This window comes from Neovison vison, chromosome 5 (genome assembly GCF_020171115.1).
Source record: "Neovison vison isolate M4711 chromosome 5, ASM_NN_V1, whole genome shotgun sequence".
Lineage (NCBI taxonomy): Eukaryota > Metazoa > Chordata > Mammalia > Carnivora > Mustelidae > Neogale > Neogale vison.
This window is the reverse complement of record NC_058095.1, coordinates 68,690,387-68,813,067: the sequence shown is the minus strand read 5'-3', so window position 1 is coordinate 68,813,067 and position 122,681 is coordinate 68,690,387. Positions and strand designations below refer to the sequence as shown.

Here is a 122,681-nt window from a genome sequence, read left to right as displayed (position 1 = left end):
TCATCCCCCCCCTCTGATTTTTCCCAGCTAACTTCTCCTCTCCGTCTCCTCATGTCCTCCGTGTTATTCCTTATGCTTCACAGGTAAATGAAAATATATGATACTTGACTCTCTCTGCTTGACATATTTCACTCAGCATAATCTTTTCCAGTCCCATCTATGTTGATCTATGTTGATATAAAAGTCAGATATTCATCCATTCTGATGGAGGCATAATACTCCATTGTATATATGAACCATATCTTCTTTATCCATTTATCCGTTGAAGGGAATCTTGGTTCTTTCCACAATTTGGTGACTATGGCCATTGATGCTGTACAATGGGTATGAAAGAAGGGTACAGATGGCCCCTCTTCTCACTACATCTCTATCTTTGGCATAAATACCCAGTAGTACTATGGCAGGGTCATAGGGAAGCTATATTTTTAGTTTCTTAAGGAATCTCCACACTGGTTTCCAAAGTGGCTGCACCAACTTGCATTACCACCAACCGTATAAGAGATTACACTTTCTCCACATCCTCTCCAACACTTGTTGTTTACTGACTTGTTAATTTTGGCCATTCTAACTGGTGTAAGGTGGTATCTCAATGTGGTTTTGATTTGAATCTCTCTGATGGCTAATGATGATGAATATTTTTCATGTGTCTGTTAGTCATTTGTATGTCTTCTTTGGAGAACTGTCTGTTTATGTCTTCTGCCCATTTGTTGGCATGATTATCTTTTTTGTGTGTGATGAGTTTGAGGAGTTCTTTATAGATCTTGGATATCAGTCCTTTGTCTGTAGTGTCATTTGCAAATATCTTCTCCCATTCCGTGGGTTGCCTCTTTGTTTTGTTGACCATTTCCTGTGCTGCACAGAAGCTTTTGATCTTGAAGTCCCAAAAGTTCATTTTCGCTTTTGTTTCCTTTGCCTTTGCAGACTTTATCTTGAATGAAGTTGGTGTGGCCCAAGTCAAAGAGGTTACTTCCTGTGTTCTCTAGGATTTTGATAGATTCCTGCCTCACGTTGAGTTATTTTATATTTTGATTTTCTCTATGTGTATGGTGTAAGAGAATGGTTGAGTTTCATTCTTCTACACATAGCTGTCCAATTTTCCCAGGACCATTTATTGAAGAGACTATCTTTTTCCACTGTATATCGTTCCCTGGTTTGTCAAAGAATATTTGACCATAGAGTTGAGGGTCCATATTTGGACTCTCTACTCTGTTCTACTTTGCTATGTGTCTGTTTTTGTGCCAGTACCATGGTAACTTGGTGATCACAGCTTTGTAGTAAAGCCTGAGATCAGGCAACATGATGCCCCCAGTTTTATTTTTCTTTTTCAACATTTCCTTAGCAATTTGGGGTCTCTTCTGTTTCCATACAAATTTTAGGGTTGTTTGTTCCAGCTCTTTGAAAAATGCCAGTGGAGTTTTGATCAGGATGGCATTGAAAGTATAGATGACTATAGGCAGTATAGACATTTTAACAATGTTTATTCTTCCAATCCATGAGCATGGAATGCTCTTCCATCTTTTTGTGTCTTCTTCAATTTCTTTCATGAGTGTTCTGTAGTTCTTCGAATACAGATCTTTTATCTCTTTGATTTGGTTTATTCCCAGGTTTCTTATGGTTCTTGGTGCTATAGTAAATGGAATAGATTCTCTAATTTCCCTTTTTATTTTTTCATTGTTATTGTATAAGAAAGCAACTGATTTCTGTACATTGATTTTGTATCCTGCCACCTTACTGAATAGTTGAATGAGTTCTAGTAAATTGGGGGTGGAATCTTTTGGGTTTTCCATAGAAAGTGTCATGTCATCTGTGAATAGAGAGAGTTTGACTTCTTCTTGGCCCATTTGAATACTTTTTATTTCTTTTTGTTGTCTCATTACTTTTGCTAGGATTTCTAGTACTATGTTGAACAACAGTGGTGAGAGTGGACATCCTTGTCGTGTTTCTGATCTCAAAGGGAAGGCTGTCAGCTTTTCCCCATTGAGAATGATATTTGCTGTGGGTTTTTCATAGATAGAGTTTATGAAATTGAAGAATGTTCACTCTATTCCTATACACTTTGAATTGTTAATCAGGAACCGATGCTCTATCTTGTCAAATGCTTTTTCTGCATCAATTGAGAGGACCATGTGGTTCTTCTCTCTTCTCTTATTGATTTGTTCTATTGCATTGATTGATTTGCAAATATTGAAACACTCTTTCATCCCATGGATAAATCCCACCTGTTCATCGTGGATTATCTTTTTTTTTTTCTTTTTAATGTACTATTGGATACTATCAGGTAGGATCTTGTTGAGAATCTTGGCATCCATACTCATCAGGGATATTGGTCTGAAATTCTCCTTTTTGGTTGGGTCTTTGCCTGGTTTGGGGATTAAGGTAATGCTGGCTTCGTAAAGAGAGTCTGGAAGCTTTCCTTCTCTTTCTATCTTTAAAACAGCTTTAGGAGAATAGGTCTTTCTTCTTTGAATGTTTGGTAAAATTCTCCAGGGAATCCATCAGGTTCTGGGATCTCGCTTTTTGGGAGGTTTTTGATCACTACTTCAATCTCGTTACTAGATATTGGTCTATACAGGTTGTCAACTTCTTCCTGATTCAGTTTTGGAGGTTTATAGGTTTCCAGGAATGCATCCATTTCTTCTACATTGCTTAACTTAATTGGCATATTACTGTTGATGATAATTTCTTATGATTGTTTCTATTTCCTTGCTGTTAGTCATGATCTCTTCCTTTCATTCATAATTTTATTAAATTGGGTCCTCTCTCTTTTGGATTAGTTTGGTCAACGGTTTATTGATCTTATTGATTCTTTCAACAACCCAGCTTCTAGTTTTTTGATGTGTTCTATTTTATCCCTAGTTCCTATATCATTGATTTCTGCTCTAATATTGATTATTTCCCTTCTTTTACATGGGGTTGGTTTAATTTGTTGTTGATTCTCCAATTCTTTAAGGTGTAAAGAGAGCTGGTGTATTCTGGTTTTTCTTTTTCTCTTTCTTTCTTTCTTTTTTCCTTTTTTTGAGGGGGGCTTGGATGGCTATGTATTTCCACCTTAGGACTGCCTTTGCTGTATCGCATAGGTTTTAGACAGAAGAGCCTTCATTCTCATTGGTTTCCATGAGTTGTTTAAGTTCTTCTTTGATTTCCTGGTTAATCCAAACATTCTTAAGGAGGGTGGTGTTTAGCTTCCAAGTGTCTCAATTCCATCCAATCTTTTCTTGTCGTTGAGTTCCAGTTTCAAAGCTTTGTGGTCTGAGAATATGCAGGGAATAATCTCATTCTTTTTGTATTGGTTGTGCCTTGATTTATGACAGAGTATGTGGTCTTTTTGTTAGTCTTTTTGTTTGTCCATTTTTACCTTTGTGGCCCATTCTGGCTGGGTCTTCTCTTTTTTTCTGCCTCTCTCTTTCTCTTTTTTTAATTTCTTTTTTCTTTCTGTTTGGTGGTGACTTCCAATTGCTCAGAAGCATTCCAGGGTGTACCTTGCCTGGATTGTGGTTGATATATTCAGATACACATCTCTTCAACCACCTCTCACTAAAATGACTAGGAGGAGGAACACCCAACAGAGGAAAAATTCAGACACTGTGCCCTCTCCATCAGAGCTACTGGATATGGACATAACCAGTATGTAGGAAAGGGAATTCAGGGTAACAATTATCTAGGCAGTAGTTAGCTTGGAGAACACCATTAGTGACAACATGGAGTTGATTAGGGAAGAAGTGAAAGCCACCTGGGAAGACGTTAAAAATGCTATCAATGAGATCCAATTTAATCTAAATACTCTAACAGCTAGAGTAACCATGCAGAAGATATAATTAGTGATCTAGAGGACAAACTGATAGAGAAAAAGGATCAGGAGGAGGCCTGGAACAAACTGCTTAGAAGCCATGAAAACAGAATTAGGGAAATAAATGGCACGATGAAACATTCCAATGTCAGAATTATTGGGATCCCTGAGGGAGAGAAGAAAGAAAGAAGACTAGAAGACATAATTAAACAAATTCTCCATGAAAATTTTCACAATCTGGGGAATGGAACCAGTGTTCATGTCCTAGAAGTAGAAAGATCACCCCCCAAGAAGAATGAATCTAGAAAGTCCTGGAGACACTTGATAGCAAGACTGATGAATCATAATTTGAGGCAAGAGCTTTTGAGAGCAGCTAGGGGGAAGAGATTTTTTACATACAGAGTAAGGTCCATCAGCATCTTGTCAGACCTGTCCACAGAAACCTGGCAAGCAAGAAAGGGCTGGCAAGACATATGCAGGGCACTAAATGAGAACATGCAGCCAAGAATACTTGATCCAGCAAGGTTGACATTCAAAATGGATGGAGATATAAAGAGATTCTAAGACCAGCAAGGTTTCAAAGAGTATGTGGCCACCAACCTGGCACCACAAGAAATATTAATGGAGGTTGTATAAAAGAAAGAACCCAAGAGTGACATAGAACAGAAACCTACAGAGACGATCTATAGAAACAAGGACTTCACAGGCAATGGGATGTCAACAAAAACATATCTTTTATTAATCAATCTCATGGGAATGGCCTAAGCACTCCCATAAAACAGCACAGGGTTGCAGATTGGGTGAAATGATAGGACCCATTCATATGTTGTCTACAAGAGATCCATTTGGAACCCAAGGATACATCCAGACTGAAAGTGAAGGGATGGAGAAGAATCTTTCATGCCAATGGGCCTCAAAAGAAAGCTGGGGTAGTGATTCTCATATCAGATAAATTAGGTTTTAAACTAAAGACTGTAGTCAGAGATAAAGAAGGACACCACATTGTTCTTAAAGTGTGTATGTATCCACCAAGAAGGTCTAACAATTGTAAATATCTATGCCCCCATTATGGGAGCAGCCAACTACATAAGACAACTGTTAGTCAAGAAAAAAGAGTCATATTGATATGAATACATTAGCAGTAGGGGATTTTAACATGCCACTCTCAGTAATAGACAAATCACCAAAGCAGAATGTCAATAAAGAAACAAGAGCATTGAATGGCACATTGGACCAGATGGACATCATAGATATAGATAGAACATTCCCCACTAAAACAACAGAATACTCATTCATCTTGAGCACTTAGTGGCTTTTAAAACTATGATACACAATACATTTTTTAGTTTTTGAAAACAAGCAAGTACAAATAAGAACATTTTACATTTCTAGACATTCAGTTTATATTTGGAGGAAGAGTGGATTCTAGGAAATTGAGTGAGATTATAGTAACAATTTCCCTTTCCTTTTATTTAGAATAAAAAATTTAATGTAGAATAAAAGTTTCCTGAAAATACAAAATACCAGTACTTTATTTATATTGCAGTAAAAAGAAAATGTGACCTGATATATAAATGGTAATGATTTATTTTTTTTTAGACAAATACTGTTCTAACTTCCATGTGATCTCTTTAAAAAAAAAACTAAAATAAAGGTTAAAAAGAATTAGAGGAACTACTGAGTACTGGACAGTGGTCCTACATACAAATGAAATTTCAAAATTCTTACTTGAAAGCAAAATTGATGTTTTTACCTTTATAGAATATAGGAAAACTACACCTTGATAAATAACTGCCTTCTAAAATTATATCAAATATCTATGCTATTTCAGTCACCACGAATAAATCAGAACTTTGTAAAGGCTTTCAAATACCATTTAAAACCACCAGTTTCTTTACCAAGATTATGGATTTAAAATAGTAGTTAATCAAGTCTTTATTTAACAATACTGTGTCTTGTATCACTATTTATGTTAGTTATTTATTTTTAAAATTTATTCTTCTCTTTCTTTTTTTATTTTTATTTATTTATTTTTTTCAATTTATTTATTTTCAGAAAAACATTATTCATTATTTTTTCACCACACCCAGTGCTCCATGCAAGCCGTACCCTCTATAATACCCACCACCTGGTACCCCAACCTCCCCCCCCCACTTCAAACCCCTCAGATTGTTTTTCAAATTATCACAGCCAGAGTTTCCCAATTCTCCATGGAAATCATGTCACCTGAAGTCAAGTCACTCACTATTTAGAATAACAATACTTTTTTTAATTAAAAGATTTTATTTATTTATTTGACAGAGATCACAAGTAGGCAGAGAGTCAGGCAGAGAGAGAGGAGGAAGCAGGCTCCCTGCTGAGCAGAGACCCTGATGCAGGACTAGATCCCAGGGTCCTAGGATCATGACCTGAGGTGAAGGAAGAGGCTTTAACCCACTGAGCCACCCAGGCGTCCCTAGAATAACAATACTTTTGAACTCACTGATAGGAAGTTCCAGTTTCACTGCTTTTGACAGCAAGTTAATTCCCCTCTCTGACAGGCACAGGTTGCAAAATTAGTCAAGGACAGCTGACTTTCAAACAGAACATTGTATAACAATAGTATTAGTATAAGAATATGATGAATTACAACCATAGCTTGAATTAAGACCTGGGAGATATTCTAAATCTATCACTTGAAAAATGTATTACCCTAAGCTTTTTTAAATCATTAAAATTGAAAAGGTAAAACAAAATAATGAAATGGAAATGTAGGAATAGTTGTTTTACGTAATGAAAAGGATTTGTAGGACCCAAATGTCTGTGAAAATGCCTGGCATAGTGAATTTAAAATAGTCTTTATTAATGAGTATTCTACAAAAGCTTTATATGTTTAAAAAACATAAAATTATATGTGTTTTAGAGACACATGGAAGTACAAGTTATGGTTAAGATCATTTCTGTTCCAGGGCAGCTGAGTGGCTCTGTGGGTTAAAGGCTCTGCTTTTGGCTCATGTCATGATCTCAGGTTCCTGGGATTGAGTCCTGCATCAGGCTCTCTGCTCAGCAGGGACCCTGCTTCCCTTCCTCTCTCTCTCCGCCTGCCTCTCTGCCTACTTGTGATCTGTGTCTGTCACATAAATAAATAAAATCTTTAAAATAAGATTATTTATGTTCCTAGAATGACATTTTGATATATGTTGGGAGCCACTGGTTTTATGTGGCACAGAGAAATGATGTTTTCAAATGTTCTATATCTGAAAACTTGATATTCTTTCATGTTTATCACCCAGTGTTCAGCAATTCATCTTCAAAGTTATTTAGGTAATATATACTATATACTCCTAAGTAAGAATGATATGGAAATAATCCAAGTTGACCCCTCTGTACCATTTAATCTTAAATAATTATACTAGTTGTGGATGACTAGGACACTATATCAGATTTAAAAATAACAAATAAATATACAAGAAAACAGAAAAACTGCATGCTTATCTCCCTTCTGTGACTAATGCTTCTTGTATGACTTTAGACAACTCATCTGACCTTTTATACACTTGGCAATTCTATTAAAAAATGAGGGGAAAATATCGTGTTTTGTATCCAAAAGGAAATAGGACTCTCTTAAGTTCCCTTCAACATTAAGATGCTTATAATAAGTATAAAACATCTATTTAAAACTTCTACAAATTTCCAAAAAAAAGGTTTCTACAAATTTAGTCCCTTATTGTATTGAAAAGAGATGACATCATCCAAAAAGAGCTATTCTTTGTTAAATATTCATAAAATCCAGTAATTTCTATACTGCCTGTGGTACATCAGCCATAAAGAAATACAATATTATTAACATGAAGAAATTAAAATAAACATAGAGTGCATTTAAAATGCAAATTAGTTTATTTGATTGCACAGTCTACACTCAAAGTACCTCAAACCTGCGAACTGTATGACAAGCGAGATTACAAAGTGAGATTAGCTCTGTGCCAGTGACATGTAATTTTGATACAGTAAGTGATTAAATTCCTCACATTTAGTGAAAGAAAAGCCATTATGAAAATAATGGTTGGAATCATTGTAATCATCACACATAAATTATTTTGTTTATAATAAAATGTAGTTGGAACAAGATAAGGCTGACAGTTATCAATATATGTTCTCCCATATCTTGGGCAGTCATTCCTGGAGGGTGATTAACAAACTGGAGCATTTTGATTTGAAGTGGCCGAGTTTCTAAAATTGGATCATGAATGTATGTGGTCTAATGACAAGAAAATCTCCTGAGAATGAGGATTCATGTATTTCAGTTCTACTTTAGTGTCTTAACAAAGTTGCAGATCCTTTATGCAGTTTGCATTTTTCTAGAAGAATTATCAAAATGATAAAACTGGGGGGAAAATAGTTTACATGGTCAAGAGTCTGACATTGACATTGTAAGAAAACCCATTTGTAGGGAAACACAGTAGACTGAGAGAAAATTTTACTTGATATTATAATTTCTAGCTGTGTGGATACTTTACTCTCTAATTTATATATAATTAATTACTAGACCGTCTTTTAGGACCCTTTAGCTCCTCATCTTATGAGCTGTGATCTCATCACTTTTAAAATGAGGAAACTCATTTTAGGACCTTGTAAAAAGACAATGCACTAATAATAAATGTAACACACTTATCATAGCCTCTAATACATTTTCCAAAAAGTGACTAAATGTTGGTATAGATAGCAGTCACTCAGTGAACAATTCTGTTCACACCCCATTACCTAGTAATCCCCAAATTTTAGTCCCTCTCTGTTATGTATGATATTAAAAAGCATATCAGTATCCTCTAAAGTTGCCAGTGACCAATGCATAAGATGGTACTTTACTTTTTGCTGTGATCATATTATTTTAAAGGACCCCAAATTCTGCAGATTAAACCAGGAATGAACCATGAACTCAAGAAGGATCTATAAGGTTAAAGGAATGGATTTTATACTAAACAAACAAAACAACAACAACAAAAATTAAAACCAGGTTGAAATAACCCATTTTTAATCATGTGATGTGGCATTTCTTGAAAACCAGTTATTAACTCTTTTCTGTCATGTAGAAATTTTCACATCTGAGGTCCCATAAAGGATATTTCGTTTAACAAGTGTGAACATAGGGTTCTGATAAAGTTCTTGTTTCAACATGCTTTGGATGAGGTGGAGACTGGAATAGTCACCAAGAAAAATGGTGTCTTTTTTTGTTCATTTCTACTTCCAATTGAGAAGAAAATCTATCGGTTACAGACACAACCATTTTCTTAAATACATAATTAAAAATGGCTGCCTTGAGGTGCCTGGTGCCTTGGTAGTTAAATATGTGCCTTTGGTTCAGTTCTTGATTCCAGGGTCCCCGGATCAAGCCTTCATCGTAGGTGCTACCTGCTCACTAGGAAGCCTCCTTCTCCCACTCCCACTCCCCCTACTTGTGTTCTCTCTCTTGCTGTCTCTTCCTGCAAATAAATAGATAAAGATCTTTAAAAGAATTCTGCCAAATCAAAAGCTTCTGCACAGAAAAGGAAAGAGTAAAAAAAAACAAAGAGGCAACCCACGGAATGAGAAAATATTTGCAAATGTCAGTACAGACAAAAGGCTGATATCCAGGATCTATAAAGAAATTCTCAGACTCAACATACCCACAACAGATAATCATGTCAAAAATGGGCAGAAGACATGAACAGACAATTCTGCAATGAAGACATACAAATGGCTATCAGACACATGAAAAAATGTTCATCATCACTAGCCATCAGGGAGATTCAAATTAAAACCACATTGAGGTACTAACCTTACACCAGTTAGAATGGCCAAAATTAGCAAGATAGGAAAGAACATGTGTTGGAGAGGTTGTGGAGAAAGGGGAACCCTCTTACACTGTTGGTGGGAATGCAAGTTGGTGCAGCCAATTTGGAGAACATTGTGGAGATTCCCTAAGAAATTAAAAATAGAGCTTCCCTATGACCCTGCAATTGCACTATTGGGTATTTACACCAAAGGTACACATGTAATGAAAAGAAGGGCCATCTCTACCCCAATATTCATAACAACAATGGCCACGGTCGCCAAACTGTGGGAAGAACCAAGATGCCCTTCAACGGACAAATGGATAAGGAAGCTGTGGTCCATATACACTATGGAGTATTATGCCTCCATCAGAATGGATGAATACCCAACTTTTGTGTCAACATGGACAGGACTGGAAGAGATTATGCTGAGTGAAATAAGTTAAGCAGAGAGAGTCAATTATCATATGGTTTCACTTATTTGTGGAGCATAAGAAATAGCATGGAGGACGTAGGGAGATGGAGAGGAGAAGGCAGTTTAGGGAAATTGGAGGGGGAGATGAACCATGAGAGACTATAGACTCTGAAAATCAACCTGAGGGTTTTGAAGAGACGGGGGTGGGATGTTGGTGGTGGGTATTAGGGAGGGCACATATCGCATGGAGCACTGGGTGTGGAGCATAAACAATGAAATGTGTTATACTGAAAAGAAATTAAATGATTTAGGGCGCCTGGGTGGCTCAGTGGGTTAAGCCGCTGCCTTTGGCTCAGGTCATGATCTCAGGGTCCTGGGATCGAGGCCGCATCGGGCTCTCTGCTCAGCAGGGAGCCTGCTTCCCTATCTCTCCCTCTCTCTGGCTGCCTCTCCGTCTACTTGTGATTTCTTTCTGTCAAATTAATAAATAATAAATAATAAATAAATAATAATTAATTATATATTAATTATAATAATTAATTAAATTAAATGATTAATTAATTAATCATTAATAATTAATTAAATTAAATGATTTAATTAAAAGAAATATATATATATATATTTAACATATAATATATATATATATTTAACAAACAAAACTGGGTGCCTGGGTGGCTCAGTGGGTTAATCCTCTGCCTTTGCTCAGGTCATGACCTCAGGGTCCTGGGACCCTGCCGGTGCATCTGGCTCTCTGCTCAGCAGGGAGCCTGTTTTCCCCTCTATCTCTGCCTGCCTCTCTGCCTACTTCTGATCTCTATCAAAGAAATAAATAAAATCTTTTTTAAAAAAACCCTAAATATTCCTGTTGTTCATTAGTTCCCTATGCATCTCCATTTTATTTTTACTTATTAATTTAATTTATATATATATATATATATATTTGACAGAAAGAGACAGTGAGAGAGGGAGCACAAGCAGAGAGGGAGCACAAGCAGGGGAAGCGGGAGAGGGAGAAGCAAGCTTCCTGCTGAGCAGAGAGCCCCAGGCAGGGCCTTATCCCAAGACCCTGGCATCAGGACCCCAGCAAGAAGCAGATGCTTCACAATGGAGCCACCCAGGTACCCCACTACATTACCTATTAAATAAGTTTTATTAAGCAACACTTTTTTGGGTCTGCCTTCTATGTATTAATGCTAACACATTGTGTTTTCCTTTGCTCTTTTGTGATCACTGAGGATGTTAGGAATCTTTATGTGTTTATTGGCTGATTTTTTTTCTCTTTGTGATATTTCTGTTCAAGTATTTTCATTGTTATTAAGTTACTTACCTTTCTTTATTGATTCATAGTTATCCTACATATTTTTGTATACAGGTAATTAGTTTGTATATTGATATAGTGTTTCTCAGTTTTAGTCTTGTCATTTGGTGGGCAAAAAAATTTTTTTTTTTTATCTTTTAATGAGTAGAGTACAACTTGCCAACCTTTCTTACGCTTCATGTTTTTGGTGTCTTGTTGAACCAATCTTTGTCCCCTCCCCCAGATCGTAAAAATATTTTCCTATTTTACCTTCTAGAAAATTTGTGATGTCATCTTTCGAATTTAGGCTACATCAGTCTGGAATTGAGTTTTAGGCTATTTTCTTCCATGTGGATATTCAACTAGTTTAGCACTGATTTGTCAAAGTCTGCTCTTTTTTGTTTGTCTGTTTTCTCTGGTCACTTCAATACTCTTTTTGTAATAAATCCAGTCTGATCAGATTCTCCTTTCACTCTCTTTCTCCCTCACTGTTGCTCTTGCTGGGTAATGACTAGTTCTTTTCATTTCCATGGAAATTGAAGAATTGGCTTATCCAGGTACACAGGCACTTACTAGATAGGAAACTGGGATTGCATTGGATCTCTCAATCAAGGTGGGGTAACTTATATCCTAGGACCTTGATTAATTCACCTACTGGTTCTAATACTTTGTACATTATTTTAGAATACCTTTCTATACAAATTTAACTCATTTTATTCAGTTCTTATAACTTTAATTATTCCTCCATAACTTATTATACTGGCTAGGACATCCACTTCCAGGTTTGTAGATTAGTTGTTCAATTTTAGGTGTTCAATATTACAAAATTGTATTTCTGCATTGGTGAACTTATTATGTTTCTGTTAGAAACAGCACATCACTATGTGTGCATGTGTGTATTAATGAAATCTAACAAATTTAATCTTTTAATTAGAGTATATAACCCATTTACAGTTCATGAAGTTACTAAGCCCCTAAATTTTTGTCTGTTGTCTTGCAATTTTTTTGCTTCATCAATTTTTGTATCCCTTTTTTTTTTAAAGATTTATTTTATTTATTTATTTGACAGACAGAGATCAGAAGTCGGCAAGAGGCAGGCAGAGAGAGAGGAGGAAGCAGGCTTCTCACAGAGCAGAGAGCCCGATGCGGGGCTCGATCCCAGTACCCTGGGATCATGACCCGAGCCGAAGGCAGCGGCTTAATCCACTGAGCCACCCAGGCGCCCCGTATCCCTTTTTAAAAATACATATATTTTTCCTTTTTATCTTTAAAATTCTGATAAATGCTGTCAGCCTCCAAATCTCTGCTCACTAAAAGTACATACAAATTGAGAAAAAATAAATGTAGACTTACAAAGAATAACCATTTAGCTTTTATAGATCCTTCTTTTAAAACACTAGAGAATTTACTTTAACAAATAGAAACAAATTCAGAAGAAAGGAGTAGGATGAAAGTTACCTTCATTAGCACATAAACAGATATTAAATACCAAAGAAACTGTAAACTCCAAAAAGATGAAAACTGTTTTTCAAAAGATGGCATATGACTTTTGGTAACAATAGCTTTCATGGAGATTTAGGAGGTCGAGGTGGTAGAATTGTTCAGTAGGAACCAAAAGCATGCAGATAACCTTGTAATGAAAGGAAGGAAGACTGAGATTCTAAACAAAATTTTTTTAGCATATATATACATAAAAACTACTCCCATCCTAAACCCCAGCACCTGGGAGTGTGACTTGATTTGGAAATAGGGTCCCTGTGGATGTAACTAGCTAGGATAAGGTCATATTTGAGTAGGGTGGGCCCCTAATTCAATAGAACTTGTGTCCTTATAAGAAGGGAAACTTGGGATACACAGATATGCACTGAGGGAGAAGGCCATGTGAAGAAGCCCAAAGCCAGAGAAATACTTCAAACTGGGAGAGAGGCCTGTAACAGATCCTTCCTTAATACATTTAAAAGGAGCATGGCCTACCAACATTGAAGCATCTAGAATTGTGACACTGTCCATTTCTGTTGCTTAAGCCACTAGGTTTGTGGTATCTTATTACAGCAGCCCTGGAAAACTAATACAAACCTTGCTAGAGGAAAAGAAACCAACCATAAGCACATGGGGAATTGGAAAAAATATATATATGTGTGTGAAAAAAATATATATGTGTATGAAAACATATATATGTATGTTTTTCAATGTTTGTATATATATATATATATGTTTCAATGTTTGTATATGTATATACAAACATTGAAAAACATTAAAACATTGAAAAAGAACACACATTTCTGAATCCTGTGAAAAGGAAAACAAGCAAACAAACAAAAACTGAGCCCCAGATTCACTCATCTTTTCATCTGGAGGAGTTCTGGATGGTGGGGGTAGGGGGGGCGATTCCAAGGAAAAAATGGGAGTCTCCCTGGTGTGAGGAAAGAGAGATTGGAATTCAGGAAAGCTGGAGTGATGAAAAGGCCATGGGTTCCAGAAAGAAGGAAGTCAAGTAGAAAACAAGCTCTTGGAAATACACACTGGAGTCCTCTTGAGTCCTTGCTCAATAGGAAGCAGTGTGTGTCTAATAAAATGCCCCAGGTTCTAACAAAGAGTAAAGGCAACTGAACCAGATGGTTGCCAAGACTCATACAAGGCTAGAGGTCATTGGAGTTCCAACCAGCCAGAGGGAAGAGTTATTTTGGCTAAGTCAGAATATTCAGTAGAGACCCGGTAAGGATCACGAGTTAGTAGCAGGACTCAATGAACCCTAAAATAAAGGTTACTGTACAGATTCCCTCAACAAGTTGAAGAACAATTTTAGAAACAGTTAGAATTACCTACTAATATCTCACCGCCCGTGTGACAGCCAATAATAAAAGGAAGATAGCATCCGACAAATGACTTAGTTCATCTAAAGGAAGGTAGTTCAAAAGGGAGGATGGAACAGATGGGAAAAATAAAATACAACTAGCAAGGTAGTAGACTTCAACTTAAACATTTCAAAAATTACCTTAAGAATTAACTATTAATATTCTATTTAAATAAAAGACCTAAATATGTCAGTGAAAAATAAACTTTAAATAGAATGCAGAGGATAATATAGATTTTGCGAAAAAAATTATGAAAAGGGCTATACCATAAACATACTAATCATCAAAGGCTGAATAGGTATTTACAATAGACAATAGAAAGACAACCAATATAATGAACAGAGAAAGACAACAATTCATAACAACAAAGGATCAATTTATAAAGACATGGCCATCATAAAGGTGTCTGCATCCGGTTAGAGAGCTTCAAAATACAAGAAGCAAAAACATCCTGAAAAAAAAAAAAAAAACATTGACAAATCCACAATTCAATTTGGAGGATTCAACACTCATCTGTCAATAATTAATAGAAGAAGCAGATAGAAAAATGGCAAGTAAATAGACCTAAAAATCCATTCAACCTTCCTGACCTGTTTGGCACTGGAACACAAGGCCCAACAAATGCAGAATACCCAAGGACGCAGGAAATCCTCATTGAGATCAACCACATTCAAGCCCATTTTAAAACAAGGCTCAATAAATTTTTATTTTTTTATTTTTTTAAAAGATTTTATTTATTTATTTGACAGCGAGAGAGATCACAAGTAGGCAGAGAGGCAGGCAGAGAGAGGAGGGGAGCAGGCCCCCCGCTGAGCAGAGAGCCAGATGTGGGGCTCGATCCCAGGACCCTAGGATCATGACCTGAGCTGAAGGCAGAGGCTTTCACCCACTGAGCCACGCAGGCGCCCCTCAAGAATTTTTTAAAAAGCAGCTGAAGGGCACCTGGGCGGTACCCTCAGTGAAGTGCCCAACTCTTGGTTCTGGCTCAGGTCCTGATCCCAGGCTCTTGTGATTGAGCCCTGAGGCAAGCTCTGGGCTTGGTGCAGAGTCCACTAGGACTCTCTCTTCGCCCCGCCCTTCCCGCCTCCCCCACTCACGGGTGCTCTTTCTCCCCAACAAACAAATCTTTAACAAAAATGAACAATAGTTGAGAGTGGGAGGGGTGGGGAGAGAAGCGGCGGGAGGGAAGGTGCTCGGAGGCGCCCGAGATACTGCCTTCTCCACAGGCAGGGCTTGTTCAGCCGCAGCCGCCGCCTCCGCTGGACAGAGAAGCAGAGCGCCTGAGCTTAGGCGCGCGTCCGCGGGGAGACCTGGGCCCAGAGAGCCGCGCTAGCAGCGAGTAGCGCCTCGAGCGCCCTCTGAGCGCGCTGGATTTGGGGCCGCAGGGCCGCAGACCAGTCCAGGGAGGAGGCAAGGGCAGCTCCCAGGCGCCTCCCGGCGGACAGGAGGGATGTGCATGGAGATCCCCGCGGGACTGACGGAGCTGCAGCAGGGCTTCACAGTGGACAAGGCGAGGCACCAGCCTGCAGACCTGCTAGAGTTCGCTCTGCCGCACTTCACGCACCTGCAGCAGCAGAAAGAGGGCAAAGGCGCCCTGTCCTTTGGCCATGAGGGCGGGACTTTGGGGCGCGGGCACCCCGGCGGGGGCGGCACCCCCAGTAAGGGGGTCACTTCGCGGAGTAGCCAGGAGGCGGGGAACTTTAGCTTTCTTTTGGCAAGGAGGATTTTACCAAACAGCTCATACCTAGTCTTCAGAAAGTCAGAATTGCAGGTGCCACCAATGCCGCTTCTTACGCCTTGGCGCCTTAGGAATCCGTTGGGGGAGGGAGCTGAAGACAGTGGTTGAGAGAGAGGAAGGCTAATTTCCGGACAAGGGCCCCAGTGGCGCCTCTCCCATGCTGACCGCCAGGGGGCGAGCCCGCCCGCGCGAGACAAAGCCTTGGACACGTGACCACCAGCCAGCCCTCCCGCTTTACTGCGCTGGCCCTGGTGGCGGTTACAATGGGGCGGGGCTTGGGTGACAACCATAGGTAGGGAGCGCTTGGAGGAGAAAGCAGTGGCCACTGGAGGCGGGGGAGGTGACTGAGGGGTCCAGGTGGCAGGAGGGCCATGCCTTTGAGGCCCTTGGAGGGCGCACTCTGTGAGTCGGGGTTGGGGGTCCTGGTGTGGGAGGGCCTGGTGCCCCGGAGGGGATTGGGGATGCTTGGGGGCCAGGTCAGCCTCAGAGAGACCTAAGCTGGAGGAAGGGCCTGTGCCTCTGTGTCCCCCTTCCCTCCCCCACAGACCCCTGCACTTTCCTCCCCTCCCCTGGGCCCCACATCAAGATGCGCTGGCAAAGTTTGCAGCTGGAGCAGGCCCCCTACTCAAGGCCCTGGGCCTTGAGTGCTTTTTCCACCTGGAAGAACTGAGCATTAGAGAGGTCTGCCTCTTTCCAGCGGTGTGAGCCCATTAAGTTATTTCAACTCCCAGAGCCTCAAACTCCAGTTTGTCTGAAGAAATGAATGAGAGACTATGTTAGAAGGCTGTTAAACTGTAAACGATTGCTGCTTTTCTCAAGCCCTCTGTGGCAGCTGCACTGAACGTTTTACATAGGTCATCTCAACCCCAGAAATTAGGGTTCTCACTTTTACCCTGCCTGTGAGCAAATAGGCACTCTGAGGGAACAGCGACTTGCCCAAGGTCTCAGAGCAAGTGAGTGGTGGAACCAGGATTGAGTGCTAGGAGAGGCCGACTGCAAAGCCGACGCTTTTAACCACCAAGTCGCTGCTTTTGTCCTTATTTACATTATTAGAATTGTTGTAAATGCCTGGGTTATCATTTAGCTTGCCTGTGGGAATATGAATGTATACAAAGTGAGTTACAGAGCTCTAAAATTATCCCTGGAAAGATGAGAGGCCCTGACATCAATGTGCTTCCGATTAGGTATAGGTTTTCCCAGAAGTATGAAATTCTTTTTATTCCTGTGGAAAGGAACCAGAGCTGGTATTGCACAGTTCATTGATAGGTTCATGTACTAGGAAATTAAAATGGGAAGCAGAGTGAACTGCCGATGGTTATGGTCAATATTTCTCTAAAGGAAACTCCACAAAGAATGTCAGGTGCAGGGGAGATACTTACATAGTCAGTCATGTCAGGAACTTCCCTAGTAAGTAGTAATTTTAAGTCATTCATCTATTCTTTCATTCATTCATTCATTCATTCAGAATCATGGAATACTCACCATTTGCCAGGCTATGGAGATAATACAAACAAGACACAGTCCATTCTCTTAAGGAGCTCTAGGGTGTGTAGGGAGGCCGACTGATACCTGAGCACCATAAAACTTATCCTAAGTGCAGTGATTGAGAGATGCATGGGAGATATTTAAAAAACAAAAATCAAGGACACTTAGCCCAGGATGGTCAGGGAAGGCCTCCTGGAGAAGGTGTACAGGGGACCTGACAGAAAGAGTTCCTAGGGGTTAGTTGGAATGCAATTGTCTTAGAACACAGTCAGCATGATTATAATAATGTAGGCTTTCCCTGCGAAGGAGAACTCAGCTGTGGTCCAAGGAGAAGAGTGACTGTGACTCGCCCATCCTTGGAGATGACCAGGGCCACTTAGAAGAATGGTTTTGCTGTGTGGTTCTGCTCATAGATCAAGAATAAACCTGGCACATGCATGATTCATGTTATTTAAGTATAAAATGTCCCAGGATCCTTTTTATTTTTTTAAAATTATTATTATTTGTTAAGATTTATTTATTTGACAGAGAGTGAGAGAGAGCACAAGCAGGTGGAGAGCAGGAGAGGGAGAACAGACGCCCCACTGAGGAGGCAACCCAATGTGGGGCTCCATCCTAGATCCCAGAATCATGACCTGAGCCAAAGGAAAATACTTAACTCCCAGACACCCCCCAGGCACCTTTTTGAAATAGTTCATAGTTCCAGTGTGAGAGGAACACTAAGTCTGGCTGAGTAGGAACAGAAAGAAAAGTAAAGGAGGGAATGAAGCAGCTATACACTGTATTTGGAATCAAATCTTCTTTTATTTCTTTTTTAAGAGAACCCTTGGAGAGTGAAAGGATGCATTAGATCAGAGCATTTGGAAACAAATGAGCCTTTAAGAGACTTGAGCTCAAAAGGAAAATGTCTTGATTTGGATCAAGGAACCAGAGATTAGTTTCCCTGAAACACAGCCCTCAAGCGGGCTTGGGGAGAAAATTGATCAAGTCTTCAGGATGAACTGGGATGGGAAAGGAGAGAGGAAAAAAAAGATGATCAGACTTAAGTGAGTGACAAGAGGAAGAATTCCAGTCCAAAGCAGAAATCCCGGAGAAATCACTGGTGTCTACCAGCGAGGACATATTGTTTTGAAGGGATGACCGCGCCAACGTGTATCCTTTAATAAGGGAGTGTAACATGGTTTTTAGTGTCCTCTAGTGCTTTAAAAGCATTGTGAAATAAGGGGATTTTATGCATATGGAAGAAAAAATACCACCCAAAATATCCTTTTGAACTAATAATAGACTCGTATGTTTTAAAGTTCAGTTTAGCGCTCCGGAGGGACATGTGTGGCAGAAGTGCTGCCTCTGGGCCTGACATCTGGGTCCGACAGTGTTGCTCCCCAGGCAGGAAATTCCAGACCTGGTTTTTCTGTTACATAGGGTGCCCTTTCTTGTGGGAGACTCAAGGACAATCTCTCCCTCCCCTCCCCATTCCCCTTCTTTCTCACTTCCTCCTCCCGCTCCTCCATTCCTTTCCCCTTTCCCTCCTCTCCTCACCTCTTCTGCTTTAGATGGCTTGATGCTTCTCCACAAGCTCCTAAAACCATTACGGGCTCCTAAAACTGCGTGTTTGGAGATGGACCAGAAAGCAAAAGGTATGGAAAAAGTGAAAGCCACTGAGAAAGGCACCAGGTGGTTGACTGGCATCTGCCTTTGCCACACAAATATCACCATTTACCAAGAGAATAAGAGGAGGAGAATTTTTCCCTTCCTCCTGCATGTGCCACTGAAAATTGCTTCCTAGGCTTCACCTCTATTTTTCCCTGTAGATTCTGCCTTTGGAAGATTTGTAAGTGATCGGATGCACATAAAGTGTTTAATGTAGTTCCTGACACACAGTGAGCACTGGACGGGTGTTCACATCTGGATGATGATAGTGGTGGTGGTGGCAAGGCTGGTAGTGATGATGAGGATGATGGCAAACACCTAGTGGGAGATGCAGACAAATGACAGTCTCGTTTCTGTAGACTGGGTTTACTTTGAGCAGTGGCATTCAAGGTCAAAACTTGGGCTTGTCCAGTCTGAAAGATAGAACAAGTTTCAGAGACCATGAAGACTTTTGGCTTGTTTAGCCAGCTAGCACGACATCTGGGGATATCGCTAATGAGAGCAAGTGTCCTGCATGCCAGGGGTTTGGGTCCCCTCTTAGCCTTGGGCTCACTGCAGAACTCAACTCTTCTAGACCACCTCCCTCCACAAATTTGTTTAGCTCCTTGAGGACACCTTCCTTCTGTTCCTTTCTGTTCCCCTTCCTGTATTGGTTTTCTCTCTCACGCATGCATGCTCTCACTCTCTTTATTTTATTTTATTTATTTGACACAGAGAAAGAGATCACAAGTAAGCAAAGTGGCAGGCAGGGAGAGAGGGGGAAGCAGGCTCCCTGCTGAGCGGAGAGCCTGGTGTGGGGCTCTAGGACCCTGGCATCAGGGCAGAGGCTTAGCCCACTGAGCCACCCACGTGCTCCCCCTTTTTTTCTTCCTGTTAAAAATAATATGTGCTCTTAAAAAAAATTAAAGCAGAGGCACCAGGGTGGCTCAGTTGGGTAAGTGTCTGAGTTTTGATTTCTCTTGGGGTTGTGATTGTGATCTCATGGTTGTGAGCTCAAACTCCGCATGGGGCTGTACTGGGCATGAAGCCTGCTTGGGATTCTCTCTGCCTCTCTCCCTCTGGCCCTCCCACCTCTAAAAATAAATAAGTTAAAATTAAAAAAAAATCAGGCATATTCCTCTTCTTGCACAGACCATGCCAAATCCATTTCCTGAAAGTGACTGCCGTTCCAGTTTTGTATAACTGTGTATCTTTATAGACCTTTTCCTGGGGATCTATGGACATGTCTCTGTGTGTGCACACACAAACCACACATGCTAGGTTTTGTTTTCTTTACCAGTAAGATCTTCTGCATGACCACTTAGTATGTCTCAGAGGGTTTTCTGTATCAGGGCATGTAGAAGCACTTCCTCAATTTAAATTCAACCGGTGCCCTGTTATGGATGGCCATTTTCATTACTTCTGATTTGTTCTCACCAAAGGGGCTTCAACAAGTGTGTTCCTGCCTCTCTCTGCCTGCAGCATCCCCCTTTTCCTTTGGGGTTCCCTGCCTTACACCAGAGGCCTGGAGTAATTCAGAGTGCTCCTGGTAAGTAGGCATAACCCTGGATACTGACTTCCACGGAGAAAACAAGGTGTCTTGCATTTATGAGAAGGACTCTTTGATGATTGTCAAGTGCAGTGAAATCTGCTTTGGACCATAGCGTTTTGTGTTCACGTTTGGAAGGTTGCTGTAAGAGCCAGCTACTCCATGACCATTCACCACGAACAGTAGCACTAGTGCCCAGCATCAGCTGATAGCGCGTGCTTTCAGTGAGTGTGAGCGCTGCTGGAGCAAGGAGGTCTCGTTAATACTGAGTGAGTCAGTTGCTAAAAGTCTCTAATCACTTAGCCATCACTTTAGAAGCTACCACATTCAATTAATTGGCCTCGGTTAATTTTTTTAAATGGAATGCTTTTATTTTAAGTAATCTCTACACCTAGCGAAGGGCTGGAACACTCTGAGATCAAGAGGCATAGGCTTTACTGACTGAGCCAGCCACATGCCCCTAAAGTCTATTTTTTGGAGCAGTTTAGATTGATAGCAAACGAAATGAAAAGTACAGAGTTCCCATATACTCCCTTGTGCCCCCCACCAGGTTCCCCTTTTGTTAATATCTTTATTAGTGGGAGACATTTGTTAGAGGTGATGAGCCCATGTTGACTGTTATTATTAACTAACGTCCATATTTTTCTTTAGGGTTCACAATTGGGGGTGTGACATTCTCTGGGCGTTGACTAAGGTATGATGAGGTATATCCACCATTGTAGTGTCCTACAGACTTGTGTCACTGCCTTCACATCCCTCGTGCCCCACTCTCCATCCCTGCCTTCACCCCCTTGCTCCCCGGCCACCATTTTTCTCCCCCGTCTTCATAAGTTTTGCTTTTCCAGAATATCATGTAGTTGGAATCATACAACATGAAGTCCTTTTTTTAAAAGATTTTATTTATTTGTCAGAGAGAGAGAGAGAGAAAGAGAAAACATGTGTCGGGGGAGGGGCAGAGAGAAAGAGAGAAAGAGAAGCAGACTCCTGGCTGAGCAGGGGGCCCAATGCAAGGCTCCATCCTAGGACTCTGAGAACGTGACCTGAGCCGAAGGGAGACACTTAACCAACTGAGCTACCCAGGTGTCACTACTGTGAAGTCTCCTAAGGTTGGCTCCTTTCACTTAGCAAAATGTATTTAAGATTTCTCCATGTCTTTTCCTAGCTTGCTAGTTCATTACTTTTTATTTCTGAATAATACTCTTTTGTATGAATCCATAGCTTTTATAAACTGTTTTAATCACTTGTGTGATTTTTATAAAAGACTTTGCGCACAAAAATATGCATAAGTGAACTACTATTGAGTTAAAAGTAATAGTCAGATTTATAATACCTCAAATTTTTCATTTCAGAACATTTTTATCTTGGATTTATTCCTGGGAATATGGAATTTTTAATCATACTTAGGGAATTTTGTTTTTTTGTGCTTTATTCTTCCAGGGGAAATGGTATATGAGGACCAAATACAAATATTCCCAGCTGAATAATTGCCTTTCTTATGAAGTTCCTCAGTGACTGTACTGTGACTTCCCCTTTCTATCTATTTTCATGAAGTAAATTGAATTTCACAATATTAAGTGCTATGTGTCAGGTATTGAGCAGCCTAGGTTCTGGGGATTAGGAGGATAGGACGTTCTTTCTGTTTACTGTTGACTTTCTTTTCTTTTTTAAGCAAGGTATAATTCATATACCATTAAGTTTACCCTTTAAAAATTTACAATTGTGGTAAAATACACATAAGGTAAAATTTAGCATCTTCAAAAATAAAGATTTTATTTATATATTTGACAGAGAGAGAGGCAGAGAGAGAGGGAACACAAGCAAGGAGAGTGGGAGAGGGAGAAGCAGGCTTCCCAAGGAGAAGGGAGCCTGGCAGGGGGTTCAATCCCAGGATCCTGGGGTCATGACCTGAGCTGAAGGCAGACACCCAATGACTGAGCCACCCAGGTGCCCCTCATCTTTCTTTTAGATATTTATTTATTTATTTGAAAGAGAGTGGGATTGGGGAAGGGCAGAGAAGAGTCTTAAGCAGACTATTCATGGAGCCCGATGTGGGGCTGGATGCCGCAACCCTGGGATCACGACCTGAGCCAAAGCGAAGAGTCAGTTGCTGATCCAATTGTGCCACAAAGCACCCCTAAAATTTACTATCTTCTCCATTTTGAAGTGTGCAGCATCATAGTAGGTACATTCACACTGTGGTGCAACAAACACCTGGAACTCATCTCCTGAAAAGGAAACTCCCTACCCATTGAACAACTCCCTGTTCCCCAGCCCTGCTCCTGGCAGCCACCATTCAACTCTCTGTCTTTACGGAACTGATTATTCTTGGGACCATGTCCGTGGAATCCTACCATATTTGTCTATCTGTGACCGGTGGATTTCACTTCCATGATGTCCCCAAGGCCCATCCATGTCATAGAGCATTGGGTCTCCTTCCTGTGAAAGCCTGAGCAACACTCACATGTTGTTCATCCCTTCATCTGTCATAGGACACTTGGCTTCCCTTTACCTTCTGTTTTCTGTGAAGTATGCTGCTCTAAACATGGGCATGTGAATGTCTCCTTGAGAGCCTGCTTCCAGTTCTTTGAGGTAGGTAACCGGAAGTGTCATTGCTGCATAATATGCTAATTCTGCTCTCAGTGTTTGGAGAGCTCTCCCTGGGGCTTTCTAAAGCAGCTGCATGATTTCACATTCCTATCAGGAGTGCCCAGTGGTTCCAATTTCTTCACATCGTCATAAAATTGACCCCTTTAAAGCGTACCATCCATTGCTTTTTAGCATGTTCACAAGGTTGTGTAGCTGTCACCACTGTCTAATTCCAGAACATTTTCATCCCCCACAATAGAAATCCATATCCCCTAGCCATCACTCCCCAACACCCAGGCCCCCAGGCCCCCAGCACCACAGGGCTCCTTTCCATATCTATGGGTCGGACTGACCCTGCACTGTGTGTGGCCCCCTTCACTCAGCGTCATGGATTCGAGGGTCCTCTGCACCCTAGCATGCCACTGAGGATGTTCTTGAAAGGATTTCCCTCACTTTGAACTGATGATGTGAAATCCTTCCCCTCCAGAGACTGCGCCAGGGGTGCCTGGCATCACAGTTCTGGGCTCCGTACTCTCAGGGTCTTGCCTTTTGTCTTCCAGACCATGACTTGGTCTTTCGGATGGAACAGCTCTCTTCCTGTTTACTACATTCAAGATGAAAACCAGCGAGTTCTTCTGTACATCTGTGCTGACACTGCGTTCATCTACGATGTCTTCAAGAATACTCAGCACCATCTTCAGGTATGCAAGTTTTTGTTGTTGCTTTTTAAGATGTATTTAATTAATTAATTAATTTATTTAACAGAGCAAGCAAGAGAGAGCAATAGGGAGAAACAGACTCCCCTGCTCAGCGGGGAGCCTGACCTAGGGCTCGATCCCAGGATCCTGAGATCAAAGACTTAGCTGAAGGCAGACGCTTAACTGACTGAGCTGCCCAAGAGTCCCCAGACATATATTTTAATAAGGACCTTCCTTAAGTCAATGCCTAGGTCAAAAACATCACAGAGGGCTTCCCAAAAGTCTAGTCCATACTCAGGGATCCATGCCATGTAGGTGCAGAATTTTCTCTCTAGGTGTTGGAAACACACAAGCCCACAAGCAGCCCTTCTTGGAGCTTAGTTGAATGTGCAGCACTGAGTCCAGTGCTGATGGGAGGGAGGGGGGGAGTTTGTGTCTGCAGAGCGAGGAAGGAGCAGCAGGCAGAGGGACTGAGAAGTAGGGACCATGTCAGGCAGCTGTCCAGCCTCCTGCAGAGTCATGTGGCTGGGAGTGGCCTTGATTATCCATCCATCCATCCATCCATTCATTCCTTCATTCATTTATTCCATAGGTATTTATCAGAACCTCTTTGTTTCAGATTCTGGGCCTGTAGTCATGAAAAAAACATGGAGCTTATAGTCTCATAAATACCCAATTACAAATTACAACAAACACTCCAAAGGAAATGTGGACTGCTGCAGGAGAGAGATGAGGAGTGAGAGATGGCCCTCCAGTTGGTTGCACTGGCAAACATGCCCTTTGTGCCAAGATCTGACTGACTGAGGAGAATGAACCAACCAGGGGCAGTTTGGGGAGGAGCAGTCCAGACCCAGGGAGCTCCAGGTTTTCAGGCCTGCCCACGGGGTCCAGGAAGAAGGCTGGTATGACTGACACGAAATGAGCAAGGGAAGAGGAAGGAGGGAGGAAATGGGCTATTTCCTGGCAGGCAGCACTAGCATCTTGTTTCCAGAAGGTTCCTGAGTTACTGGGAAAGGATTGTGGGGTGATGGGAATGAAAGCAGGGAGACCAGCAGAGGGGCTTTTGCTCCAGATCTGCTCAGTGGCTTGGGTGGACACTGTTTAAGGGAGAGGAGGCCAGCAGGGCTTCAAGAGGGCTGGAGGTGGGGCAGAACCCCAACGTTTATTCCCTACCTGGGTTCACAGTTGGGCACATGCCTAGATTTGTAGGGAGCCCTTGTCCTTGTGGGGAGTGTGGCTTACCCTTCAGGGGTTTTGAGGGAAAGAAAATCGGAAAACCACTGATAATGGAGAAATGCCAGGGAAAGGCCATAGGAGTGGGATTTTCATCCTGATGAACCAGGAAGGGGAGCTTAGTTCTCTCTGTGGGGCTCCAGCCTCTCTGGCCATCCTGAATGTTTCAGAGCATTTTCTCTGCATTTCTGCAGGGCCATGCTAATGTGATCTCCTGCCTCTGCATCAGGGAAGACAGGCGGTGGATTGCCACTGCCGACAAAGGGCCCGACTGCCTGATAATCACATGGGACTCCTTCACAGGGTAGGTGTGGTGCAAGCCTCTTTTTCCCTGCTCTGTGTAGCGTGTCTGCAACAAATGAGAAATGCTGGTCTGGGCATGCAGAAGCCAGCGGTGGGATGCCGGGTGAGGGTGAAGTGGCCTGGGGTGACATTACCTTCATGAATTTCCCGCATTACAATTCTTGGCCTTTTAGGCCGAGAAAGTTGGTTTGGCGATGTCCCAGAGTAGATGAGGGAGGTTAACTCTAACACAGCTTGGAGGCCCAGAGCAGTGAAGTCATTTTCCCCATCTACCAAAAAAAAAAAAAAAAAAAAAAAAGAGGCTAATCATACCCACTGTTTTAGTTTCCTTGGGCTGCTCTAAGAAATTTCCACACCCTGATGTGCCTGAAGGGCTGAGCAGGTTAAAGCCTCTGCCTTTGGTTCAGGTCCTGACCCCAGAGTCCTGGGATCCAGCCCTGCATCTGTCTTTCTGCTCAGCAGGAATCCTGCTTTTTTTTCTCTCTCTCTCTCTGCCTGCTTCTCTGCTTACTTGTGTGATCTCTGTCCATCAAATAAATAAATAATATCTTTTAAAAAATTACCACATGCTGAGGGGCTTAAAATAACAGAAAGTTATTCCCTCACAGTTCATGAGTCTAGAAGTCTGAAATTAGGGTGCCCTAAGGAGTGGTTCCTTCTGGGGCTCTGAGGGAGAACCTGCTCCAGGCCTCTCTCCCAGCTGCTGGTGGTGGCTGGCAGCCCTTGATGTTCCTTGGCTGGTAGGCTAATCACTCTAGTCTCTGCCGCTGTCTTCACATGGTGTGTCTTCACTGTGTGTCTCATTGTGTGTGCCCTTCTATCAGTTCAGCAGTCCTTGGTTTTAGGATCTATCCTAATCCACCCTCATCTGGACTAATACATCTCAAGGACCCTATGCTCACATCCTGAGGCTCTGGGTGGACCTGACTTCTGAGGAGGCCCTCAACACACTGCACTTACCTTATGGGACTGTCATGAAGACCAGTAGCACACAGTACATGGCCCATGATAGATGTTCATGTGTGTTTTCTTTCTTCATTCCTGGTCCTAGAGGCAGAGTGCAGTGCTAGATTAATTCATAATATTGTAAGGCCCTGGTTGAGTTGTAGGGGTGGTGACATAGGGGTGGATGAGTCCTGTTGGGGATGAGTAGTAAGAAGTTGTTTAAAGCTCTTGGGTGTTCTGGTAAGTTAGGTTGAATGTTCTAAGATATAGGTCCCCCAGGTGACTGGTGATGTCCTAGGGCCCTGTTACTTAATCCTTGTCCTCATCTTACTAGATGTCTCAGTGGCATTTGACACTTGTCATTTCCTTGGCTTCTCTGATACCACGTCCCCTTGGTTTTCATCTGCCTTCTCAGACTCTGCTTCCTCTGGCCCAAGATGGTGAGGAGGATATAGTTGGTCCTTTTCTCCAGCCAGGAGGGAGCAGACCTGGGGTGGTAACCACACCATCTTCATCTCCCTAACCACCTCATAATTCCTCTTTTCATGGATGAGGAAGCTGCTGGAGAACATTCCACCTTGATGTTCCATGGATATCTCCTGCTAAAATGTCCCCAAGTCCTGTTACATCTCCTCCCAGAGGCCTTCTAAAGCCCACTCTGCTGGCCCTGCCCTCCCACTCCCACCTGGCCAGCCTCCTCCTCTGCAGCTTCACTCTGCAACCCAACCTCCAGGATGGTGATTTAGAATACACATAACATGACATTGGCCATCTTCACATTTTTAGAAAAGATTTATTTATCATTTATTTAAGACCAAGAGAGTGTGAGTGGGAGGAGGGCAGAGGGAGAGGGAGGCAGAATCCTCAAGCAGACTCCTCGCTGAGTGCGGAACCCAACATGGGGCTTGATCCCAGGACCCTCAGATCATGACCTGCACTGAAACCAAGAGCCAGAGGCTGTACCAACTGAGACACCCAGGCGCCCCATTGTAAAAATATATATTTTTTTAATTTAAAGATTTTATTATCTGCTGGAGGCAGAGGCTTTAACCCACTATGTCACCCAGGCGCCCCAAATTATGATTTTTAAATGTCTAATTTAGTGGCATTAATTACATTCACAATGCTGTGTGACCATCGGCACTATTTCCGGAACATTTTCATCACCCCAAACAGAAACTCTATGACAGTGAGCTCCCCATTCTCCTTCCTCTGTGCCCATCATCAACTTTCTGTCTCTATAGGTTTGCCTGTCGTCATTTTATGTCTGTGAATCATATGTGGCTTTTTATGTCTTGTTTTTCTCTCAGCATAATGTTTTCAGAGTTCTCCCGTGCTGTGGCATCAGTCAGTGCTTCCTTTGTTTTCAAGATTCAATCACATGGATATACTGATTCTGCTTATCTACTCATCTGTTGATTTTTAATAATCTTTTAATTGAAATCTAAGGTCTCCTTTGGCCACCATCTCCAATCTTCACCCTCTTCCTGGAGGTAGTCAATTTGGTGTGTTTCCTTCCAGAACATTTGCTGTTGTCCTAAATACAGATCCATGGACATCAGCGTGCAGCATCGTGTGGTTGTTTTCCACAGCATTTTGAGTGTGATCTTTTCACAAAGGCAAAATATGTTTGTGTTACTCCCCTGCTGAACACCCTTCAGAGGCTGCCTCTTGCCGATGTAGCCTGAGATAGAGGGAAAAACGCATTTTGCATCCTAGTCATGGGAGCTTGTCCCCCAGAAAGTGGAATTCCCCTTCCGTGTGCCTGGCTGTCACCTGTGGCTGTCACATGCTTCCAGCTGCAAGTAGTGGAATATCTGACTTACACATGAGGGAACGTTGTTCTATCCCGTGATAGAGTCCACAGGAGGAAGGGTGGGAGCCTCACATGTGTCTCTTCTCTGAAACTGTTGCTGATAGCTCCCTTCCCCAGGCGCGGCTGGCCCCCTAAAAAGGCTTTATTCCTTGCTTTTTTTCTTTTCTTTTCTTTTTTATAAGATTTTATTTATTTATTTGACAAAGTAGAGAGCACAAGTAGGCTGAGAGGCAGGCAGAAAGAGAGAGGTGGAAACAGACTCCCTGCTGAGCAGGGAGCCTGATGTGGGGCTCAATCTCAGGACACTGGGGTCACTACCCGAGCTGAAGGTTTAACTGACTGAGCCACCCAGGCGCCCCGCTTTGATTTTTCTCTTGCCTATAAAGCTGTCTCCCCGACTAGACTAGGGGTGACTCTGGCAGTGATTTTTTTTTCTTTATAATTGCAAAGTAAAATGCATCTTTGGTTAATGATTCAATATGTCAGTGTGAGTTTTATGATATAGTAAATGATGAATTTGGGACCCAGAAAAAAATTAGTTGGTTTTAGAATTAATATTCAGTTTATTAAAGTTATAAACTAAGAACCACAGTTTTCCCTTAAGTTTTTTTTTATTCAACTTATTAATCTTACTCCTTTTATAAATCTAGCAGATTTTTATAATTGCCTTTAAGGAGGTTTTGATTAATGTTTGGCCCAAATCACAGATTTGATTACTAATTCCTTTTAAAAATTTTTAAACCACACTTAGAAATTGAATATATTTGGTTTTATCTCTAAGTTCTTTAGTAGTCTGATTAAAAAATAAACCCTTCACCCATACTTAAAGAATTATTGTAAATCTAATAAATTAGACATAACTATGGCCAATCTTAAGTTCTATTAAGTATTCTAATACTGTTTATAAACCAATGTGATTTGAGTGTAAAATTACAAGTCTGAATCAATGACGGGCTTTAAATTAGAGTCACAAATTTAATCCATCAGAGGCTCTGATATGTTAAATTCTTTTAAACATCACCCATTCTGAAGCAAAATAAACAGATTCTCTTCCCACCAATATGCTTACAGAACAGGCCCAGGTGACATCACTGGCTCTCTGTTTTAATTCTGGAAAGCCACAGGGATAAGATGCTTTTCCCCACTAAGGACATCATGGTGTCATTCACAGCAATGTTAGGACTGTCTTTTCTCAAATGATTTTGGGGGCTAGTTCCCAGGGGGATGAAGCCTTCTCCAGTGACAGAGAACCAGCCAGGTCCTCAGCTGGGACACAGACTTGGTCCCAGAAAGTTGGGGCCGTGGAGTGACCTACAAGGCCTGCTGGTATTTCCTGTAACAAGAGCTCTGTAATGAAAAACAATGGGAAACCACCAGCCCATGGTCCTGGATCAGGACATCCTACCACCGGCCTTTGCTCCCCCGACCCCTGTGCTGCTGCTCACTCACATCACTCACATCCTTGCTTCTATTGTGTTTCTCTGGCTCACTTAGATATTTAAGTCTCTCATTTAATTCTGCATGTGACAAGGTTTTTCCTGCTTCTTAGGGTTATACAGTCCTGCCAGTGACACAGTATAGTAGTGAATGAGGGAAGGAAAAGTGAGTCCTTCCTTACCCAGACCCATCTCCAGAGTCACCCTTGTTTAGTTTAGAATCTGTTCCTCTAGACTCTTCTGTGCACAGAAATGTGTGCACTCTCTCCCTCATGCAGGATGAAGCTAACTACACTGTTTGGCAACTTGCTTTTTTCACAAAATTTTGGTCACCTTCCCACATCGGCCTCATTCTTTTTTTTTTTTTTTTTTTTTTTAGTTATTTTTCAGAGAAAGGGAGAGAGACAGCATCAGTTTGCAGAGTGACAGCCAGAGGGAGAGGGAGAAGTATGCTCTCCATCGAGCAGGGAGCCTGATACAAGACTTGATCCCACGACCTGAGCTGCAGGCAGCCTCTTAACCAACTGAGCCACCCAGGTGCCCCTGCCTCAATCTTTTTGCAAGTAGCTTAGTTTTCATTATATGGTTATGTCATAATGTTTTTTTAACAGTTCCCACATCCGTGGATATTTGTATTTTTGAGATTTTTTTGCCATTAAAGCAGTGGCATAATGGACATTATTTTTACATTTATCTCTGTTTAATTTTGCTATTCTTTTTCTGGGAAGAAAGCTATAGAAGAGCAATTGTTGAGTCCTAGGGTGTGTGCATTTAAAATTTTGACAGATGCAGCTAAGTTGCTGTCTAGAAAGACTGTGCTTATTTTCATTCCCACTTAGGTGGGAGGAAGCTTGTTTTCCTGAGAGCTGGGGTATTGTCCTAGGCATCTTTTTTTCTTATTTCCGTCCTTCGTGTCTGGCACAGAATCAGCATTCAATAGTGGGTGACAGTTGACTTCATGAAGAGAACAAACAGCATGTTTGCATAATGCTGAGTTAGTTTAATTGTTTTTTAAAATGAGGTAAAATTCACATAAGGTAAAATAGGCCATTGTGAAGCCTGCGATTCAGTGGCATTGAGCGTGTTTATAATGTTGTGCCATCACCGCTTGTATCCAGTTCCAACTGCTGTTTTAAAGTCATCTCTATGCCCAACGTGGGGCTGGAACCCACAAACCCGAGGTCAGGAGTCACATGCTCCACCAGCTGAGCCTGCTGTGTGCCCCTAGTACCAAAACCCCACAAGGAAAACCTAAAGCCCTCAGTCATCCCTCCCATTCCCCCTGACAGCCACTGACATGCCAGTCCATCCCTGTGGATTTTCTAATTCTGGACACTTCAATCAATGAGCTTGAACAACGTGTGGTCTTTGTGTCAGACTTCTCTACTTCATATGATGTTCTGGGGGGTCCACCCCTGATACAGCAGGGGTCTATGCTTCCTTCCTCTGTATGGCTGCATTGCAGTCTGTTGTATGGATGGACCACATTTGTTTCCTCCATAGCTTTTGAAGCGAGTCCCTCCAGGGAGCAAGGCAGACCTCCACAAATGGGTGTTCCCTGGTCCTGTTTTGCACCATTCCTGTGCACACAATATTGACAGCTGCCCAGAAGGCAATGGCATCGGGGCCATAGCCATCACCTGGGTTGCCAAATATCTGGGAACCATCTCTGATGCTGAAATCCAGATATGGGGCACGTGCAGGCGGCCTCAGTGGGCTGGCTGGCCTGTCAAGCGGTTCCTGGTGAGCAGTTCACGTGGTGATGTGATGCTCTCAGGGAAGGACTGGACCCCATGGCCCCTCATTGGGGGTTCTCTTTCTGGGGTTTAGCTCACGGTGCCATGTTCCCGAGCCAAAGTTACATGGCTACCATGAGAGGTGTCGGGTTTATCAACAGCCTTCAGGAACCTTCTCATTCTGCTCCATCAACTGTCATTCACAGGAAGTTTGCATCTGGAGGTGGACCTTAGCCATGGAAATGCCAGCATGTACCCGCAATCTCCTCAAAGAGTATGGTGTTCAGGTGAGCTCAGTTTGAGTGTGCAAAGCTAGTCTACAGTCACACCAAGCCCAGGTCCAAACCTACTTTTGGTTTTGCTGGCATTCAGTTATGGTACACTAGCACTTGTAAAAAAACAAAACAAAACAAAACAAAAACACTTCGGCCATATCCTTGATCTCATTTTACTCTTCTTGATAGTGAGCAATATTTTCTTGAGCATGTATTATGTGCCAGGTTCTGCTAAGTTTGTTACAGCAAGCATCTGACACAGTCAATGCAAACGTGCTGGGAAGGAGTTCTTTAGTAACACAATGGACTGCTACTGTTAAGTACTAGGTAATTTGTCTGAAGTCATGGGCCAGTGGCCTTTCCTGTTCTAGACATGCTCTTAACTGCTCCTGAGACCCAGAAATTATTAGTCTCAGTTTGCTTGAAGCGACTTGCCAAGGACAACCACCGAGTCTACTCTTCCATTCCGTATCGTCTTACTCATCCTTGCACCCTTTGCTCACCACATGGCTGCTTGGTCCCTACGATGTGCCAGACACTGTGCAAAGTGTTCACCTGGGTGCAGGACCCAGAACCCAGTCAGAGGTCCTGGGTGAATGGGCTCATCTGGGTACATGCCATGCTGCAGCTTCATGTCCACGTCTCTCCTTCTGGTCCCCCACCTTCCCTCTAGGTCTCCGCAAAAAAATTTTTGCAAAAAATTTCCTCACAGCTTTTATAAGCTGAGCTGATACAGTAGCCATAGTGAGTTTTTCTGTTGCTGCAAGAAACCACTCTGGGACTTTTTAGAGCTTTCATTGAATCTGTAGATTGTTTTGGGCAGTTGTCCTCTTTAACAATCCATGAGCACAGTGGCACTTGTGTGGCTCAGTGGGTTAAAGCCTCTGAGCTTCTGCTCAGGCCATGATCCTAGGGTCCTCGGATTGAGCCCTGCATCAGGCTCTCTGCTCAGTAGGGAGCCTGCTTCCCCCCACCTCCCACCTGCCTCTCTGCCTACTTGTGATCTCTGTCTGTCAAATAAATAAATAAAATCTTTAAAGCAAGTAAACAAACAAACAAACAAACAAACAAAAAAACAAAAGAATCCACGGGCACAGGCTGTCTTTCCATTCTCTTACATCTTCTTGAGTTTCCTTCAGCAGTGTCCTTTGCAGCAAACAAACCCTCCACTGAAAGTTTGTTCGTAGGTCTCTTTATGCTATCGTAAGTGGATTGGTGTTCTTCATTCCCTTTGTGGGTTTTCATTGCTAGTCTCTAGAAACACATCTGCTATGTGTAGGATTTTGTGTCATGAAACTTTGCTGAATACAAGTGGCTACTTGGATTTAAGTCAGTTAGAGTGAGATAAAACTAGAGATTCAGGGGCGCCTGGGTGTCTCCGTGGGTTAAGCTGCTGCCTTTGGCTCAGGTCATGATTCCAGGGTCCTGGGATCGGGCCCTACATCAGGCTCTCTGCTCAGTAGGGAACCTGCTTCCCCACTTTCTCTGTCTGCCTCTCTGACCACTATGTGATCTCTGTCTGTCAATTAAATAAATAAAATTTTAAAACAAAACAAAAACAAAGAAAACTGCAGATTCATTTCCTTGGCCTCACTACATTTCAAGTACTCCCCAGCCACCTGTGGCCAGTGGCTGCCTAGTTTGGCAGAGCAGATGAACCAATATTTCGGCGACAGAGGAATGTGCTGTGGACAGCGCTGCAAGGCCCCAAGTCTGGAAGGATTCTGCCATCTTCTGCCTGCTCTACATTCCTGCCCGCCCCACTGGACTGAGCCCTTCGATTTGTGCTTGAGTCACAAAGGGTGAGCAAGCTCTCAGCACAGCCCAGCTTTCTAGAAGGCTGGCTGTTTCATTTCTAGAGTGAACTGTCTCACACCTTCTCTTCATCCCTCCCCATCCCTTCCTCTTCCTCTTGGCTGATGACCTCTCTCATTTTGCGTTAAGAGAATGGGGGCCATCATATACAAACACTGGCCTGTTCTCCCTCTCAGCCTACAACCTGCTTCTTCCTCACCAGTGTCTCTTGCTCCTCTGTGTCTAATAGCGGCCAGTGCCCGAGATGCCTCTCCTCTGGGGCACCCGAGGCCCTCTCCTGCAATGATCCGCTCTCCCTCTCTCCGTGGCTATACTCTGAGCAGACACACATGTGTTTGATTCCCCTGTCTTTGAGGGACACCACTGATGGTGCATCACTCTCCAGCTCTGGCTCTCTGCACCTCTTCACAGTTACATGTCTCTGAGGTGCTGTCTGTGCCTGCTTTCTGACTTCATCATGACTCATTTACTCTTTTGTGCCCAAAATATTTGATCTCTTTATATTTTCATTGCTAAAGGAGGCATACATCCAAAATGTGTACATTTTAAGGCATGAAACAAAAGGTACCTGTGTGTTTACTGCCCGATGAAGAAAGAAAATAACCCAAACCCTAGAAATCCCTTTGTCCTCCTTCCACAATCCCATCTCCAAGTTAACTAGGGTTAACTAGTTAACTAGTGTCCCAGATTTTGTGTTACACATTCCCATGCTTTCCTGTATACTTTTGTCTAGCAAGTATCTCTCAGTACTTTCCTTTTTTTTCCCCCCTGAGTGAGAAAGAGAGAACTTGAGCAGGGAGGGGCGGAAGGAGGGAGAGAGAGACTCTCATGCAGACTCCAGGCTGAGTGCAGAGACTTATGTGGAGCTGAGACACCCAGGTTTCCGCCACCACTTTTTTAAAGTACGCTCCACAGCCAGCATGGGGCTGGAACTCAGGACCCTGAGATCAGGAGCTATGGGCTCTACTGTCTGAGTCAGCCGGGTGCCCCTCCCTCAGCACTATCCTATTTTGTTTTATTTGTTTTGATTGGTGCATATCGGGAATCATAATTGATTCATTTTGTCTGCCTTGTTTCTGAGATTCATCCATTTTGATTACTGAGCTATAATTCACTATTTTCACACCTATCTAGCCTTTTCTACTTTGAATATAATATAACTCATTTATCTATCCTACTGATGATGAAAATTTTGCTTCTTCTGATCTGTCTTCCACCTACCCACAGCTCTACCAAATCTGTGCTTAACACAGTCACTGGTATTTCCAAGTGAAGCAAGAACTATTACATCGACACGAGCACCGTTCCCAGTGAGTGCTGAAGACACCTTCCTTGTGCTCACAACCTTCCCTGAGCTACTCTGTGGCCTTATCCTCTTTGACTGCACACCTTCTAAATGCTGGCTGTCCTCAGGGTTGAGTTGTGGGAGCTCCTCTTATGGAGACACCTTCTTCATGGGTGTTCTCATCCATTCCCATGACTTTTAAGTCCTGTGCACTCCCAAGATGCACCCGAAATCCTTCCTCCCCTCTCCATTTCCATGGCCACCACAGCTCCCTGCATGACTACAACATCTTTCCAGCTGAGCTGTGTTCACTCTTGTTCCAGTCTTTCCTGCCATCCTGCAGCAGCCAGAGCAACAGTTCTTAAGTGAGCTGGACAGATCATACCACTCTCTTACTTCAAGTCTTTGAGTGGCTTCCCTTTGTGAGGGGGATAACCCTAAGCTTCCCCTCCACCCATCTTCCAGCATCTACCCTCCTGTTTATTAATGTCTGTCCATTTGTATTCCCTGGAATTTTACAGAAATGGACTCTTTTTGTGGAGGATGCTGACTTCTTTTATTCAATTTAATTTTTTTATTTGATTTAATTTTTGTGATTCATCTATGAATGCAAAAATAGTTTATTTCTCTTTATTCCTCTTTATGTGTCCTTTAAAATGTGAATGCTGAGTAGTCATCAAATGGATATGTCACAATTTGCTGATTCACCTGTTAAAAGACATTTGCTCTGTTTCCTGTTTGTGGCTGTTGAAAACAAAGGTGCATGAACTTTCATGCACAAGTCTTCGTAGGATATATGCTTTTGTTTCTCTTAGTAATTATCTTTGTTTCTGAAGGCTATTTGCCCTAACTTTAGGGCTGTAGGGTGGTAGTTATTTCCATATGTTGAAGATATTATTGTCTTCAGACTTAACATCATTTCTGTTGAGAAGTCAACTATCAATCTTATTGTTCCCCCTTCTGAAAATTATGTATGTCTTTCCCCTCCTGCCCCATTCTGGCCGCTTTTAAGGTTTTCTGCTAATTGTTAGCAGTTTTTAAGGATGTGTCTCTATGTATATGAATATGTTGTTGATTTTTTAAAAAATCCCAAATTGGTGCCTAGCTGGCTCAGTCAGTGGAGTATGTGACTCTTGATCTTAACTTGTGAGTTCAAGCTCCATGTTGGCAAAGAGATTACTCACAAAAAAAGGATAAATAAATAAAAATGAAAATCTAAAAAACAAAAATGTATCTTCTGGAGTTCTTTGAACTTGGAATATTGTATCTTTCTTCAGTTTTGCAAAATTCTCTCCCAATACTTTTAACATCACTTTTATCACTTCTTTTTTTCTTTCCTCTCCTTTTGGTACTCCAATTATGCAGACATTAGACCTGTCTTGTGCTCTATCTCTCTTGTCTTTACTGTCTGTTCTTTTGTGTCTTTATCCTTCAGTGTGGACATTTTCTCCTACAATTTATCTTCCCATTGTACTGACCAATTATTTCTTTGGCTATATTTTATTTTCTGTTAAATTATCTTTTGAAGTTTTTTAAATCAGTTTTTTTTTTGTTTGTTTTGTTTTAGATCTAGAATTTCCGCTTGATTCTTTTTAAAAATAGTGTTACTGCTGAGATTGCCCATCTTGCCCTCTACTCTCTGGCACTCCATGACCACAGTTATTGTCAAGTCTGCGTGTGTTGATGTTATGCCTGCATCTCCTGGGGTCTCTTGCTGATTATTGCTTCCCTCTCAATTGTCAGTAATTTGAAAATGTCTCTTTCATATGCCTGGTTGTGTTTCATTGGATGCTCAGTGTCATGCTTTAAGAAGTCTAGGAATAATTTGATACTCAGGATGGTACCTTCCTCCAAGGAAGACTCACTTTTGCTTCTTGCTGGCATCTGGCAAAGTTAACGAGATTAACTGATTAATTGCATCACAAATCACAGTGATTTGAGGCTGATTTCCAGCCTTTTTGAGGACTTGTCCATGCATTTACCTCCAACAGTTCTGCCCCCTTCCCGGCCACCCTATTCCCCCCACCCCTGCCAAGGCTAATGAGCTGTCCTGAAATTACTTCTCAAATATTAGGACTGGTCCTTCACATTCCTGGAGCAGGCATGGAGTAGGTGATGGTGTGGAGGTGGCAGGAAGGGAATGTAAGTCATGTTTCTAGAAGTTGTCTCCCAGGGCTGCCCCCTGCATCCCTTCACCTCAGGCCGCAGCCACCCCCTCCCATACACATACCCCCACAGGACACGTGCCTCAGTCTCCCCAGTGAGCTCTGTGGTGGTGTAGCTGTTGTTCAGCTTCTGCACTTTGTGGTTTCCTCACTTGCATAGTTACCCCAGGGTTGATTTATGGGAAGGGAGCCAGGAGCCCATGCTCTTCACCATGTTTGCAGGTATCAGAAACTCTTTCCAGTATTTTCATTCACTCCAAGTTACCTTGTGGCCTTGTCAAATTTAGAAATGTGTATGCAGCAGTTTTTGTTCAAAAGGACACAGATTAAAGGTTATCAGTGAATATTGTGCTACTTGTGCTTGTTCCAATTTACAGATGATGAATTACAATAAATAAGACTAAATAAGAAAGGGAACATATTTGAGGCCATTAATTTTAATGTTCAGGGTTTCAATTCTGTTCCTATCACTTGCAAAATGCTGTTGTCTTTTCTGTTTTATATTCCTACTCATCTATTTAATATAATATAAATATTATTTATTTTTAACATTTAGCTTAGCCTGAGTGAAACAGGAAATTTGTCATAATGTAATATATTTCCATACTTTATATTTCAGAACTATTTTACTTTTAATCCAACAAATAATAAAGAACTGGTGAGCAACAGTAGAACACAGTAATATATTATTTGTGGGTAAGTAGAAATATTTTGATTTGTCTTAAATGTAGGGACAAGTATATGTTCATTCCCCAAGTACAGATGTTTTGGTAATGTAACCATACAGTATCTACTTAGGAAGCAATAAATATGTGTTAAAATGTTTTGATTTAATTATAGCATTTACTTTAGTCTCATTGGAAACTAGTGTATTAAGTCAGTAGCAGATAATTTTTTTAAATTTATTTTTTATTTATTTTCGGCATAACAGTATTCATTATTTTTTCACCACATCCAGTGCTCCTTGCACTCCATGCTCTCTGTAATACCCACCACCTGGTACCCCAACCTCCTACCCACCCATCAATTTAAACCCCTCAGATTGTTTTTTAAAGTCCATAGTCTCTCAGGGTTCACTTCCCCTTCCAATTTCCCCCAACTACCTTCTCTTCTCTAACTCCCCATGTCCTCCATGCTATTTGTTATGCTCCACAAATAAGTGAAACCATATGATAATTGACTCTCTCTGCTTGACTGATTTCACTCAGCATAGTCTCTTCCAGTCCCGTCCATGTTGCTGCAAAAGTTGGGTATTCATCCTTTCTGATGGAGGCATAATACTGCATAGTGTATATGGACCACATCTTCCTTATCCATTCATCCATTGAAGGGCATCTTGGTTCTTTCCACAGTTAATTTAAATTTCATTTAATTTTTTAAAGTAATGAGGCAAATATTTATTTGAATGTATTTAACATGTTTAAAAAATACAGCATTTTTTCAAGACCTTGGTTTTTACCCCTTTTAGAAAGGAATTAGCAAACAGATCAGCAATGTATATACTGACACAGGGAAGAATCATGAGATTAAAAAAACATCAAACTTAAACATAAAATTACCACATGACCCAGCAATTCCTAAATCCAAAGGAATTTAAAACAGGCATTCAGACAAATACAAACATAAAAACATTCATAGCAGCAGTATAATTGTCAGTAGTCAAAAGGTATAAGCAAACCACATGTCCTGCAGCTAAGGAATGCATAAACAAAATGTGGTCCTTCCATACAATGGACTATGATTCGGCCATAAAAAGGAACGAGGCACTGACACCCACTACGACATGGATGAACCTCTTATACATCATGGTAAAGGAAAGAAGCCATACACAAAAAAACATGTGCTGTATGAGTCCATCGATGTGAAATGTCTGGAAGCGGAGACTCCATTGAGACAAAGTACAGAATGGTGGTTGTTGGGCCTAAGAGAGGGGCATGCATGACAACTTAATGGAGGGGGTCTTCCTTTTGGGGTGATGAAAATGTCCTGAACTAGACAGAGGGGATGGTGCCCAGCATTGTTAGTGTACTAAGTGTCCCCCATTTGTACACTTTAAAATGACTGATGGTCGGAATGCCTGGCTGGCTCAGTCAGTGGGGCACGTGGCTCTTGATCTTGGAGTTGTTTGGTGTCGAGATTACATCAAAATAAAATCGTTATTTATTTATTTCTTTATTTATTAAGATTTTATTTATGTATTTGACAGAGATCACAAGTAGTCACAAGAGGCGGAGGGGGAAGCAGGCTCCTTGCTGAGCAGGGAGCCCAATGTGGGGCTCAAACCCAGGACCCTGAAGGCAGAGGCTTAACCCACTGAGCCACCAGGGCACCCCTCAAAATAAAATCTTTATAATTAATTGAATTTATATTTTCAAAATATTTAAAGCATAAAATCTATTAAAAATAATAAAATGATTAATGGTTAATTTTATGTTATGTGAACTTTACCTCAATTGAAAATGCAAAACAGAAACAAAAACACTGATTCAGTCACCAATTTTCAGTGCTAGTTATAACTTCTGGTACTTATTGTAGCTTTAATGACTTAGAAATGTAGCATTCAAATTTTCATTTACTACCATTTAAAGTCAAAATCATTTGTGGCATTTTTTAAAAACATATTTGCTTTTCTTTCCGAATGCTTTCAGATGTTCCCTGAGGCAGGTTCTCTTATCTGAGGAGGTTGCAAAGCTCTGACCCTGTTTAGATGCATTCCTTTTGATTTTGTGGTTATAATAGTTCTTTGTTTTAGAAACCAGGTCTTTTTGTAGTAGTGATTATTTTTCTGTACCCCTCAGTATGAAGAGGAAGATATACTTGCTCACAGTGCCCACGTTTAACAGAAAAAGTGAGTAATGCTTCCTGCATTTTTATATGTCAGATGTTGTAGAGAGTAAATATGTGTAAGCTTAGTCACTTCAGGCTACTCTTTGTTTGTCTTTATAGTACACCATGGGCAAATCACTGGACATTTTTACTTGGGTCCTTTATTGTATTGAATTGTCAGCTGAAAATAATGGAACCATTGTTCAAAATAAAATATTATGTAAAAGAAAATACCCCCAAAAAAGTGATGCCTGTACTAATATATGTGTGCATATGACAAAGAATGAAAAGTTAGTTCGGAGTGATATAATAAAGAGTTGAATGTGAGTGGCTCATTTTTAGGCTACCCAGTTCTCAGAATAATAAAACATGATCTACATATTTAGACGTTTCAGAGCCAGTACAAAGGTGGTGCATCAGATGCATCAGGCAAGTTATCTTTCCTGCCTGCTCACCTGGAGCCATTGTCGCATCTGAGGTGGACCTCGGGTCCCGTTTCCTGCCACAATTTCTGCATTTGACACCCATGTAAGCTGCCCTCAGTGAGCACCTGATGGTGTTTCTTCTGCTTCCTTTCTTCAATCTTGGTAGGATTTATATAAATTTAGTTTTAAGAGGGCATGCAAAAAAAATTTTGAGATGGATGAATACAAAGATGATTCTGTCCAAACCTCTTTTTCATAAGTCAAAGTTATCAAACAATAAAGTCAATTCTCATTATGTGTGGCAGTTAAGTTTCACAAAGTCTCTGCAGATCTCAGCGAATACAAAATCATTGGTCCTAGGAGAAGTATAGGATTAGATTCCTGCCAGCCTTGGGTCATAGCAGTTTCCCCCACAGATAGATACATAACCTTGTCTTATGTGTGTTTTCTTTTGAAGACACCGTATTTAATACATAATGTTAATGCATTAGCGCTGACTCACAGCCAACAGCTCTGAAACGCATACCTGAATGACGTTTATCTAACTCAGGTATATTCTCTGGAAGGTACGTCATTAGACTGCCTTTCAGTACCATGTTTGCATTAGTTTAAATACTGCTCTCACCAAGTAAAAACACCTCAAAAACATGACCCACACGGTAGTAAGCAGACCCTGGAAAGACACTTGTTTACAGTTTGAAAGCTGGAATAAGAAGGCAGCGCATGTCTTCACTGGACTCAGCTAGGATCGTGTGCACAGGAAGAGTCAGATTTTTGCCACTCCGCATTTGCACGTGCCTACAAACCATCATGAAGGGGCCACAAGGGTTGATTTTGGGGTTATAAATTGTAGCGAGTAGGTGAGTTTGCAAATACAGAACCCACAAGTCACGACAATGTCTTGTAAGGAAATAGAGCAGCTCTTAGGAAGAACTTGATGGCCTCCCTTGACCAGTGATTGTTTTTTGACCCTCCTGTGCTCAGGGCAGAAAATGTGAGCCCGAGGATCTTCTCTGTGTTGTTAGAGAAGGGGGCAGCAAACTTGCTGTATCACATGGCAAATGAAGGCATTTCTCTGATTGATTCATTCACTGTACATTCATTGTGGGGTGCCACTCACCTCTCTGGGTTCTTTCTACATTTTGTCTCCAAGACATTGCCTAAGAAAGATGGCTCTTGTGCCTTATTTTATGTAGTACAGATTTCATGAGGTGTCTGGGGCATGTCTGTGTACAGTACTTAATTTCTACTGATGGGAAACTAGTTTATGGGAAAGGTTTATAGTTATAAGACGGGAATAATTATTTTGTAATATCTTACAACTGGAGCATGCTTTTGCACAAGACAGACATTAGTCCCTTTTATCATTCTCTAAAACCTCAGTAAGAGAAGTTGAATAGATATAAACAAGTGGTTAAACACTTTTTCATTTGCTTGAAGCAAACAGTTTAATGAACCCCGTGCACAGCCCTTCACTTGCTCCTAGCAAATCTTCAGAGGTTCAGAACGGCCTGCACCATGGCAATTCATGGGGAAGAGATTTCCTAGTGATTGTTTTTTTTTATTTTTATCTTTTTTCCTACTGTAAATCAATGTAATTTATAAAATATGCCATACTGACAAATGCTTTGTTTTATACTACTGACAAATGCTTTGTTTTATATTTATCACCAACGTAATGTGTAATCTGTCTTATGAAAGGCAGACCTTCAACAAGCTTCTGGGAAAATTTAGCCAGTCAGTCTTTCATTTGAATTTAACACAAATACTTTCCATGACAACGGAAGGGAAGCTGGTTGTCTGGGACATCCACTGCCCACCATAGCCTACCTCCGCCACTGTGGGCTTTTCTCAAATCACACCTTGTAAATTGGTCCATTTTCAGAAAGAGGGCATCACTTGTGCTCACTACAGTGGATCTGTAATTAACTTAATAAAAAAAGCAGATATCAGTGATTGCCAAAGTATATTACAACCCTTTTGGATGTATACACCTATTTTGTATATTCAGTGAATATTTCTGGAGAAAGTCCTTATTAACTGGGAATATTTGGTGCCTCTGAGGAAAAGAACAGAGAAGAGGAATCAAGGGTGGGGTTGGCTTCACCTCTTCTCATGATCCCATTTGTACTAATTGGTTTGCTTTAAAAAATATATATATTTTTTATAAACATATAATGCATTATTAGCCCCAGGGGTACAGGTCTGTGAATCGCCAGGTTTACATACTTCCCAGCACTCTCCATAGCGCATACCCTCCCCAATGTCCAAAACCACACCACCCTCTCCTTACCCCTCTCCCCCCAGCAACTCTCAGTTTGTTTTGTGAGATTAAGAGTCTCTTATGGTTTGTCTTCCTCCCAATCCCATCTTGTGTCATTTATTCCTTCCTACCCCACAAACCTCCCACATTGCATCTCCACTTCCTCATATCGGGGAGATCATATGGGAGTTGTCTTCTTTCCAACTGACTTATTTTGCTAAGCATAATACTCTCTAGTTCCATCCATGTCATCGCAAATTGCAAGAATTCATTAGTTTTGATGGCTGCTATATATATATATCTCACATCTTCTGTATCCATTCATCTGTTGATGGATATCTAGGTTCTTTCCATAGTTTGGGATTGTGGACATTGCCGCTATAAATATTAGGGTGCACCTTCGGATCACTACGTTTGTATCTTTAGGGTAAATACCCGGTAGTGACATTGCTGGGTCAGAGGGTAGCTCTATTTTCAACTTTTGGAGGAACCTCCATGCTCTTTTCCAGAGTGGTTGCACCAGCATGCATTCCCACCAACAGTGTAGGAGGATTCCCCTTTCTCTGCATCCTCGCCAGCATCTGTCATTCCCTGACTTGTTAATTTTAGCCATCCTGACTTGTGTGAGGTGCTATTTCATTGTGGTTTTGATTTGTATTTCCCTGATGCCGAGTGATGTGGAGCACTTTTTCATGTGTCTGTTGGCCATCTGGATGTCTTCTTGGCAGAAATGTCTGTTCATGACCTCTGCCCATTTTTTTCCAATTTATTTATTGTCAGAAAAACAGTATTCATTATTTTTTCACCACACCCAGTGCTCCATGCAAGCCGTGCCCTCTGTAATACCCACCACCTGGTACCCAACCTCCCACCCCCCCGCCACTTCAAACCCCTCAGATTGTTTTTCAGAGTCCATAGTCTCTCATGGTTCACCTCCCCTTCCAATTTACCAAAAGCACATACCCTACACAATATCCATAACCCTACCCCCCTTCTCCCAAACCCTCCCCCCAGCAACCCACAGTTTGTTTCATGAGATTAAGTCACTTATGGTTTGTCTCCCTCCCTATCCCATCTTGTTTCATGGATTCTTCTCCTACCCACTTAAGCCCCCATGTTGCATCACCACTCCCTCATATCAGGGAGATCATATGATAGTTGTCTTTCTCCGCTTGACTTATTTCGCTAAGCATGATACGCTCTAGTTCCATCCATGTTGTTGCAAATGGCAAGATTTTGTTTTTTTGATGGCTGCATAGTATTCCATTGTGTATATATACCACATCTTCTTTATCCATTCATCTGTTGATGGGCATCTAGGTTCTTTCCATAGTTTGGCTATTGTGGACATTGCTGCTATAAACATTCGGGTGCATGTGCCCCTTTGGATCACTACGTTTGTATCTTTAGGGTAAATACCCAGTAGTGCAATTGCTGGGTCATAAGGCAGTTCTATTTTCAACATTTGAGGAACCTCCATGCTGTCTTCCAGAGTGGTTGCACCAGCTTGCATTCCCACCAACAGTATAGGAGGGTTCCCTTTTCTCCGCATCCTCGCCAGCATCTGTCATTTCCTGACTTGTTGATTTTAGCCATTCTGACTGGTGTGAGGTGATATCTTATTGTGGTTTTTATTTGTATTTCCCTGATGTCGAGTGATATGGAGCACTTTTTCATGTGTCTGTTGGCCATCTGGATGTCTTCTTTGCAGAAACGTCTGTTCATGTCCTCTGCCCATTTCTTGATTGGATTATTTGTTCTTTGGGTGTTGAGTTTGTTAGGTTCTTTATAGATTTTGGACACTGGTCCTTTATCTGATATGTTGTTTGCAAATATCTTCTCCCATTCTGTCAGTTGTCTTTTGATTTTGTTAACTGTTTCCTTTGCTGTGCAAAAGCTTTTGATCTTGATGAAATCCCAATAGTTCATTTTTGCCTTTGCTTTCCTTGCCTTTGGCGATGTTCCTAGGAAGATGTTGCTGCGGCTGAGGTCGAAGAGGTTGCTGCCTGTGTTCTCCTCAAGGATTTTGATGGATTCCTTTCTCACATTGAGGTCCTTCATCCATTTTGAGTCTATTTCTGTGTGTGGTGTAAGGAAATGGTCCAATTTCATTTTTCTGCACGTGGCTGTCCAATTTTCCCAACACCATTTATTAAAGAGGCTGTCTTTTTTCCATTGGACATTCTTTCCTGCTTTGTCAAAGATTAGTTGAGCATAGCGTTGAGGGTCTATTTCTGGGCTCTCTATTCTGTTCCATTGATCTATGTGTCTGTTTTTGTGCCAGTACCATGCTGTCTTGATGATGACAGCTTTGTAATAGAGCTTGAAGTCCGGAATTGTGATGCCACCAACTTTGGCTTTCTTTTTCAATATCCCTTTGGCTATTCGAGGTCTTTTCTGGTTCCATATAAATTTTAAAATTATTTGTTCCATTTCTTTGAAAAAGATGGATGGTACTTTGATAGGAATTGCATTAAATGTGTAGATTGCTTTAGGTAGCATAGACATTTTCACAATATTTATTCTTCCAATCCAGGAGCATGGAACATTTTTCCATTTCTTTGTGTCTTCCTCAATTTCTTTCATGAGTACTTTATAGTTTTCTGAGTATAGATTCTTAGCCTCTTTGGTTAGGTTTATTCCTAGGTATCTTATGGTTTGGGGTGCAATTGTAAATGGGATTGACTCCTTAATTTCTCTTTCTTCTGTCTTGTTGTTGGTGTAGAGAAATGCAACTGATTTCTGTGCATTGATCTTATATCCTGACACTTTACTGAATTCCTGTATAAGTTCTAGCAGCTTTGGAGTGGAGTCTTTTGGGTTTTCCACATAGAGTATCATATCATCTGCGAAGAGTGATAATTTGACTACTTCTTTGCCGATTTGGATGCCTTTAATTTCCTTTTGTTGTCTGATTTCTGAGGCTAGGACTTCTAGTACTATGTTGAATAGCAGTGGTGATAATGGACATCCCTGCCGTGTTCCTGACCTTAGTGGAAAAGCTTTCAGTTTTTCTCCATTGAGAATGATATTTGCGGTGGGTTTTTCATAGATGGCTTTGATGATATTGAGGTATGTGCCCTCTGTCCCTACGCTTTGAGGAGTTTTGATCAGGAAGGGATGCTGTACTTTGTCAAATGCTTTTTCAGCATCTATTGAGAGTATCATATGGTTTTTGTTCTTTCTTTTATTGATGTGTTGTATCACATTGATTGATTTGCGGATGTTGAACCAACCTTGTAGCCCTGGGATAAATCCCACTTGGTCGTGTTTGGAGATTTTTAATGACTGTTTCAATCTTCTTACTGGTTATGGGTCTGTTCAGGCTTTCTATTTCTTCCTGGTTCAATTTTGGTAGTTTATATGTTTCTAGGAATGCATCCATTTCTTCTAGATTGTCAAATTTGTTGGCGTAGAGTTGCTCATAGTATGTTCTTATAATAGTTTGTATTTTATGGTGTTAGTTGTGATCTCTCCTCTTTCATTCATGATTTTATTTATTTGGGTCCTTTTGCTTTTCTTTTTGATACGTCTGGCCAGGGGTTTATCAATTTTATTAATTCTTTCAAAGAACCAGCTCCTAATTTCATTGATTTGTTCTATTGTTTTTTTGGTTTCTATTTCATTGATTTCTGCTCTGATCTTTATGATTTCGCTTCTCCTGCTGGGCTTAGGGTTTCTTTCTTTTTTCCTTTCCAGCTCCTTTAGGTGTAGGGTTAGGTTGTGTACCTGAGACCTTTCTTGTTTCTGGAGAAAAGCTTGTACCGCTATATATTTTCCTCTCAGGACTGCTTTTGTTGTGTCCCACAGATTTTGAACCGTTGTATTTTCATTATCATTTGTTTCCATGGTTTGTTTTCAATTCTTCTTTAATTTCCCGGTTGACCCATTCATTCTTTAGAAGCATGCTGTTTAGTCTCCATGTATTTAGGTTCTTTCCAAACTTCCTCTTGTGGTTGAGTTCTAGCTTCAGAGCATTGTGGTCTGAAAATATGCAGGGAATGATCCTAATCTTTTGATACCGGTTGAGTCCTGATTTAGGACTGAGGATGTGATCTATTCTGGAGAATGTTCCATGTGCACTAGAGAAGAATATGTATTCTGTTGCTCTGGGATGAAATGTTCTGAATATATCGGTGATGTCCATCTCATCCAGTGTATCATTTAAGGCCTTTATTTCCTTGTTGATCTTTTGCTTGGATGATCTGTCCATTTCAGTGAGGGGAGTGTTAAAGTCCCCTACTATTATTGTATTATTGTTGATGTGTTTCTTTGATTTTGTTATTAATTGGTTTATATAGTTGGCTGCTCCCACGTTGGGGGCATAGATATTTAAAATTGTTAGATCTTCTTGCTGGAAAGACCCTTTGAGTATGATATAGTGTCCTTCCTTGTCTCTTACTATAGTCTTTGGCTTAAAATCTAATTGATCTGATATAAGGATTGCCACTCCTGCTTTTTTCTGATGTCCATTAGCATGGTAATTCTTTTCCACCCCCTCACTTTAAATCTGGAGATGTCTTCGGGCTTAAAATGAGTTTCTTGGAGGCAACATATAGATGGGTTTTGTTTTTTTATCCATTCTGATACCCTGTGTCTTTTGATTGGGGCATTTAGCCCATTAACATTCAGGGTAACTATTGAGAGATATGAATTTAGTGCCATTGTATTGCCTGTAAGGTGACTGTTACTGTATATTGTCTCTGTTCCTTTCTGATCTACCACTTGTAGGCTCTCTCTTTGCTTCGAGGACCCCTTTCAGTATTTCCTGTAGAGCTGGTTTGGTGTTTGCAAATTCTTTCAGTTTTTGTTTGTCCTGGAAGCTTTTAATCTCTCCTTCTATTTTCAATGATAGCCTAGCTGGATATAGTATTCTTGGCTGCATGTTTTTCTCGTTTAGTGCTCTGAAAATATCATGCCAGCTCTTTCTGGCCTGCCAGGTCTCTGTGGATAAGTCAGCTGCCAATCTAATACTTTTACCATGGTATGTTACAGACTTCTTTTCCGGGGCTGCTTTCAAGATTTTCTCTTTGTCACTAAGGCTTGTAAATTTTACTATTAGGTGACAGGGTGTGGGCCTATTCTTATTGATTTTGAGGGGCATTCTCTGAACTCCTCAATTTTGATGCTCGTTCCCTTTGCCATATTGGGGAAATTCTCCCCAATAATTCTCTCGAGTATACCTTCTGCTCCCCTCTCTCTTTCTTCTTCTTCTAGAATCCCAATTATTCTAATGTTGTTTCGTCTTATGGTGTCACTTATTTCTCGAATTCTCCCCTCATGGTCCAGTAGCTGTTTGTCCCTCTTTTGCCCAGCTTCTTTATTCTATGTCATTTGGTCTTCTATATCGCTAATCCTTTCTTCTGCTTCATTTATCCTAGCAGTGAGAGCCTCCATTTTTGATTGAACCTCATTAATAGCTTTTTGGATTACAACTTGGTTAGATTTTAGTTCTTTTATTTCTCCAGAAAGGGCTTTTATATCTCTGGAGAGGGTTTCTCTAATATCTTCCATGCCTTTTTCAAGCCCAGCTAGAACCTTGATAACTGTCATTTTGAACTCTAGATCTGACATATTACCAATGTCTGTATTGATTAGGTCCCTAACCTTTGGTACTGCCTCTTGTTCTTTTTTTTTGTTGTGAATTTTTCCGCCTTGTCATTTTGTCCAGCTAAGAGTATATGAAGGAGCAAGTAAAATACTAAAAGGGTGGCAACAATCCCAGGAAAATATGCTTTAACCAAATCAGAAGAGATCCCAAATCGTGAGGGGGGATTTCTTCCCCCTAGGATTGGGTGAGGGATCTCCTCTGATTGGGATCTCCTCTGATTGGGATCTCCCAATCTCTTCTGATTAGGATCTCTTCTGATTTGGGGAAAAAAGAGGTTCAAAAAGAAAGAAAGGAAAAAAAGAATTAAAAAAAAAGAAAACGAATAAAGAAAAGTATAAAAAAGAAAAAAAAATATATATATATTAGATAAACTAGTTAAAAACGTTAAAAAAGAAAAGGGTAAAAGTTAAAAAAATTTTAGCAGAAGAAGAGAAAAAATAATGAAAAAGAAAAAAATTGAATTAACTGCAATCTGAAAAATCACAGGGAGAAATCCATGAATTCCGTGGTTTGTTTTTTCCTCCTCTGGAATTCTGCTGCTGTCCTTGGTATTGAAACTGCACTCCTTGGTAGGTGAACTTGGTCTTGCCTGGATTTCTTGTTGAACTTCTGGGGGAGGAGCCTGTTGTAGTGATTCCCAAGTGTCTTTGCCCCAGGCGGAATTGCACTGCCCTTACCAGGGGCCGGGATGAGTGATCCGCTCGGCTTTGCTTTCAGGAACTTTTGTTCCCTGAGCGCTTTCCGTAGAGTTCTGGAGGACGGGAATACAAATGGCGGCCTCCTGTTCTCTGGCCGGAGTAGCCGTGAGCCCGGGGCCTGCTCCCCAGTGTGCCCTCAGCGAACAGCTCCTAGTAACTCACCTCTGCCTGACCTCCAACTGTGCTCCGAGCTCACCGAGCCTGCGACCGGTTCAAGGCAAACCGAGCTGTGAGCTTATTGTGGGCTCTGTCTCTGCAGCCGGCTTTCCCGTTCCAATATCCGCAAGCTCTGCAACACTCGGACACCCCCAATCCTTCTGTGACCCTGCGAGACCTGAGGCCACGCTGACCCCGCGTGGGCTTCACCCTGGTTTAGCTTCTGGGGCGATGTCCCTCAGTGGAACAGACTTTATAAGTCCTGATTTTGTGCTCCGTTGCTCCACCGCTTGCCAGGAGCCAGCCCCTCCCCCCGGGGTCTATCTTCCCATCGTTTTGGATTCACTTCTCTGCCAGTCCTACATTTCAGAATGTGGTTGTTTTTCTGTTTCTAGAATTGCTGTTCTGCCGATCTGCCGATGGATTTGCAGGTGTTTGCAATCTTTAGATAAGCTCTCTAGTTGATCTCCTGTTAGCTGAAGTAGTCTCAGCCTGCTACTTCTCCGCCATCTTGACTCCTCCCTCTCCTCTGCCCATTTCTTTATTGTATTATTTGTTCTTTGGGTGTTGAATTTGCTAAGCTCTTTATAGATTTTGGATACTAGCCCTATATCTGATATTTTGTTTGCAAATATCTTCTCCCATTCTGTCAGTTGTCTTTTAGCTTTGTTAACTGTTTCTTTTGCTGTGCAAAAGCTTTTGATCTTGATGAAATCCCGATAGTTCATTTTTGCCCTTGCTTCCCTTGCCTTCGGTGAAGTTCCTAGGAAGAAGTTGCTGTGGCTGAGGTCGAAGAGGTTGCTGCCTGTGTTCTTCTCAAGGATTTTGATGGATTCTTTTCTCACACTGAGGTCCTTCCTCCATTTTTAGTCGATTTTCTTGTGTGGTGTAAGGAAATGGTCCAGTTTCATTTTTCTGCCTGTGGCTGTCCAATTTTCCTAACACCATTTGTTGAAGAGGCTGTCTTTTTTTCATTGGACATTCTTTCCTGCTTTGTCAAAGATTAGTTGACTATAGAGTTGAGGGTCTATTTCTGGACTCTCTATTTTGTTCCATTGATCTATGTGTCTGTTTTTGTGCCAGTACCATACTGTTTTTTTTAAAGATTTTATTTATTTGACAGATAGAGAAATCACAAGTAGGCAGAGAGGCAGGCAGAGAGAGAGAGAGAAGAGGAAGCAGGCTCCCTGCGGAGCAGAGAGCCTAACATGGGGCTCGATCCCAGGACCCTGGGATCATGACCTGAACTGAAGGCAGAGGCTTTAAACCACTGAGCCACTCAGGTGCCCCAGTACCATACTGTCTTGATGATGACAGCTTTGTAACAGAGATTGAAATGTAATGGTTTTGCCCCCAACCTTGGCTTTCTTTTTCAATATTTCTCTGGCTATAAAAGTCTTTTCTGGTACCATATAAATTTTAGGATTATTTGTTCCATTTCTTTGAAAAAAATGGATGGGATTTTGATAGGGATTGCATTAAATGTGTAGATTGCTTTAGGTAGCATAGACATTTTCACAATATTTGTTCTTCCACTCCATGAGCATGGAACATTTTTCCATTTCTTTTTGTCTTCCTCAATTTCTTTCATGAGTTCTTTATAGTTTTCTGAGTATGGATCCTTGCCTCTTTGGTTAGGTTTTTTCCTAGGTATCTTACGGTTTTGGGTACAATTATAAATGGGATTGACTTCTTAATTTCTCTTTCTTCTGTCTTGTTGTTGGTGTAAAGAAATGTAACTGATTTCTGTGCATTGATTTTGTATCCTGACACTTTACTGCATTCCTGTACAAGTTCTAGCAAATGTGGAGTGGAGTCTTTGGGTTTTCCACATATAGTATCATATCAACTGCAAAGAGTGATAGTTTGACTTCTTCTTTGCTGATTTGGATGCCTTCAATTTCTTTTTGTTGTATGAAGGCTGAGGCTAGGACTTCTAGTACTATGTTGAATATCAGTGGTAATGGATATCCTTGCCGTGTTCCTGACCTTAGCAGAAAAGCTCTGTTTTTCTCCATTGAGAATGATATTTGCAGTGGGTTTTTCATAAATGGCTTTGATGATATTGAGGTTTGTGCCCTCTATCCCTAAACTTTGAAGAGTTTTGATCAAGAAGGGATGCTGTACTTTGTCAAATGCCTTTTCAGCATCTATTGAGAGTATCATATGGTTCTTGTTCTTTGTTTTATTAATGTATTTTTATCACATTGATTGATTTGCAGATATCAAACCAACCTTGCAGCCCTGGGATAAATCCCACTTGGTTGTGGTGAATAATCCTTTTAATTTTCTGTTGGATCCTATTGGCTAGTATTTTGGTGAGAATTTTCACATCTCTGTTCATCAAGGATATTGGTCTGTAATTCTCTTTTTTGATGGAATCCTTGTCTGGTTTTGGAATCAAGGCCATGCTGGCCTCATAAAATGATTTTGGAAGTTTTCCTTCCATTTCTATTTTTTTTAACAGTTCCAGGAGAATAGGAATTAATTCTTCTTTAAATGTTTGGTAGAATTCCCCTGGAAAGCTCTTTGACCCTGGGCTCTTGTTTGTTTGGAGATTTTTGATGATGGTTTCAATCTCCTTACTGGTTATGGGTCTGTTCAGGTTTACTATTTCTTCCTGGTTCAGTTGTTGTTGTTTATATGTCTCTAGGAATGCATCCATTTCTTCCAGATTGTCAAATTTGCTGGCATTGAGTTGCTCATAATATGTTCTTATAATTGTTTGTATATCTTTGTTTTGGTTGTGATCTCTCCTCTTTCATTCATGATTTCATTTATTTGGGTCCTTTCTCTTTTCTTTTTGATAAGTCTGTCCAGGGTTTTATCAATCTTATTAATTCTTTTGAAGAACCAGCTCCTAGATTCATTGATTTGTTCTATTGTTTTTCTGATTTCTATTTCATTGATTTCTGCTCTGATCTTTGTGATTTCTCTTCTCCTGATGGGTTTAGGCTTTCTCTGCTTTTCTTTATCCAGCTCCTTTAGGTGTAGGGTTGGGTTGTTCATTGGAGAACTTTCTTGTTTCTTGAGGAAGGTTTGTATCACTATATATTTTCCTCTTAGGACTGCATTTGCTGTGTCGCACAGATTTTGAACCATTCTGTTTTCATTATCATATGTTTCCATGAGTTTTTTTCATTTCTCCTTTAATTTCCTGGTTGACCCATTCATTCTTTAGAAGGATGCTCTTTAGTCTCCATGTATTTGGGTTCTTTTCAAATTTCCTGTTATGATGGAGTTCTAGCTTCAGAGCAGTGATCTGAAAATATGCAGGGAATGATCCCAATCTTTTGATACCACTTGAGACCTGATGTATGGCCCAGGATATCATCTATTCTGGAGAATGTTCCATGTGAACTAGAGAAGAATGTGTATTCTGTTACTTTGGGATGGAATGTTATGAATAGATCTGTGATATCTATCTGGTCCAGTGTGTTATTAAGACCTTTATTTCCTTGTTGATATTTTGCTTGGATGATCTGTCCATTTCAGTGAGGGGAGTGTTAAAGTCCCCTACTATTTTTGTATTATGGTCGATGTGTTTTTTTGATTTTGTTCTTAATTGGTTTATATAGTTGGCTGCTCCCATGATAGGGGCATAGATATTTAAAATTGTTAGATCTTCTTTCTGGACAGACCCTTTGAGTATGATATAGTGTCCTTCCTTGTCTCTTACTATAGTCTTTGGCTTAAAATCTAATTGATCTGATATAAGGATTGCCACCCCAGCTTTCTTTTGATGTCCATTAGCATGGTAAATTGTTTTCCACCCCATCACTTTAAATCTGGAGGTGACTCTGGGTCTGAAATGAGTTTCTCATAAACAACCTATTGATTTTTTTAAATCCATTCTGATACCCTGTGTCTTCTGATTGGGGCATTTAGTCCATTTACATTCCAGGTAACTATTGAGAGATATGAATTTAATGCCATTGTATTGCTTCTACAGTGACTATTACTATATATTGTCTCTGTTCCTTTCTGGTCTACTATTTTTAGGCTCTCTCATTGCTTAGAGGACCCCTTTCAATATTTTCTGTCGAACTAGTTTGGTGTTTACAAATTCTTTGTTTTTGTTTGTCCTGAAAGGTTTTTTTTTTTTAAAGATTTTATTTATTTTATTTGACAGACAGAGATAACAAGTAGGCAGAGAGGCATGCAGAGAGAGAGGGAGGAGGAAGCAGGCTCCCTGCTGAGCAGAGAGCCCGATGCGGGGCTCGATCCCAGGATCCTGGGATCATGACCTGAGCCGAAAACAGAGGCTTTAACCCACCAAGCCACCCAGGTGCCCCTGTCCTGAAAGGTTTTTAATCTCTCCTTCTATTTTCAATGATAGCTTAGCTGGATATAGGATTCTTGGCTTCATATTTTTGTCATTTAGTGCTCTGAATATATCATGCCAGTTCGTTCTGGCCTGCCAGGTCTCTGTTGATTAATCTGCTGTTAATCTATTGTTTTTACAATGGTATGTTACAGACTTCTTGTCCTGTGATGCTTTAAGGATTTTCTCTTTGTCTCTAAGACTTGTCAATTTTACTATTATATGACAGGGTGTGGAGCTATTCTTACTGACTTTGAGTGGGGGTTCTCTCCTAGAAACTCCTGGATTTTGATGCTTTTTCCCTTTCCCATATTAGGGAAATTCTCTACTATAATTCTCTCCAATATATCTTCTGCTCCCCCTCTCTTTCTTCTTCTTCTGGAATCCCAATTATTCTGACGTTGTTTCATCTTACGGTATCACTTATCTCTCGATTTCTCCCCTCGTGGTCCAGTAGTTGTTTGTCTCTCTTTTGCTCAGCTTCTTTATTCTCTGTCATTTGGTCTTCTATATCACTAATTCTCTCTTCTGCCTCATTTATCCTAGCAGGGAGAGCCTCCATTTTTTTATTGCACTTCATTATCAGCGTTTTTGAGTTCAACTTGGTTAGGTTTTGTTCTTTTATTTCTCCAGACAGCATTTCTCTAATAACTTTCATGCCTTTTTCAAGCCTGGATAGCATCTTGGGAATCATAATTCTGAACTCTAGATCTGACATATTACCAATGTCTGTATTGATTAGGTCCCTAGCCTTTGGTACTGCCTATTGTTCTGTTTTTTTCTTTTTTTGTGTGTGTGGTGAGTTTTTCTGCCTTGTCATTTTAATCCAGATAAGAATATATGAAGGAGCGAATAAAATACTAAAAGGGTGGCAAAGACCACAGGAATGTGTGCTTTAACCAAATCAGAAGAGACCCCAAACCATGGGGGGAAGAAAGCAGGTAAAAAGAAGATCAGAAAAAAAAATTAAACAGTAAGCAAACAAATATATATATATATATTAGACTGTTGAATAGAACAGGGTCACCCACTTAATTTTGGGAGTATTTTGGTCTCTTAGAAGAAACCACCTCCCAAAATTTTAAAGAATGAAAAACATAAGGGTAAACACAATGAAGGGATGGAATATGGTTATAAAGATGAAAAAAATTTTTAAGTTTCTATAAAAGAAGTTGATAAGGATAAATTGGTTGGGAGAATAAAGAAAAAGAAATTGGAGACAATTTGCTCAGGCTGGAAACTATAACAAAGCCCTGTGCTAGATTTAGGGTGTATTTTGATCTATTAGAAGTTGTAACCCATATTTTTTTTAGAAGAAAAAACCCTATGTGTAAACAAAAAATAAAGTTAGATATAATGAAGGATAAAATATGGTTTTAATAATGAAGGTCCAATTTTTTATGAAAGGTATTGTTAAGAGAAACTAGTTAAAAACGTTAAAAGAGGAAGGGGTAAAAGTTAAAAAAATCTAGTAGAAGAAAAAAATAAAATTAAATAAACTTACTAAGTTTGCAAGACTAAAGAATCATGGGGAGAAAACCATGGATTCCCTGCTTTGCTTTCTCCTCCTCTGGAATTCCGCTGTTCTCTTGGTATATGAACTTGGTCTTTGCTGGATTTCTTGTTGACCTTCTGGGGGAGGGGCATATTATAGTGATTCTCAAGTGTCTTTGCCCAAGGTGGAAATGCACTGCCTTTACCAGGGGTAAGGTTAAGTTATCCGCTCGGGTTCACTGTCCCTGAATGCTTTCTGTAGAGTTCCAGGAGTCAGGAATGAAAATGGTGGCCTCCCAATCTCTGGCCCAGAGGAGCCGAGAGCTTGGGGCACTACTCCTCAGTGCGCCCTCAGAGAAAAGAGCTCAATCACTCCCATCTCCCTGGCCTCCAACCTGTGACCAAACTTCTCTGTCTCTGGCACACGGCCCTGCCTGGAGTCTCTGAACCCCGCCAATCCCTGCGTTCTTCCAGGTGGGTCTCCCCAGATCTTGTGGGGTCCCTGCTCACAGAGCAGTGGCCTGTGCCACAGATGACAATAAGGTAACCCTGAGCAGAGAGCTCGCTCCTCGACTCCATCTCTGTAGCCGGCTTCCCCACTCTAATACCTATGAGCTCTGCAACACTCAGATAGCCCCCATCCTTCTGTGAGACTGAGGGACCTGAGGCCATGCTCTGCTGGCATGGGCTTCACCCCGGCTTAGCCTCTGGAGCAATGTCACTCAGTGGAGCAGACTTTTAAAAGTTCTGATTTTGTGCTCCATTGCTCTGCCGCTAGCCGGGAGCCGGCTCCTCCCCCTGCGGTCTATCTCCCCATCGCTTTGGAGTCAATTCTCTGCTGGCCCTACCTTACAGAAAGTGGTCAATTTTCTGTTTCTAGAATTGCTGCTCTTCTTCTATTAGGTCTCCTGTTGGATTTGTAGGTGTTTGGGATGGTTTGATAAGCTATCTTGCTGATCTACTGCTATCTGATGTTGTCTCAGCCTGCTACTTCGCCATCTTGAGTCCTCCCTGGATTGCCTTTTTTTTTTTTTCACGTATTACTTTTAAAGAGCCCCTTTGTATTGGTGAAACAAAAACTTGCTTTTTTCCTTCCACACTCATTAGAGTCATTTTAACTATAAATATTATGTACTTTAATTTTAAGGAAATGACATGAATAACTATATTGTTTCTTCTGATTACAAAACAACACTTACCCATTATGAAAATATGAAATACAACAGAACTTTATAAAGTTTGCTGACTGAAGAGGCTGTGGGGCCTCAGAGAGGGTCATTAAAGGCCTTGGTCTCAGACAGAAAGGGGTTCACATTCCAGACATAGCCTTGCCTTGCTGAATGACTCGGGGCAAGGGACTTAACTTGGCTGAGCCTCCATTTTTCCACGTGCAAAATGGGCATGGTGACACTCTCCCTCAGAGTGATTTTATGAGAATTTTTGTGAGACAAGCCACATAAAACTCTAGCTCCTTGTCTGGCACAGGGGAGCTCTAGATGAAATCATCATTATTAGTATGCTTGAGAAGTTCCCGACAGGGACCGAGGACTCTCCCTCATGACAGGGACCATGCACATGTGTTTGGAGTCACAGTGCTGTCTGCTTTTCAAAAGCCCTACTTTTTTTTTTTTCATTTCCTTTAATACAGAGAGCGGTGAGGTCCTGGCATGTCTTTACAAAGAGAAATGCAAATTGTCCTCATTCGGGGGTGTGGAAAATACAGTAGAAGAATTGCAGCTGATGATGAATCAGCCTTTAATTAGTTGGGGGGCTAGGGCCCAGTGAAGACCAGGCCTGGACTCCCCTCTCTCCATGGTAAATAAAACCCAGCCAGGACCAGGGAGCCCACCAAGGATCTTGAAAACACTTGGCCTGTTTTGCCATTTCTTTCAAGCAGACAGCAGTGAAAGGTGTTCTCACCAATTACTCTGCTCACCTGCCTTGCTGATCAATCAGAAAATGCATTTAATCACTTTGCATCTATAAGAGGATCCCCCATTCTGCCCCCCACCATGATTAGACTTATGCCAGAAGCTTAAAAAAAAAAACATTTGGGATGGATCTGGGAATTGGAAATAAAAGCCATTATATCACAGGACACTGCCTTTGGCCATGACCACTGGACAGGGTTTTATATGGCTCTGAGAGCAGTGACCTCCTGTAAAGTGGACTGTGTGCTTTTGCCAAGATGTGTGATTTCAGAGGGCTGTTGGATGGACTCTGTTGTCCTCTGTGGTCTCGTGGCAGAGAATATCAATCAACGCCCATTGCCACTGCATATGGCTGATGGGAGAGGGCAGGGAGAGGAGAGCAAGACAGAGCGTGTGCTCTGCATTAGGTAACCCTGGGTCCCTGCACAGTCTAGCCACAGGGCTTGATGGGGCTGCCATGTGTAAGTCGGTCCCCAGTGGTATTTGGGATATACTTTTACTGAAAGATTACTACTTGTTTTACTGAAATTCAAATTTCATTGGGCATCCTGCATTTTTTATTTGCTAAATCTGGCAACCCCAGGCCTTGAGCAAATTTCTCAACTTCTTTGAGCCTTAGTTTCCCAGATGTAAAGTGGAACGACTGTAAAATCAGCCACAGTGTTAGAGTGAAATTTGTACAACACCTGGATTCCAGAGCTGGACATAAAATGAGCTGTTCAGGAGATGGTACTTACTACTGTTAGTTCCCAAACAGATGTTTTTGTCCATTTCAGCTATATTGTCACAGGTGATAATAAAGGTAACATTAAGTTCTACGATTATACCCTGTCCATTGTTACCTGGTAAAGCAACATCAGACTGAGCTCCATAATGATCCTGTCATTTTCCAAGGTCCCAACAGCTCCCCCCACCGAAAAATCAAACTATCCTCCAGACTGCACTCTAAAAGGTGAACTTTTGATTGTAAGGTAACTTGCTAATGAATCTAGGGCACCTGGGTGGCTCAGTGAGTTAATCCTCTGCCTTCAGCTCAGGTCGTGATCCCAGAATCCTGGGATCGAGCCCCATATAAGGCTCCCTGCTCAGCAGGCAGCCAACCTCCCCGTCTCCATCTACCTGCCTCTTTGCCTACTTGTGACCTCTCTCTCTCTCTGTGTCGAATAAATTTCAAAAATCTTAAATAAATAAATAATAAAAATGAATGGTAAAATAAATTAAAAAGTAAAATTAATAAAATAAAATGAATAATTTGCAAATAAAATATTAAAATTATTTAAAATAATAATAAAACTAATAAGAAAATAAATAAATTGATAATTGCCCAGGTTACATTTCAAAGCAGAATTTTCAGGACACCCGACTGGTTCAGTGTGTTAAGCATCTGCCTTCTCAGGTCATGAGGCCGGCGTCCTGGAATGGAATCCCGCATTGGGCTTGCTGCTCAAAGGGGAGTCTGCTTCTCCCTCTGCTCGGTCCCTCCCCCATACTCGTGCTCTCCATCTCTCTCTGACAAATATGTAAATAAAATCTTTAAAAAAATTTCAAGGCAGAATTTTAGAAATAACCTCTAAAAAGTAGAGCTGCCCGGATGGCTCATGCGGTGGAGTGTGTGATGATTGGTCTCAGGGTTGTGAGTTTGAGTGCCCCCTGGGTGTAGAGATGGAATAAGGCATGAGAAATAACCTCTAAAAACAAAGAATTTTGTCATTTTTCTCTACGGATAGATAAAAATCTATATCCACATTATAAAAATATGTGAGCCATGTTATGTTGGGACTCCCATTACTGAACAATTGGAAAGCATGTTCAAATACAGAGGATCTTTGATCAAAGCAAACTGTTGGACTATTACTGGTGGGATTACAGTTCAGGATTTCAGAAACCCACCTCCAAGGCTTCCCATATGAGGTGGGAGTTTGTCCTGCTACTCCAAGAACACAGCTCGCTCCTGGCCCCGGGGGAATCGTTTTCAGCAGCAAAACGCCAGGCCAAGTTTTCAGCCTCCTGTGCCCCCGGCAGCATGTCTGTGGCCTCAGAAACTGTCATTGCTTGAAGTTTCTCTGTGTGCACCTGGTGTGGGTTGGGCCGTGAGCAGATGAAAGCTCTGGTACTAGGCCAGCCCTGGACACAGGGAAGGGTAGATGCCACCCACTCATGCAAGCAGGTACAGGGTCCCACCAAACTGCTATGCAGATGAGGAAGAGACTGACTAGGACACAGCGGGGGTGATCTGCCCACTGGGGACCTGACATGCAGCCAGGAGGAAGGGCAGGATCTAGATGGCCTCACTGTATCCCTAGGTCGCTGCTCCTCCCCTCTTTCCTATCTGCCCTGTGTCTCAGTGTGTGCGTGTGTGTGTGCGTGCATGTGTGTGTGTGTGTGTGTGTGTATGTGTGTGTTGTCAGTCCCCTCTATTTCCTCTCCCCTCCCACCTCCTTCTGCAGTGCTGCCCCTTCTCTGCTTCTCTGTCTGCTTGCTGCCCCATCTTTCCCAACTACCTGCCACTGTGTCCACAGCAGTCAGCATCATCTCTCAGCCCCCAGGCCACCTTTCTTGCATGCTCAGGCCAGCACCCTTAAAGCCCAAGATGTACTTCCTGGGAGAGTGGCAAAAGGGGGCCCTGTGGGGGACAGGGGTACACCCCGCCTATGGGCCACACTGCAAATGTAGCTGTCGGGGTCAGGGCAGGGTACAGGGAATGGGCCCCGCTCAGGCCCCAGTCCCAGTGTGGGGACTGCTCAGCACCTTCTCCCCCTTCCCACCCTTCTCCAGCAAGCTCTAAGACCTGAACGGATGAGGGACAGTGAGGGCCTGAGTTCTAGCCAGGCCTGCAAGCTTCTAGGACCCAGCTCTCAGCATGGACTCAGGGTGGCACCAGCCTACCAGCTGGGTGACCTGGGACAGGCGGTGAATCATCTGCGTGTCTCAGCGTCCCCAACTACAGAACAGGGAAGAAAAGACTCCCTACTTCTTAAAGCGCCTCTGAGGACTCGATAGGGATGAACAGACATGAAGAACTTGGCACGGCAGTTACCTGCAGTCAGTGGTGAGAATTCGGTTCTGAGTGGCAGCAGCAGCAAGAGAGAAAAGCCCAGGGAGCACCGGGATCACAGTTGTAGCTGACAGGCGGGCTTATCACCCATTGCTGTGTGGACCCACACATGCCAGGGGACCCCTGGGGTCTCTGTGAGAGAGTATTACCAGAAACAATTGCCCTTTGGGTTTCAGTGGGTGCTTGTGGGGACTGTCCAAGGAGACTCCACACCGGGTGCTGTCAGAAAGTAAAGAAAGTTCTGTGAATGGAATCCAGTCCGTGGGATCTTCAGGGAGAATAGAGGAGAGACTCAGCTATAGATGTAACCCCAGACGCGGATGTGCCAACTGTACACGAAGAACATGGCAAGGGCAGGCCAAACACTGTCAAAAGAATGATGAACAAAAGGCAAGACATAATGCCCACTTGGACCTTCACCCTGTTGCTGGATTAATCAAAATGGTGAAAGAACCCTAAAGGTCTTCAGAGCGTCTCCTAGAGGCCAGAGTCGCACAACATGTGAGCCCACCGTCCAAGATGTCACCCAGAACGAAAGGGCCTGACACCCAGAGGAGGAGGCAATGCAGGCACTTGCCCAGGAAAGAGAAAATGCGTGTAGCCCTGCCATGCCCGGCTGACGGATCTGCAGGGGCACGGCTATGAGACCAACTCTTGTCCCTTAGTGCTTCAGGCCCAGCCAGGGGAGATGGTTGGCACCCACTGCACTCCCGTTCCCCTTCCTCAGTTCAGCTTTCAAGCCCGAGAGATCTGTGAATCCCCCAAGGGTTGGGAACGAGGGAGTCAACCCCTCCCCAGCGCCTCTGCAGGCCTGATCCTTGCACTGGGCAGCGACCCAACAGAAGCTGTGCGCGTGCACAGGGGTTCCTGCACGCGCGCTCACTCCTCAGGTTCCAGGTTCTAAAGCTGTGTCCTGGCAACAGGCCCCGCATTGTGCTCTAGGCCTTCAGCCGTGACTTGGCAGCTGAAGGAGAGCACTGCGAGCTTAGTTTGTTAACCTCAGCATCTGGCCTTACCCGACTGCTCTATGGGCACCACCTTGAGCAGGCCGTGCCCCTCCCCCCATCCCCGGGCTCTGCGGGGTCTGCACCTGCCAGGAGGGCTGGTCCGCCCCCACCGGGCTCACTGTGGCCGCAGACATCTCTTGGAGCCCAGGGCTCGTCCGGCGCTCCACGCCCCGGGGTCCACTCACAGGCGGTCCTCCAAGTACCCCGCAAGTTGGCAACCACGCTCAGTCCTAGCAGCTTGGAGAAGGTACTCCGGGATCCAGGCGACCCCGCGCTTTCTTCTGGGGCTTCTCACCTCCTCCTGTAGGTGGGGCTGCCGGCTGAAGTCAATGCTGTCAGATGCCGGATCACAGATGTCCTGCCGCTGCCGCTCCGAGTCCATCGTGGACACGGTCACCCCCTGTGTGCTGCAGGGGGTGATCACTGGGCTGCGGCCCTCAACACCCAGAAATGTCCATGATGTCTCCACAGCGGAGCAGGTGTGCAGAGACCACAGAAAGGGCGGCAAAGAGACTCCCAGAAAGGACCCTAAAGCCACTGAGGCTCCACAGGGGGCATTTAGGCCCCTGGGGGTCCACAGAGGCCTCTCTTCCTTTGTGCCCAGGCCTGGGCCTCTGCTGAGAGCCGTCCCCCAGAAAGAGAGCTCAGAAGACCCATACAATAAGAAGTCCCCCAGCTCCCATAGGAGCTCTTGTCCCACTCGAAATGCCATTACCAGTTCTTACAGTTCCACCAGGGGCTGCTACCCGGTGCAGAGGAAGAGGGGTCTGCCCACAAGTCAGGCCTCACGGCCCCCGAGGTCCCCCAAAAAAGTCTGCCAAGAGAGCCCCTTGTGCCCTGCCGGAGTGCCGGCACTTCGCCAGAAGAACCAGCCGGAAAAGGATGCTGATACCACCACGGGGCAGAAGGCAGCGCACAGGAACTACTCATCCCCAGCTGACTGTTCCAGGCCCCGAAAACGCAAGTTTCCTCTGCTGCCACACAGGCGAGGGGAGCCTCTGAGGCTGCCATCACCCCCTGAGCCGGGGTTTCGAGTGACTGCAGAGGACCTGGACCGGGAAAAAAGAGCTGCTCTCCAGCGCATCCAAGATGCTCTTCGAGGGGACACAGAGGCCACCTGCAGCTGTGGCCCAACTAGCCCATCCAGTGCCTTGGCCCTGCCTGCTGCAGTGGCTGCTCCTCTGCCAGCCTCTGACTCCCAGGTCACCACCACGGACTGCTCCCGTTCTTCCCAGCCTCTCCTCTTGGGGTCTCACCCTGGCATCAGTGGGAGCAATGCTGCATCTACCCCGGCCCTCTCGAAGCCATCCAGGGACATCGCAGCCTCAGTCACAGCTCCCCCAGGGCTGCCTGCGCTGCCTGGAGGTAATGGCAACCCGGGATCCACTGCCCAGGCCCCAATCGGGGCTGTTGGTGGGCAGTGGCCCGGAGCCAGCACTCTTCAAAGCTCACCCCCGCATGGACAGCCGGCAGCTCAGGCTCCAGACCCACTCCAGGCCCTGAGCACAGCAGTAGTCCAGCGGTCCTTGGGCAGTGGCACCCAGGCGGGTTATGTGGTTCCCTTACCCGCTTCTGCCTCCCAGGGCACCCGTGCCAGTACCCAGCCAGGTTCGGTTACCTCCTCTGTACTCGCCCCTGGCGCAGCTGCTGCCCCTGGCTTGACAGCTGCCCCCCAGATGCCTGGTGCTGTGTCCCATGCAGGGCCCAATAGCCAGCAGCCCCGGCCCCCAGGGGGCAGCACAATGACAGTCCCCATCAGCATGGGGCTTTCGGCAGCACCCCCAGGTTTGGGGAGAGGAGATGTTGTTGCAGATCTGTGCTCCAGTTTTGGGACTCTCAACATCACAGCAGGAATGAAAAGGGCCCCACGCGGCCCACAAGGCTTCAGGGCAAGATTGGGCCTGAACACAGGAGGCCGCCCACGCCAGAGCACCCTGTCGGGGACCACTGGAGCCAGCACGACGAACCAGCCTGTGTCGGGAGCCCCGAGTGCCCCTCCCTTCAGTCACATCCCCAGGCACCTGAGCAAGCAGAGGTCCACATCAGATGGCTGCAGCACTTCCAGCAAGGCTGCCTGCAGGGACGGGGGCGTCGTGGCCTCTCCTCCTACCGGTACCGCCTCCCTGGTCAGCACGGCCCACACCAGCCTTGCCACCAAGACCCCCTCATCCCCTGCCCAGCTATTGATTAAGTGCAAAAGGGCTGCACCGTACAACAAGCCATCTTCCTCCACATTACAGCCCACTGCTGCTGCCCCTGGCTTGAAAGCGGCCCCCCAGCTCCCTGGCGCTGTGTCCCACACGGGGCCCAACAGCCAGCACCCCGGCCCTCCAGCTGGAAGCACAATGCCGGCCCCCAGCAGCATGGGGCTTTCAGCAGCACCCCCAGGTTTGGGGAGAGGAGATGATGTTGCAGATCTGTGCTCCAGGTTTGGGGCTCTCTGCATCGCAGCAGCAACGAGCAGGGCCCCAAGTGGCCCACAGGGCTCCAGGGCAAGCCTGGGCCCGAACACAGGGGGCCGCCCACACCAGAGCACCCTGTCAGGGACCACTGGAGCCAGCACGATGATCCAGCCTGTGTCAGGAGCCCCGAGTGCCCCTCCCTTCAGTCACATCCCCAGGCACCTGACCAAGCAGAGGTCCACGTCAGATGGCTGCAGCACTTCCAGCAAGGCTGCCTGCGGGGACGGGGGCATCGTGGCCTCTCCTCCTACCGGCACCGCCTCCCTGGTCAGCATGGCCCACACCAGCCTTGCCACCAAGACCCCCTCATCCCCTGCCCAGCTATTGATTAAGTGCAAAAGGGCTGCACCGTGCAACAAGCCATCTTCCTCCACATTACAGCCCACTGCCGCTGCCCCTGGCTTGAAAGCGGCCCCCCAGCTCCCTGGCGCTGTGTCCCACATGGGGCCCAACAGCCAGCACCCCGGCCCTCCAGCTGGCAGCACAATGCCGACCCCCATCAGCATGGGGCTTTCAGCAGCACCCCCAGGTTTGGGGAGAGGAGATGATGTCACAGATCTGTGCTCCAGGTTTGGGGCTCTCTGCATCGCAGCAGCAACGAGCAGGGCCCCAAGTGGCCCGCAGGGCTCCAGGGCAAGCCTGGGTCCGAACACAGGGGGCCACCCACGCCAGAGCACCCTGTCGGGGACCACTGGAGCCAGCACGACGAACCAGCCTGTGTCGGGAGCCCCGAGTGCCCCTCCCTTCAGTCACATCCCCAGGCACCTGAGCAAGCAGAGGTCCACATCAGATGGCTGCAGCACTTCCAGCAAGGCTGCCTGCAGGGACGGGGGCGTCGTGGCCTCTCCTCCTACCGGTACCGCCTCCCTGGTCAGCACGGCCCACACCAGCCTTGCCACCAAGACCCCCTCATCCCCTGCCCAGCTATTGATTAAGTGCAAAAGGGCTGCACCGTACAACAAGCCATCTTCCTCCACATTACAGCCCACTGCTGCTGCCCCTGGCTTGAAAGCGGCCCCCCAGCTGCCTGGCGCTGTGTCCCACGCTGGGCCCAACAGCCAGCACCCCGGCCCCCCAGCTGGCAGCACAATGCCGGCCCCCATCAGCATGGGGCTTTCGGCAGCACCCCCAGGTTTGGGGAGAGGAGATGATGTCGCAGATCTGTGCTCCAGGTTTGGGGCTCTCTGCATCGCAGCAGCAACGAGCAGGGCCCCAAGTGGCCCGCAGGGCTCCAGGGCAAGCCTGGGTCCGAACACAGGGGGCCACCCACGCCGGAGCACCCTGTCGGGGACCACTGGAGCCAGCACGACGAACCAGCCTGTGTCGGGAGCCCCGAGTGCCCCTCCCTTCAGTCACATCCCCAGGCACCTGAGCAAGCAGAGGTCCACATCAGATGGCTGCAGCACTTCCAGCAAGGCTGCCTGCGGGGACGGGGGCGTCGTGGCCTCTCCTCCTACCGGCACCGCCTCCCTGGTCAGCATGGCCCACACCAGCCTTGCCACCAAGACCCCCTCATCCCCTGCCCAGCTATTGATTAAGTGCAAAAGGGCTGCACCGTGCAACAAGCCATCTTCCTCCACATTACAGCCCACTGCTGCTGCCCCTGGCTTGAAAGCGGCCCCCCAGCTGCCTGGCACCGTGTTCCATGCTGGGCCCAACAGCCAGCACCCCGGCCCTCCAGCTGGCAGCGCAATGCCGGCCTCCATCAGCATGGGGCTTTCGGCAGCATCCCCAGGTTTGGGGAGAGGAGATGATGTCGCAGATCTGTGCTCCAGGTTTGGGGCTCTCTGCATCGCAGCAGCAACGAGCAGGGCCCCAAGTGGCCCACAGAGCTCCAGGGCAAGCCTGGGCCCGTACACAGGGGGCCGCCCATGCCAGAGCCCCCTGTCGGAGACCACTGGAGCCAGCACGACGAACCAGCCTGTGTCGGGAGCCCCGAGTGCCCCTCCCTTCAGTCACATCCCCAGGCACCTGACCAAGCAGAGGTCCACATCAGATGGCTGCAGCACTTCCAGCAAGGCTGCCTGCGGGGACGGGGGCGTCGTGGCCTCTCCTCCTACCGGCACCGCCTCCCTGGTCAGCATGGCCCACACCAACCTTGCCACCAAGACCCCATCATCCCCTGCCTGCCGGAGAGGACGCAAAAGAGCTGCACCGAGCAATAAGCCATCTCCCTCCACAGCACAGCCCACTTTCTTGGGGCCCAAGAGGCAGAGGCTCGGCTGAGCCTATAGCTTCCTGGAGAAGTATCCTGTGTTGCACTTCCTTCCAGGTGACACTGGTGCAAGACTAGTGTGGAACGGAAGACACAAAGAAAGCCTGGTGCCGGAGCAAAACCGGGCTTCCATCCTGCCAGCCAACATGGGGAAAACTTCCCAATCCCTGACCCACCATTTTGAGGGAATGTGGGGGCCTGACGCCTCGTCTGTGATCCCAGGGGCCATGGGCCTTGGGATAGTACACGGAGATCCGTGTCCCTTTGGCCTACAGTCCCACAGCTCCTGGGACTTCTGCCGCTGCCCACAGGTTTCCCCTCCCCTCTCCCCATGTTCTTCGCAGAACCTTTAGTGTTCATGTCATTAATTAAAGCCTGTTCTAGTTTCTCTGCATAGCTCTCCTGAGTCTCTTCTGTGGGTCAAGTGGGCAAAAGTTGGGAGCCGAATGGGTGCTGGCATGGGAAGCCCGACGCCATTGTTTCCAGGTTCCCGTGGCCCAGCAGAGCGGGTAGGGCAAGAAGGACGGACCCTTGAAGTGTAGGTTTTCCATTTCGGGGATGGGCCTGGGAGAACACTGGCCTGGGGAGGGCAAAGTGGGGAGACTCAGCCTTGCCTATTGGAAGCGCTGCTCCTCTCCCACTGGGCACCCCATGGAATCTTCTTGCTTCACATCCCTAGAACAATGTAAAGACACTCCTGGCCTACAGTATGGGTCTGGCATCAAAGGTTGTGGCTCAGGGCACAGGCAGACAGCTTTGCCTTGAGGGTATGACAGCTCCTTGAGCGCTGAGTGACATCCCACTTCACACAAGCACCAGGCCTCCCTCCGTGCATCTCTTCCCTCTGCCAGGCATTTGGGGGCACCTTACTGATGGCACTCAGGAGAAGAATGAGGAACAAACAAGTCACCTGGGAGAGGGAGGGAGCAGGGACGACAGCTGAAAGGACTGTCGCCCCAAAAAACTCCTCGGTCCCGTATTTATTAGATACAAGATCACAACCAACAAAGGAGGAGGTTATACATTAGTCATGGGTCTTGTAGGTCAACCAGAAGGAATGGGAGGCCTACGTTGACCATAGTCTTGTAGGTAAACAGAGTAGGTTGGCCTGGCCCAGCAGCATGGAATTTTTGGTTGAGCAAGGGCACATAAAGGGATTATTCTAATAGCAGGATTTAATGAGGCAGGGGAGACAATGGAAAAGGGAAACAGGTGATGTTCCACCCTGAGCGGCTGGGCTTCAAGGACTTGTATCCTCCTCTCCACTGGAGGCCTGCTGCTAGTACAGGTTTTCTCAAGGTCATCGTCAAGCATGCTTGCGTGACCAGTACAATTTCTCATTAGTGATATTTTAAGCAGCCTATCATTCTGAGGGATGGTTCCATTTCCCCCTTTTTGTTAATGTAGAAGCAGCAAAATCCGTTTTTCAAGTTCTTGAACCATTAGTCATCAGAAACATTTCCGTGAGCATCTGAGGACTAAGCGTAAAATGATTATAGCAATAAAAAGTATCTTCATTCCACCTATAATGCCACGACCAGTGTTTTGATCCAAGCAAAGGTGTTTACATCAGACAGAATATCATTTCGCACATTATTTGTGAGAAACTCACTCTTGAACTGATTGTAAGGATAGCAAGGAATGCCCTGAATAGAATCTCGAAGCTCTTTAATATCCACAGTTAAATTACCGCCATAATGACTAGTAATATGGTGAAATCTTGTTCCACAATATTTCTTATTCATTATAGGTGTAGGAGTAACACAGAAGGAAGAAACATTCTAATCACACAGAAGGTGGAGCCTTATATTTGGAAGATCTTCTCTCCTATACATATTATGGCTTCTTCTAAATCAGAGACTCTTTCATGAAATCTTTGATCTAGGACTGTTTGTTGATTCCAAGCCTTGCTAGCATTCTCGTGTCATTTTTGCACAAATTGTGTGGTTTTTACGGTCTGATGCAAGGCCAATCCCACAGTGGTAGCCGTAACAGTAATGGCTGTAATTCCTAGAATAGTTTGGTTGGAGGCACAGATGACAACCCGGATTTGTGACTCTTATCTGAAGTGTGTATTATGTGTGTGGTAGGGGGACAGTTTTGTGGGACTGAGCCCCTGCTCTCTCCAGGTATCTACGTCCACACAGATAGTGTCAGATTGGAGTTACATGCACACTTAGCTGGTGTCAGAGAATTGTTGGTGAGTGGAACACCCCTTCCCACACCCATGGTGGAGTTGGGCACAGAACCCTTATGATTCCAAATATGAGAATGTCCAAAAACAAAACAAAAACCTCACCCTTTTTGCTAGTTTGGCTAAAACAGAAAGTCTAAAATCAAATCCTGGTTTACAAATACATGATGTTATGAGAAATGTTGTTTTATGAAGGTTTCATTTCACAGGTATGATTGATTACATTATTGACTATTGGCCATTGATCTTCATGTTCAGTTGTCTTCTCTCCCCAGAGGTCTGGCTGGTGGGCTCAGGGGTCCATGCCTCTAATCACAAGTTGACCCCACTGCCAACCAGCCCCAGTTCCTAGATGAGAGCCAAAAGCCACCTCATTAACATAACAAAAGAAACCTTTATTGCTATCCTCATTGGAAATTACAGAGGTTTTGTGCCTGAAATGGAGACACAGAACAAATAGTCCTGTTATATTTCTATTTCAGAGAGATAGAAAGCAAAAGAATAACCTAAAGAATTAAAAAAAAAAACTGGATCTGTGAATAAACTTGATGAATTTTTCTAAGTTTTCAATAACTTTCTTTTTGTAACATGCTTATAACATATTGTAAACGTAAATATAATCTCATTTGGTTATCAGTGATATTTAAAACACAGGGATATGCAGGCAATATTAGTTTAAATATTGTCTTAACTCTCCAGATACTTTAGTCCAAGAACATCCATTTTTAATTATATATGTTGTTTTGAAAATTTAACAACTGAACTAAGAAAAAAACTATGAGTTTTTACAACAAAGTGAATATTTTGTTGGAAAAAAAGACCAGAAAAGTTGTATAGTATTATATACCAAAATCTTATCTCATAGAAATTACCAACTTAAAAATTCTTAAAAATTTAGAAGATTAAAAAAAAAATTAAAGTGCGCCTGGGTGGCTCAATGGGTTATAAGCCTCTGCCTTCAGCTTGGGTCATGATCCCAGAGTCCTGGGTCCAGTCCGGCATTGGGCTCTCTGCTCAGCAGGGAGCCTGCTTCCTCCTCTCTCTCAGCCTGCCTCTCTGCCTACTTGTGATCTCTGTCAAATAAATAAAATACTAAAAAAATTTAAAAGATATCTTTGAAACTTTTATTTGTAGCTTCTTTTCATGAAAAATTAATTAAAAGTTACAGGGAGGGTTTTTTCACATGTACTTTTAAAATGACAGATACTCCAGAAAATAATTATTTGAGATCTCCTATTCAAAGATGTTTAGATTTCAAATTCCTGGGACCAAATGAGAGAAGAAAGCAAGAGCCTTATATTTCTGAAAACCATCCTTGAATCTTCTTATGCTCTTAATAAAAATATAAATAGACTGAGTCCATCTCAAATGGGAAAACACAGAAGATGGCAGAATTTTCTTCAAATATTCAGAATTAACCAGAAATGTCAAGACTGCTAAGCAACAAATATTGAAATGAGTCAGTTCTAGAGATCTAATTGGTTTTATCAAATGATTCATGAATCAGCCAACATCCTAACACTAGAAAGGCATTGCAAAGTCTACAGATAGGGAAAGTTTTTTTTTAAATTTTTATTTTATTTTATTTTATTTTATTTTAAAGATTTTATTTATTTATTTGACAGAGAGAGATCACAAGTAGGCAGAGAGGCAGGCAGAGAGCGAGAGAGGAGGAAGCAGGCTCCCCGCTGAACAGAGAGCCCGATGCGGGACTCGATCCCAGGACCCTGAGATGATGACCTGAGCCGAAGGCAGCGGCTTAACCCACTGAGCCACCCAGGTGCCCTTAATTTTTTTATTTTTATAAACATATATTTTTATCCCCAGGGGTTTAGATCTGTGAATCACAAGGTTTACACACTTCACAGCACTCACAAAGCACATACCCTCCCAATGTCCATAAGACAAGTCAACTAAGTCATAATTTTTTTAAAATAATTTCTCTGGGTGAAGTCATCTTCCTTTTGAGGATAAAAGGGTATATTAGGGGGATTACTTCATTTTCTTTTGGAGGAGGGAAAGGAGCCATGTGGCAGATTACATCATTGGTGCTGACCAGAAAATTCCACACTGACCAGTTAAGACTATATTTCTGAGGGAGGTTGAAATAGGAATTAGCTTAAGATATTAAGTCTTGGTGGGTCTAGTACAAATGACTCCATTTTGGGCCTGCTATTTTTTTTTTAAACAAAAACTTTAATTGTGCATTCTCAAAGCATGTAGTAAACAGTATACAATAATAAATTTTCTCCAGGACAGATTGTTTCTTTTTACAGATAAAAGGCCTTTGAAAATCAAGAATTGAAAACCAAACTTGAAACAGCCACAGTGACTTGTACAATTTTTTAGACAAATAACTAAGCCTCATCGTTGTTACCTTAATCTGTGACAGTAAATAAACACAAAATCCCACTGTTTGAACAAAATAGATGTTAGTCTCTGGAGGCTGCCTTCTGAGCACGACAGAAAGTTTCCCCATCCTCCCTCCTCCCCATCTAGGTCTCTCTTCTCCTCCTCCTTTCCCTCTTCCTCTTCTTATTCTTTTTCTCCTTCAGATTTATTTACCTATTTGATTGTTTATTTATTTATTTATTTTAGAGAGGGTGGGGAGGGCCAGAGGGAGAGAGAGTCTCAAGCTGACCACCTGCTGAGTGGAGCCCAACTTGGGGCTCCATCCCAGGACCCTGAGATCACGACCTGAGCCCAAATCAAGAGTAGAACCCTTAACCAACTGAGCCACCCAGGTGCCCATCTAAGTCACTCTTTTGGAGGAGGGAGTGAGAGAAAATCTCAGAGAGCTGGCTTCAGTAAGATACCAACAGTGACAATAATAATGTAAATACCAACAAGAGGACACTGAACTGTCATCTTGCCATTTTAAGCACTTCATGTATATTCATTCACCCCTCTCTTATGTCTACCCCAGGAGGCAGGTACTATTATTATCAGCATTTTTCAGTTATAGAAACTGGGGCACTTAAATTGGGTAGCTCACTAAGGTCACAAAGGAAATGATGTGGCCAAGATTGGAATCCTGGTGGCCTGGATCCACAGCCCATTCTCCTATTCACTATGCAAATGGCCCCACTTGGGGGAACAGTTGGCCTGGGTCACGCATCATCCTCAGAGGCCTCCAGGTCTCTGGGACAGCAAGGTGGGAGGAGGCACATATTACATCTAATATATTTTTACCCTTTATTGTCCTTTTATTTCTGCCTGTGCAACTATTAATCTATTCTATACCATTTGATATGTTCTTGAATATCTCTGCATTCCTCTTCTGAGGCTTTTTCATAATCTCTTTTAGGATTTTGATTTACTGAGAGAGGATAGCTGCTATTATTGTAGTGAGGACATTGGAGTCTGCATTTATGAGTGAGGCTGAGGGAGGGAGGCTTTCTCTACTTGGTTGTGTCACGCAGCCTTCGTGTTCCAAGCTACAGGGCTTCATTCAAAGAAACTGGGAGGTTTCCTTCCTCCTCTGGGTCTGGGATGTATCACATAGCACAGCATGGCCTGGGACTTGAGCATAAGTAGAAGTACTTGACTGTGACATTTAGATATGAGGAATGTGGCAAATCTCTGGCTTTCAATGATCTTTCTATATCCATAATTTTCATATATTCTCTACTCGATTTTAGTTAATGTCTAAATCTGCACTCTCATTCTAACAGTCCTTTTGTTTTTCCCCTTGATATTACTTTACATTGAGATCCCCTGTTTCTTGGTCAAATAAGTCATTTGAATTTTTTGTTTAATCATCAGTTAAATGGATTTTAACTTTCCCCGGTGCAGGTTTCCTGTCTTTGTAAGAAAAATTTTAAAATACCCATCTGTCCTATTAAATTGCTGATTTAATCTGAATTGAACCCAGATTTCCTAATTTAAATGAGAAATGGTTGAACAAGCATTTTTTCATTTAATTTTCCATTCAATTTTCATTTCATTTCATTTTTCATTTGCAAGCGCTCTGCTCTTTGGGTTTATCCACTTGTTGTTCTGCTCTATTTCTCCTGTAGCTGACATAGGATGTGGCGTCTTATCAGTCCACTTGGCAAATAATAAGGGCTTCTCGTGGCCCTGGGGGAACAAGGCAAACTACCCGAAGCCCCCCTAGGACAGAGCTGTGACAATGCAGATCCACGATCTGGACCACAGAGTGCTGTTTCCTTTCACTGGGGTGGGAACTGCGGATCTGTGTGGTCTAAAGCTGTTTAGGTCAGAAAGGGCATCTAACCGGGATCCTCATTTCCCAAAGAAAGGAAGGAGTTAAATCAATGGAACTAAGTCAGGAGGAGGAATTGTATGTGTATTAGTCGTCATTCTTCAGAGAAACAACTGACTGTTTATACCTACATCTCCATGTCATCTCTCTCTAGAGAGGGATTTATTAGAAACTGGCTCACATGGTTATGACCCAAGCAGGAGAAGACCAATGTCCCAGCTCAAAGACAGAGGGTTAGAAGGAGGGGCGTCTCCCTCACTCAGTCTTTTTGTTCTGGCTCAATCAGTTGGATGAAGCCCAGGAGCATTGGGTGGCAATCTGTTTTACTGAGTAACTGATTCCAATGTTAGTCTCATCCAGAAACACTCTCATAGGCCCAGAGCAAAGTTTCACCCAATTGGTCACCTTGTGGTTCAGTGAAGCCAACACAAAAAAATGAACCATTGCAGCATATTCCACAAGAGTGAATGAAGCTTCTGGGTCATGGGGAAACGATACCAAATGAAGTCACAGAGGAAGAACAGAGAGATTCCCATCTAGGAGGCTCTTTGGTTGACATTCTTTACTGTTGTGTGGGTTCTGTTTATTTCCTCAAAAGTTTTTCAATAGGAATATATTAATGCCTGGCTTTAAAGCACACTCCTGTAAATTTTATACGTATTCCTCTAGGTACCTCCAATGTGAGTAGATGTAGTAAGCTCACATTTTGGGTTAGATTTCTCAGTCCACACAGGCAATGTGTAATTTTCAGGCTATGAAGATTAATAAAGGGAATTTATAAATAAAATGAATGGAAATTAATATGTAAGGGCTTAATTGTTCATGTTAAAAATAACATGGTTTCCCAGTGCATTTTAAGGGATGACCTTAAGCATCCCATCTTGCAACCTGGAGATCTTGCCTACTGGAAAAGAACTCCAGAAAAAAAAAAAACTCTTCAAGCCCTTTGGAAAGGCCTCTATCAGGTCTTTCTAAGCAACCCTGTGCTGCCAAACTCCAGGGAATAGGCTCTTGGATTCACGTGGCACATTGGAGGAAATCTCCAGATTCTGTGGGACCTGCACACCATGAGGTGACCTAAAAGTACAGATTCCCAGCACTGAAGTGGATGGCATCTCAAGAAATAGCTTTGCCACAATGCCTGGACGAGACCCATGTACCTTTTCTCACCCTTGCTTCCTCTCTCCTTCATGGAAAGACAGTGCTCCATCCCACATTTACCAAACCCTTGCAGAAGGGGGCAGCACTTTTTGTTGTTGTTGTGATCTTTCAGAAACAGCCTCCTCATAATGCCATGACAAATCAATCTTTCCCCTTGTTTTTGCTGGAGGGCAGAGGTTTCTGGATCCACAAGTCTTTCTTTATTCGGAACCACCAACAGACTCTGGATTCTTAGCCACATTCACGGTCTCCGTATTTGCACACTTACAGGCTGTATTATTGGATAACATTGGTTTCTAGACAGTACTTTGAGATAATACAATTCTAATGCAGCTTTGACATATTGCTGTTTTGCAAATAGTTGTCCACCTGTTGTGTCATGTCTATACCTGTGCTGCGTCTTCCCCAGGGCACTCGGTTAATTCTCTGACAGGCTGCTTGCAGGGCCCAATATTCTGTTTTCATGACTGTTTGAAGCAGGGACTCCAGGAGGCATGCATGGCTCTGGGTTGGCCTCCATAGGGAGAACTGTTCTCTTGTAAGTCACTTAGTTTCCTAAGTGCCAATAACTATTTTCAGTTGGCTACTTTCTGACCTAGGGTCCTGACTTAGAACCACAATACAATTTGGAATTTTCATTTGAATTTTTATTTTTCTTAAAGATTTTATTTCTGTATTTATTTAAGAGAGAGAGAGAGAGTATGCAGCGGGAGCAGCAGGCAGAGGGAGAGGAAGAAGCGGACTCTTCTGCTGAGCAGGGAACCCAATGTGGGACTCTATCTGATCCTGGGACACCAGGATCGTGACCTGAGGTGAAGGCACATGCTTAACCAACTGAGCCACCTAAGGGTCCTGGCTTTATTTATTTGAGAGAAACTGCATGTGTGAGCTCTTGTGTGAACAGAAGAAGGTGAAGAGGGGGAGGGAGAAGGATATGGTGAGAGAATCTCGAGATAAAGAAAGATTACCCATGACAGAATGGGAACTACTTAGTGACAGCAGGAGAGTGAGTCAGGGGGGCACCTCCACCCCCCTGCATTTGGCAGAGAATCAAGTTAAAGGCAGGTGGAGGAGTGGGAAAGCCTTTGGGTGGTGAAAGGGAAAGGTCCAATGACAGATTGTTGGGGTGGGGGAGCAGGACAGGAGCTGACAGAAGAAGGCTGTTCTATATCATAGACCATATTTGAGGAGCATATCTGTTTCCCTCTTGGTCTCAAGTTCGGGGGTGTGCTAAGTTGGGAGCAAGAACATGAAAAGCTATCTGGGGCCGGTCGCTGCAGAGATGTGGCTTGGCTTTCCAGGAGGGCCTCTGCAGAGCTTCTGGGTCCGGTCCTGCCTAGTTTCTTGGAAGATTTAGAAAGTTCTGTAGGCTGGAATCCCTCTCCAAAGCTGTGTTCAGACAACTGAACACCTTCTATGGATAGAGAAACTGTATTTCATAACAACTATGATCAGTACTGTACATAATAATTACAATAATGATCAATAATAATTATAATCATCTACATATCATTCAATGTATAAATATTAATATGTATGAAATTATATAATCTATATATCATGTTTATAGCATGTATGTAATTATACACATTTATAATAATTATGATAATATGTGATAAACTAAATTAAAACATAAATAAAACATAATAAAGAAATACATTAACAAAGTATTAAATAATAAAAATTTTATGATAAAAATGATTGGCTCATTGGGAGCCAGAGATACTCTTTTTCCTTATTGTGAGCTGGCCACAATGCTTTAGGCTGCCAGGTGTCTGATCTCCAGATAAGTGAGTGTTTCTGTACATGGATTATCAGTGTTTTAGAGCACTTTGTGCAAGGGACCACCTGCATGACCAGAGTATGATCTGCTTTGTGTGGGCCCCATGAACTCTGGCAAGACCCCTCTGTTGTCAAAGGTCTTCAGTGAAGGCCCTGAGAATTTGATCTCAACTTGAAAAATTGTGTGATGAAAAATACTTGCACAGAGGCATGAGGGACAATGTTGGGTTGACGACAGATTTTAGTATTTAAAAACACTGGTATTTTAGAATGCCATCTTGGGGGGTGCCTGGCTGGTTCAGTGGGTATAGCATGTGCCTCTTGATCTTGGGGTCATGAGTTCAAGCCCCACACTGGGCATAGAGATTTCTTAAAAAAAATGCCATCTTGAACGTAAAAGAATTTCAAGAGGGTGATAATATCTGGAAATACTACCAAGGATCTCAGGGGATCTGGAAATGCTAGAAAAGGACTGCCACTCAGTTCTTCAGCACTCACGGTTAAGCGCTGTATCCCTTTTACTATTTGCACGTCATCAAGACAAGCCATCTGTGAACTCAGTACAAGAGACCAAAAGCTACTTGGAATCTGAAACACTTGCATGTGGAAAACTCTAGATCCTCATCCTTACTTGCTGGATGACTTGCATGTCCTGCAAGACAGCTTCTCTCAGGTGATGAATTCGTTAGAAGGAAAAGACAGGTGTCAGGCTGTGAGAAGATAACATCTGATGAACACAATGGTTTCCCAAAGGCTTTGAACCTATCGTGTTCTTTTCTCATTGCTATTTTATTTTGGCATTGAGTCTATAATAGCTCCAATATTCCTCTAGTTATCTCAGACTTTCCTTTCTAATCAAGTGAATATTCTGTAAATCAGAAGAATGATCATTGGCATTCACATCACACACACACAACTGAGAGAGAATGGATTCTCTGTTTACCACTGGATTCTCTATTTATCCTCAAAGCCTGCCTCCTCCTTCTGTTCTGTCTCCTCTATATTCTGTGTGAAAGTGGATGGAATTCATGGCTCAGGGAAATCAATCCATTATGGAGAACTCAGCCTGGGTCTGTGGGCAGAGTGTTGTGTCACTGGTACTGTCCCTAAGATCTCTATCAGTTCCAAGATCTTGGGATTTTACTTACTATTTAAGGATGTCCCTGTACTGTGTTCACTCTAAATAAGCCAAAATTGACCCTAAATCTCCAGTTCCTTCTTTGTTCTCTGGGTAATATTTTTTTCTTCTCCATGACAGTGCATATGCCTCTCTCATGGTTGGCTATACCCTTTTTCTAACTTATTATTTTTAAGATTTTATTTATTGAGATAAAGAGATACAGAGAAAGAGCATAAGCAGAGGGAGAGGCAGAGGAAGAAGGAGAAGAAGAATCCCCATTGAGCAGGGAGCCTGATGTGGGTCTCCATCCCAGGAACTAGAGATCATGACTTGAGCTGAAAGTAGATGCTTAATCACCTGAGACACCTAGCCCCCCCAGATCCAACTTTCTTAAAATAACATTTTAGGGGGCACCTGGGTGGCTCAGTGGGTTAAAGCTTCTGCCTTCGGCTCAGGTCATGATCCCAGCGTCCTGGGATCGAGCCCCATGTCGGGCTCTCTGCTCCGCAGGGAGCCTGCTTCCTTTCTTCTCTCTCTCTGCCTGCCTCTCTGCCTACTTGTGACTTCTCTCTCTCTGTCAAATAAATAAAATATTTTTAAAAATATAATAAAATAACATTTTAGCAAGGTGCACAAAAAGAGCAATTCCATTCAGTGTATCTCCCCACATTCTTTACATCCTATAGACCATCTAACAAAATTGACTTTGACTTTGAAATCATGGTATTAAAAAACCTTTTTAATTGACTTTGAATTCATGGTATTAAAAAACCTTTAAATATAGAAAAGGGGATAGTACTATAGAAACATATTCCATAATTCATTTGTTCTTGTAAAAAAAAATCAAAATGGGTAGGCTGCGTATCTCTTTCAATGAAACTTTGAAGGCAGACACTTAACCTAGTTAAGTGTCTGCCTTCAGCTCAGGTCATCATCTCGAGGCCCTGGATGGAGCCCCACATCTGGCTCCCTGTTCAGCAGGGAGCTTGCTTCTCCCTCCCATCCCTATTCATGCTCTCTCTCACTATCTCTGTCACTATCTCCATCTCTCTCTCTCGAATAAATAAATAAAATATTTAAAAAATCAATTCAAGGTTAATTGTTTCAAGTGTGGCCTCACATGATTGGCTTGCTGCTGCATCATTTTGAGATGTGCTGCTTTTTTGGGTTCATAAATATTCCAGTAGGTCTTGGAGGTGAAAACATCCTTTCTTTAAAGAAGTATTAGGTGTATGATTTTTAATTATTTGGTATTCCCTGGGATTTAAGACTCATTATTTAAGGTTTTCTGTCAGGCTGGATTTAGAACTGTGTAAAAAAAAAAACTGCCAATGATCAATTTGAAGAGTCCTGTTTCTTTACCTTTTTTTTTGTCAAGTTTTTATTTGAAGTCTAGTTAACATATAGTGTAATATTAGTTTCAGGTGCACAATTTAGTGATTCCGCACTTACATACCACACCAAGTCCTCATCATAAGTGCCTTCCTCAATACCCATCAACCATCTAGCCCATCGCCCACTCACCTCCTTCCAGCAGCCCTCTGTTTATTCTTCATTAAGACTCAGTTTTACGGTTTGCCTTGAAGAGTTCTGTTTCAAGCTTGAACCAGTGAAACACATCATCCAAATCATTCTTCAGTTTCACTAAGTCATCAAAAATGTCAACACAAACAGCATGTGAACATTTTACAGAAGTACTAGTGAGAATCACTGGAGATCCATGAAGGCTTGTGTAACTTACCTACTTAAATAAGAGTTATATTGGTAATCACATCATGTTTAATTGAAAGATGAAGAGGCCCTTGAGCAGCTCATTGTTTAAGTGTCTGACTCTTGATTTCAGCTCAGGTCATGATCTCAGGGTTGTGAGATCAAGCTGGGCTCTGTGCTGGGTGTGGAACCTGCTTAGGATTCTCCCTCTCCCTCTCCCCCCAGCCCCTGCTCATGCTCTCTCCCTCTCTCTCCCTCTGCCTCTCTATTAAAAAAAGATGAAGATTATGGAACTGAAGTCACTAAAATATGATACAAAAATGAATAGTCAGTCTCAGGTTTGAGGAAAGACTATAAAGAAAACACCTACAATAAAATCCTTCTCATGACTAAAATGAGGGGGAAAATGCCAGTTTTCAACCTGAGTTATAAAAATGACAGAAACATTGATTCAAGCTTCATTTTTTTTACAAGTTATGAATAGAAGTAGGGTAAAACCCCAAAAGTGAAATAGTTACATATCACAATATTAAAATAATAAAATAAATCTGAACACAGAAAAGTTTCTCAGGTTCCCTGTTTCCTTTAAAAACAAAGGCTGATGGTGTAAGCAGCATGAATGTTTGGGGACACAGGGTGTGGATGGGGAAGAGTCAAACAATGTGCTCCCCTGTCATTGTTTTCCAAGGAAGCAGCTGGTAGAGGGGAGCCCTGAACAGAGTTTGAATAAAAAAGGCATGCAGAGCTCTTCCTTACAAAGCTGTTGAAAATAAATTTTTAAAGAGCAAATGTACTCAAAAATATTTTCCTTGATATGCTGATTTCAAATTACTTATTACATTAAGCTAATAGCTTTGTAAAAGAAGTATTCTTATATTCATAAGAATAAGATTATAGCCAAATACATGATTCTACAGGATATTGAATCAAAGTGGGAGCAACATCTGAGCAAGTTATCACATGAGATATACATAGGAGTTATAGGCTACCAGTTAATAAGATCAGGAAGTAAGGGAGGAAATAACTGAATAGGGAAGATATGTTTCAAAGAAATATATTGCTCAAATATGCTGAAATTATGAATAACAAGTGTATTCTGATGGACAAACATGAATGAAACAAGATTTAGAAAATTTTAAAAGTTTATTGGAAAATATGCTCAGCATTATCTCAGAAGAGTTAAAGAAGGAAGCTTCATGTCAATAACAAACAGGAGTGAAGATAGTCAGCCTGGGTGATGAATTCTGGATCAGGGAAATCGATCATTGCAGATTAACAGTTTTTTCAGTAAAATCCAGAGGACCAGTATCTTCCATAGAAACAGGGACAAAAGTAGCCACAGCCATAACCATAGCCACCAAGGCCAAAGTTGGAACCATAACCATAGCCCAGGCCACCAAAGCCAGCAAGACCATAGTCAAGGCTGCCATAGTAGTTGCCGTAGTAGAAGCTCATTGTGTCAGGGCTTGAGGATTTGGTTTAAAGTTGAAGGTGACTTTCCAGAGAATGAATATCACCACCTGTGCCAGGACTTTTATACTCCCTCAGTGTGGGTGTGGTAAACCACAACATGGGAGCTTCATTCTCTTTAAAAACCCATCTTTGGTGAAAAACAGTACAATTAAGCCAAACCTTTCTTATAAGGAGTAGCTTCAAAAATGCATGGAATGTTTTATTTTTTTCCCTTGAAAATATTTCAGTGTTCATTTTCCTTTCATCAGAATTTAAAATTACACATATTTCTACAGTTGAAATAAAATTATTAAGCTCCCTCGTAATACATAGACCATTTCTGGCATTTTTCTAAGATTTTTGTCATTGCCAGATATCTTCTTCATGTTTCCTTAAATTCAATTTATGTCTCTTTTAAATATTATATTTCCTGTATCTTTTTCTATTTTGACTTTTAAAACCCAGGGTACTCAGTACTAAATAATCACCAATGATTGAATTAATCCAAATTAATCCAAAAATTAAAGATAGCTTATTCAGAAAAAAAGTAGAAAATATTTACCAGTCTTTTTTGTTTGTATTTTCTCTGTGATCACACTTCAATCTCTTTAATTTATAAATACAAACTCTATAGGGGGATATCAAAGTCACAATATAAGTAATACTTCTCGTGTTAGTTTCTTAGGACTGCTATAAAAAGTTACCACAAATTGGGTGTCTTAAAACAAGAGAAATTTATGTTTTTACCGTTCTAGAGGTTAGGGGTCCAAAACCAAGATATTGGCAGTGCCATGCTCCCCAAGAAGGATCTAAGAGCATCATCCCTTGCCTCTGCCCAGCTTCTCATGGTGTTGTCAGTTCTTAGTACTTATCCTCTTGCTGCTACATCACTTGATCTCTGCCTAGTTCATCACTTTCCTTTCATCGTGTGTGTGTGTGTGTGTGTGTGTGTGTGTCTACATCTCTGTCCTCTTATAAGAACACCACACACTGAATTCAAACCCGAATTCCTGATTCTAGTCCTAATCCAGTATGACCTCATGTTAACTTCATTATGTCTATAAAGACCCTATTTCCATTAATTCCATATACAGGCACCCAAGATTAAGACTTTAAGGTTTCTTTTTAGTGGATGTAATTCAATCCTTCAACACCGCCTTTCCTATGGAACATGCCTCTTCTGTCAGATGGTATTGTAACAATTTAGGTAAGTTGAGTTTTTAAGAAGTGCCCTTCCTATATAGTTCTAGGTTAGTCCTAGGTTTGAAAGAAATATTTTGCATGAGATTTGGAAGACAGAAATTTAACAAAATCTTAATTTCTCAGCCCTACCTCTTGTGAGGCAGGAAATCCAGAGGTTGTTCGGTAAGAGGAATCCCCTTCCCCCAGGGCTCTTGTAGTCCATTGCCCTTGGTCTAGACATCTATATTTAAGGGGAAGGCTCTGGACTATTTCACAAAGACTACTCTTCTTCTCCCCCAGTCAGAGAAAAGAGTGTATCTTTCTCAACTGTTCACAGGAATTACTATAGATAAAATCCATAAAAGTGTGGGTGATCTGAGACTGAAGCCCCTAGGAATTTCTCACTTTTACACTAACCCACAGTTAACCTCCAGCCATTTATCACGATCACAGTTTAAGTATTTATACCAGTTTATTAATTCTGTTGGTAAGAAGATCTCAGCTGTAACTCTGGATTCTCTCATCTCTCTGGATTTTTAGGGGTGGTTTGTCCTGAAAACTCAGTTCTCTGTTAGATTCTAGGAAAGTCATGGCTTTTTGGTATGGCCAGCCATTTCTTGTTAAAAGGATTAGAGTGACAAGTTCCAGGCTCTTGCTAGTCAGAGCTAAAATGGGAAGTTCTAAATGTTTATTTATAGAAAATAGAGGAGTTATTTATAGTTATTTATAGAAGGAAGACTCTACATTATGGGTTACACAAGGAAAGGATTGCGAGTGAAATGAAGATTCAGTCAACGATAAATTATATTGAATTTATGGAATATGAAAGTTATTTCACTCTGCTTTGGGAAAATAGATGATAAAAGAGAAAGATATAAATGACCATTCGTGGTCTTAGAAAGCCTGCCTTTTAGCTGTGATGTCAAAATATGTGCTTCTGGGGTGCCCATGGTTTTCTGAGTATTTTAGGCTGGAAGGAGGGAGGAGGTAGGTGGGGTAGAGATTGAGTCACAGGAGTGAGTCTGGAGAAATGGAGTTAGAGACCCCTATTTCAAAAGAAGCTTTAAAGATTGCTTAAGATTTCTATGGGCTAGCTTCACCCATTGAAGAATTCTATAAAAGGTGGGACACACTGGATAAGAAGGATGTGGAAGACTCAATAAAACATCAAAGGGAGGAGGAGAAACCAGAAGAAGGCAATAACTTTAGCTAATGATCTGAGGCAAGATTAGGCTGTGTGTAGACTCCATGAGTGAGGAGCAAAGCTGATATAAACACTATTAAATGTGTTTAATGTTAAATATGTAAACAGATTCCCATACAAGAAGGGAGTGGGCAGCGAAAGACAAATAATGATCTCATCTGTTTGTAGAATCATGGAACAGAGAGTAGAACAGTGGTTACCAGGAGCTTCTGGCTAGGGAAAATGAGGAGATGTTGGTTAGAGGCCATAAAGTTCCTGTTATAAGATGAATAAGTTCTGGGATCTAATGTACACCATGGATGCAGTTACAGTACTGTATACTTAGACGTATCTAAGAGAGTAGGTCTTAAATGTTCTCACCCCACATCCCCAGCACACACACACTCAAGGTAATTATATGTGGGGATGTGTTAACGAACCCCATTGTGGTATTTTTCCTCCATATGTAGTGTATTAAATCAGCATGCTGTTCACCTCAAACTTACACATTATTGTATGCCAATTATATTTCAATAAAGCTGGGAAAAACATTAATGAAATGGTAAAAAAAAAGGTTAGGTTAGGATTTGGGGTTGGAAAATTTGCTGTTTATGGAAAATCATCCTCAAATTTTTGTTCAGGGAAGTACTTTGAAAAAAGTTGATATTTTAGAAATACTTGTCTTGGTGCAAGTGGGATGATGTCAGATCTAAAGAATAAGGAGAAGAATTAGATGATGCAGCAATAATTGTGGTAAATAATGGTAAGAGCTGAAATTAGAGCCTGTAGCAAGGGGAATGGCCAAGATAGGACAGATATTACATGGATCTTGGTAAAGGAATAGTGCTTATGTGCTTCAGTGAAGAAAAATGGAAACATTACCAAGCTTAAATTTTTGTTCTTTGTAATTATTTTGTTTCCATCAAATAAGGATAACTTTTGAGTGAATAGAAGCTAACAAAAATTGACTTCTGTCAAAAGTAAAGAGCATTTTGACCAAAATTTGCTTTGTAAAAGAATGAATAAAATCTTTATATACATAGTAATTCATAAGCAGAAGTCCACAGCATTTTATATTTATTCAATAATTTTGGTGAGAAAAGTATCTGAGAACAATAAAAACAAAAAATATATTTTGGAAAAAAAACCTTTATTTCACAATGGAAGGTATCAAAAGTCAACCTAAAGAGGTTTGGCTATCTAGTGATAAACAAATATTTCACTGAACAACAGTTTTGTGAAGGTGACCATGATTCCAATGATGCATACTCTCCTCAGCTTCTAAAGGCAAATTTTGAGATATTTGCTAGTGGATAAGATGAATAGTTAGGGGCAGCTGGGTGGCTCAGTTAGTTAAGTGTCTCAGGTCATGATTCCAGGCTCCCAGGATGGAGCCCCTCATCAGGCTCCCTGCTCTGCTGGAAGCCTGCTTCTCCCTCCCCCACTCCCCCTGCTTGTTTTCCCTCTCTTTCCATCAAATAAATAAAAGAAGTCTTAAAAAATGAATAGTTAGATAGAATTATAAATAATAAAGCAAATAATGTTTTCCTCTAATGATATCTTACCTTTGAAATCTAAGACTGGTATGACTAGCATATTTCATAATGCCATCAAATAATTTTTCCTCAACATTCCCCTTCCTCAAAACATACCCCTTCCTCAATATAATAAATTTACATTCAGTAATAATCAGGAAATAAATAGTTATACTGGCCAGAAATAAAATGCACAGTGAAAAATGTTGTTTTATTAAAGTGCATATATGTAGATTATTTAAATAATTGTCCATTAATAAGTAAATTTAAACAAACATAACTGAAAAATATTTGTTTTTACCAAATAAAAATAGCAGTGTGTAGTTTTGCCCTATTTCATTGTTTTGAATTTGAAAAAGAACATACACACACACTCTAACTAGGCCACGTTACTGTCAATTTTCCTTCCTTCTTCCATCTCTCCTTCTTTCCTTCCTTCTTTCTCTCTCTATCCCTTCCTCTGTCCCTCCCTCCCACCCACCTTTCTTCCTTCCTTCCTTCCCCTCTTCCACCTTTTTTTCCTTCTTTCCTTCCTTCCTTCCTTCCTTCCTTCATTTCTCTTTCTTATTTACTGAAAAAAAAGATATGTCTGGATATCAATGTGATTTTCTAAATTTAGTTTTTCTTCAGTATCTTCCCCTAAAAGTCTATAAAATATGAAGGAAACAAATCATATTCCAATAAGTTAAACTTCCCTATAAAATGTATTCTTTTTGAGAATTCAATACTTCTCACATGACCATTTTTCCATTATTTCATAGATACTATATTCTGTTCTTTATGCCCATAATAGTGTCATTTTGTTCTCTTTTTCCAATATTCCTTTTCCCCACTAGCTCAAAAGCATTTTTAAGTGCAGATGCTACGCCTTTCCTATGTCACAGAACCAAACATTTATTTATTTATAGTCCTATTTCCAATTGATTATATTACAAAAAGAGGTAATAGAATATACAGTATGGTAAAAGGAACCATTATATATAGAACTCATCTTCAGAGATGAGGTAAATGGTAACAAACAGTACCAGTAAGCCAAACCTTTCTTATTAAGGATAATTTCAAAGATAAATGAATAAATTTTTCCTTTGAATTTTAATCTCTCAAAATCAGTTTTAGTAAAGCATAATTAATTTCCTAACTTCAAAGCTAACATTTACACATAGTTCATATTACAATTTTAGTACTTAGGATCCTATTTCACATAAGTTGTTTTGTTTTGTTCTGTTTTTTTCTGTCATGGTAACTGTATTTTTATTGTTTCATTTTAATTCCTGTTAGTTAACATACAGTGTAATATTAGCTCTGGTGTACAATATAGTGATGCCACACTTCCATATAACACCCAGTACTCACAACAAGTGGTAGGCTCCTTAATCCCCATCACCCATTTTCCCCATCCCGCCACCAACCTCCCCCCAACCACCAGTCTGTTCTCTACAGTTCAGTCTGTTTCTTAGTCTCTCTCTCTCTCTCTCTCTCTTTTTCTCATAGACTGACATTTCTAATCATTGTCAAATTATGTCTCCCTCACTTAGATTGGATTTTCATTAAACACAATATTTTCTCAATATTTTTTTCCTCTGTGAATCATTAAGTTAATGTAATGATTTTGGGGGAAAATCTCAATGAATATTCTTACTTTGACAGCACATAAGTGTTTTTATATAGAAACACGTTCATGTGAAAACATGAATAAGTGTTACATTTCCTTTTTTGCTTGTGTATTTTGAGGAAGATTTTAAGTACCTTTATATTTGGAGACAATATTCAAATCTTTCAAAACACCACCAAAGGCTACTTTTTCAACACCTTTTCTCCTAAAACTTTATGTGAAGCATTCGTTCTACCTAGATGAATCCTCTTAAATTGTTTCTTAAAACTTCAGGTGGCTTTCTTTGCTCTACACTATTGCGCAGAGAATTTTATTCATCATGAGTTTTTTTTTTTTTTTCTCCCAATAGCATCCCTCAATAATTTGGGCCCATACATACCTACTACCCCCCTTCAACTCTTCTATGTGTTATTAATTTGACTTTGCCACTTGAAAAAAAAGTTTTACATTTTGTAACCATTACAAACTCTTTGAGTTCAAGAATTTGATATTTACATCCTTGAGACATAAATATCTTGTAAAAGTACACATAACGAATATCTGTGAACTTTTTAAATTTCTTTTTTCCTGAAACTCCAATTTTAAAATATAGTATTATTTTATAGAAGACATGATAGACATTTACATGAAGAAACACCAAATTTCAAGTTTCAAGGGGAAAAGTTTGTGAAAAAACTGATATTCAATCAACAAAACAAAGCTTAATTGAATTCTTATTATTGAAAAGGATTTGAAGGGCTTTAGGGCTCCAATATGCTTGATAATAAAAATATAAATGACTACCCCATGAACAAGAAAAGCTTACTGTTTCATTGTAGTAAAAAGATAAATATATAAATATATAATATATATTTATATATAAATAAAATAAATTAATATATATTTATATATAAACAACATATATATGTATATATATGGGTGTAGATATATTCTATGTGTTGTTTTGAGTGTGTAAATATGCATTTGTGTGGTTTTGTATAAACATAGGATAGCAATTTAAAGAAGAGCAAAATGAGGAGTAGCTGATTTTAAGTGTGGTATAGAAAAGTTATCTATTATTGTGACAGCTGAATTGTCCTACAAAATAAGTCAGAGAAGATCTAAAGGTAGCAGTATGGGTAAAAATACAATAAACTGAGAAAACAAGTGCAGATTCCTTCAAGACACAATGGCTTCAGTGAGTAATTGGAGACAAAAGCAAGCAAGGTTTGTCTGCAATGAGTGAAACAATATGATCTTAGCACTGAGTTTAAGAATAGCTGATGGCATTTTTTCATGTGTCTGATAGCCGTTTGTATGTCTTGATTGGAGAAGTGTCTGTTCATATCTTCTGCCCATTTTTTGATGTGTTTGTCTCTTTCGTGTGGGTTGAGTTTGAGGAGTTCATTATAGATCCTGGATATCAACCTTTTGTCTGTACTGTCATTTGCAAATATCTTCTCCCATTCCGTGGGTTGCCTGTTTGTTTTTTTGACTGTTTCCTTTGCTGTGCAGAAGCTTTTGATTTTGATGAAGTCCCAGAAGTTTATTTTCGCTTTTGTTTCCTTTGCCTTTGGAGACGTATCTTGAAAGAAGTTGCTGTGGCTGATATCGAAGAGATTACTGCCTATGTTCTCCTCTAAGATTCTGATAGATTCCTGTCTCACGTTGAGGTCTTTTATCCATTTTGAGTTGATCTTTGTGTACGGTGTAAGAGAATGGTCGAGTTTCATTCTTCTACATATAGCTGTCCAGTTTTCCCAGCACCATTTATTGAAGAGACTGTCTTTTTTCCACTGTATATTTTTTCCTGTTTTGTCGAAGATTAATTGACCATAGAGTTGAGGGTCCATATCAGGGCTCTCTACTCTGTTCCACTGGTCTATGTGTCTGTTTTTATGCCAGTACCATGCTGTCTTGGTGATCACAGCTTTGTAATAAAGCTTGAAATCAGGTAAGGTGATGCCGCCAGCTTTATTTTTGTTTTTCAACATTTCCTTAGCGATTCGGGGTCTCTTCTGATTCCATACAAATTTTAGGATTATTTGCTCCAGCTCTTTGAAGAATGCCGGTGGAATTTTGATCGGAATGGCATTAAAAGTATAGATTGCTCTATGTAGTATAGACATTTTAACAATGTTTATTCTTCCGATCCAAGAGCATGGAATGGTCTTCCATCTTTTTGTGTCTTCTTCAATTTCTTTCATGACTGTCTATAGTTCTTCAAGTACAGATCCTTTACCTCTTTAGTTAGGTTTATTCCCAGGTATCTTATGGTTCTTGGTGCTATAGTAAATGGAATCAATTCTCTAATTTCCCTTTCTGTATTTTCATTGTTAGTGTATAAGAAAGCCACTGATTTCTGCACATTGACTTTGTATCCTGCCACACTGCTGAATTGCTGTATGAGTTCTAGTAGTTTGGGGGTGGAGTCTTTTGGGTTTTCCATATAAAGAATCATGTCATCTGCGAAGAGAGAGAGTTTGACTTCTTCATTACCAATTTGGATACCTTTTATCTCTCTCTGTTGTTCTCTTCTGATTTGGGGATAAAAAGGTTCAAAAATAAAGAAAGAAAAAAAAGAAAAAAAAAGAATTAAAAAAAAAGAAAATGAATAAAGTATAAAAAAGAAAAAAATATATATATTAGATAATCTAGTTAAAAAACGTTAAAAAAGAAAAGGGTAAAAGTTATAAAAAATTTTAGCAGAAGAAGAGAAAAAAAATGAAAAAGAAAAAAATTAAATTAACTGCAAGACTAAAAAATCACAGGCAGAAAGCCATGAGTTCCGTGGTTTGTTTTCTCCTCCTCTGGAATTCTGCTGCTCTGTCCTTGGTATTGAAACTGCACTCCTTGGTAGGTGAACTTGGTCTTGCCTGGATTTCTTGTTGATCTTCTGGGGGAGGGGCCTGTTGTAGTGATTCTCAAGTGTCTTTGCCCCAGGCGGAATTACACAGCCCTTACCAGGAGCCAGGCTGAGTGATCTGCTCGGCTTTGGGCTTTGCTTTCAGGAGCTTTTGTTCCCTGAGCGCTTTCCGTAGAGTTCCAGAGGACGGGAATACAAATGGCGGCCTCCTGGTCTCCGGCCGGAGGAGCCGAGAGCCCGAGGCCCAGCTCCCCAGTGTGCCCTCAGCGAACAGCTCCTAGTAACTCGCGTCTGCCTAACCTCCGGCCACGCTCCGAGCTCACCGAGCTTGCGACCGGTTCAAGGCAACTCCGAGCTGTGAGCTTACTGTCGGCTCTGTCTCTGCAGCCAGCTTTCCCGTTCCAATATCCGCAAGCTCTGCGACACTTGGACACCCCCGATCCTTCTGTGACCCCGCGGGACCTGAGGTCACGTCGACCCCGCGTGGGCTTCGCCCCGGTTTAGCCTCTGGAGCAATGTCCCTCAGCGGAACAGATTTTTAAAAGTCCTGATTTTGTGCTCCGTTGCTCCGCCGTTTGCCGGGAGCCGGCCCCTCCCCCCGGGGTCTATCTTCCCGTCGCTTTGGATTCACTTCTCCGCCACTCCTACCTTTCAGAAAGTGGTTGTTTTTCTGTTTCTAGAATTGCTGTTCTTCTTCTCTTCGATCTGCCAATGGATTTGCAGGTATTTGCAATCTTTAGATAAGCTCTCTAGCTGATCTCCTGCTAGCTGAAGTAGTCTCAGCCTGCTACTTCTCCGCCATCTTGACTCCTCCCCCTCCCAGGCCTCTGCCTTCGGCTCAGGTCATGATCCTAGGGTTCTGGTATCGAGCCCTGCGTCGGGCTCTCTGCTCCGCAGGGAATCTGCTTTCTCCCCTCTCTCTGCCTGCCTCTCTGCCTACTTGTGATTTCTCTCTGTCAAATAAATAAAATCTTAAAAAAAAAAGAAGAAAATAGTTCTCCACTGATTCAGAGATTAGTTTTAGATGTCTTCTTCAATGGCTAGGTCAGTCTCTCAAACATCTCAAAGATCATAGCAAAAAAATTAGAAGAGCCATTTGATGAAAATAATAGAAATTCCATAAATTTTTATGCCATGGAAAATATTTTTAGTAAAATCCAGATGACCAGTATCTCCTATATAAAACAGGATGAAAGAACTCACAACCATAACCACCAAAGCCTCCAAGACCATAGTTAGAACAATAACCATAGCCCAGGCCACCAAAAACCACCAAGGCCAAAGCCAAGGCCACCATAGGAGTTGCCGTAGTAGTAGCTCATTGTGTCAGGATTTGCTTTGATGTTGAAAGAGACTTTCCAGAGAATGAGCATCACTGCTTGAACCCAGACTTTTATATTTCTTCACAGTGGGAGTGGCCCACTCCTTAGATATTTCTCATTCTTACTCTTTTCACAAATGTGCAGAACAGCCTAATTATACCTTTGCCTTGTGATATTAGATGTCTACTCTTCCTGATGCATAATTTTATTTGCTTATCTGCCTCATCTACACTTCTTACAGCCAGAGTCTTTCGATAAAAGGTAATTACTATCACATCTTCAAAACCTATGACTGATTAACAAACCTAATAGATTACTGCATGTAATGTGCTTTCTTCTTCCATCATATTAATAGTTCTAGTCTTTGGCTGTCATTATCCTTTGGAAGGAGCCAGAGCTCTCCTCCGAAGCCAGAAACTGTTTTCCTACTTACTTGGAATGCATTTGAAGGTGTTAAGGCACATTGGTGGAGAGCCTCATATATGGAGCCATGCAGGCCTTTAGTTCAAACCCTGGTTCTACCCATCACACATTATATGAATTTCAGTTTCTCAATCTCTTAAATATCAATTTTTACGTATGTGCAAAGACAATAATAATTTCCACCTCTGTTTTTGACCTTTGCATCAAAACTCCCTAACCATAAAGCATCAAGCTCTGCATACTTTATTTCTCTCAACAAGCAAAAGTAATTATATCATAGGAATACAAATAGTATCATATAAGATTCCTTTCTCATATAGCTTTGAAGATACTTAAAGGTGCCCAGTGACATTGAAAAGCCAGAAAGAAATATATATTGAAATTTATATCTGTTAAATGAAAGGACAATGTCTTTATCATTGTGGGGGAAATTATACTTAATTAGTTCTTATATATTTGAATTGCAGTATGATTGTATAATTTTAAGAAGGGATGACATCATAATAAGGAAACATATCTCTTAGAAGAAATCATTAATAAATATAACTCAAAAGGAAATACATTGTTCACAGTAAACTTTTTGGCAAACCCCAAGTGAAAAAAGTCCACTTAAATAAATAAATAAAATTTAAATCCCATTTGTTTTGTGAATAAAGTAACTTTATTGGAAACATGAAAAGGTATCTTCTCAATGGAATAAGGAAGTTAGCACAATGGTAATAAAAGAAATTCCATCTCGATGGGTGAAATTCTAAGAGAAATAGGCCCTCTTTTTCCAGCTTGCTACTGACTATGCAGTGTGCAGGTTGCTTCAATAGTAGTCTATGGTAAGCTAGCAGTTGCAATAAAGAGTTTAAGACTATACATGATTTTAACACCATTGAAGGAGCAGAAGAAACAGACAAGAATGAAGGTCCAGAAGGAGCTCAACAAAATTTTTAATGGAATGTAAAGAAACAATTTCTTCTGCAGAAAGTATCTGCTGTCATGGTCTAAATCATCAAATCCACCAAATTTTAAACCCAGACCATCAATACATCAAGACCAGTCATAGCCAAGCCTGCCCTTCCTGTTACACAGTAGCTCATAGGAGCTAAGAATTAATTTTTGGTGGTGAAGATGCCTTTTGAGTTCAAAGGACACCTTCAACATGATTATCCTAATCCATCCTTGAGAATAGTAGCTAGTATTACCCAGTAATTTTTAAATCAATTTCCTAAGAAAAAGGCACAAAAATATTTAGCTAAATTATAACATTAGCTAAGTTTATATTTATGGTTTTATTTATTTCTTTGAGAGAGAGAGAGAGAGAGAACATGAGTGGGGGGCAGAGGTAGAAGAAGAGGAAAAACAAGACTCCTGCTGAGCAGGGAGCCTGATGTGGGGCACAATCCCAGGACCCTGAGATCATGACATGAGCCAAAGGCAGACACATAACCGACTGAGCCATTTGGGTGCCCAGACATTAGCTAAGTTTAAATTTTATTACAATTTATTTCATTTAATACTTTTTGTGGTTGATTCAGTACCAGATTCTTTCAAACTATTTCTAGGGCTGCATATTTACTATTTGGCCTTAATAAAATACTTAACCTAATAAGATAACATTTTCTGAAAGGTTGACTAATGATTTTTTTTAAAGATTTTATTTATTTATTTGACAGAGAGAAATCACAAGTAGGCAGAGAGGCAGGCAGAGAGAGAGAGAGGAGGAAGCAGGCTCCCTGCTGAGCAGAGAGCCTGATGCGGGACTTGATCCCAGGACCCTGAGATCATGACCTGAGCCGAAGGCAGCGGCTTAACCCACTGAGCCACCCAGGCGCCCAGGTTGACTAATAATTTAATTTAAAAAATGGGTTCTCAAAAATTAGAACGTAAAAGGGTAAGGAACATGTATATTCATTTTCTCTAGGTATACAGCTGCAATATATTTGGCCTTACTTGTTAACAATTATTTCCACAGAATTTCCAAAAATATGGCAAGACACTGAGGGCAGGGCTCTTCATAAAGTTATGGGAGCAGTAAAAAACATGGCTAGTTAAAGTAGCCAAAATAACTAATTCCATAATAACATTTGCCATGAGTTAGTGCCAAAGTTTGCAGTTCTGTGTAACTTATAGAAAGAGGGAAAAGTTATAAAGACTTAAGCTACAGGAATGCAAATCAGGAATAAATAACTAAATTCAAGTTTTAAGGCAGTTAGCCAAGTGCCATACCTAAAATTAGAATACCTGTCAAAGGTGAGAGAAATACTAAATAGTCCTATAAGCTCTCTTTCAAGAAAGTGTCTCAGCTCAATTATTATGAGAATAATATCTAAAGAATTGTTCCTAAGAAAAATAATCCCAGGGGAAAATAATTGTTCCATATAAAAAATATTGCTTAAACATTGCAAAACTTAAATAAAACCATGTTTATCTTAATGCACAGACAAGAAACCAAATTTGCAATGGCAATAGGTTTATTGGAAATATGACCAGGATTATTACAATAAATAAGGAAGTTAGTGCTGTGTTCATGAGCCATAATAATGAAAGGAATCCATCCTTGATCTGAAAGCTAGTTCCAAGGTAAGAGGCTTTGGTGAGCGCCTACCTTTTGTGGCCAAACATGGGCTCCAAATAAACTAGTTGAAATTAAATAAATCCAAAGTGAAAATAACACTGGCAGATTGAAGAACTCAGTAGAATATATTCTATATAATCTATATTCTAGATCGTACTGATCATATAAAAGATATTAGTTTCCTTTTTGTGCTAATATTATTTGTATTTGCATTTGTATTTTTTTTTAATTTATTGAAGCATAGTTGATACAGAATGTTACATTGTTTCCAGGTTGTACACCATAGTGATTTGATAACTCTATATGTATGTTATACTCACCACAAATGTAGATACCATGTCATCACAAAGTTTCTTAATAAAACATTAGAAAAAAATAAATATCTTCCATAGAAAAGATGGTGGAAGCCACAGCCATATCCGCCATGTCTATCAGTCTGTAGTTAGGGGCAGAGATAGAACCAAGATCTAAGCTACCATGGTAGATTTATAGAAGCTCATAATGCCACCAATATACATGGGTCTTTTTATACTCTTTCAGTGAGAGGAGTGGCCAACTCCACATCCAGAATTAAAGAAGATGTGGTATTTATATATACAATGGGTTATTACTCAGCCATCAAAAAAAATGAATCTTGCCATTTGCAACAACATGGATAGAACTAGAGATTATTATGCTAAGCAAAATAAGTCAATCAGAGAAAGAAATTTCCATATGATTTCACTCCAGTATAGAATTTAAGAAAAAAAAACAGATGAACGTAGGGGAAAGGAGGGAAAAATAAAATAAGATAAAAACAGAGAGGGAGGCAAACCATTAGAGACTCTTAACTATAGGAAATAAACCAAGGGCTGCTGGTGGGAAGTTGAATAGGGTATGGGGTAAGTAGGTGATGGGCATTAAGGAGTGCACATAAGGTTATAAGCACTCGGTGTTGTATGGAAGTGATGAATCACTAAATTCTATCTCTGAAACTAAAAATACAGTGTATGTTAACTAAATTGAATTTAAATAAAAAATAAAATAGTTGAAATAAGTTTCAAACATCGATATTTTTTTATTATTATTATTTTCCCAATTTATTTATTTTCAGAAAAACAGTATTCATTATTTTTTCACCACACCCAGTGCTCCATGCAAGCTGTGCCCTCTCTAATACCCACCACCTGGTACCCCAACCTCCCACCCCCCCCGCCACTTCAAACCCCTCAGATTGTTTTTCAGAGTCCATAGTCTCTCATGGTTCATCTCCCCTTCCAGTTTACCCAAAAGCACATACCCTCCCCAATGTCCATAACCCTACCCCCCTTCTCCCAACCCCCCTCCCCCCAGCAACCCACAGCGGAGAAAGACAACTATCATATGATCTCCCTGATATGAGGAAGTGGTGATGCAACATGGGGGCTTAAGTGGGTAGGAGAAGAATCCATGAAACAAGATGGGATAGGGAGGGAGACAAACCATAAGTGACTCTTAATCTCACGAATCAAACATCGATATTTTTAAAGGCTCCCCAGAGGATTCTAATGTAGGAGCATGACAGAGATCTTATCTTGGAATTCAGCTATTCAGCAAATATTTACTTAGAGCACACTTTATGCCAATTTTCTATGTTTAAGGGTAAAGCTTAAAACAAAATACCTATCTTTATTAAGATTACATTCCAGGGAGAAGATGGTAAATAAATCTACTGGTCTATCTATTAGATATAATGTGTATGAAGGAAATAAAGTAATTATATACAGAGTGGCAGCATAGAGAGAAATGCCATAATAGAGATAATCCAGAAAAGTCCCTATGAGATATTTTAACATAAGAATGAAGTAAAAAAGACACATGTATACATGTTTAAGTCATAGAACAAACTGGAAAGAAGGAAATACATATGTAAATGTTTTGAAATGGAAATTATTTTAGTATGATGACTGAGAGAAAGTTACTGTGGCTAGATTATAGCTAATGGAAGGAGATAATAGTGGGAGAGAAGGTTTAGATTATAAAGGATCTTCCAGGCCTTGATGATGATTTTTAATAGAATTTCAAGTGCAGTGGAAATCTATGGAAGATGCCTAAGAAAAAAGGGGTGATCTAACTGACAACTTGCTACTGTATGGTTTATGAGTTGTAAGAGTTCAAGTATGGAAGCTTGGAGCCCAAAGTTATTGCAGAGTTGGTGGTTGACTGTATAAGAGCATGTTGGTGATCATTATATTAGAAATACATTTTATTTATTATTATTAGAAAAAGAGGAATTAAGGTTGCTTGGTTTCGTACTGTAATTTGTTGAATGCCTTTGGCATGCTATTTGAGAGGAAGCCTGGTTGGAGACAGAATGTAAAAAGATCAAGATATTTGGTGTGGACACAAAAATATTTATTTAAAATATTGAATAGATAGCAGGATCTGAATGTGAAGCTTGAGGGAGGAGGTTAGGACAGGAGACATAAACTGGAGATACATAATTATTTGAATGGTGCTTACAACATGAGACTGCATAGAATAGCTGGAAAAAGTAAAAAGATAAAACAGATAAGAGTTCGGCCCTGGGGAACCCTGAAAGCAAAAGTAGGAAGGAACCCAGGAACCCAACAAAGGAGCCTGAGATAGGGTCAGTGTCATTGGAGGGAAGTGGGATCACAGTGATCAGAAGACCAATGAAGAAAACTGATCAGTAAAAAGTAAGTAGTCAATTTAGTGTAAATGCTGTAGAAAGGTAATTGAAAAATAAGAGACCTGACTAGGAGAGAAGGTGTGGCTTCCAGTGCACAGTGGAAGAACGGCTCTTAGAACAAGGGCCATTCATGCACCATAATATGCAAAAGGTAGATCATATGTTTGCTGAAGGATGACTGTACTTGACAGAATTCCAAATATATCCCATCAACTTTTCTATCTCCTGGTTATTTAATCACAGATGAATCTTGATGCCACTCTGAGGAGACTTTGCAGATGGAGTTATTTATCAGCTGACTTTAAAATAGGGAGATTATTTCTGAATTCTCCAAGTGAGTCCAGTGTCATTACATGAGCTTTTAAAAGCAGGAGAGGAAGGCAGAGAGATGAAGCAGAAATGGAGGTCAAATATTAAACCTGTAAGGAAGATCTGACCTGCCATTGCTGCTTTTGAAGATGGAGGAAAGGGTCTATGAGGCATGGAGCACCAGGGTCTTCCAGAGGCTGAAAAAGGACATGGGACTTCAAGCCTGAACCACAGGAACTGAATCCTGTCACAACTAGATGGAACTTGGAAGCAAATTCATCTCTAGAACTTCTGCAAATGAATGCAACCTGCCAACAAATTTGTTCTGGCATTGTAAGACTAAAGAGATAGTCATGTGTGCCATTTTGTGCCCAGATTTCTGACCACAGAAACTACAAGATCATAATTTGAGTCATTTTGAATACTAAGTTTGTGATTAGCTGTTACAGCAGCAATAGGAAATAAATAGATACTTGGTTGCTGTTTAACTCACTGTTCTTAATTTTTCAGTGGAATTGGAAAGAAGTCATAAATTGGATTAAGAGTGAAGCAGATTGTGTTAGAAGTTTAAAAAATGGTGAGAAATTCAATAGTTAAATTTTAGACAATGGCAAAGTGAATTCAGTAGAAAAATGGAGAATTTCTGGTCATGGCTGAATGCTACTTGGGACTTGAAATTGTAAGTTTAATAGAGAGTTCAACAAGGATGTACTTCTCTAGACCAATGCTCCTTTAAATGGGCAAGCATGGAAAAAGCAGAGTTAAACAAAAACTGGAATTTCAAAAGACTGATATCATCAGTAAAGTGGGTTGAGAGATATAAGAATGTAGGAAAGCCATAATTAGAATACGTACCATTGAAAATACTATCTTGGTAAAAGTGAAATGAGAACAAGGGTGATATACAGTAGACATTTGACGAGATCCAGTTTATAGTTGAAAGAGTGGACAAGAATAGTTTTGTTTTGTTTTGTTTTGTTTTAATGAGGTTGGGATACCTGTGTGGCTCAGATAGTTAAGCAGCCTGCTGTTGATTTTGGCTCAGGTCATGATCTCAGGGTGGTGAGATTGAGTCCCACTCAAGCTCTACACTGACTATGGAGCCTGCTTAAGATTTTTCTCTCCATTTCCTTCTGTCCCTCCTCCACCCCTGCTCACGCATGCAAGTGCACTCTAGGTAAAATAAAAATAAATTACACATGAGGACAATAATATAAACCCCTAAAAATGGGAAGTAGAAACCAAAAACAGTTTAAGATTGAAGGCAGAGAACAAAGAACATAGGAAACCTAAGGGCATAACGAGAGGCTGACAACAGTGGTAAAGCAAGGGGAAAAGGATTAATTCAGTGTCTAAATCCAAATGTATAAAAAGTTTTCAACAAGAGTAAGAATAAATTCTGAGAAATCTGTATCTGTTGAAGTGGCAGAGACAGGACCTTAGGCAGAGTTCAGTCAACAGGTGAACACCCAAGAAGACAAATACCACTCAAGCCCACAGAAAAAAGACAAATGCCTTCCCCTTAGATGTGTAGTTAAGGCAAGGGGATAATTAATATACACAAAGGAAGAGCCATCTCCCATTTAGCAATGAAGATTATTAGTGGTCAGTAATTATATTATAGATGGAGAAATGGCAAGTTAAAATTTATGTATGTGGGAAAAGAGGGCACAATTTTGGAGGATATTAGAAATATCAAATTTCATTGGTTCTCTTGTGTGTTGAGAAAGATAACATCATTCTCAGCAAGATCAGATAGAATAAGCATTAATTTTAAACTCTTCTGTGGTCATAATTTTTAAAAGGCATTAACAATAAAAAAAATCATATCTTTGGACAAATATTGGTATATATTTGTTTCAGGAAATTATTATTTAGGTTTTGCAAAAAAATACACCATAATGTGTATGAAACTCTTTAACATCAACAAAACAAAATAAAACCAATTTGTTATGTCAACAAAGACACTTTATAGGGAAACAGACACAGAGCTGTCTGTGAACCAATGAAGCAGCAGCTCAGTTCTAAAATGCAGCCTTTTTGGAAAGAACTCGTTTCTGTAATGATGTTCTCTTGAGAGGAATGGGTCTTTCTTGCCCTGCTTTCTACCAAGTGCCTTCTGTAATGGTGTATGACGTTAGCCATCTTTGCATTAATGAGCCGAAAATGAAGCCTGACTTTGAAGACAGGAAGTTAAAAAAAAGTCATTTACAGTAAGGGAAAGTTTGTATTGTTTTAGTGATTGACAGATTTTTCAATAGAACCCAGAGAGTTAATATTTTTCTATAGAAAGAGGGACCATAGTGGCACTAGCTGAATTTACAATAGCCAATATAGCCAGAGTCATTGCCACAGTCATATCTCCAGCCTCCAAAATTGTAAAGGTGATAGCTAAGACTGTCAAAGTAATTGACATGGAAACTCATTACTAAAAGGATCTTGGAATTACATTTCTTTGTTTTTCCCAGGGTCAGGAGCTCTTGGACCAACCCCTGTGTTGCTCTGAGTCCCTGGGGCATCTGAGACTATTCTCTACTACCATATTTGGATATAATATCTGGCTTTTTTGGCACCTTGCTGGTACTGTACCATGCTGGCACAAGACTCTTCTCTATTGGGAAGAGTGACAAATGAAGTAGCGATGCCCCCTACGCTTTGAAGTGTCCTCACCTTCAAATTTTAAACAATTAGAAGATGAGACTCTTTTTCCTAAACCCATTATAAGATAAGCTCAAGACACATCCCAAAGAGGGTGCCTGGGTGGCTCAGTCAGTTAAGAAACTAACTCTTGATTTAGGATAAAGTCATGATCTAAGGGTCATGAGATCAAGCCCAGTGTTGGGTTTTGTGCTCAGCATGGAGTCCGCTTGAGATTCTTTCCCTCTCTTTCTGCCCCTCTCCCTGCTCACACTCTCTTTCTCTCTCTAAACAAATAAATAAAACATAAAAAAAGACACATCCCAAAGATTCTTCCTTTTTCCTAGTTTATGCTACATTTAGTCATTTGTAAGAGAAACTAGTTTTCCCTTTATCTATTCTACTTATTTCTGTATTAGTATCTCTAACTGGCAAAACTGGTGAAAAAAATCTCGGGAAATGTGATATTTCTAATTTATTTATACTATAATATTATGCTTTGATTCCCTCAGAGATCTGCCTTTGTTTAGACATTGTAGTTTGTGGTCCTGATAAACTGATTTATTATGGAGTTCTTTTGCAGATATTTTAGGATTTTCTACATATATAATCATGTAATCTGTGAACAGGGAGAGTTTTATTACTCTTTTTTCTAACATATATGCTTTTAATTTCTCTTATTTACCTTATTTTACTGACCAGCCTTCCTGATTGATATTAAATATGAGTGCTGAGAGTAGATATATTTCTTGTTTTTAATCCCAGGAAGAAACATTCAGTCTTTCACCATCAAGTATGATGATTTGTTATAGATATTTTTATCAGAATGAAGACAAGTTCTTCTATTCCTAATTTGCTAAGAGTCTCTTTTTTTAATGTACATTGAATTTATATGTTGAAATTTGTTTTCTGTATCAATGGAAATGATCATGATACAGAACAATTTCATTCTTCCCAAAACCACCTTACACTATCACTTTCTAGTGATACAAACCTCCTGTCCACAATCTCATAACTGGTAATCTGTTTATTACTACAAATTAGATGTTTTAAGAATATCAAATAAGTGGAATCATAAACTATATAATCCTGAAGACTGACTTTTTCAGAATTACGTATTTGAGATTTTTGCAATATTATCAATAGTTTCTTCCTTTTCACTGTAAGTAGAACTCCATCATATGTATGCAGCACAGCTTCTAAATAGACTAACATTTGAAACATAGTTGGCTGTTCCAGCACTGTGCTGCCACCAACAATGTTGTTATGAATATTTGGGTATTTAAATTACTTCTAAATATTTTTTATTTAAAAATGCACACTGAGGAAACATAGCTCCAACTCTGAAAGCAATTCCAAAGATGTACCAAAATTATGATTACAGAAGAAGCCAAAATCACTAACTACATATCTGTTTATCACCTCGAAGGGAAGATATTTTCAGAAGTATATAAATCAGTATATATTTATAAAGCCACATTAAATGACTTTAGAGTCTAATTTTGTATGCCAAGTGGTACTCTTGGCTGCAGCAAAAAATGGCTTCATGCCGGTTCTATCAATGAGTTATTGCTTAGATTTTGCAAATAACACATGTATTCCTTTTCTGATGATTTACAATATTATTCCCTGATGCCAAAGTAATGTCTTCTCCTTTGGCTTCATTATTAAAGTAGCCAGCTGGACATTCCTTCTCACTCATTAGATTCCACAGATGGGTGTCAGATCCTAATCTATTGTGCACATAACTGAAGAAAAAAAATAACGTGCATTATGAGTGGTCTTACTAGAACTCTGCTTGTTCGAGCAAGGAAGAGAGGATATCCTACTCTTCTTCAGAATGAAGACTCACAGGACACCACCATATTTATTTAAATACAAATAATCTTCACCAAGTTCACATCTACACTTTCTTTTTTTATTTATTTGACATAAAGAGAGATCACAAATAGGCAGAGAGAGAGAGAGAGAAAGAGGGAAGCAAGCTCCCCACCGAGCAGAGAGCCCAACGTGGAGCTTGATCCCAGGACGCTAAGATCATGACCTGAGCCAAAGGCAGAGGCTCAATGCACTGAGCGACCAAGGCACCCCCCCACATCTACTCTTTCAAATCATCTGTACCTCATGTCTGGTTTGTTGATTCTTAGACAATAACCTCGACATTTCTGATACTTCTTTGAAATATTACATTTATTATATGGCAGTCCTCCAATAGAAACTTTTAGTCTAACAATTCCATCATGCAAGGTTGGCAGCAACTGTCTTAGCCACACTCACCCAGGGCTGTACTTACAGCCAACAACAGAAGGACCTAGGTGTCTAAACTGGCATGTCCAAAGCCATAGCCCAAGAGACCACAATAATTGCTCTTAATAGCTCATTTTATTAGGAATAAAATAAGAAAATAATTTGTTGAAATAAGTGAAATGGAGGCAAAATCCATGTTTCCTTTTTTTTTCAATTTATTTATTTTCAGAAAAACAGTATTCATTATTTTTTCACCACACCCAGTGCTCCATGCAAGCCATGCCCTCTATAATACCCACCACCTGGTACCCCAACCTCCCACCCCCCCGCCACTTCAAACCCCTCAGACTGTTTTTCAGAGTTCATAGTCTCTCATGGTTCACCTCCCCTTCCAATTTACCCAAATTCCCTACATGTTTCCTTTTGTTGTCACATTTTTTTTAAATCAAAGGTCATTAAAATGAAACTTACAATGATCATTCATTCCCAAGTTGTATAAACATCACAATGACCAGTGGAACAGAGTAGAGAGCCCTGATATGGACCCTCAACTCTATGGTCAATTAATATTCGACAAAACAGGAAAAAATATACAGTGGAAAAAAGACAGTCTCTTCAATAAATGGTGCTGGGAAAACTGGACAGCTATATGTAGAAGAATGAAACTCGACCGTTCTCTTACACCGTACACAAAGATCAACTCAAAATGGATAAAAGACCTCAACGTGAGACAGGAATCTATCAGAATCTTAGAGGAGAACATAGGCAGTAATCTCTTCGATATCAGCCACAGCAACTTCTTTCAAGATACGTCTCCAAAGGCAAAGGAAACAAAAGCGAAAAAAAACTTCGGGGACTTCATCAAAATCAAAAGCTTCTGCAAAGCAAAGGAAACAGTCAACAAAACAAAGAGGCAGCCCACGGAATGGGAGAAGATATTTGCAAATGACAGTACAGACAAAAGGTTGATATCCAGGATCTATAATGAACTCCTCAAACTCAACCCACACGAAAGAGACAAACACATCAAAAAATGGGCAGAAGATATGAACAGACACTTCTCCAATCAAGACATACAAATGGCTATCAGACACATGAAAAAATGCTCATCATCATTAGCCCTCAGGGAGATTCAAATTAAAACCACATTGAGATATCACCTTACACCAGTTAGAATGGCCAAAATTAACAAAACAGGAAACAACATGTGTTGGAGAGGATGTGGAGAAAGGGGAACCCTCTTCCACTGTTGGTGGGAATGCAAGTTGGTGCAGCCTCTTTGGAGAACAGTGTGGAGATTCCTCAAGAAATTAAAAATAGAGCTTCCCTATGACCCTGCAATTGCACTCCTGGGTATTTACCCCAAAGATACAGATGTCGTGAAAAGAAGGGCCATCTGTACCCCAATGTTTATAGCAGCAATGGCCACAGTCGCCAAACTATGGAAAGAACCAAGATGCCCTTCAACGGATGAATGGATAAGGAAGATGTGGTCCATATACACTATGGAGTATTATGCCTCCATCAGAAAGGATGAATACCCAACTTTTGTAGCAACATGGACGGGACTGGAAGAGATTATGCTGAGTTAAATAAGTCAAGCAGAGAGAGTCAATTATCATATGGTTTCACTTATTTGTGGAGCATAACCAATAGCATGGATGACAAGGGGCATTAGAGAGGAGTAGGGAATTTGGGTAAATTGGAAGGGGAGGTGAACCATGAGAGACTATGGACTCTGAAAAACAGTCTGAGGGGTTTGAAGTGGCGGGGGTGTGGGAGGTTGGGGTACCAGGTGGTGGGTATTATAGAGGGCACGGCTTGCATGGAGCACTGGGTGTGGTGAAAAAATAATGAATACTGTTTTTCTGAAAATAAATAAATTGGAAAAAAAAAGTTTCCTGGATCCAAGCCAGAATGGATTAGCAGTGTTGTATACACATTTTCAATTTTACTAACCATTTTCAAATTTCTTTCCAATCAAATTGTGCTTAGTTGATTGGAGACTTAATATTTGATTTTTTACTTTTAGACTTATTTTTTAAATTTATTTTAAAATGAATTGGCCTGGTTGTCATTGAGTTTAGGCTTGTGTTCATATGTTCTTCGTTTGAACTTCTTTCTTTGTGAACTATCTGTTCATTTTTGCCTATTTTTTCCTTTTGAATTTTGTTTTTATTTCCATTAAAATTGATACATGCATAATTTAATAAGCCAAATAGTGCTACATGAGTAATGAAAAGCAGTCCAGTAGAGTACACCAAGATCTAATTTCTCATGTCTCATTCTTCAGAAATGACCATTTTCAACTTTTATCTGCTTCTTTGGCCATTCATATCTCTATGTTCGAAGCTTATAACAATATTACTTCATTTCTCAATTTTCACATTATCTATTGAGTTCTTATGATAGAAGTTAAAGTTCACGTGATAGAAGGCAAGAATTTGATTCTCCTGCTGCCCAAAAACAAATATAATTGCGAGGCCCCATATCCCTCTTTTCCCGATATGGTTATATTGTGATTGATTTATTGACTAATTGATTTTTACATTATTCTGTCTATAGAAATGGTATCTGGACCTGATTTCTGTATTATACCTGTTACTTCGTTGCACAACTCTTTGCATTTCCTTAAAGTTAATAATCATCTGTTGTTTTATCTTCCTAGGTCTGCCATAACAAATTATTTCAAACTAGATGGCTTAAAAGAATAAAAATTTATCCTCTCTGTTTTGGAAGTCTGAAATCAAGGAGGTAGAAGGGCCATGGCTCCCTATGAAAGCTATAGAGAAGAATCCTTCCTTGCCTCTTCTAACCTCTGATGGTTGACAGCAATCTCTGGCCTTCCTTGTCTTGCATCAGCAGCATAATTCCCATTTCTGCCCTGGTCTTCATGTGGACTTCTTTCCAGTGTATATTTCTTCCTCCAAACCTCTTTCTTTATAAAGACACCAGTCATGAGGTTTAGGGCCCACCTTAATCCAGTATGACCTCATTTTAACTTGATTACATTTGCAAAGACACTTTGCAAAGAAAGACACATGTATATGTGTGTGTGTATGTGTACGTGTTTATGTGCATATATACATACATTATACATATATGTATATTTATATATATTCAGGATTTCAGCATTTCATTTTGGAGAATGTGATTGAACCCACAACACCTAGTAATAACTGCTCTTTCATTTGCATAGTTATCTATATATCACAGTTCAGCCTCAAAGTCTTTTCTAGTTGTTTACCCCCTGCCTGACTCTACCTCACCCCAATACATTTAAAAACATTGAGCATCCTGGTTAATTTTGCCTAATATATTTAGGCACCACTGTATGTCTCTGGGACTCATTCCTGGGTTCTGTTTCTTCAGCTCTGATGCCAGGATGGATGCATCTTACAGCTTCACTCCATAAATTCAGTGGCAGAGTCTTTTTCAGTTGCTTGCACTCAAGTCCTGTCATTCGCTCCTTCTTACTGGCCCCCAATGGGTCCTATGCTCATGTTTGAATTGATCCTGTGGCCAGGTATATGATGAATTGATTCCCTCACACTCGCCCTGGGGCCCGGAGGGAGGTCTCATCACCACCAGATAGTCAGAATGGTAGGTACTCCAAGAGGAAAATCGTAGTGCTGATATATGTGCTGGGCAAAAACACAAAATGCGCTGAAGTGTGTTGGTGATTATTTTACTCTGGCTTGATATTGCCTTTTTGTTTTGTTTATAATATCTCTTACTCTGCAGATATTTTTAAATGATTAAATCTGTTTTTTTTTTGTTTCTGATTTATGTGTTGTGCTAAGAAAATACTCTCTAAGAAAAGTTTATTTTCTGGTTTCAAAGTATACATGTTACTATATTAATTGGATCTACCTTATTAACTAGGTCGTTAGATTATTTTTTAAGATTTTATTTATTCACTTGTCAGAGACACAAGCTGGGGCAGCTGCAGGGAGAGGGAGAAGCAAGCTCCCCACTGAGCAAGGAGTCTGATGCAGGACCCCATCCCAGCACCCCTGGATCATGACCTGAGCCTAAGGCAGATGCTTAACTGACTGAGCCACCAAGGTGGCTCCATGTAAGTCAACATATATAATATATAACATTATATATATATATATATGTATATATATATATATAAATTTTATTTTTCATCTTGGTAGACTTTTTCAATATGATCAGTATCTTTCTTTCATCAATTCTGGGAATTCTATTTATATGTTCTTTGTTTTTTCCTTCCCTTCCATTCTCTGTTCTTGTCTGCTGGAATTCCAATCATATAGATGGAGACATACTCGATGTCTTCAGGTCTTTTTGTTTTTATTTTTCTATCTGCCTTAGATTGGGCTACCTGGAAATGGATGCTGAGATGGAGATCTGCAGATAGAAGGCTTATTGCTTAAGTTCTCTCGGAGACAATATCTGGGAGGGAAAGATAAGGAGGGTAGGGTAAAAGGAGAGTTGAACTGTGTTGCAGTTGTAAGAAAAGCCTAACCTGACTGTTCAGGGAGCTTTGGGGCTTGGATGACCCTTCAGATTGTCCTGAATCCAAGCAAGGGGGCCTGTGTGCCTTTGGAGAAAGGACATAAAATTGGACAAAGCAATCCTCTTTCTCATGGGTAATTCCTGGAGAGAGACTTGGCTGTGAACTGCCAGCAGCCAGCAAGTGGCAGAACATTTGGGTCCCTGGCAGGGTTCTGGGTGGTGAATCTCAGCACCTATAACATCATCTCTGTCATTCTGAGCACAATTTAGGCTTCCAGCGAGCATGAATATATTCTGCTTTTGGCTTACCTATTAAGATTTTTATTTGGTAAGCATTTTCTTTTTTCTAATCTGGGGTTCTTAAAAACAGTATTTTGTTTCATGGATACAGGATCCATTCTCATCTCTCTGTGGTTTTCACTTGTACTATTTTCAAAGTTTCCATTTGTTTGCTGCATAAATTCTCCCTTAGTGATATTCCTTAGCTTGTATGTTACTCTTTCATGGTGTTTGCTTACTTTAGACGTTTACTGTCTGCTTGCATGGCTATCTTTGTTGTTCAGGTTGGGTCAGCCTGCCTGTGAAGGTATTATGTACCGCAGAGTCAGCAACAGGGATTGTAGAAGAGGGGGTTTAGCTGCCAGACAGGGCATCCCAGTAGGCTTCTCTTAGGGAAGTAGAGCTCCCTCCTCCTCCTGAGCTTGGCCTCTGGCCCAACATTTACAGTCAATGCTCCAGCATATTTGTGTTTCCTACTCCAGATGGAAATGAGCCACTCTGTGGTTGCTCCATGATTCTTTCCAATAAATTATGTCCATGGCCTCGACACTTACTCTTCTGGAATTGCCCTGGCTTTCCTTAAACAATTATATGCTTTCTACTCACTTTTCAGGATGGGTGGGACAGTGTATCACTGCACTGAGTATCCTTTCCATCTTTCTTATAGAAGGCCTTCTTGAAATACTGGGGCTGGAACCCTCAAAACTACATTTTTTAGACTCCTTTGAAGCTCTAGTTTTGGATGTGATCTCAGTTCCACTGATCACTTAGAGCACGTGAGATTTAGAAGGCATAAGCAGAACACTCTGAAGCAGAGGCTGACTTCTCTTGTCTCTGTTACTTTGGCAGGCAAGCCAAGTTGCAAGGGAGCTTGATTTTCTGCAACAATTGTGGTGAGGGTCTCAGCGTTAGGGCTCTAGCTTTGTAGGTGTTGAGAGGCAGGGTGCATCTTTCTTTGGCTGCTGTGGGTGGTGGCATAGGTGGTCTGGGTCTGGAGCCAGGAACAGCAGCCAATTCCTTCTGGCAGGTCCAGAAGCTCAGTCCTGTAATGTGACTTTATGACTTTAAAGTCGTTAAGTCCAGCCCAGAGCTGATCTTCAGCCCTCCCAACTGCTATGATACCCATTAGCTATCCTGTAATGAATCCCCTTTAGCTTACCCAAACTAGAATGAGTTTTGTATGCAGTAAAACCATCACTGATACATGTGATACATGGGGATTGCAGGCATTTTCTGGTATATTACAGTACTGCTTTCTTATTTCAGAGGGGTTTTAGACTTGTTATTTTAGGGGTAGTGCTAGTGGTTTTGGTGGTATGGTAGTAGGATCAAATGCTTAGACATTTTGATCTCATCTTCCTAGTGAGAATTAATTTTTCTCAGAGATAACAGATTGACTAGCATACTGTAACAAGAGATATGTTTAATCTTATAAAGGCTTTGGTCTGGGGCACCTGGGTGCCTCAGTGGGTTAAAGCCTCTGCCTTCGGCTCGGGTCATGATCCCAGGGTCCTGAGATCAAACCCCACATCAGGTTGTCCCCTTGATGGAGAGCCTGCTTCCTCCTCTCTTTCTCTGCCTGCCTGTCTGCCTACTTGTGATCTCTTGTCTGTCAGATAAATAAAGACTTTTAAAAAAAAGCCTTTGGTCCAAGTTTCTTGCACTATAAAAGATAATATCCTTGCGCTTTTTTTTTTTTTGAAAGCTACTTTAACAGGTTCTTGTCCCATCTATGCCTGGGTGCATTTTAACAGAAATCACAAGTTGCTGCTGGTGCTCTCCATGAATCCAAGACTGGCACCAACCTTGACTAGATTCCAATCTTGTCTTGATATAAGGGGACTCTTTGGGAGATTTAAGTTAATTCCACCATAGTTTAGTAGTCAGTGAGATAGCTCATAAACCTAACATAGTCCATTTTCAGTGCATCTTTAAAGATGAGTCTAGGGGCACCTGGGTGTCTCAGTGGGTTAAGCCTCTGCCTTCAGCTCGGGTCATGATATCAGGGTCCTGGGATCAAGCCCCACATTGGGCTCTCTGCTCAGCAGGGAGCCTGCTTTCCCTCTCTCTCTCTGCCTGGCTCTCTACCTACTTGTGATCTCTGTCTGTCAAGTAAATAAATTAAAAATCTTAAAAAAATAAAAATGAGTCTAAATTTTTACAACCAAAGAATTCTTTCTAAATGTTTTTTGTTTCCATAAAGCATCCATCCTTCAGGGTTGACCATTACACTTAAAATACTATGACACAAGCTTGGAGAGAGTATTTGCAGACAAATCTGATTAAGGATTGTTACCCAACACATATAAAGAACTCTAAAACTCAAAAGAATAATAATAAAAAAACAGATTTAAGTATTCCGTAAAAGTTCTGAACAGACATCTCACCAAAGAAATAATACTGATTGCAAATAAGCATATGAAAATACGCTCGACATTGTATGTCATTAGGAAATCTCAAAACAATATGATACAATGGTTTACCTATTAGAATGGCCCAAATCCAGAACACTGACAACACCAAATGTTGGTGAGCATGTAGACAATAGGAACCTCATAGACTGCTTTGGAAATGCAAAGTGGAATAGCCATTTTGGAAGACAGTTTGGTGGTTTCTTCCAAAATTTAATATACTCTTACCATACAACCCAATAATTATGCTCCATGGCATTTGCTTAAATGAGTTGAAAAGTTATATCCATGTAAAAACCTGCACAAAGATGTTTGTAGCAGCTTTATTCATAATTGCCAAAACTTGGAAGCAACCAAGATTATTTGGTCCTTCAGTAGGTGAATGCATAAGTAAAACAGTGACACATCCAGACAATAGAAGATTTTCTTTTAAAGATTTTATTAATTTATTTGAGAGAGAGAGAGAGGGAGGGAGAGAATGAGTGATGGAAGGGGCAGAGGGAGAAGCAGACTTCCCAATGAGCAGGAAGCCCAATGTGGGGCTTGATCTCAGAACCCTGGGATTGTGACCTGAGCCCAAGGCAGATGCTTTAATTAAGTGATCCATGCAGGTGCCCCAAGACAATAGAACATTTTTGAGCCCTAAAAAGAAATGAACTATCAAGCCATGAAAAGATATGGAGGAAACTTACATATATATTATTAAGTGAAAGAAACCAATCTGAAAAGGCTATGTATGTTATGATTCTAATTATATGACATTGTTGAAAATGCCAAACTATAGAGACAGGAAAAATATCAGTAGCTGCCAGGGAGGGGTTAATGAGGAGAAAGGGATGAATAGGTGAAGCATGGAAGATTTATAGGGCAGTGAAATTATCCCATATAATACTGTTATGGTGGAGAATATGAAATATATATATAATATGTATATATTATATTTCATATATAATTAATTTATATATTAATTTATATATAATTTCAACAAAATCTCTGGAATGTACAATACCAAGTGTGAGCCTTCATGTAACCAATGGACTTCAGGTGATAATACTGTTTCACTGTAGGTTCACTGATAGTAACAAATGTATGTCTTTGGTGTGTGTGTAATGTTGATAGTGGAAGAAGCTTGGTGTGTGTATGTGTGCAGGAGGTATGCTTAAAATTAAAGTGCTTAAAAATTCACTCCAGAAACTATGGAATTGGTCTTATAAGAAAGTGATCTTTGGGCTGATAGGGAAGTCATGGTACTAGATGTCTATTCTTGGTAGGTCCTACTGAATTCTTAAGATTCTCAATGATTATAATTGATCCAGTTGGAGTAGCCAAAAGAGTAACAGAAAGCATATGTAGTGATGATAAATAAGGCCTTGGAATTTGCAGATCAGGTGCAAAATCCTTATTAATTTCAGTCTTGTTGACATTAATAGAATTTAGCATTATATTATATCACAAAAAGATTGTGCATAGTTTTATTTAGCTCTTTGTGTTGCAAAGACTAGAGTCAAGTATTCCAAATAATTTTTTAAAAATGTTTAATGTAGTAGTTTACATATATTCCTTGGCAATTTATTGTCTCAGAAACCCAAGAACAGGGTGCAGAGTAGAACAATCCCTGTGGAAAATGGAACAAGAACTGGAAAACTCTTTGGGATCCAAGACAAGTCTGAGATTCTCAAAAGTAGGATCCTATTAATTTCACTGAGTGTCCATCATTAAGGTGAAGACAATATGCATGTAGTGTCTGCTCTATGGCTACCAAATGGCCTGCTTTTTCTGTATTTCACTATTCAGATTCCTGGAAGATGAATTTTGGTCTCTTTAGGTAAGCATTTATTGGGCAGTCCAATAAGTCTGCTAGTCCCTGGGAATTTGTTTTGCTTGGGTTTTATCTATATGCCATCTAATTTTCTGATTACATCTCTCCATAATCACTGAGGCACAGGTGGAAAGAAGCCAAAGACCCTCTTTATCTGAGATCACATCTTTCGAGTGCCTGCAAATGTCAGTGAAGCTTGAGATACCTTCTCTGGATAGGGTTCAACCTATCAAGTTATCTACCTTACAGTTGTAAACCATAGATTTCCTACAAGCAAGCGACAGAGTAGAACCCATCTACAAGTAAGTGACAGAGCAGAACCCATCAAAGGACCAAGCAGGCAGTGAGGTTTTGTTTTCAGGATTATTATTTCTTCTCAAACCAAGAGCCATTTTATATCCTAGTAAATTAAAGGCAGCTGTAGTTTGCTAGGAAGAGGATGTGACTTAGTGTGAGGAAATAACCTTAAATCACACCTTTGCCCATATCTGGTAGCCTTGGGTAAATTAATGAGCTTCTCTGAGCTTTAGTTTCCTCCTTATAAAATGTAACTATTATATAAGGTTGTTTTAAATACTGTATGGAAGAGATGGGCATATGATAGATCATTATTTAATAAATACCTATTAAAAAATCCAGAAGGAGACCCTAACTGTTCCATTTTCCAGATAGAAACTGGGTCCAGACATGTGATTTCACTTGTTTAAGTCCAAGCAACTACTTGATTGTAGTCAACACTGAAAACCAAGTCTCCTGATTTCCCAGACCAATGTCTCTACAAGTTCCTTTTTGGTTTCTACACAATTCTCAAAACTTGCTCTTTAAAAAGAATGTCTGTATGTGTATAAAGTTACAGCTTTTAGTTTCTTTCAGAGTTTCATTCAATGAACAAGACATATTTTTATAATTAGACTAAGAATTCCTGAGTTCTTAAAAAAGTATCTGGTTCTTATTTGCTGTGAAGAGTGAATAAAAATTAGTCTGAAGGCACCTAGGTAACTCAGCTGGTTAAGCATCTGACTCTATATTTCAACTCAGGTCATGATCTCAGGGTTGTGGGATGGATTCCCACATCGGGCTCTGTGCTTAGTGTAGTCTGCTTATCCCTTTCCCTCTGCTCCTCCCTTGCTTGTGTGCTCTTTCTCTGAAATATAAATAAATAAATAAATAAATAAGTCTTAATTACTAACTGTCCTCAAAGAACATGTGTTTGAATAGTAACTCCAGTCTTTTCAGAGTGAACTCCTCAGCTAGGTGTCCCTGGGCCTCCTGCAGTCACTCTGGGCATATTTTGGTGCTAAGGTCAAGAGCAAAGCCAAGACTCCAATTGGCAGCCAGATGGTGCAGACTGAATGGCCATGAAACCCAAGGTGATCTGGGCCTCACCTGGCTGAACATCACAATCTACAAGTGTGCTCCATGCCACACATTTCTCTGCCTCATGAGCAAAACATGGCATGATGCCATGGTGACTTCATGTAATTCATTATGTTTTCAAATACCAAAGAGTTGAGTTTTAAGAAATGTTAACACACTATATTCCAGATCTCCTTAGCAGAATACAATTGGTTTGTCCACACAATTACTTTTTTTTGGCCAGGAGTACAAGATTTTCGAAGCACATCTTCCTCGTTCTACTCATTATGATTTCCTCATAAACATTTATTGGCTGTTTTTTGCAAAGCACCCTAGGAGGTACAAAATGACATCTGATATACTCCTTCCAAATGGAACCCATTTTCTTATTAAGGTGAGAATGGAGGCTCCTTGAGGTCTGGGATGTTGTTGATCTTACTCACTGGTAGGATTCAGAGTCTAGAACAGTATGTGGCATAGGATAGGCACCCAGGAAATAGCTGTGGAGTGCAGTAATGGATTTACCTAAACGAGAAGGTAATCATGGCTAACATTTATGTTTACTAGTTTTCTCAACACTGCCTCATAGAGCCTCAAAACTCTTGAGGTAGGAAGTATTAATATTCCCATTTTGGAGATGGGGAAACCAAGGCTTAGGGAATTAGGTAACCCATGGCTTTGTACCAAAGTCATCTGGCTCTGAAGTCCACACATTTGCCACTCTGTTGCCCTGCATGTTATGCTACCATCTTGCTTGGGGCAAAAGATATTCTTACCATGGTTTTAGAACTATAATCAAGGAATGTTTACAATGGAATCTCACTTGTGGTATAAACAGTAAGCACATTAGAACGTTTTGTAGAGGGGTGCCTGGATGGTTCAGTGGGTTAAAGCCTTTGACTTTGGCTCAGGTCATTATCTCAGGGTCCTGGGGTTGAGCCCCACATTGGGTTCTTTGCTCAGTAGGGAGACTGCTTCCTCCCTCCCTCTCTGCCTGCCTCTCTGCCTACTTGTGATCTCTGTCTATCAGATAAATAAATAAGATCTTAAAAAAAAAGTTTTGTAGAGGCTGAAACAGATGTGGAACCAAAATTGCCTGGGGGGGATAGGAAGGATTTAAAAGGTGAGAAGTAGAGTTCATCTCCCTTTGACTTCTGGGAGATGACCTTGAAAACCATCTTTGCAATATGATTATATTATAAACATAAACAATATTATGACATTATTTTTCTTCTTCAATCCCATTTCATCATATTAAACAGTTCGTGTGGGGAAGAATTCAGTCTTGTTTATATTTCGATTTACCCTCAGTACTAGAATGGCACCTTTCCACTGATTTGAAAGGAATTGACATTTTACTAGGATGGTAAGCTTGATGGATTGGAAGGCTAGTTACACCAACATACCCTAGACAAATTTGAATTCTGATAAGCTTGCCTCTTTCATGCTTTTCTCCAATCCATCCTTTTCTTTTTAAGAAGTCCCAAAGAAGAAAAAAAGAAAATAGAATATTTCATGTAAAATCATTTTTGACACTTTAGATGTCTAAGTTCTGGCCCAAGCCTGAGTATTGTTCAGTTCTACCTACATTCTTCCTATACTTGAGGGATTTCAAAAAATGTACTTAATGATTTGGACTTGTTTTAATTTTCTCCAACTCATTTTCTCTTGAAAATTTTGTTAATTTTCAAATACCAAAAGTATTTTGCACACAATTAATAGGTTTAAAAAGTAATCAGATCAGATTCATAACATTTCCCCAAGGAAATGAAGTGCTCAAAATAGTCAAATGACTAATTGAAAAACAAAGGAAAGGAACTAAAATATCTCCCCGAACTAGTTCCTAAGGTATGCTCTTTTTCCATTATGAAACACTGACTAGTCTGCACTCTTGGTTTTTTGAAGTAAAACTTTGGTGGGAAAATTAATAACTGAATCCACTATGTATTTCACACTAACATTAACATTCCCTTTCTTGCCAAACATTTTGCTATGAGCTTATGCATTCATGCTCTATACATTTTCCAACCTGTTCAGGTGTCCACCTTTCTTGTTCCCATAAATATTCTACTAAATTTTCAAGTGTTACTCCTGGAAAGGTAGAGCATCACCATATCGTTATAGAGATTGATAATAAAAGCAAATTTTCTTTTCTTGTCCATAGAGATAACACAAACTCCTAATTTCAATTTCACTCCATTAGGTAGGGTCTCCATAGGATCTGATGTTGATAAACTACTCAGTTTTGGAAATGCTTGGTATCTGAAGAAGAGTAACAAATGATGCATGACGTAACTGACAAATTGATAAACTGGCTGAAATTGATAAAATGATTAAAGTTGATAAATTGATAAGTGTTACTTGAACAATGACTATTTTCAAAGCCATCTTCAACTTGGGACTTGCTACCTATTAGACAGGGGCAAGGATGTAGGGTCTTAGAGTACAGACTCAGTTAGGGATGTGCTTCCTGATACATTGCCAGCAAATCATGGACAAGATTCAGCTTTTCTTAGCTTGTTGTTCTTTCTAACTTACAATAACTGGGCAAGATTTTGACTTTCACACCTAAATCAGTTCCTCAGTGTAACTGACACTTTCTAATGTGTTCTACTCCTTAGCAAGCCATGCCACACTCTATTTTACTCTTGGCTTACATTGGAGTTAACACAAACTTTTCTTTCTCTGGATCTCATCTTGCTAAGAAACATTCCCCATGCCTGCAAGATCTAATTATATCTGTTTGCATAAGTCAAACTCAAAAATGTTGATAGACTTATTGAGTCCCTTATGTCAGAGACTTAGGAGGCTATAAAGTGTCATGAATAATAGTAGCAGAAACAGCAGTAACAATAGTATTGAAAGTAATAAGAATGGCAAAAGTTAATATTTACTGAATGCCTTCTATGGAGCTCTGTGCTAAGCACTTTACATGTAATAATGTAGTTAACAAACCAAAATGCAGAGAGTTGAAATAACCTGCCCTGAAACACACAGTCCTGTGGTCGACATGGGAAATGATTTTTTCTGTAAAGTTTAGCAGAACTCACCATCTGAGAATTTTTTTTAAAGGGAAAATGTTTTTACTATGATTTCAATTTCCCACTATTTCCTGAATAGGTTTTCTTCTCTGGGTTTAGTAGAGATACATTTGCTTTTTCTTCTTATGGTGGTTGTTCCTTACTTAAGCACTTTGTATTTTTCTGTCGAGTTCTGAAATTTTTTAATGTCCACATTTTCCCTGAACCAGACAAGTAATTTAGTATGTTCTCATGTTACTTTTCTTTCTTCCCCACATCTTATGCTGGTATTTTTCTAGAATAATTCTGGGTCATTGAGGATATATATTTTATTCTTCTTCTTCTTCTTCTTTTGCTTTCATCTTACCCTTTTAATTAATTAATTTTTATTTTTTAAAGTAGGCTGCATGCCCAGCATGGAGCCCAATGCAAGGCTTGAAGTCACAACTCTGAGATTTAGACCTGAACTGAGATCAAGAGTCAGACACTTACCTGACTGAGCCACCCAGGTGCTCTACATCTTACCCTTTTAAAGACCCTTTTCATGAAGTTTAAGTCCTCTCTGCCCTCATTGATTTGTTTTTGTCTTCTTGCTCTATGAGACAGAAAGAGATGTACTACATTCTCCCCGTAGGATTGCTTTTTCTTTTCGTTTTTTCAACTTTTACATTATAGATTTTGAATCTCTTTTAACAGATGATCACACTTGTGATAAATAAGTATTCCCGGTGAACTGAGTCTTTATCATTGTGAAATGTTTCATTTTTAGTAAAGCTGCTTATCTGAAAGCATATTTTGTGTGATACTAGGATAGCTAAACTAGGTTTTCTTTGACTGATGTCTAGCATGTCTTGACTTTGTCCATCTTTTTACTTTGAATCTTTTTGTATTTTTTTTTAGCTTAGGTAGATGTTTCTGTCCCCCACTGAATACATGTATTAAAGTCCTAACCCCTCATGTGGCTGTGGCTGGAGAGAGGTCCTCTAAGGAAGTAACTAAGGTCAAATGAGGGTATAAAGGTGGGACCCTCATCAGATAGGGTGAGGGGCCTTATAAGAGACATCAGAGAGATTGTTCCCTCTCTCCATAAAAGGGCCATTTGAGTACACAGCAAGAAGACAATTGTCTATAAGCCAGGAAGACAGTGATGACCTCCATCTTGCACTTCCCAGCCTCAAGAACTGTGAATAAATTTCCGTTGTTGAAGTCTGTGGTATTTTGTTATGGCAGCTGAGTGATAATACAGATTTTGGTACCAAGAAGTGGGATGCTGCTGTATAATTACCTCCACCTGCGGATGTAGCTTTAAGACAGTAATGGGCAGAAGCTGGGAGAGTTTTGGAGAACATGCTAGAAATTCTCGGTTGTCCTGAAGGGAGTGTTGATAGAAATATGCACATTAAAGGTAATTTTGGTAAGGTCTCAGGTGGAAATGAGGAATAAGTTAACAGGAACTGGAAGCAAAGCAAACTTCATTAAAAATTGGCAAAGAACATGGCTGAATGATGTTCCCTGCTCTGGGGAAGGTAGAGCCTGTGAGCAGTGAAATGGGCTATTTAGGGATGGGGTGTCTAAGCAAGGTGCTGAAGGAGCAAGCGTGGTTTCTCTTTACTGCTTATAATGAAATTTGAGAGGAGAGAGATACATTGAAGGAATTGTTAAGCAAAAACTAACCAGAACTTGGAGATCGGGATGTTTTCAGTCTATCCATATTGTGAAAATGAGGGACTGCTGCAAGAATGAGGGACTGAGATCAAGACGTACTAAAAAGAGCAAGAAGGGAGTGGCTGAACAGCCGTTTGATTAAGAGATCAAATGTGCTTCACGGATTTTGTGTACCTTCTCAGGAGAAGCCAGGGGTAAAAACTGAATTACACCAATAAGATGCTGCCAGTTTGAACTAAAGGAGAGAGGAAAGGTGCCTTTCTTTGACTTATTTTGCTTAAGCTTGATATTCTCTGTCCCATCCGTCTTGGTGCAAATCTATTATCTTTTATCTTATTTATTTCACCTTGAGCATGAATTACTTCTCTGGGTTTTAGTGTCCTCATTTATAAAGTAAGGTTGTTGGCTTAGATGTGGTGCAGTCATAATTTGATGGTTAGAAGGCATGAGCCCAAACAAATGACCCCTTCAAACTCTTTCTATTTTATCAGAGTATTCTACCCCCAAATTCAAACAACTTTACAGATAGCTTGTTAATTTCACATCAGGCAGGTTTTTTTGTTTTCAGTTTAAACCAAGATAAATATTAGTGAACAACATTTTTCATAAGAAAGTGTAGCTGACCTTTGAATAATGTGTTGGGGTGCTGACCTCCCCACACAGTTAAAGATCCACATATTAATTTTGGTTCCTCAAGAACATAACTATACTAACAGCCCACTGTAGAAGCCTTACCAATAACATCAACAGTTGATTAACAGATATTTTGTATGTCATATGGAATGAGGGAGCATAAGGCAAGCTGAGGACAAAGCACAAGCTGACAACCCTCTCCCCACCACACGCCATAGGATATGTGTGACATTCCTTCTGGAAACTTCCAACTATCATAATGTTAATGCTGTGCTAGGGGGAAAAACAATCTTAGCCTGACAATGGCAAACCCTCCAGAATCCTGAGTCTTCTTTAGCAGACTCCGTTTGGACACCTCCCTTTGCCCTTATCTCCCCCAACTCCCATGTATATAATCAGCCGGTCCTCAGAACTCCAGTGCAGCTCTTTCTGCTCACAGGTCCTATCCCCATGCTTTAATAAAACCAGCTTTTGCCCCAAAGACATCTCAAGAATTCCTTCTCAGCTGTCAGCTCTGGATCTCACCTAAACTGAAAAACTACATCAATATGAACTAACATAGTATTCTTATAATAAGTTAAGCTATAGAAAAGAAAATCAGGAGAAAATACATGTATAATACTGTGCTGTATATGCTGGAAAAATATCAATATAACCGGACCCATGCAGTTCAAACTGTTGTTGTTCAAGGGTTAGCAGGAGTAGGGAAAACAGTTCTGTGTTTTCAGCTTCTGTTTCTGGTTTCCAGTTTTTAGCTTAATGACTATCAGACTCTAAAACCCCAAGGACCACCTTTTAGGAGTTTTCTGGTATTGCTAAATGCTCCTGGTAAGCTTATTATACAGACCAGGATAATGGGAGAAGATTTGGGAAAATAGAAATTGGCAAAAGGAAGAAATAATTGAGGGGAACTTGGGTGGCTCAGACTTAAGTGTCTGCCTCTGGCTCAGGTCTAGATCTCAGGCTTTATGTTCGGCTCCCTGCTTGGTGCGGATTCTGCCCCCCACTCCTGTGTGCATGTTCTCTCTCTCAAATAAATAAATAAAATCTAAATAAAAGGAAGGAATAATTGATAAAAAGAGATAAAGGAAAGAGAAATAAACCAGTATGGGAGGAGAAAGAGATTGGAAGGGAGTGTTTTGTGAGAAAACAACAACAACAACAACAACAACAAAACAAACATGTGATGACCCTACCTCAGGGGTGCTGATTACCCATTAAAAAAAGCACCATTTTATTAAAATAGTCTGAAAAAGAGACATTTTGGAAATATCAGTTTGTTGAATTATGAGACGTACAAACTGTTTAACTCTAAGGGCATGGATTGGATGAGAATCCACTTCTTCCTGGCTCTGTGAACTTAATTTCTTTAAATTGTCATTTCCTTAGCTGTAAAGTGAGTGCCTTAGTGAGAGTCTGCCTCATAATGTAGTTCTGGGGATTAAATATTCATGGTTCAGATTTTGGTACATTGTAAATCCTCAGTAAGTGTTACCTTCTTTCAATGTTATTATTGTTACAATTATTATTGGGGTCCTAGGTCAGCAGGCAAAAGAAAGTTATAAGCCTAATGTTTTAATTCAGCCCTAACTAGAGATTATAATTCATTCTAGCAGCCATGAGTGTCAATCAGCTCTTTCATGAAGAACTAGTTGTCATAAAACTTAAATTATGTCTATTTGCATTCAGTTCCTTCTTATAATAAAATTGAGTTCTTTTCCTGTCTGCTAAGAATGGAAAAAATCTTTCCTGAAATAAGTTTCTTTCTTTTTTTTTTAAAGATTTTATTTATTTATTTGACAGAGAGAGAGAGATCACAAGTAGGCAGAGAGGCAGGAAGAGAGAAGGTGGGGACAGCAAGCTCCCTGCTGAGCAGAGAGCCCATTGCAGGGCTCCATCTCAGAACCCCGAGATCATGATCTGAGCCAAAGGCAGAGGTTCAACCCGCTGAGTCACCCAGGCACCCTGAAATAAGTTTCGTTTAATAGTTTTAAGGACTATTAACTGCTAACTTGGAGATGTTCTAACTTTAAATCTGGTTAAAGAATGTAAAGGTGGAACCACATGTAGAATATACTGTGTGTCTGCTATCCTTGTTCCTTCTACGACATTGCATTTGCTAATTATATGAAGGTTAAAGTAAATTGTATTTATTAGAATATGTTTGCTCTAGGAATTACATTTACTCACCAAGCCTTATAGTGTACACCAGCACTATAATCTTAAACTCACCATCCATAATTTCTGAATCGAATCTGAGACTTCATTAGAATAACAATGACCTTTGTCTCTAGAGGCATATCTGTGATAAACTTACCTGTGGCTTTGCTTTCTGTGGCCAGCTGTGGTCTGGAAGCTGATGGCCCTCCTTCTGACATGTAGTCAGGAGCTTAGATTAGCCCAGTACTATGTCACAAAGCATGTGGCATTTACTTCCCCTCATCTAATCATGCAGGTATTTTCTCATCTCCTCTCATGACAAGATGAAGGGTGACTACAGTATAAGAAGATATCTTGAGAGACCATGGTCACATGAAATTTATTACAGTATACTGTTATAATTGTCCTATTATTAGTTACTGTTGTTAACTTTATGGTGCATAATATATAAATTAAAATTTATCATAGGTATGTGTTTAGGAAAAAGAGAACCTATAGGGTTCAATACAGTCCATGGTTTCAAGCATCTGTTGGGGATCTTGGAACACATTGCTTGTGGATAAGGAGGAACCACTGTGTTTTAACAGATTGAGTTAGTGAAGCAGATACAAGGGTTTCTCTCACTAGACACGCAACATTGTAGAAACATTATGTCTTTGTGAGATGTTTTCTGAGAAAGATAATCCTCCAAAAATTCCTTATGTCATCAGAGTTTATGCTGTTTTCTGGAGTGAAAGGCTATTATTCCTATTTTGTCAAAGAGTATGTGTGGATGAGGGGCTTCATAAATGCCAACAGCAGCTCTCCAGTGTGACCAAGACCATAACCTGAATCCTTTATATAGATACTCTTCTCAGTCTGCACCATTGCTGTACAAAATTACAACAGTTATGTAACACCAAAAAATAAAAAAAGAAGAAGAAGAAGAAGGAGGAAAGCCAAACCCCAAGTTAGTAAGTCCTAAATTAGATGTAAACCCTTTAAATAGTTTCTGGATATGAAACTAATAAAGTTTATTTGTCCTGTTGGATGGAATGCTAAAAAGCTATTTTTGTTGGATTGTGAAAATTCATTAAAGTCTCTACATGAACAGAAATAAAAGTGTACTATCTAGAGGGGACAAGATGGCGGGGTACTAGGAAGAGGCGTCTTTTCAGCTGGTACCCCAAAGTGAGCTGATTACCTACCAAAGAACTCTGATCACCCATGAAATCAGCCTGAGATCAGAATTATACACGTCTGGATCTCTACAGGGGCAGAAGACGCCAGTGAGCAGGTAAAGCGGAATGGGAACAGCGGACTGATATCGGAAGATAAACAAAAGGGGGAGGGAGCCACCAGAGGCGACCGGTGCAAAAGTAATACCCCGATACGAGCGAGAGTGCCCTGCGTCTGGGGACCAGCATTAACTCGGAGACTGGTTGAAAGCACTCCAAAAGAGCAAAGGATCGCGGGGGCAAACTGTGGGAATCGGGGCGGCTAGGGACAGGGGCTTGAGTCCCCGGTCCCAGACGGCCTCCCCGGCGCGGAGGCAGAGAGAGTGCGGCGGGGAAACCGGCTCCTGGTCCCTAAGCCGCCAGCGTGCCCCAGAGCGCGGGGTTCCGGCTCCTGTGAGGGGATGGGAGCCGGTCTGCAGAACGCGCGCTAGCCCTACCACAAAGCTTGAGATGCGCGTGCACGTCGCTCCAGCTCTCCTGGGTTTCTAAGGCCCGGGGGCGCTTCTTGACCCGGGCCATTGTTTCAAAGTCTAAGCCTCACGCCCGCGAAACTCTTCCCCAGACAGAGGCGCGCAAAAGCCCAGCCTGCGGCTTACGGACCAGCGCCCCGTTCTCAGTGCCCCAGACGCGCGCCCGACCCACAGCCGCCTCTGAAAAGAGGTGCGCGCAAGCCGGGCACTCCCAGCCCCGGCCAGCGGCAAAATCTCAGTGTGCGATCGCTGCTTGGAACCTCTCTGGTGGTCGGGAGCTCCCAGACAGCCGCCACTGCCTTGGCTTTGGGGACAGCAAAAGATCCTGCGCCCCCAGGGTCTTTAACTTGGAACCTGCACTGCCAGCATCCAAGGGGGAATTTATTCAGCTTCTGCACCCAGACTGAGGCTTCTCTCTGAGACGGAGATCAGGAAGTGTTCCAGGGTGCACCTTGACTGCACCAGAGTTGATACATCCAGCTACATCTGTTCAGTCTTCTCCCACCAAAATGACTAGGAGGAGGAATGCCCAACAGAAGAAAAATACAGAGGATGGACCTTCCGCAACAGAGCTAACGGCTATCAACATAGACAATATGTCGGAAAGAGAATTCAGGCTAACAATTATCCAGGCAATAGCTAGGTTGGAGAAAGCCATGGATGACCAAACAGAATTGATTAGGGCCGAACTGAAAGCGACCAGACAGGATGTTCACAATGTTAGGGCGGAGCTTAAAGCTACCAGGGAGGAGGTCCACAATGCTCTCAATGAGATCCAATCCAATCTAAACTCTCTCAAAGCTAGGGTAACTGAGACAGAAGATAGAATTAGTGATCTGGAAGACAAACAGATAGAGAGAAAGGATCAGGAGGAAGCCTGGAACAAACAGCTTAGATCCCACGAAAGCAGAATTAGGGAAATAAGTGATGCCATGAAGCGTTCCAACGTCAGAATTATTGGAATTCCTGAAGGGGAGGAGAAAGAAAGAAGTCTAGAAGATGTCGTGGAACAAGTCCTTCATGAAAACTTTCCGAATCTCGCGAATGAAACCAGCGTTCATGTACTAGAGGCTGAACGGTCTCCACCCAAGATTATACACTCCAAAAAAACATCACGACACCTGATAGTCAAATTGAGAAATTATAATTGTAGGTATAATCTCTTGAAAGCTGCCAGGGCAAAGAGGCTCCTTACTTACAGAGGGAAGCCCATCAGAATAACGTCAGACCTGTCCACAGAGACCTGGCAAGCCAGAAGAGGCTGGCAAGATATATTCAGGGCACTAAATGAGAAGAACATGCAGCCAAGAATACTTTATCCAGCAAGACTGACATTCAAAATGGATGGAGAGATAAAGAGTTTCCAAGACCGGCAAGACTTAAAAGACTATGCAACCACCAAGCTGATACTGCAGGAAATATTAAGGGGGGTTCTATAAAAGAGGAAAAATCCCAAGAATAGCATTGAACAGAAATATAGAGACAGTCTACAGAAAGAAAGACTTCAAAGGTAACTCGATGTCAATAAAAACGTATCTATCAATAATCACTCTCAATGTGAATGGCCTAAATGCACCCATAAAACGGCACAGGGTTGCAGATTGGATAAAACGACAGGACCCATCCATATGCTGTCTACAAGAGACCCATTTTGAACCTAAAGATACACGCAGACTGAAAGTGAAGGGGTGGAGAAGCATCTTTCATGCCAATGGGCCTCAAAAGAAGGCTGGGGTAGCGATTCTCATATCAGATAAATTAGACTTCAAACTAAAGACTGTAGTCAGAGATACAGAAGGACACTACATAATCCTTAAAGGGACTATCCACCAAGATGATCTAACAATTGTAAATATCTATGCTCCCAATATGGGAGCAGCCAATTACTTAAGAAAACTGTTAATCAAGATAAAGAGTCATATTGATATGAATACACTAATCGTAGGTGATCTTAACACGCCTCTTTCAGAATTAGACAGATCATCGAAGCAGAAAATCAATAAAGAAACAAGAGCATTGAACGACACATTGGACCAGATGGACCTCATAGATATATACAGAACATTCCACCCTAAAACAGCAGAATACTCATTCTTCTCAAGTGCCCACGGAACCTTCTCCAGAATAGACCACATACTGGGTCACAAATCAGGACTCAGCCGATACCAAAAGACTGAGATTATTCCCTGCATATTCTCAGATCACAATGCTTTGAAACTGGAGCTCAATCACAAGGAAAAGTTCCGAAGGAACTCAAACACCTGGAAGCTAAAGACCACCTTGCTTAAGAATGCTTGGATCAACCAGGAGATCAAAGAAGAACTGAAACAATTCATGGAAACCAATGAGAATGAAGACACTTCGGTCCAAAACCTATGGGATACAGCAAAGGCGGTCCTAAGGGGAAAATATATAGCCATCCAAGCCTTGCTCAAAAAAATTGAAAAATCCAGAACACACCAGCTGTCTCTACACCTTAAAGAACTGGAGGATCAACAACAAATCAAACCAACTCCACACATAAGAAGGGAAATCATCAAGATTAGAGCTGAGATCAATGAGGGAGAAACCAGAGATACAGTAGAACGTATCAATGAAACTAGAAGCTGGTTTTTTGAAAGAATCAATAAGATCGATAAGCCACTGGCTACACTAATCCAAAAGAAAAGAGAGAAATCCCAAATTCATAAAATTATGAATGAAAGGGGAGAGATCACAACTAACACCAAGGAAGTAGAAACAATCATCAGAAGTTACTACGAACAGTTATATGCCAATAAGCTTAGCAACCTTGATGAAATGGATGCATTCCTGGAAAAATATAAACTACCAAAATTGAACCAGGAAGAAATCGACAACCTGAATAGACCGATATCTACTAACGAGATTGAAGCAGTGATCAAAAATCTCTCAAAAAACAAGAGCCCAGGACCTGACGGATTCCCTGGGGAATTCTACCAAACCTTCCAAGAAGAAATAACACCTATTCTCCTGAAGCTGTTTCAAAAAATGGAAGCAGAAGGAAAACTTCCAGACTCTTTCTATGAAGCCAGCATTACCCTGATCCCCAAACCAGGCAAGGACCATACCAAAAAGGAGAATTTCAGACCAATATCACTGATGAATATGGATGCTAAGATTCTCAACAAGATCCTAGCCAACAGGATCCAACAACACATTAAAAAGATTATCCACCATGATCAGGTGGGATTCATCCCTGGGCTACAAGGATGGTTCAACATTCGTAAATCAATCAATGTGATACAACAAATTAATAGGAGAAGAGAGAAGAACCACATGGTCCTCTCAATTGATGCAGAAAAAGCATTTGACAAAATCCAACATCCGTTCCTGATTAAAACGCTTCAAAGTATAGGGATAGAGGGAACATTCCTGAACCTCATCAAATCTATCTATGAAAGACCCACAGCAAATATCATCCTCAATGGGAAAAAGCTTGCAGCCTTCCCGTTGAGATCAGGAACAAGACAAGGATGCCCACTTTCACCACTCTTGTTCAACATAGTATTAGAAGTCCTAGCAACAGCAATCAGACAACAGAGAGAAATAAAAGGTATCCAAATTGGTAATGAAGAAGTCAAACTCTCTCTCTTCGCAGATGACATGATTCTTTATATGGAAAACCCAAAAGACTCCACCCCCAAACTACTAGAACTCATACAGCA

At 41.2% G+C, this 122,681-nt stretch overlaps 1 pseudogene; it reads left to right on the top strand.

The window, feature by feature from the left end:
* Positions 1-15,593: 15,593 nt before the first annotated feature.
* On the top strand, positions 15,594-59,368 carry LOC122907390 (annotated as a pseudogene).
* Positions 59,369-122,681: the final 63,313 nt, after the last annotated feature.